At 32.1% G+C, this 109,064-nt stretch overlaps 14 protein-coding genes, 1 long non-coding RNA gene, 1 other non-coding gene and 1 pseudogene across 22 annotated transcripts; 4 read left to right on the top strand and 13 right to left on the bottom strand.

Moving 5' to 3' along the window:
• The first annotated feature begins 7,585 nt into the window (after nucleotides 1-7,585).
• LOC148192055 (uncharacterized) lies at nucleotides 7,586-9,283 on the top strand. Its single transcript, XM_088099904.1, has 4 exons — nucleotides 7,586-7,848; nucleotides 7,933-8,156; nucleotides 8,240-8,497; nucleotides 8,580-9,283. Exons 1-4 carry the CDS (start codon nucleotides 7,714-7,716, stop codon nucleotides 9,172-9,174), a joined length of 1,212 nt encoding a protein of 403 aa, XP_087956030.1. The 5' UTR covers nucleotides 7,586-7,713; the 3' UTR covers nucleotides 9,175-9,283.
• Nucleotides 9,284-12,052: 2,769 nt separating this feature from the next.
• Nucleotides 12,053-13,846, top strand: LOC148192054 (AAA-ATPase At3g50940-like). Its single transcript, XM_088100184.1, has 2 exons — nucleotides 12,053-13,203; nucleotides 13,316-13,846. The coding sequence occupies exons 1-2, from the start codon at nucleotides 12,175-12,177 to the stop codon at nucleotides 13,694-13,696; spliced, it is 1,410 nt and encodes a 469-aa protein (XP_087956310.1). The 5' UTR covers nucleotides 12,053-12,174; the 3' UTR covers nucleotides 13,697-13,846.
• A 904-nt stretch (nucleotides 13,847-14,750) lies between these two features.
• Nucleotides 14,751-18,950, bottom strand: LOC148192053 (AAA-ATPase At5g17760-like). Of its 2 annotated transcripts, none has more exons than XM_088101084.1 (2): nucleotides 17,839-18,950; nucleotides 14,751-15,755 (listed from the first exon to the last, which is right to left on the bottom strand). In XM_088101084.1, exons 1-2 carry the CDS (start codon nucleotides 18,826-18,828, stop codon nucleotides 15,216-15,218), a joined length of 1,530 nt encoding a protein of 509 aa, XP_087957210.1. In that variant the 5' UTR covers nucleotides 18,829-18,950; the 3' UTR covers nucleotides 14,751-15,215. The 2 variants fall into 2 exon arrangements, with proteins under 2 accessions (XP_087957210.1, XP_087957211.1); XM_088101085.1 differs by having other exon boundaries at nucleotides 14,751-15,725; nucleotides 17,839-18,949.
• Nucleotides 18,951-20,779: 1,829 nt separating this feature from the next.
• On the bottom strand, nucleotides 20,780-23,470 carry LOC148192052 (uncharacterized). Its single transcript, XR_015782611.1, has 3 exons — nucleotides 23,344-23,470; nucleotides 23,121-23,193; nucleotides 20,780-20,881 (listed from the first exon to the last, which is right to left on the bottom strand). It is a non-coding gene; the product is annotated as an uncharacterized LOC148192052 (long non-coding RNA).
• An 8,212-nt stretch (nucleotides 23,471-31,682) lies between these two features.
• Nucleotides 31,683-32,685, bottom strand: LOC124841050 (heavy metal-associated isoprenylated plant protein 43-like). The gene is made up of 2 exons (XM_047317219.2): nucleotides 32,403-32,685; nucleotides 31,683-32,283 (listed from the first exon to the last, which is right to left on the bottom strand). Exons 1-2 carry the CDS (start codon nucleotides 32,485-32,487, stop codon nucleotides 31,955-31,957), a joined length of 414 nt encoding a protein of 137 aa, XP_047173175.1. The 5' UTR covers nucleotides 32,488-32,685; the 3' UTR covers nucleotides 31,683-31,954.
• A 2,360-nt stretch (nucleotides 32,686-35,045) lies between these two features.
• LOC124833845 (S-adenosyl-methionine 4-1-methyl-2-pyrrolidinyl-3-oxobutanic acid methyltransferase-like) lies at nucleotides 35,046-38,355 on the bottom strand. Its single transcript, XM_088100781.1, has 4 exons — nucleotides 38,240-38,355; nucleotides 37,687-38,097; nucleotides 35,724-35,978; nucleotides 35,046-35,637 (listed from the first exon to the last, which is right to left on the bottom strand). The coding sequence occupies exons 1-4, from the start codon at nucleotides 38,312-38,314 to the stop codon at nucleotides 35,263-35,265; spliced, it is 1,116 nt and encodes a 371-aa protein (XP_087956907.1). The 5' UTR covers nucleotides 38,315-38,355; the 3' UTR covers nucleotides 35,046-35,262.
• Nucleotides 38,356-39,614: 1,259 nt separating this feature from the next.
• Nucleotides 39,615-39,935, bottom strand: LOC148192051 (guanylate kinase 2, chloroplastic/mitochondrial pseudogene; annotated as a pseudogene).
• Nucleotides 39,936-50,376: 10,441 nt separating this feature from the next.
• Nucleotides 50,377-51,437, bottom strand: LOC124833843 (uncharacterized). Its single transcript, XM_088099935.1, has one exon. It carries the CDS (start codon nucleotides 51,228-51,230, stop codon nucleotides 50,667-50,669), a length of 564 nt encoding a protein of 187 aa, XP_087956061.1. The 5' UTR covers nucleotides 51,231-51,437; the 3' UTR covers nucleotides 50,377-50,666.
• A 7,537-nt stretch (nucleotides 51,438-58,974) lies between these two features.
• Nucleotides 58,975-63,779, top strand: LOC148192050 (lipid phosphate phosphatase epsilon 2, chloroplastic-like). Its single transcript, XM_088100303.1, has 4 exons — nucleotides 58,975-59,463; nucleotides 61,487-61,709; nucleotides 62,288-62,361; nucleotides 63,426-63,779. The coding sequence occupies exons 1-4, from the start codon at nucleotides 59,125-59,127 to the stop codon at nucleotides 63,648-63,650; spliced, it is 861 nt and encodes a 286-aa protein (XP_087956429.1). The 5' UTR covers nucleotides 58,975-59,124; the 3' UTR covers nucleotides 63,651-63,779.
• LOC148192049 (mannan endo-1,4-beta-mannosidase 7-like) lies at nucleotides 63,426-66,512 on the bottom strand. Its single transcript, XM_088100302.1, has 5 exons — nucleotides 66,076-66,512; nucleotides 65,780-65,974; nucleotides 65,411-65,533; nucleotides 64,925-65,127; nucleotides 63,426-64,840 (listed from the first exon to the last, which is right to left on the bottom strand). The coding sequence occupies exons 1-5, from the start codon at nucleotides 66,394-66,396 to the stop codon at nucleotides 64,381-64,383; spliced, it is 1,302 nt and encodes a 433-aa protein (XP_087956428.1). The 5' UTR covers nucleotides 66,397-66,512; the 3' UTR covers nucleotides 63,426-64,380.
• A 3,164-nt stretch (nucleotides 66,513-69,676) lies between these two features.
• Nucleotides 69,677-73,302, bottom strand: LOC124833851 (uncharacterized). 4 transcript variants are annotated; one of them, XM_088100836.1, is made up of 5 exons: nucleotides 72,942-73,302; nucleotides 72,200-72,408; nucleotides 71,294-71,983; nucleotides 70,699-71,136; nucleotides 69,677-70,366 (listed from the first exon to the last, which is right to left on the bottom strand). In XM_088100836.1, exons 2-5 carry the CDS (start codon nucleotides 72,207-72,209, stop codon nucleotides 70,176-70,178), a joined length of 1,329 nt encoding a protein of 442 aa, XP_087956962.1. In that variant the 5' UTR covers nucleotides 72,210-72,408; nucleotides 72,942-73,302; the 3' UTR covers nucleotides 69,677-70,175. The 4 variants fall into 4 exon arrangements, with proteins under 4 accessions (XP_087956962.1, XP_087956963.1, XP_087956961.1 ...); XM_088100837.1 differs by having other exon boundaries at nucleotides 72,200-72,341; XM_088100835.1 differs by having other exon boundaries at nucleotides 72,200-73,302.
• Nucleotides 73,303-79,965: 6,663 nt separating this feature from the next.
• On the bottom strand, nucleotides 79,966-80,630 carry LOC124833850 (uncharacterized). The gene has a single exon (XM_047308411.2). The coding sequence runs from the start codon at nucleotides 80,478-80,480 to the stop codon at nucleotides 80,136-80,138; it is 345 nt and encodes a 114-aa protein (XP_047164367.1). The 5' UTR covers nucleotides 80,481-80,630; the 3' UTR covers nucleotides 79,966-80,135.
• A 2,565-nt stretch (nucleotides 80,631-83,195) lies between these two features.
• On the bottom strand, nucleotides 83,196-89,363 carry LOC124833849 (uncharacterized). The gene is made up of 8 exons (XM_088100805.1): nucleotides 88,869-89,363; nucleotides 84,952-88,270; nucleotides 84,806-84,878; nucleotides 84,609-84,703; nucleotides 84,463-84,528; nucleotides 84,293-84,382; nucleotides 83,864-84,040; nucleotides 83,196-83,469 (listed from the first exon to the last, which is right to left on the bottom strand). Exons 1-8 carry the CDS (start codon nucleotides 89,237-89,239, stop codon nucleotides 83,434-83,436), a joined length of 4,227 nt encoding a protein of 1,408 aa, XP_087956931.1. The 5' UTR covers nucleotides 89,240-89,363; the 3' UTR covers nucleotides 83,196-83,433.
• Nucleotides 89,364-92,033: 2,670 nt separating this feature from the next.
• TRNAE-UUC (transfer RNA glutamic acid (anticodon UUC)) lies at nucleotides 92,034-92,105 on the top strand. Its single transcript has one exon. It is a non-coding gene; the product is annotated as a tRNA-Glu (tRNA).
• A 502-nt stretch (nucleotides 92,106-92,607) lies between these two features.
• LOC124833847 (gamma carbonic anhydrase 1, mitochondrial-like) lies at nucleotides 92,608-96,187 on the bottom strand. Its single transcript, XM_088100997.1, has 6 exons — nucleotides 96,173-96,187; nucleotides 95,862-96,081; nucleotides 95,625-95,768; nucleotides 93,710-93,835; nucleotides 93,467-93,618; nucleotides 92,608-93,217 (listed from the first exon to the last, which is right to left on the bottom strand). The coding sequence occupies exons 2-6, from the start codon at nucleotides 95,974-95,976 to the stop codon at nucleotides 92,942-92,944; spliced, it is 813 nt and encodes a 270-aa protein (XP_087957123.1). The 5' UTR covers nucleotides 95,977-96,081; nucleotides 96,173-96,187; the 3' UTR covers nucleotides 92,608-92,941.
• A 3,367-nt stretch (nucleotides 96,188-99,554) lies between these two features.
• On the bottom strand, nucleotides 99,555-102,735 carry LOC124833852 (soluble inorganic pyrophosphatase 1-like). 3 transcript variants are annotated; one of them, XM_047308412.2, is made up of 9 exons: nucleotides 102,575-102,735; nucleotides 102,049-102,185; nucleotides 101,830-101,858; nucleotides 101,405-101,470; nucleotides 101,126-101,233; nucleotides 100,963-101,028; nucleotides 100,374-100,494; nucleotides 100,003-100,084; nucleotides 99,555-99,895 (listed from the first exon to the last, which is right to left on the bottom strand). In XM_047308412.2, the coding sequence occupies exons 2-9, from the start codon at nucleotides 102,173-102,175 to the stop codon at nucleotides 99,853-99,855; spliced, it is 642 nt and encodes a 213-aa protein (XP_047164368.1). In that variant the 5' UTR covers nucleotides 102,176-102,185; nucleotides 102,575-102,735; the 3' UTR covers nucleotides 99,555-99,852. The 3 variants fall into 3 exon arrangements, with proteins under 3 accessions (XP_047164368.1, XP_047164370.1, XP_087956789.1); XM_047308414.2 differs by lacking the exon at nucleotides 102,575-102,735 and adding an exon at nucleotides 102,444-102,574; XM_088100663.1 differs by lacking the exon at nucleotides 102,575-102,735 and adding an exon at nucleotides 102,280-102,423.
• Nucleotides 102,736-104,625: 1,890 nt separating this feature from the next.
• LOC124833842 (uncharacterized) lies at nucleotides 104,626-108,347 on the bottom strand. The gene is made up of 11 exons (XM_088100211.1): nucleotides 107,199-108,347; nucleotides 106,743-106,853; nucleotides 106,634-106,666; nucleotides 106,330-106,507; nucleotides 106,055-106,236; nucleotides 105,666-105,802; nucleotides 105,486-105,581; nucleotides 105,240-105,309; nucleotides 105,084-105,158; nucleotides 104,861-104,906; nucleotides 104,626-104,687 (listed from the first exon to the last, which is right to left on the bottom strand). The coding sequence occupies exons 1-11, from the start codon at nucleotides 108,345-108,347 to the stop codon at nucleotides 104,626-104,628; spliced, it is 2,139 nt and encodes a 712-aa protein (XP_087956337.1).
• Between the last annotated feature and the right edge of the window lie 717 nt (nucleotides 108,348-109,064).

The raw sequence follows: 109,064 nt of genomic DNA, 5'->3' as shown, positions 1-109,064 counted from the left end.
AAAATTTATACATTTATATCAAAAATTTAACATCCCAAAATATTTGTTGAAAATTTACCACTACCAATAAATATTTTATCAATAATAAAAATTCAAATTTATTAACAGATTTATTACTAAATAATATTTTCATTTTGTAATTAAAATTCACATTTTATTTTACTAACAATTTGTTTTTTTTTCTATAATTTAACAATTTCATGTAATGGTATTTAAAAAAAAAACTACAAATATTTTTTCTTTACATGTAAGATAGATAATAAAATTAGTAATCAAAATTCTTCTTAACGAGGCAAACATAGATAAACACTACCATATATATTGTTTTATGTAGTGTGGGTTTAGATGAATATTATTACATTAGTTGAAAATCAAGGTCAACCTCGACCAACCATAATATTGTTTTGTGTTGTGCGGATTTAAGGTAAATATTATTTCTTTATGGAATTAAGAGAAGTGAATAGATATAAATATAAATTGTGTATGAAATTCACTAAAGTAATATTTTTGTGAACTTTTTGCATTACTTTATGTAATCATTTTCGTATTATCTAACCACCAAAAAATATTTATTTTAATATTGTATACTCCACCTAATTAACGAAAATAAAATTAGATTAAATATTTTGAATATTTTTAAAACAAAATTATATTATTAAAAATTACATATATTTTGTTATTAAAAGAATTTAAAATATCTCTGTATATTTTTTCCATTTTACCATGCTATATTACTTTTGTAGATGTGTTAGTTATTTTAATCCGGATAAAATAATGAAAATATAAGATAAATAGAATTTTAAACATGAATATAATTAGAAAAGTCCAGATGTTATGATTCTAATCTGATCTTTGTAAAGACAAATTAAATAAATAATTTAATATTTAAGAGTGGAATATCACACTTTCGCTTTATTTAATAGTTATGTCATTATATTATTAATAAATAAACTTATATCTAATTGTAAAAAAAAAGTTAAATATGTATAATTTTAAAATTTATACGTTACAAAAAAAAACAAATTAAAAGTTTAGTAGTAAATTCGAAAAAAATTAAAGTTCATCAATAAAACTCATTAAAAATCCAATATTAAAATTTGAAAAAAAATTATTAATATAATATACCTATTAATCTAAATTATAAACCATGTATATTTATTACGTTATATTAGTAATTCCGTATATAATTGAAAAGTAAATGTGTAATTAATAATTTTTATATATAATTGAAAAGTAAATGTGTAATTTTTATTTTGGGTATAAGGTTGAATTTCTACTTAAAATAATTTTTTGGTCTTTATATTTCAATACTATCTTTTCCGTGTTAAGGTAATATATTTACCAATTCAATGAAAATACATACCTTGATGTTAAAACAATTCATGTTCAACTATTAAATAGTTAATGCTATAATAAAAGCACAATTAAATGGGTTAACAATCATACTTTTAGCATTTTTATAATTTTGTTTGTGAACTTTTTATTAACGTCAGTCTAATTACGACTAAATTTTTTTTAAACTTGATTATTAACTTGTTTATGCAAAATATATGTTTAGCTTATTTTAATTGTGATCGATTGATTTTTTTTTCTATGTTTGAACTGTCGGTTGCACTATTGCAGTTGGTTTCAAACAGTTAGTCGGTATATACAGTATAATTTTAAAATTTAGATTATTAAATTAGCAAAATTTAAAGTTTAACAATTGTTTCGGTTTGTGGGATCTTCCAAACTTTGTTCATCTAACTCCTTGTATAGGGCACCAATGTCCTTAACTCCGTTTAGATGCCAAAGTCAGTCAAGATGTGACAGTCAAGCAATAAATGTATATTAAATATAACCAACCTACCATCAAATTTGTATTTATAAATTTTGACACGAACTTCATATTAATGTCCGCATTTTCGTGCTTTAACTTAAGTTAATTATCTTCAATCTTAATTCTTGTTTAAGATTTATAGTTTGATAAGTGTGAAAAAAAGTTGTTTTTATACTTATAAATGAGTTCAATCTTGTAATTATTCATGTTGTTCCTCATTGAAAAGTTGTAATAGGTAGTAGATTGTTATGTAAAATATTGTACAGGAAATGGTGTATTATTTAGACTATGTCAGCCAATTTTCGCAAAGCAAAAGCCAAAATTCGCACTGCCAGAAGAAGGAAATTCGCATAGCGCACACCAGTACCTGTGCGCTGAGCGAATAACATCAGTTTAAGTGCAACAATTAAGAAAATTCGCATAGCGCACCAGTACATGTGCGTTGTATTAGAAAGTGGGTTTAAGCCTAACTCAACCCCACAAAACCGGCTTAAAACTCACTTTCTAATATGGTATCAGAGCCATGGTTAAAGCCTATCCTAGCGAGTTCTAAGTGGGCATTCTATTCTTCTATTCCACCCGCTATCGGGCCGTTATCGGACCACCCAATTTCTACTATCACGCACGAGATGTCTATACCTCGGCGTGAAGGGGGTGTGTTGGAAGTCCCACATCGACTAGAGATAAGGCCAAATTATAATATATAAGCGAGGTGCAAACCTCACCTTACAAGCCGGTTTTGTGGGGTTGAGTTAGGCTTAAAACCCACTTTCTAATATGGTATCAGAGCCATGGTTAGTGCCTATCCTAGCGAGTTCTAAGTGGGCATTCTATTCTTCTATTCCACCCGCAATCGGGCATTGACTAAGGGATTAGGACTAGTATGCCTTGATATGAATGTTTGAATGAAGTAATGAAATATTGAATAGAGTTTTATATTTTATATTCATATGATTCATGAAACTCAATTCCACAAGACCCTTGGGAGACGATACTTTTACTTATTCACTGTATTACTTGGAACAATTTGGTATACTTGCCAAAACAGTTCATATTACTCGATCAACCGGTTCGTTAGGTGCTCCTGATTGATAAGATCGTCCAATCTTGAATTGAAGAGAGAGTCATACAATACAACAATAATTCTTTACATAAGTATAAATATGTTTAATGGTAAATTAAACAAATAAGCTAAGATACTTTCAGTATTTATTTTCTCTCTTAAGTGAATGCACATAAACTTAGAGAGGTCTTAAATAGATTTTATATTTATTTTAATTTAAAACATTAGATTCAACATCTCGATCTCAACTTGTATGAAAATAACAAAATACAAGAAAAAGTAGAAGAGAGAGTTGAAAAAAAAAACATATGAGAGCGAAACACGTTTTACTATATATAGAAATATATATTAGACGAGACCCATCAATTTGGCTCCCTAACATGATTTGGTCTTGACTCACGTGGGTTAAGGCCAGAAAAACTCACAAGGCCGAAAAGCCTCTCATTAAAAAAAGCTCACAGGACCAAAATATGTACAAAGGTCTTGTGCGTTAGGGTCAACCCAAGAGGCTTTTTATAAAAAAAAAATGTTCATTTTAAATACAAGAAAAAATGTAACTAATCATAATTTATTACAAATGTAAGTGTTATAAATTTTTAAAATGATCAAATTAGATAGACCAAAATTATTGTCAAAAACATCTATACAAGTTTTCTAAAAATTAAAAAAAATATCAAAGAATTCTTAATTAAATTGACAGATCAAATTGATCAATTCTTAATATTGTAATTAGTTTCTTTAACTACACTTTTCATATGTGAAAAAATAAATAAAATACTGCAACTTGAATCTTAATGAACTAACTTATAAAATTACAAAAAATTAAGAAAGATAATTTAATTTATATATACCAATAAATAATAATATGATGTAATAAAATACTTACTTCTTTAGACGTCTTCTCATATAATACAAATATTTTTTGTATTGAAATCATGTAAATTATACTTTTGGTTTCTTGGTTAGTAGGTGGTTAATTTGTTCATATAGTTATAATTATTCTATGCGTCCAAAAAATAATTTCAGCCTTCATTCTTTTAATTATTTGACTTAGTCTACATATATTAAAAAATTGTTAAGGTAAGGTGATGATGCGAAAACAATATAAATATCTACGTGACATTAGTTTTTTTTTGTTTATTAAATGTAAATGAATTATTAATACTTTAAAAGTAAAATTATGAAGAAAAAAAAACATTATCTAACCTGAAGCAGTAAGCAAATTAAATTGACGCATAATTCAAATCTTCACAACTTCGTGATAGGTTAATAGTAAAATTAAAATTGTCCATTTTTTAAATATATAAACTAAAATGGAATTATTAAATTTATGGAAGACAAAATTATCCATTTTTAGAATATGCGAATAGAGAATTGAACGATTAAAACTATGGACTGCCAAAATTGTCTATTTTTCAAATATATCAAAATTATAATTAAACTATTAAATTTAAAAAAAAACGAACACTACCAAAAATATTAAATTATTTGAAAATTATATTTAAAAACATTCGTTACTTGTAAATTACTACTGGTGATATACATACATACATATATATACATACATATATATATATATATATATATATATATATATATATATATATATATAATTATATTATTACGATTAAACATATTTTTTAAATTAAAATTTTTAAAATGATTCATATTAACTATATTAAACGTTAAAATGAACATTTTTGTCTTTTAATATATTGATGGTATAATAGTGTAAACATTTAATCATACAAAAAAATAATTAATCACATCCTAACTTATAATCACCATTAATATATAATTCACGTATTAATTAATCATAAATTAATAAAAAGAAATAAATATCTACGTGGTCTAAATAATTTATATTTTTAAAAAAATAATTTAATGAGGTTAAATTCACCTTAATCCTAATTCTAATTCATTTGAGAGATGATTTTGAAGATTGAAACTTTTTTCGATCCTTCTTAAAGGATTTCTTAAAGTAAAATTTTTCAAGAATGGATTACAACTGATCCATGAACCATGAGTGAAGTTTAACCTTTAAAATAGAGTTTTTTCACAAATGAACTATCGCTTCAGGTTAGATAATGTTTTTTTTCTTCATAATTTTACTTTTAAAGTACTAATAATTCATTTACATTTAATAAACAAAAAAACTAATGTCACGTAGATATTTATATTGTTTTCGCATCATTATCTTACCTTAACAATTTTTTAATATATGTAGACTAAGTCAAATAATTGAAAGAATGAAGGCTGAAATTATTTTTTAGACGCATATAATAATTATAATTAGGTTTAATTGCTTCCTTTGTCCCCAGTTTGGTTGAATTGTGTCAAATTCATCCTCATTTTTAAAAAAGTTTCATTGTCGTCCTTACGTGGTGTAAAAGTGTCAATTGAATCCAAACATTGAAAAAATTTGTGTCAATTTAGTCATCTCCGTTAAATACACACTAACTCCGTTGAGTGTCTGATTATTTGGCAGTAGAGAAGTAAAACGTGGCAACTGAGTCACAGTAGTGGTAATGACGTGACAATGATATATTTGAGAACATGGAAATAGGTTATTGAATTGGGGAAATTAAAATCAGAATTCATTTAGGGTATTTGTATTTGTGAACGAAAAATAATTAGGGCATTTGAGATATTTGATATAGAGTGTTTCTGAGTTTTGAAAGCAGAACGCGTTTGGTGATTTGGAAGCGTTTGGTGATTTCGAAGTGCGAAGTGGGTTCCATTCGAAGGTCCATTGGAAGGTATGTCTACATTGCTTTCGTTGGGTTTATGGTTGCTTTGGTGTGTGTGTTTGCTTCGTGTGTGTGTTTGCTTTTGTTGTGGTCCCCCATAAACTATTATCTCTGTTTGTTGTTGTCCCCCATTATGGGTGTTGTGTGTGGTCCCCCATTGTAGGTTAAAGTCAATCTTTATGCTGTGTTTAGGGTTTAGTACAAATTTGTTTTAATTGTTTATGGTCTGTTTAAAGTGCTTTGTGGAAGTGTTGTACCCTGATGGGTTGACAGTCGTATCCTGATATGTAAATGTAGTGTTATTTTGGTCAATTAAATGTAGTGTTATTTGGGTAAAGTTAGACTGACATGATTTTTTATATTAGTGTAGGATGCCTAACTGTGATGTCGAAGTGGTCTTTCACCATGGGGGCAAATTTGTGAATGATGGGTCATTTAAATATGAGAATGGTCAAACATCTACTTTAAAAATTGACCCAGATAGATGGAGCTACTTTGAAATTATGTCCATTTTGAAGGAGATGGGCTATATTAATGTTAAAGAGTTGTGGTATTCAGTGGGTGGTGGTACTGTGTTAGAAGGAAGGTTAGAACTATTATCTGATGACAAGGGTGCATGTCATCTGGTCAACCTTGCCATTTTGAATGGTTAATCTCACCTGTATGTTGTACACATGGTGTCAGATCCTGAGTACGTTCATATGTTGGGGGAGGGTGACAGTGATAATCGTGTAGAGGTAGAGTGTGAGGAAGAGTGTGAGAAGGCTGTTTTGGGGGAGGGTGTACAGGCTGACAATGATAATTGTGTGGAGGCAGAGGCTGAGGGAGACACTGATGGGGCTGTTTTGGGGGAGGGTGTAGAGGCTGACAATGATAACATTGTGGAGGCAGAGGTTGTGGGAGAGGATGTTGGGGCTGGTTTGGGGGAGGGTGTAGAGGCTGTTAATGATAACTTTGTGGAGGCAGAGGCTGAGGGAGAGGATGTTGGGGCCGTTTTGGGGGAGGGTGTAGAGGCTGACAGTGATAACTTTGTGGATGCAGAGGCTGAGGGAGAGGATGTTGGGGCTGTTTTGGGGGAGGGTGTAGAGGCTGACAGTGATAATTTTGTGGAGGCAGAGGCTGAGAGAGAGGATGGGGGACATGATGACTACGATGTTAGAAGTTGGAATGGAGATGAAGAGGATGTGTTGAGTGAAGATGATTTCTGTAACCGTAGTGAGGAAGTTGAAGTGGGTGGACCAAGTGGGAAGTGTCCTCCATTACAGCATGTACATGACAGAGGTTTATCTGACAATTCTTGAGAATCTGAAAGTTTAGACAGCCTTGTATTAAGTGATTCATCAAATGATGATAGAGACCGTTATGGAAATTTTGGCATTTTTTCATTGCCCAAAAGTATGGAACACTATAACTGGGAAGTGGGGACATTCTTCAGTGAAAAAAAAGATTTCACAGAAGCAATAAGAAGCTACGGTGTAGAGAATGGTAGGAAATTGAAGGTTTTTAAAAATGATAAAAGAAGAGTTTCTGTTAAATGTTGTGGGGCAAAAGGGAAGTGCCCATGGTACGCATATTGTGCATATAAGGCTGCCCAAAATACATGGCAGTTAAGGAAGATTATAAACAAGCATACCTGCAGTAGAGAATTTAATATGCGTTTAGTGACATCAAAATGGTTAAGTGGGAGGTTAGAGAAGACCATAAAAGAAAATCCAAATATTAATTTGACTAACCTCCAAAACAAAGTTTGTAAGAAATGGAATATTAATGTGTCTCGGTCAACAACCTTTAGGGCAAAGAAAATGGCACACAAGAAAATTGAAGGTGATTTTGAAGAACAATATAAAAGGGTATATGACTATGCCAATGAGCTGCTTAGGTCAAATCCTGGATCAACTGTCAAAGTTAGTGTAGAACCTAATGAGGGGAACCGAGTATTCAAGAGACTTTATGTTTGTTTGAAGGCATGTAAGGTGAGTTTCATATCATGTAGGCCCATTGTAGGTTTGGATGGGTGTTTCTTGAAAGGGAAATATGGCGGTGAATTGTTAACAGCAGTTGGAAGAGATGGTAATGACCAAATGTTACCTTTGGCATATGCTGTTGTGGAGGTGGAGAATAAGGAAACCTGGACTTGGTTTTTGGAATTCTTGATTGATGATCTTGGTGGTGTTGAAAATTGTTCAACGTATACATTTATCTCAGATCAACAAAAAGTAAGTTATATTTCATTGTTTTTTATTATGAGACCTTAGTCTTCCATGTTCATGTTCAGTAAATTTACTTTTATCATTTGATAGGGACTTCTGCCAGCAATACAAGAACTTCTACCTCGTGTTGATCAAAGGTTTTGTGTCCGCCACATATATGCAAATTTTAGGAAAAAATATCCTGGAAAAAATCTGAAACGTCTATTATGGAAGGCAGCATCATCAACCCATCCTCAAGCATGGGAGGCAGTCATGAGAGAAATAAAAGATGTCAATGTAGAGGCCTTTAAGCACTTGATAGCTATTCCACCAAGGTATGTTTTCAAGAGTGTTAGCCATGTCAATTATTTAGAACTGTTTGGTTGTGTTATAAATGTGTGTGTTTTTCTTTATATAGATTTTGGTCAAGGTCAAGGTTTACACCTACAGCTGCTTGTGACACCCTAGTAAACAATATCTCTGAAGCTTTTAATAGTGTGATCTTGGATGCAAGGGCTAAGCCCATCATAACAATGATGGAAGACATTCGTATGTATCTAATGAAGAGATGGGCAAGAAATAGAGAGAAGATAAGGTCATATGAAGGTTCCTTTTGCCCCAAAATTTATAAACGATTTCAAAAGGAATTAAACAACACAAAATATTGGATACCTAGGTATGATTTCATAATATGAAGTTTTATTTGTTTTAATTTCTTTACTTTACTTACTCACTTGAATCCAAATTTCATTTTCCAGCTGGTCAGGATTGAAATTATTTGAAGTGAGACACACTTCCAACATTGGTGACAAGTTTGTTGTTGACATAGATAAAGTGGACTGTAGTTGCAGGAAATGGAGTATAACAGGAATCCCATGCTGTCATGCCCTCACTGCCATGACATTTTTAAACATCAATGGAGAAGACTACATCTCACATTGGTTTACAAAGTCAACCTATGAACAAACATACTTTCCAATGATATATCCAGTCCACGGTGCTCATATGTGGGAAATGACTTCAATGCCTGATGTGTTGCCTCCACCTAAGAGAATTTTGCCTGGTAGACCGAAAAAGAAAAGAAGATTAGAGCCTTGGGAGCTTAAGAAAGATGACACTCAACTAAGACAAGGTGGAACACGTAAGAGATGTGGCATATGTAGAGAGCTTGGACATAAAAGAAATAATTGTCCACAAGCTGCCCAAGCTGCTCCAAGAACTCCAAATGCAACTCAATCCAGTCAAATTACTCAATGCGAGGTTGAACAACCCCAACAAAGTCACCCATCAACAACAGCACCTCAGACAACTTCAACACCAGCTGACCCAACTGCCACAGCACCTTCAAACTGATTTAGAAAGTCATTAGCTATTATTAATATGTATTTTGGTACTTTGTTTCGGCTAGCACCTTTTTTTGGATACAAACTTCAATATGTATTGTGTGCTGATGTATTATTTGATGAAGCAAAGTATTGTGTGTTCAATGAATATGATGTCCAGTTTGAAGCACAGTTTCTGATGAATCTTATATTATTTATTAGTTATTTTCATTTCAAGATAAATGACAACTGCAATATTGTTTGTACTGCATCAAATTTGAATTCAGCTGCATGTCGGATCAAAACTTTCTGCATGTCGGATAAAAACTGGCAGATGAGTTAGTTTCTGTGCGACTTAGAAGGAAATTGGACGCTCGTCGCTCAGGACGCTCGTGGCCAGGACGCTAATCGCCCAACACGCTCGTCACATAGCAAGGGCACGCTTGGTTCATCGCAAGCGGACGCTCGTCGCTCCCTACACGCATAAGAGGACGCTCGTCCAGAGAATATGAAATGGACGCTCGTCAAGACGCTCATCCAGAGAACATCAAGTGGACGCTCGTCGCCCAGGACGCTCGTCGCCAGGACACTCGTCACATAGCAAGGGCACGCTTGGTTCATCGCAAGCGGACGCTCGTCGCTCCCTACACGCATAAGAGGACGCTCGTCCAGAGAATATGACATGGACGCTCGTCAAGAAGCTCATCCAGAGAACATCAAGTGGACGCTCGTCGCCCAGGACGCTCGTCGCCAGGACACTCGTCACATAGCTAGCGCACGCTCGTCGCCAGTATAGTTAAAGAAACTAATTACAATATTAAGAATTGATCAATTTCATGTGTCAATTCAATTAAGAATTCTTTGATCATTTTTTTTATTTTTAGAAAACTTGTATAGGTGTTTTTGACAATAATTTTGGTTTATCAAATGTAATTTGATTATTTAAAAAAATTATAACACTTAGATTTGCAATAAATTATGATTAATTACACTTTTTTTTATTTAAAATGAACATTTTTTTTAAAAGGCTCATGAGTTAATCTTAGCCCACAAGACTTTTGTAGATGTTTTATCCATGTAAACTTTTTATAAGAGACTTTTTGACTCTGAGTTTTTTCGGTTTCAACCCATGTAGATCAGGACCAAATCATGTTAGAAGACCAAATTGACGGGTCTATGTTTTTTCAAGAATGGTTAAAGCTTACCCATGAATTATGAGTCAAGTTGATATAATATGTTTTATATAATTAATTGAAATTTCTTTGCATTAATACCTTAAAAGGAAAATAACTTTTATTGTACTAATCTATTATTTAAATTGGAGTGCAACGCTAAAAATGTATGAGAAGAACCAACTACTTTTTATTAATTCATTTAAATAACATAATAGAAAAAAAGTATCAATACTTCTATACGTCGTTATTATTATTATTATTACTTAGATGATTTCGACCTAACAACTAAGAATATAATAAATTCAAACATCTATTTCTTCTCTTAAAATTAAAAAAGACAAATATACTTTTGGTAGCTATTGACATCATATAGTATATACTCTAAATCAATGGCCAGTATCACATTAGATAGCCACTGGACAAAATTTACTTTCGTACACAGTAGAAAGGAACTATCACAAATAGAAATGATTTTCATTGGAATTAACACATATATGTCGATGAATTGACTCTTTGTTACCTAACAAATACATATCCTTATATATTTTATTCACCAAAAAATTTATTAGTTTATTTACATAATAATAAATAATAATAATAATAATAATATTATTGTTATTATTATTATTTTATGTACATTCAAACTTCTAAAAGAAAACATGAGATATTACGATAGTCATATATATTTTTAACTTATTTCATATTTTTTTCTTCTCTTTTGTTCATTTTCATCGATCCCTCTTTTGAGCTATGTGTACTTTCTTTTTTCCACTCTCATTGCAATTGTTTTTAATGTGCTTTTGATTTTTATGGATTTTATTTTTAGTCAAGAAAGTTATCTATAAATGTGACATTGAGGTTTACTTTACATAAGGAAATTGAAATCATTTTCAAATTAATCAAAATTAAGATGATAAATTAATGATTTTTTATATGGTATATAATTTTGTTACTTTTAATCTAATCTAAGATTTAGATTTACACTTAAATTATTCTCAACAATTTTTATATTTAAATTTTTTTAGCATTTTTGAAAGGGATTTTAAATGTGTTTGTTGAAATTTTATATTAAATAAATTGATATGATTTAGATAGTAGAAATCTTATCATAATTATTTAAAATTTATTATTTGTTAAAATATATTATATTAATATCCATTGTCAGATCTTATGAAACCATCATTAATATTTAATTCGTAGTATGTTTAAGAAAATGTATTTTGATTCACGTTAATAAATAAGACGAATTAACACTATATAAATAACATGAATCTGCACTTTACAAACTATTCTTATAAAATGAAATAGGTATACTCTTTAAAAGTGGTTCAGATTCATTTTTATGATTGGTTTGGAAGGGAAAGTCTACTTTGCCTCAGGGACAACGTTCAAACAGGATGGAAAAAAAATGCTTATACCAAACAATAATGCTACATTAGTAGTCCACAGCGACGGCTAAGAATTAAAGTTTTGATCTTTTAAGTTGTTCCTTTGCCACATATCTTCCTAGAGCTGAATCATTACTTAACCTAGAAGTTTCTCAGGTAAATTTCTAAGAATATGCATCCGAAATGATTTCTGTATGGAAGCATCCTTTTACGTTTTGAGAAAACCAAAAAGTATCACTGTATAGTTCCAAAGATTCTTAAATTATATCTTATTATTTGATTAATACTATAATATTGTAATTTAATATTCCTAGTGATTCATGATTTAGACTTAGGTGGGGATATGTCTTGATGAGAAAGAAAAGGGTCTCAGTCTCATCCTTTATTATTTATACCTGGTTGTGGCACTCTTGGTGACTCTGTCTAGCTTTGAAATTGTAGCATAAACCACAACCCATTCATTTCACCATGAGACCTTCTGTGGGGAGTTTCTCTTCCTCCTTCACAAATGTTCGTTCTGCCTCCTCATGGTTCGAGTTGTATGCAGCTTTCTCCACATTCATCATGCTTCTAAGAAGCGCAATCAACGATCTCATACCCCAACAAGTTCGCTCTTTCGTACACTCCAAACTGAAAGCTTTCTTCTCAAACCGTCAAAAAAGCAACGTTGTCTCACTTCAGGTTACTGAACTTTGGGATGGCCACACCAACCAACTCTTCCAAGCCGTCCAAGAGTATCTCCCGGCTAGGATCACCCACTCTTACAAATCCCTCAAGGTTGGGAAAATTTCAAAGCACAAGAACATAGTAATGGCAGTGGATGGAAATCAGGACGTGGTGGATGAATTTGAAGGCATCAAGCTCAAATGGAAGCTGGTTGAACAAAACTCCCAAAAAGAATCTGATAATCGTGATCCTCTTCGTCCTCGCAAGTTACCTAGTTTCCAGAGGGAGTCCTTTACTCTAACCTTCGATGAGAAGCATAGAGATGTGGTCATGAACAAGTATCTCGAGCACGTTCTGAACGAATACCAGGAGATGCAAGCAAAGCAGAGAACCATCAAGATCCATTCCATTGGTGGTGGAAGATGTTGGCAGAAAAGCGACTTGACTCATCCGGCGTCGTTCCAGTCGCTTGCATTGGATCCAGAGCAAAAACAGGGAATCATTGATGATTTGGACCGGTTTTTGCGGAGGAAGGAGCTGTACAAGAAGGTGGGGAAGCCTTGGAAACGTGGCTACCTCTTGTATGGTCCCCCAGGAACAGGAAAATCTAGCCTTATTGCTGCCATGGCCGACCACTTGAAGTTTGATGTGTATGATCTGGAACTAACCTCTGTGTTTTCTAACTCAGACCTCATGCGGACCCTGAAGGAGACAGCTAACCGCTCCATCATCGTCATCGAAGACATTGACTGCAACAGAGAGGTGCATGTTCGACCAACACCAAAAGCCTTTTCAGATTCCGATTCAGACGATGACCACAAGCATGTCAATGTTCGTTTTCTAAATCAGCACCTTTCCCTTTTTATTTTCTACAAAATTTAAAAGTTTCTCCAACCTCTCTTTTTTTTGTTCAGAAAATAACTGACTAACTATCATTGCGTAGATTAAGACAAGCAGGTTTACTCTGTCGGGTCTGCTTAACTACATGGATGGGTTATGGTCGAGTGGAGGAGAGGAGCGGATTTTGATCTTTACCACCAACCACAGAGAAAGAATCGACCCTGCGTTGCTGCGCCCTGGTCGTATGGACATGCACATTCACTTGTCCTTCCTCGGAAGCAAGGCATTTCGAATTCTAGCTTCCAATTACTTAGGCGTTGAAGGAGATCATCCACTTTTTGAACAAATTGATGATCTGTTGGAGAAAATAGATGTCACCCCTGCAGTGGTAGCGGAGCAACTAATGAGACACGAGGATCCTGACGTTTGTTTGGAAGCACTTGTTCAATTTCTCAAACAAAAGACCAAGGAAGCCAAATTTTAGACTAGTCATGTTTTAGAGTCTTCTCAACTGTATCATCACTCGGATAAGATGCAGAACAAAAACCAGTATCTTTTTGTTCTGTAGTGTTTTAGATGGGTAATTGTGTGTCTAGAACAGTGGTAAAATTCAATGCCGAAAACGATTTCGAGATTCTAAATCTATGATAACTTTTAGACTTATGCATAAAGTACGACACTAGTTTTGCTGGGAAGTTTATATTTTACAAAGAGTTAAGAGAACATGCCGTAGAATCTTGGTTTGGTAGGTTCAAAACAAAATTATGAGCCAACAAGACTAATTAAAAATAGGGAATTATGATTATTCTCACACGCTGGGGTTACTCATACTCTACAATCGCGCTTTTACTACTTCTAATTTGCTTTACAACTTCCTTTAAAGTAAGATGTTTCGTTACATTGTGGTTCTTATGAGCCATGTTTAGACTGATATTTAATATGTTAATGGGGAATATGAGATGTAAAATATTGTTATTTGAAGACGTGTTTAGCACTTGGATATTTTGAATTGCTGTTTTGGTACCATGTTACTGGTTGAAGAAAGATCCAATAATAGTTGTCCCTAATTTTTTCTTATTTGGAGGTGATACCGAGTGACTGACTCTTGCAGATCATGATGTTTATTTAGGTATTACAAAAGGCAAAGTTTCTTGTTATCATTTTGTCTCCTTTCGTTTGTTTGTATATCGTGACTACTGCTTTTAAAGTATGTTCCGACGCTATATCAAAACCCTGTTTTTTCTTTTTAATGTATCAGTCTTAAACCTTTTCAAATTCTCTCGTTTCGCATAACCTGTCTTTCTGAAAGATCCATGACAAGGGAAAATCTGTAGCTGGAGGAGTGTGTCATCATCACGTGTCAACAGGTGTTTCGTCTTCAAGCCTGGTGTCGACCTCCATTTTCGTGAGATGGAGAATATGTGTGTCTTGGGATATAAAGAGGTCTTGTGGTGAAATCTGTTGTAAAACACACATGCTTGTTTTTTGTGTTATGGTGCGTAAGAAATAAGCATACATATTTATTTGTTAATGTGAAATCAACAAAACACCGTGCTCATCTTTAATTCATTTCATCAATTAATGATGGATACACATTACATGGACAGAAAAACAAAAGAACAAGTATATTACGGACTTCATTTTTATAACTTTTATTTTATATATTTATGTAATAAATACTTCGTAGGATGAATTAACAAGATATTACTCTCAAGAACCTATGTTGCTTGAATACAGTGGGCAGTGTCCGTTGTTTGGACAACTATACACAATTACATGTACGTACATATATTGTTCATTTACCGATACCAGCAATCACACAGTGCTACCCTTTCATTTCAACGAGAGTCTGAAGTTTTGGATAGAAAATGTAGCTAGCTAGCCTCTTAGCAACTGATTAAAAGTAAGAAAAGCCCGAAGCCTACATCAGCGATTTTAGTTTGCGGAGACAAGTAGTAGTAGCTGCAACAACCTTATTCGACCATATATCTTGGACCAGGAGACTAAAAACTACGCTCTCTTCTCATTCTCCTTGTCCTTCTTTGAGTCACACCAATGTTGCTCTTGCTAATGCCGACACCTGGTTTTTGCTTGCAACCAACCTTGCGCCTTTTGGAAGGTTGTGGTTTCTCAGGACCATAGTTCTCGCAAACATCACCCTCCATCTTCTTTCTCTTCAGTAGCTTCACGAATGCTTCAAGTGTGGCCTCCGCGTCCTCGTTCTTCATCAATTCCTCTGCCACTTGCGCTGGGGTTATCTGTATGTCCTCTATCAACCCCTCTATCTCTCCAAAGAGGGGATGTTCAGAGGGAGTTTCCAAGTAGTTTGAGGCCAAAAGCTTGAAGCCTTGGTAGGAGCAATAGGACATGTGAATGTGCATGTCCATTCTTCCGGGCCGCAACAGTGCTGGGTCTAGTCTCTCTTTGTGGTTGGTGGTGAATATGATTATTCTCTCGTCTCCACAACTGGACCATAGCCCATCAATGAAGTTTAGTAACCCCGACAAAGTCAACTGCATCCATCCATCAGATTCTCTGTCAGCCTATCATCAATTTGACTTTACAAACTTTAACAATCACAACAACAACATTGAACTTCATAAACGATAGTGTACGTGCACGTTCTTTTTTTACTGTCAGAAATTATCAGGTTAAGTGCATAACAATTTGAACTTGTAATCTAAACGCAAAATTCTATTTTATTTCAGTTGACCAACTCATTCAGATGATAGTAAAAAAAATTATAAGTTCAGATATGTTGACTGTCAAATCCATGAAAACAAAACTGTCTGAATAGTGGGAGAGTCAAAGAAAATGGAAAATGTTATTATTGTCACATAAAATACATATGATGTTAGATCATAGAAGTTATTTCAGTTATGTTCATTGTGAGTTAGTTATGTACACATGTTTCAGTTAGGGGATGTATCCGGGAAAGTATCCGTAAATAGGGATGCAGTAGCCTGTGAACTCATATACATGCTAAATAGAACAGAGAATTTTTCACCCTGTGTGTGGAGTGACAGGTAACGACAAAAATTAGCATATATAGCAAGCAAGCAGTGATATAATAATAAAATAGGACATATGTAGAAAAATTAGAATGTAAAAGAGGAGTTTGAAAAGTAGATGTGAGTAACATAATCTTGCTTTCATAGGTGGAAAGATGCTAAATTTACTTAAAAATTGGATAACATGTTGTAGAATAAAAAAGTAGCGCACGCGGCGGGTTAAAGAAAATTGAAGGCGACAGTAACAGTGTTGCTTTTTATACATGGATGGTTTTAATTGTGATGAAAATAAGCAATGTAAAATATTCCGTAACATGTCCTACCAAATTAACAGAGAATAAAATATGACAGCAACATGAGTCCATAATAGAAGCTTTACACGGAAGATCGTCTTGTGTGGCATCCACCATCCAATGACATTTAACAACGACATTCGAACCACAGGTACTTGTACTCTTTCTCTCGCTAATTGTCAAACACAAAACAACAAAAAAGAGGAAAAGAAAAATGAAATGGCCGAACGAATTGCGTGGATTGACAGTGAAATGCCCATTTTTGATCCTTTGGAATTGAAAGTGGCATTTGGACGATGTGGCAAATGCTTTGGATGGTTTTAATTTAACTTCTTCATTCACTGATAGTCTTTAAATTACCATCAACACCCAATTACTAAACTGCACGGTAGTCCCCACTAACCAATTCAGGGCGTGCTTTTATAAACGGCATGTTTCCACTAGCAAGAGAAATGATAGAAAAAGGTTTCCACTCCAATGAGAAAATGAGTCTAATAACACATGGTAAAGCAGTGAACCTGTCCTGTCAAATTCTATAACTCTATCTATTGTTGCATTCTACACACTTAGATCAGAACCCACGTGGTCGGCTTGCGTTTTGGAAAACAACCATTTTTGGCCAAGAATTCCCCTTTGGTGCTTTTGGTAAATGTAGCAAAAGGAACACAACGATTCGCATTTTCTTACGAGGTCGACCAGACTACTTCTCTCTTTATTCTTTTTAACTACAAATTTCACCTTTTTATTTATCTTTGTTTACTTGAATGTATTTGAAAATTGAAAAGAGTGATAGAGTAAATTTATTTTGTTGCTTATTTGAGTTAGAATAAATTTAAAAACAACTTTTATGAAAATTAATATAAAATTTGATTAATTTGCCATATTAAAAAAATATTTTTTCAAATTCAATTCATCTTCAAATTCACTCGAATAAAAAAAAATATTTTTAAATTCTCTAAAATCCACAATAAAGCTTCCTAAAAAATTTAAAAACAACAACTAATATGATATGATAAGTATTAGCCACTGTGACATGAATACTGGTTCAAGAAATCCATATTTTTTCTGTCTACAAACATCATAACTTTTTATTCCGTTAAAAATCACAATTAGCAGCATAATTTTTAAGACATTAATTATAGAAATCAACCGGTGGATGGCATTTTTAGATAAGTGCCTAAATTAATCTGTTTTAATTCATTGAATACAATGATGAGAAAATCCAAATGTATTAATTGCAGGATAAGAGAGAGGTGAAAGTAGAATGAATGAAAGGGAGGATATGATAATAGAGAGTAGAAAAGTAAGAAAGAAATACTAACCTGTACGTCAGTTTGTTTACGTCCATCTCCATGGCGGCGCTCTGGGAGATCCACACTGCAATCAATGTCTTCAATGACCAAGATGGACCTGTTAGCGGTGGCGAGAAGAAGCTTTCTGAGGTCGGAATCCCTTACAATGTTCCCGAGTTGGAGGTCAAAGATGTCAAATTTCAAGTAATTGGCCATGGCAGCGATCAAGCTGGATTTGCCAGTCCCAGGAGGGCCATAGAGCAAGTAGCCACGTTTCCATGCCCTCCCTACTCTCTTGTAAAACTCCCTCCTTTTGACGAACCTGTCCAAGTCCTCTATCACCGCATTCTTCAGGTCCGGCTCCATCGCCAGCGTCTCAAACGTGGAAGGATGCTCCAGGTTTATGGAGTCCCATTTGACCCCGCTGAAACAGTAGGAAGTGTTGAGCGTGTGCATCTTCAGCACGCGTTCCTCGTCTTTCATCTCCTTCGCCTTCTCCAGGATGAAGGGCAGATAGCAGTCCAGCACCATTTCCTTGTGTTTCTTCGGGAAGCTGAGCTCGAACGACCGCTTTTCGGATCTTACGGAGATGTTGCTGTTGGTGTGGTCGTTGGGGTTGTTCTTCTCGGACTCGGCACAGATGAATCTCCACTTGAAGAAGGCGCCGTTGAAGCAGTCCACCACCTTCTCACCCTTTTCTAAGCGAATGGTTAGTTTCTTCTCCTTGGGGCTCTTGCTGATCTTGAGCCTCTCGTTTTCGGGGCTGACGCGGGTGGAGAGGTAAGCCTCCGCGGCGTCGTAGACTTGGTTACGGGCTATGCCGGTGGACTCTTCGATGATGAGGGTGAGGGTAGGGGAGCGAGGCCTGATGAGGTAGCGGAAGGTGTTGAAAAGGTAGCCGCGGATTGGGTGGGGAATGAGCTCGTTGGCCATGGAACGCAGCAGCATGATAGAGGCTGTCATGGAGGCGTAGGCTGAGAAGATTGAGGAGGGAGAAGGCATGTCTCTTGGGGAAAACATGGTGGTATGCGGTGGCTATGGCTAATGCTATACAGAAACTAATCACACACTACTCAGAGTTGGTAGAGCAGAGAGAGAAGAGGGACATATATAGAGTATGTTGGGCTTAGAAATGTTATGTGTTTGGTGATCACAGCTATGGGTTTTGATTGGGAAGCAGAAGGTGCATGTATGTGTGGAAATCCTACTGTGCATGTCTTTTCCTTTCCTTTTTCTTTTTATTTTCATTTCAACAAATATCTGTGTGGTGTGTTTTTTCTCTCTCGTATAACGCTTATAGATGTATGTATGTGACTCACCCCGGCCTACACTTATCTCCTTTCATTAAGAAAAAAATTGAATAAAATTAACGAAAGTGAGACAAATCTCATTAATATATACTCTAAGACTCTAATATCATATCGTTTATAGAATGATATAACTCTAATATCATATCGTTTAAAGAATAATTATGATGTATTATTTTAAATAATAGAATAATATATATATATATATATATATATATATATATATATATATATAAATATCCTATAATTCTCTATTTATTAAAGGAATGACAATTGCATAAATGTGCACAAAATATAATAATGTCTAAATTATAGTCAATACAATATTGGATTACCTAATATTTACTAATAGAATATTTGATATATTTTAACATCCTCACCCAAGTTGGTGCATAGATATCACACATTCCCAACTTGAATATAGACTCATTAAACAAGTTTCTTGACGTTCCTTTGGTGAGAACATCAGCCAATTGTAATTATGATCTCGTGTCCTTAAAGAAAACTGTGAGCTGCAAAAGTAATAGTGTCAATCACACCAATAATCCTTAGTAACTCGTGCATGAAAATAGTAACATTGAGGAGGTGAATGAAGGAGAAAGTGAAAGAAGAGAAAAACGAACTGAGAGAAAAATAAGATTCAAAAAAGGATGAAAATGACCTAAAGTAGTAATGGTAGCTTAACAATCAATTAGCAAGAAAAATAAAAAAAATAATAAAAAAGAGGAAGAAAGAGACGAAATAATTTATTTTATCGTTTGATGTTATCTATAAATATTTACTTTAAGTACATTTCTTAACGAATTTTTTATGGTCAATACTTATAAGTAAATGTTTGCATTGATCGAGTTGATTGATAAATTTAATTCACCGATAAATTTATGTTTGTTGATCCAAGTGATTTATATCAAATGTGTGTTATCAATAGTAATTTTATGATTTTTAAAGTGATTGTTGAAATAATATTTTGTATAATTATATGTAATAAATTGTATATTTTTTATAATTTGAGTGTGTTTTAACGATGAAATAAAATTGTCAAGAAAGCAGGTCATGTACAACTCAATATTACTACTTTCATAATCAACGTTTTAGTTTGAATGATTTGACTAAAATTTCAGAACTTTAAATAACTAAATATCTTCATTTTAAAATAAAAAAGTTATAAATAAAATAATCAAAAGCATGTTGTAACTTTATCTTTCCTTATTTTATTATTTAGAATAGAATGAATCTTTCTCAAACACTATCTTCGTAACGCGACACTCTTGAAGTTTCTAACTATCAAACTAATTTTAAAAGCCTTGAAAATGATTTAATCGATATTTTTTTGACAGCAAACCCAACCTGAGAATATTTTTAGTAAATCTATCTGATTTCACAATCAACCTTAACCAGTCATAAACACTAGCTCGTCATTGATTTTGTCTAGCTATCTTCCAGTTCATATTTTCTTCCGGTTCTACAGTTGTAATGGAAATATTTCTTAAAATACAGAATTAAAATGAGAATTGTGACATCCCCAAAATATACGACATGTATATATAATAAAGACGTCATTCAGTTATAAGATTGGAAAGCAGTTAGAGACATAAGGCAGACTATATGAGTTACAGTCATCCAAAATAAAATCAGAGTTGGTCTCTTAAACACAGAGGACCACTGAAAATTTTCTCCAGAGTAGTTCTACAAATCAAAAGCCTAAGCATACTAAGCTGCAACATCACCGTCTTCCAGTGCTTGCTCCACACATACCTCTTCTTCATCTGCTCACATCCAATTGGATGATCATTGCAAAAGAAAACACATACAACATGCACAAACACAAGCAAGCAAGGGTGAGCTAGATATAAAAAAAAACATGTTATACAGATAGCACAGTTAATTCATGTTATCATACATAGATTCATATAAAAGAACAATTAAGCCATACTCATTAAACCATAGTTCACACACTCACACGACATGTAAAAGTTCATCAATCATGGTAAATTGGCATTACAAAACTTGTTACTTTATACCCCGACCTGTTACTTTATAGACCGACTCGTCCGGACTAGAATGATTACCGAGCTATGGCGGGTCATGCACTCGTTGTGGCTTTATGAAACTTGGGCACTACCGCCCTGGCACTACCGCCTTGTGAAACTTGGGCACTACCGCCCGGTGGAACTTTGGGCACTACCGCCCGGCCACAGTCACGAGGTTAATCCGTTATCACTCACCTTGGATCATATGGAAGCATCCAAGACTAGGACCTCCTGCTACTCCTCACCACATGTTCAATCCTCTCTACATGAGAAGAAAGACCATTGGAGTTTCAGGATGACCCCCAAAACTGAGCTACCATGTAATCATTCTATACAACCCCAAAACACCACCATGTATCCTCTCCTTGAGGATCATGGAATTACGTCCATCCATCATACTTTTCAGAAACCACATACTTTCACTTTTACATTGCTTACAAACATAGATATAATACTAATTATACTTCAAAAGACCACAAACAACTTAACAAGTCATAAAAAATCACACGAAACCATTCCCTGTACATTAATAGGCAATAACAGTCCAAGAAGAACCACTAAACAACACAGAACCCCTTAAACTCATACTTAGACAAAGAAAACAACTTTGAAACCATCACCAACAGTTCCGGAAAGGTCCAAAACCCCTAAAACGAACTAAAGAACATCCGAAACGGACATCCGGAACTCCCAAAACATCAAAAACACCGAAAACACTCAATCTGTCACACATAATTCGCACAGCGCACCCCCCTTGGTGCGCTGAGCGAATTTCCCTGACGGGAAAGTGTTTTTCAGCTAAAATTCGCATAGCGCACCACCCTTGATGCGCTGGGCGAATTTTCCTGACAAAGGGACATCTAAAATTCGCATAGCGCACCCTATTTCGCATGGCGAATTAATTCGCAGCATACATCACACCTCAAACCTCTCGCTATGCACCCCACTCGCTCTTCGAATTAAATGGGCAGTGATCCCAGACAACCACCAGTCGCATAGCGACAGGATTCATCATGGCGAGTCCATAAACAGTGAGCATCAACCTCTGATAATTCGCACAGCGCACCAACTCGCACAGCGAATTACCAAGACAGTGAGCACCCCTCTACAGGGTCTCGCTATGCGAGACAACTCGCATAGCGACACTGCATAATCTGCAGAACGTGAATTCTGCAGAATCACACACTCACACTAATCCTTACCACTTCCAGTTATTTCCCCAACTTCTAACCCTCCTAATTCTTGTATCACGCCTAATTAAACTTGTCTAGATGATTATAAACGTTCTTAGCATGATTCTAAAGTGATTACTACCAAGTTTTTCAACTTAAATTTCCAAGTTCATCAACCCAAGGACCCAATTTTGATTCTACCATTTTAAACACGACTAAGACAGGATTTCCACCTCAACCACATCTCCCTAACCCAATTGGTCATCGGAGAAGAATCAGATGTCTGAACGCATCAGTCTCACCTTCGACGCCAGCACATATGACTAGTCACAACTGACTGGACCAGGCCAGGGCTGCTCTATGATCAGGGATGTGCCAACTCAGGTTTTTAAGATTCTTCTATCCTACCAACACAGTGCTCTCAACCTGTCCCAATTTACCACTCTACACTATCTCAGTACTTCAATCACACTCCCAATCATAGTAACTAAAATTCCTACCTCAGTTTACTTAGTCCCTCCCAAAATGACCATCATAACAGTATTAACGCTCTCCATCATATTTAATCACTACCACATGGTTAACCCCAAATTCAGTCACAACCTCAATTCATGGTTCACACAACATTCACATACAAGGCAGTGTCATATAACATAATTTACAGTTTCACATAAGAACATGTCAGTACATATTATTCTACACATTCAATCTTAAAACTCAACTTTAACAGCACAACAGTTCAGATTTCAACACACATACACCTCATACAATAAAATCAGAAGAAAACATCTAGCTCCCCTTACCTCAGAGTCGAACTACCAAGCTCATAGGAACACTCCTTTACGGTGTTTCACCAAATGAGAACTCAACCAAACCCTACAAACCACCAAGGTGGTGACAGTAACAGCTCTTAGAGCTTGATTTAACAAACAAAAATTATAACAAAACCCCCTAGTAACATACAACCAGTAGCATTTCATGTTCTAGGTTTTAGAATGGAGACAGAGAAGGGAAAAGTTGACTCACCGGTCCAATCGAAAATGCGATCGGTTCAAAAGGAAGCCTTCGGTGAGATGAACGTCTGAGCACCCTCCAACTCAAGATTGAAAGGTTCAAAGAGCTGGAAATTTAGAGAGAAGGCAGAGAGAGTTTAGGGCATGAGAGTTTTAGAGAGAAGGAGAAATGAAGTTCAGGAGAAGAAAATGAGTTCTGAAGAGCCCCTCCTAAGGTCAAGTTGGCCTTAGTTTGATGGGCCTGGCTGCCCCACATAAGGCCCAAAGGCCCCTTTATAAATTTACAGGCCCTTACAAGAATCACAATATTAAATTGTTTTACTGGTAAAAGATCCGTAGTGTATATAGTTTTGTACTATATGTGTAGTATATAAAGTATAAATTCTATGATTATTGTGGATAACTAAAAAGTTTATACTTATATTAAAATCTCTTAACTGTTCTATCATATTATATATGTGATAACTCCTCTTCTATAATTCCTTGCTATATTTTTTTGGACGTTAAAAATAGATGGAAATGTTGCGTAATCAAAATTAGAAGAATTACCTTTTTGATTTCTCATATTTATAGAAATAGTTTTGCATAACTTCTCCTTTATTCGGTGAGATTGGAAATGGGTTGAAGATTAAGTTATTCGGCAATATCAAAATATCTTCTTTTGGAAAATTATAATTTGACAATTATTTAATGTGGAATTGACAACTATTTATAATAATATAACAATGATAACATTTGAATTAACAAATGATATTTTTATAAATAATTAAATAAGTAGTTGTATGTGTGATATGAATAGTGAGTATATCACTAGTGTATTTCGTTCCACGTTGTGAAGTCACGTGTTAAGCACGATATACTGATGATTTTATTCATTAGAACAATGTTTATGTAAAACGAAAGACAGACCCAATGGAAGAAAAGAAATCTAAATGAGGTGGAAAAGATTTCGGGAGGAACTATATTCGCACTTTGTCCTTTTTATAAGATTCATACAAAAATGTTAACCATAAATTGAAGTAAAAAAGCGGTCAATTTAAAGTATGTATAATGCAGACATACGTAGATTACTATAAAAAAGCTACTTACGTCAAAATGAGCGGTTGGATTAAATTAAAAAAAAAGTTTTGCAAAATGTGAGTTAAACAAAATTCAATCCACTTAATTTGTGGGTTAACAAAATTCAAATCAGATTGAATGTGAATTGGCTCGAGACCAATAATAATAATTTTTTATTTTTTATTATTTTTTACAAGTTTTTTATTATAATTAGTTATTATTTTTAATTATATAAATGAATATTTTTATATTTAAATACATAATATTGTTGAATAAATTTTTTAAAAGTTTAGAAGTTTAATTTTTTTTAAGTCATATAGGTTACTTTGATTTCAATTATCTTTATAGTATTGATAACTTTTTGGCAAGTATACCAAATCGTTCCAAGTAATATAGAGTAAGTTCAAAGTATCGTTCTCCCAAAGGACTTGTGCAACACATGACAATTCTTTCTTTTATAATTCAATTAGACATCAAAGTGTACAAAAAACACAGGAAACTCTTTTTGGTATTTTTATCAAACAGTTGGTGTGCAAAGAATTTATATTTAAAAGAAACTTCGTTGGAATTGGGTTTCATGAATCATATGATGATAAAACTCTGTACAATATATCATTATTTCATTCAAACATTCACATCAAGGCATACTAGTCCTAATCCCTTAGCAACTAGTTCTAAATTAATATATCAAAATGCTAATCCCTTAGTCAATTTAATATACAATTTGCATTAAGTCCGATGTTAAGAATGATCAAGTTATTGAGTCTATCCCTAGATCCCAAATCACTTAAGTGCTCTATCTACGTTCGTTCATGTTCAAAGTTACTTTCCAGTAATCAAAAACATTAAAAGAACGTTATATATTCATACAATGATAATAAATTCAAGAAAGAGCATATGAACAAACAACGATATATTGAGCAGGAAAATTACAGTGAGTTCATTACAGCCAATCCCAACGAAAGAGAAATCTAACTACTCCTAGTCATCTAAAACGTACACATTTGAAGCAATCCCTTGCAACAATGGTGTCTTGATGCCTTGAAGTAGTCTCCGGAAGTTCCTGAGATGTTTTCGTTTCTTTCTTCTGTCCGGAACTTCTATCCGAAGAGAGATGTTTCTGTCGCTCTGTCACGTCTTTTAAAGCCACTTAAATTCATTAATTCGCTCAGCGCACATGTACTGGTGCGCTATGCGAATTTTCTTAACTGCTGCACTTTAACTTATGTTATTCGCTTAGCGCACAGGTACTGGTGCGCTATGCGAATTTTCTTCTTTTGGCAGTGCGAATTTTGGCTTTCGCTTTGCGAAAATTGGCTGACAGAGTCTAAATAATACACCATTTCCTGTACAATATTTTACATAACAATCTACTACCTATTACAACTTTTCAATGAGTAACGACATGAATAATTACAAGATTGGGCTCATTTATAAGTATAAAAACAACTCTTTTTCACACTTATCAACTCCCCCAAACTTGAACTATTTCATGCCCTCATGAAATTACATAAGAAAATGAACATCACAACAGACATTTGACATTTTGATAAAATGGCTCTGCACATCAGAATAATCACATGAATTCCCAAAGATTTCAAACAAGTATGACATGGTGCATCACTCACAAAATCATTTGTGCATAGAATATGAACAACCAGATCAGCATTTATCATTACTCACACTCAAGTGTTTGTCCTCACATGACAGTAGAATTGACATAAAACTTCATCAGCTTTTGCATTTCATTTGATTCACACACTTTACACACTATTGGTTAAGTCCAAAGGTCTTTTCAGGTTAAGGCTTGGCTTGGCTAGAAAAAGAACCATGGTTTTTCTTGGATTCAAAGACACCTATAAGAAGAGAACAACTTCAATTCCCAATCCACTACTCAAATCCCAAAATATATCATTCATCACATACCAATTTCTTTCACGACTCAACCTTTTCTTTCATTTTGAGCTTTTTTTTTATCATATTTTTTTTATTGATCTTTTCTTCCCACAAACTTGAATTCAACCTTAACCTCTTTTAAAGCATAATACATGTTCTCTTCTAGGGTGTAAGGTAGGATATCATCTAATAGGCTCAAGGTGGAAGGAAAAAATTTTCAAGGCTCAAAAAGGTTCACAAATGTATCACAGTGTCTAAAGGTTGGCTATCTGGCCAAGTGGCTATATAATCAATAATAAATAGGGCCTTTTTCATCCTTAACCAAAACGTGTGTGTATACGTAGAATTAAAATCATGCAAAAACCAATTCCATATCTAGACAACTCAATATCTCTCAATCAATATATGCTCTCAACACTCACAGATCTGGTCATACATACTCACACACAAATAAAAATACATGAAGCACATTGCAACCACAGTCATATGTGTTATCATTTTCAAGAATCACATCGACTTAATCAAGACAATGCATAATCATTAAATCACAAAGTCACATGTCTTTACAACTAACACATAGTTCAAAACATATTACAAAACATAAATAACATAACTAAACATTGAAGATAACTCCATCTGCACCTGCACTTGCAAAAGTAACATAGAGAGAAGTGAAATAGAAAAATAAAATAAAAACACAAACAAAGAAATAAGGAAAAGAAGAAAAAAAAAATTACAGAACATGAGCACACCAACCAAACAACAATTCCAATATGCAAAATGATTGAAATGGATTTCCTAAATAACCTCACTCAGATCCCTCTTGTTGCAAGATCACTTAGTACTCCCCTTTCAGCTGTTGGAATCCCATCCCTAGGATCTTCCAACAACTAGAAACATCTGTAGGCAAACTGCATAAAGAAATTCAAACAAAAAGAGACATACAATTGGCAAAGAATTCCACTTTCCCTGTTTTCTGAAGTTAGAACACTCAGATCCCTCTTGTTGTGCCTACCTAAGTATGACAAACCCTCACCAATCCCTTGGTGTAAGAAGTCCATCAAACTTGCCTTAAGTTCCAAAACAGTGAATCCAAACACACAACCCCATCCCTGGTGATTTGCACATTTGGTTTGATTTAGTTAGTTCCGCTACTGAAATCTTATTCCTAAGAACTTTCAATAACAACATCAAGCTCTAAAGCGTACCCCGAGACAAGCATTAAGTTCAAACTAAATCAATGGAAAGTCTTAAAAAATTAAAGCCAACTGCATACACAACACAACAAAGTCTAAAAGAGTCATAAATGCCCAAATTGTCTTGTGTTGGAACACAAGTCCCCGGCAACGGCGCCAAAAACTTGATAACTTTTTGGCAAGTATACCAAATCGTTCCAAGTAATATAGAGTAAGTTCAAAGTATCGTTCTCCCAAAGGACTTGTGCAACACATGACAATTCTTTCTTTTATAATTCAATTAGACATCAAAGTGTACAAAAAACACAGGAAACTCTTTTTGGTATTTTTATCAAACAGTTGGTGTGCAAAGAATTTATATTTAAAAGAAACTTCGTTGGAATTGGGTTTCATGAATCATATGATGATAAAACTCTGTACAATATATCATTATTTCATTCAAACATTCACATCAAGGCATACTAGTCCTAATCCCTTAGCAACTAGTTCTAAATTAATATATCAAAATGCTAATCCCTTAGTCAATTTAATATACAATTTGCATTAAGTCCGATGTTAAGAATGATCAAGTTATTGAGTCTATCCCTAGATCCCAAATCACTTAAGTGCTCTATCTACGTTCGTTCATGTTCAAAGTTACTTTCCAGTAATCAAAAACATTAAAAGAACGTTATATATTCATACAATGATAATAAATTCAAGAAAGAGCATATGAACAAACAACGATATATTGAGCAGGAAAATTACAGTGAGTTCATTACAGCCAATCCCAACGAAAGAGAAATCTAACTACTCCTAGTCATCTAAAACGTACACATTTGAAGCAATCCCTTGCAACAATGGTGTCTTGATGCCTTGAAGTAGTCTCCGGAAGTTCCTGAGATGTTTTCGTTTCTTTCTTCTGTCCGGAACTTCTATCCGAAGAGAGATGTTTCTGTCGCTCTGTCACGTCTTTTAAAGCCACTTAAATTCATTAATTCGCTCAGCGCACATGTACTGGTGCGCTATGCGAATTTTCTTAACTGCTGCACTTTAACTTATGTTATTCGCTTAGCGCACAGGTACTGGTGCGCTATGCGAATTTTCTTCTTTTGGCAGTGCGAATTTTGGCTTTCGCTTTGCGAAAATTGGCTGACAGAGTCTAAATAATACACCATTTCCTGTACAATATTTTACATAACAATCTACTACCTATTACAACTTTTCAATGAGTAACGACATGAATAATTACAAGATTGGGCTCATTTATAAGTATAAAAACAACTCTTTTCACACTTATCAAGTATAATAATGTTTAGTGGAATAAGTCAATATTTTAATTTTTGTCCTAATCATGCTTATGTGGACAGATTCATGTTATCAAAGTGACTTCACCTGTAAAACACCTTCAAAGTAAGAAAAATTTAAAATCTATAAGAATAAATTAATAACTAGTTAGTATTCCCTAAAGAGTATGTATAGGATTAATGATATTAGTTATGATTGTTGTTAATATGTGAATATTCTTTTAGTATATGTATTTTGGACTATTTATAATATATGAGATTGACATCGTTTTTTATCCAAAACTTTAAGGCAATGAGTTAATGAATAAATCTTCAATCTTATATGGTATTTTACTTTCTCATTTTTACCTAATATGAAACTTAGACTCACTTAGATTCCAAATAATCTTTTCCTAAAGGATGAGTCCCTTTCACATTGGTATCTAAGCTTAACCTGACTCTGATACCACTTGTTGGCTCTATTAAGGAGGAGGTTTACTGGAGAGATACAAACACCAATGAAATCTGAGCCTAACTACATAAGAGATTGACATCACTCTTTACCCAAAACCTTAAGAAAATCGGTTAATGGATCTTTAATCTTATAGGGTACTCTACTTTCTCATATCTACCAATATAAGACTTAAACTTAAACTTGAATTTCCAAAATGATCTTTAGTATATTATTGGATCACTTTAAATGAATAATAATCACTTTCAACAATTTCGTATACAGATTTAGAACATCATCATGCAACTCTATAAAATCATTGAAAAAAAATCCTTCATTTGTGTGGATTAATCTTTGTCAAATAGATTTAACTCTTTATTATATTTAAATTATTAAATAACAATTAAAAAACTGTAGTCAAAATGATTATAGATGAATCTCTCTCAAATTTGTTACTAAACTCGGGAGCTTGATCGTGAACTAGTTATAATTATACAAAAGAGGCTAAATTTGACTTATTCTTGAATTATAAAAGAAAAAATAAAAAAAAAATCAAATAGTCAATCGGTCCTTAATGAATAAAAAAAACAGAGTAACTTTGAGTAAGAATGTCCGGAAAACATTCAAATGTATTCAATTGGTTAAATTTAAATTATTTCATTTGAATAAAAAGATTTAAATTTATTAAATTTTATTTTATTTATTTAGATAAAGTATTTTAATTATTATTCAAGGTAAAAAAATATTCAAGGAAAATAACTATTTAATAATTTAAAAATATTAATATCAATTTTTTTTATTGGTTAATGTTATATTTTGTCAAATAGACAATTTAATTGATGTTGATTGAAATTAATTAAAATCAACTATAATTATTTAAGTTATTTTTATCATATTGTTGACTTTCTTTACTTCCAGATTAAATGCTAGCTCAAAAAGTGAAGTCTAGATTAAATAATATGTTAGTTGATTTCTTTTAGTTAATATTAGAAAATAAAATATTAACAAAATTTTAATAAGTAATAATATTTGTAACAGACACTACACTTATAAGCTTAATAAGTTAAATCGAATAAAATAATATTTATAAACATTAAGAAAAAAAAAAGTTAAACTTAACCAAAATATAGTGGTCCCAATAATAATATTCAAACCAAAATTGAAAAAAAGAAGAGTAAATTACATAAGAATTTCAAAATTTTCTTTTTATGTGAAGTTTCAAATTATCTAATTTTAAATATTTTAATTGTTTTCATGGTTTTTTTTTAAAACGTTTTACTCAAACAACACAATTATCATAAACCAAAGTTTTCTTTATAAAAATAATTATCTTCTAAAAATTCTCCATCCAATGTAAAGATCTTGAATTGGTAGGTAAAGATTAGAGTGATTAAATTGAGTGATTTCTTGAAGAGAGAATTATCATGACACACAAGGTTAAAGGTAGTCTCAAAATTTCCAAGTGAAACCGCTATAGCACCCCTGCCAGAAAATTGCTTGTGATTGAAAAAAGAAGCAGCATAAGACTTTTATTACTCTCTCTTATCTACATTGCATCTAATATGGTTATGATGTAAATTGCAACCAAACCATAAATTGGAATGACATGATAAAAATCCGTCTCCACCAGAAAAAAACCGAACACACATAAAAACAAATCATCCTCTCATAACCACCACAGAAACTTTCTCTAGGTTGATATGCAATTTTTTTAATCATTTAATTTATATATAAAAAGAGTAGTATGAAAAATAGAGTATTTCCAATTTTATCTGATCTATAAGGAACCTAGTTTCATTTTAGTGTCGCATACTTTTTTGTTTTTTTTAAAATAGATTAAAAAAAAAGAAAATGAATTATTTAATTGTTTCTTATTCAAGGATCCGGATCAAAAACAACTAAGAGATTTTGTACTTTTTTTTTATTTTTTTGATAGAAGAAAAGAAATTTTGAAATGTAGAAACAAAATTTTTGCCTCTGTTTGAGCTTCCATATTTGACTCTACTTTTTCATGGTATTTAGATTCTTCGTCTAAATTTTTATATTTAGACTTAGTATCATTTTAAGCCATTCAACTTGAACATCAACGTTAATACGTGTACAATTTTGAATTACGTAGAAGAAAATTCTATAGAAAGAAAAGTTTCGACATAAATATATATTATATACTACATATTACAAAATTTATAAAAATTAAACTGATTCATTTTTAATTCATCCCATAATAAACCAATAATATAAAATGTTAATGTTATTGTAGAAAGTAAAAACCACTATTACGGTTCGTTCGTGTTAGACAAATTATTTTGTTTTGTATGTTTCATTTGACAAAAACAAGAAACTTAACAGCTAAACACGAAATAGATGATTTTATTCTCACATTCATATTAGATGTATTAAATGTAGGAAAATAATCTAATTGAGTTAATCAATTTTGCCACGTTCTAAAAATGAAAAATAAGAATCAAACTTAAAACTGTGTTCATGACTCTTGGAGATGATTCATCATTCTTTTTTCTTCAAAGTACACAGTTACTTTTTAATTGATACGAAAGAAATGACTTTAGAAATTTACGATGCAAAAGTACTTTCTTAACCACTAACAGATATTATTTCCAATCTGCCTGAAAACAATAATAACTTCTTCATACCAAACAAATTCTCCATTTTTTTTCCCACTGGTTGTGCCCTTCATATTTCTCTCTCCTTTGGTCTGAGTTTTGCTGAAAACTGCGCATTCTGCACTTGTGTTCGTGGTTACAATATAATGCAAGATGGATTGGGCTCCTCGTATCTGCTCATGTACACCACCACCGGTTGGTGTGGTGGGTAGTAATACGGCATCTGCGTGTAGGGCTCATTCGGTTTTTGCTCTTGTTTAACTGGGTCGGGCTTCTTCTTTTCTTCGGGCTTTTTCTCTTCAGGCTTTTTCTGGTCTTGTTTTGGAGGGGCCGGAGGAGGCCCAACACTCACAACTTCGGCATGCTTCCCAGCTTTCCTAATGCGAACTATTATGTCGTATGGGTCTGCATCCCCTGTCACGGTCAACGTACCCTTCCCTTCATCGGCTTCAATTTTATCCACCCCTAAAATTGAATCAAAAATTAAAATTCCAAAAGATAATAATTTTATTAAAACAGCGCATGAATTTTATTTTATCGAAGCTATGAAACAAAGATTAAGGAGTAGTGTTGGGGTTGGTTACCTTGAAGTGAAGAAACAGTCCTGAGGAGTTTCCTTTTGCATTTGGCGCAAGTGATATCAACCTTCAAGACCGTCTTCTTAACCATGGAGAAATAATCACTCACCTGCTTCTTTTGATCGCGCTTGTAAATAATGCTACCGGCTTTGCCAACTTAACAACAATGCTGGTGTTGGAATATTGAGAGATATATTATTTCAGGTGAACCAAACAAAAGAATGATGAAACTAACAGCTTTTTCTTGTATGGTTGTTTACCGTCCTTGGCTAAACTTGAAGAACATTGTCTTTTGTTCTGTTGGCGTGTGTGTAATTCTACCTGAGGTTTCTTTCTTTATGTTGATTTTGCCGTCTGTGATTTGTTACAACTTGCATTGTCCTTGTGAAGTGACATTGTTTGAAAGCGAAAGGGTTGGAATTGTGCATAGATATAATAGGAGTAGTCAAATAGAGAAAACGCCAATTCTCACATGATTAATTGGAATTCTACTTTTAATATGCTACCCTTTTTTTTTCAACTTAATTTGATGAAGTTCTCAACTGATTGGATAACTGAGCTTATTATTTGGTTTTATGTTGATATTTGGTGAACTGTAATACTTATTTGACACTGTCAACTTGGCCAATGCCAATGAACGGTTGAACCAAAGTCCTCTTTTTGTTCACAGTGTACTCATTATACACATCCTTTCATTTCTGTAAAATGGATATCTAATTATTGACCGTAATTAGTTAATAAATTAGCGACTTGATTTGTTTTTCTTAACGTATATGGTGTTAGGATAGTTGCAAAGCGAAATATTTACGTTCAACAAAAATTAAAAGGATGGACGAATTGGTTTCTTAATAAAAGTTTATGTTTTTTATTTTTTTTTCTTTTTTTAATATTAGAGTTATAATAAAAATAATTTCTTTTATAATATCATGATATAAATAAAGAAAATATTATAAAAGTTATTTTATATTCGTTCAAATCAAAAGATCATATTTCTAAAATTCTTAATAATTTAAAAGAGATTAACTAAATAATAAAATAAATTGAGATTACAAATAGGAGTAAAGAAAACACTATTCTTAAAATCACAAAAGATAAATACGTTTTTAAGTCACAGATAATTAAGACATCTCTCTTAAGTCACATAAGAGATATTTTTTTCTATGGGCTGTGGTCTTTTTGTAATTAGTTTCTTTCTAATTTTTTCTATGGGTTGCGGTCTATTTGTAGTTAGTTTCTTTCCAGACTGTTGTTTCCCGCACCTTATCGATTTTCTTTTTTCATTTCATTATAGTTTTCGAATTTATTTATTTTCGAAATAAGAGTGGGTGGGTTTTTTTCTAGATAAGTAGGTGAGTATGTTCCAAAAAAAATGCTTTCAGAATTGATTTAGAATGTTTCGGAAAATAAAATCCAGAATAATATAGTGCTGGAAAATTTGATGGGGTACAGTAAGAAATAACCTTCTTTCTACTCACTCTTAAGCGCACGTTATTGGCCCAAAAATAGTTTGAAGGTTCTATTTATTTGACCAACAAGCTCAATGAATAATGATTGCTACCAGTTTAAAAATTATGTATCAGTTAAAACTGTTATTCACTAATAATAAGGATGTATATGCTAATCACATTTTTATGAATCATTACTCAAAAAAAAATTAATGAAGGTAAATTATGGAACTTGTAATTTAATTGCATTCGAAATCATAAAATAATCTTTCTAGTGGAAGCACACTCACAAATAAAAACACAGTACAAGTATTATTACTTCACATGCAATTTTTCTAGTAAAAATTACAAACTTTCATATCATTTTTTATAACAAAAATTAAAAATCATCTTATACAATTTTTTTTAGCGAAAACTGGAGATGCAACTTTTTCTAGCAAAAATTACAAACCATCTTGTGCAAAACAATGAAAAAAATTGCAAACTCTTTGACACACAATACATAAACCTAAGAGACTTTTTAAGTTGTGATAATTTTTCTCAAATCAGGTATTCATTTTTGTACTAACTTTTTTCTAATCTCTTAATTGTATTATTTGATGTGGATTTTGGTGAACACTAACTAAAAGACTAATATACTTCCATCTCACGTACTTTAGAATGAACATTTAAAATCTTATAAATATAAGTTCAAATCACTCTTGTCTGTATGAACAAACTTATTGATGACAACAATCTTTTTTTGTCATCTGTTCTCATTGTCCTGCACATCAGACATGTTGTCGATAATTTTTACACTATTAACTCACTCATACTCAAGATAGAATTCATCACTAACGATCAAGTCACTCAATCACACATGTATCAACGAAGTTATTATAAAAGGAATCATGAAGACTCTTCAAAAATGTAACACACAAAGTTGATTTTGGTCAGCTTCACAAACTATCCTACTTCCTCCAATAATTAGAACCTAAATGAAATCACAATATAAAAAAATTAAAATTAAATAAAAGTACACAAAAAAAATTTAATGTTTCGACGCCTGTTTATATATACGAATACTTATTCCACATAAATTTTTTTAATAAAAACTGCAAACTTTCATAAACTTTTTTAACAAAAATTGTAAATATTATCATACAATTTTTCTAACAATAACTACAAAAATAATCTCGTACAATTTCTTTTACAAAAGCTGGACAGTTTAGAATTTAGTATAAAATTAACATGATGAAAAGTTGATTTTGCACAAATCCATTCATTTTCATGTAAAGAGAACTACTAGTTTATAGTACAGAAAGAAACCAGTGGCACAACACAATAAATATTACTAGTGAAATTAGACACACGGCGACCGCGATGGAGCAAGTTTTTTGGGGTTGGTTTTAATAAGAAACTATACAAATATACAAACAGCATCATGCCGATCTTGCTTTTCTGATCAAAGATATGGTGACATTAACAAAATGATTTTTCTCCTCAGACATTGTTTCAGTTAAGATTTGTTGATAGCGGTAAAAAACCTCTTCGACTATAGCTTCTCCAAAGTGACTTACGAGCAAAGGCTCTGCGACGGCCCTCATGCACTTTGCGACGTTGTATCCTCCATTTCTGAATGATTCAGACAAATTACCATATTCGGAATCATCGTAGGCATTCCAAGGTACTACAGATACTTCCATAGCAGTAATGCTGAACGAACCTTCCTTTTCAACCTCAAGTTCTACTTCAGTTGGAGAAGGTGTGTATTGAGGGATGTTGAAACCCTCCATTTGCTCCTCTTTTATGATTCCCTGTAGATTGAGATAGATTGTAAAAATTAAACTAAGATGATTATTAATGAATATTTAAGAAAAAAAAAGCATTATTTTATATGTACCTTGGAGACCATGTGATTAAGAGCCCTAGCCAAAAGCTCCCATATATAGCAACACTCTTTGCTAGAAGGGTCATGGCTTCTTCTTCCCAAAATTGTGAGAACCATACGACCCCCTTCCACCATTTCTTCCCCACGACATTTGAGAAACAACCACAGATCCTTCTGATACTGTTCGTAATAAGCCTTAAGGACGTTTGAGGGACTGGTGCTCGACATATAAATGTTGCCCTTATTGTTCTCTACACCTTCAGGAACCTAATTAATTAATCATCACCAAACAATCATTTATTCTCATCTTCGATTTCTAATCATTCTCTCACAAGATGGGGTGTTAATGAATATTATTAAATTTAATCTTCCAACAACTAAATATAGTACTACAACCCAAGAAAAAAAAGATAAAAATTTATAATGTTTACGACTGGTTATGTAGTTTAATTAAGACATTTTAAGGCTACGTGTGGCCTAAACCCCACTCATTTAAGGTTTCGAATAGATTTTAATTTATTTTTACGTAATTTTTTGTAACTTAAATTATCAAAACAACATGTAATGGTGAATGATATTATTTGCTGAAAAATATGTGTATATTATGTGTAATTTAAATTATTAAACAAAAAAATTATCGATGAAATATAGTGTTTTTTTATATTAAATATATGTGTATAATTTTGTTGAAAATATGTTCATAAATTTCTATAGTACAGTATATTTTTGTAACGCACTAGATAAATATTTATTTTTGTATAAATAGCATTCATAATAAATAAATATTTTGATATATTTAATTTAATTTTACTTTTTTTACCAAATAAATATTTAAAATAATAGATTATATTTTGACATTTTCTATGATTAATTTGAACTGTGATATAATTTTTTTAAATAGTAATACATTCTTGTAAAAAATATTGAAACAGATAACCGATAAAAAAATAAATATACAAATAAAGATAAACATAGTGTTGAAATTGTCAACCAAAAAAGTTAGACTAGTTATTATTAAATCAAATTAAATTTGAATTATGGTTGTCCCAAAATTTTTTATTTTTGTGTTCCTAATAAAAAGAAAAAAAAAATCATCTTGAAAGAACTTCAAATAACGTTTTAAATAGTGAAATGGAGAATTTAGATAAATATTTAAGAAAAAATTACAAAAAGAATATTAAGATATATTTATCAATTATGGAAAATATATTTCAGTATTTATAATGTAAAAGTTTGTGTTTAAGTGATACCATTAAAAAAAATATAAGAAAATTTGGTTTTTGCAATACACTTTTCTGTGTCGACTTCACAAAAACATAGTTATTGAGATTATTGAACTATGCAATCTATTCTTATACTTCTGATGAGATCAGATTAAGTTTAACACTACTCTTTTTGCAAGATGATAAACTGATTCATTAAACTATTTAATTAATTTTATTATTGAGTTTATGTGACCCGTGATTTTTTTAAAGTTTTTTTTATTTTCACTCGTTCTTTTAAAAGATATTATAATTTTATTTAAGAAATAGTCTGACACCAAATATGGCTATATGAAAATATATATATTGACTCATCAAGTCTTCAAAAAAATAAAAAAAAAAAAGAACTTCGGAGATTACTTCTTTATATATATATAATATTTTAAGGAATTTATTTTAGGTTTCCAATCAGTTTTTCACATGGCATATTATTATATTATTTATAGTATTTATCTAAATAATATTTTTTAATGTTTATAATTTGACATGTATGAAATAAAAAAAATTATTCAACAACTCAAAATAATAATATTTTAATTATATTTATTTTATTTTATATCTTAAAAAATATATTGTTATACTATTAAAAGTAGTGTTAAATGGGTGTATTAGGTATGAAAGTATTATTTTTCTATTTTTTTTTAACTTCTTAAATATATTTTCTTTATTCTAAATCGATTTTGAAAGCTGATATAATTTTATTATTGAAATACCTTGGATAGCCACATAAGGCTGTAGGAGGAATGGACAAAATGGAGAGTTTTGTTGGGAAAGATTCTGCCGTAAAAAGAGCCGGGAACCCCATTGAAAAAGCATGAACCCATCCCATGCTCATCTTCTATTTCATTCCTCAATCTCTCTTTGAAGCTCTCAAGGGACTTGAAAATGTTGTTGAAATCGTTCCCAGGGAGATCGTTCAGGTAGATCTGGTATTCAGGAGACTCATGCTTCAGTTCTCTACAAAGCTTCTCCACCACTTTTATGGCTTCAGACATCACAAGCAAAGTGTTCGGTCCAGAAGAACAACCCAAGTCCGCAATTGCTAAGCGTTTCGGCCGCATGCTGCGGTAGAGCCTGCTCATCGCTTCCTCTCTCAGAACTCTTGTCAAACAAATTGCCTTCTGCTGCACTCGTTATGAATTCATTCAGATCATGTAAGAATTTCTGATCTTTGCTAAGTTGTCTTGGTATATGTGAAATACAATCACCAATGCATCGGAGAAAAAAAAGAGATAGATTATTTTACTTGCTATTATAAGTTTATACCTGAACCAAGGAGTTGCTTGCGTAACTTGTTTCTCCGGTGCCTCCATTCATGTGCAGTACTTGTGTTACTTCCATTCTCCTTTCTCCTTTCTCCCTTTCACTCCTCTTCTGAGGTAGTTGATTTTTTCAGATATATATATATATATAGAAACACGGGTATTTGTAAGTTAATTTCATTTCTGAAAAAAATATATAATAATGCTCTCAGCATGGGTGAGCTCAGCGAGTGAATTTAATATTGAATGATAACATATGCAAATTAAAAAAAAAGGTAGATCAATATTTAATATACATAAAAGAATATTATAAATTATATGATGTGATAATATATATCTGTCGATAATTATATCATCGTTACATTACTTATGAATATATCCATAAATAAACGAATCAGTGTAATTCATAAATAATTTCGTCAAACAATCAAATTTATTGGCAGATTCTAAACCATCAATAATAATTAATAATCCGTTTGAAGTAAAAAAAACAAATAACTTGTGAATATGAAAGATCAGATATTAAAATAAAGGTTTAATATCTATTTTAGTCTCTCAATTTATTAGATGTGTTCAACTTGGTCCTTTTTTTCTCAAAATTTCATAAATGTCCCATGTTTTGTAAAAAATAGTTCAAGTTGATCTTTTCTGCTTACGGTGTTAAAAATACTAATGGCAGAGTTGTTCCCTTGGCCAAAACTGAATTACCTTTCTAGTTAGTCATTGTGTGGCAAGCTCAGCCAATGAGGGACTACCACGTGGCAGTCCTCTTCCCACTCAAAACTGGAAGCTCCATCACACTTCTCCTTCTTTTGCCATCACTGTAACTCTCATTACTATTAAACAATCATATTGAATATCGAACCATACTGTAAAATCAATTCATGATTTGTGGCTCATCGAAGGTACAAATCGAATTCCAGCAAAGAAGGCAATGAAATTTTGATGAGAAAAATTGTAGACAGTGAAGTTTTGCACTTGGGATTATACTGTATTATTATTCAGTTCTAAGCACAAATTGTATAATGGAATCGATGTTGACATGTTAATGGATCTTTTAGTTTAAGTCCAAACCAGTTTCTGAAAGAATGAGAAATTTAGGATTGAGGTTGTAGAAAGGGAAGAGTCGTTCCCTCAAAAACACCAATGACCAATCTTCCACAATGAACAATTTATGAAATCAATAAAAGAAAACGTTTCAGAGAGATTATTCCTAGTTCATTTACCCTCAGCCCTCAATCTAAGTGCGAAACCCTAGCTTTCTCGGTATAATAATAGACTTATCAACTTCACTGCATTCTCCAACTTCCCCTTTGCATTCACCACACCATAATCAAAATTCTTCAAAAGTTTCATCTCCTCTTTCACATGGCGGTGCCCTAAATATCGACCCTAAGAACCAGGGCGTACTGGAGAAACTCCTCCCGCTCCACCATCCCGAGAAACTCCTCTTTCAAGACGAAGAGGTAGTCCTTATCGTCGGCTTTGGTGGGGCGGCGAGGGCGCGATGCGACGGTGACGACCAAGTGGAGGCCGCGACAGGCCTCACGGAGGCGCGCGATAAGGGTGTCTTTGTCAACGCCACTAGAGCCGTTGATGGCGATGATGAGAGGGTTGGGGTTGGGAGAGAGAGGGTCGGAGCTGAAGGGGGAGCCTAGGGAAGCTTTCAAAGGGTGGAAGAGATCAGCGCGTTCGAGCATTTAGGATCGGCGTGCTCCACTCCACCGGCTTCTTTCCCGCCGTGATAACCCTGTCCTTCAGCCCTTCACTTATGGTAATCCACGTCATTAAGTTTTATTTTTATAATCGACACCTCAATTCATTTCAGAGTGTCACGTAATGATAAATTGGACAACTCATTCAATAGTTGCCAGGAGAGCAATTCTGCCGTTAGTTTTTAATGTCGTAGGCAAAAAGAATCAACTTAAACTATATTTTACAAAACATAGGACGATTATGAATTTTTGAGTAAAGAAAGACCAATTTGAATATATCTAATAAATAGAGGAATCAAAATAGATATTAAATCTAAAATAAATTAAGTTAAATATAGACCTACATAACTTGATAATATACTATGGTCAATGTAATTGTGAGGGTATTAATATAAATGCATGACAACAGGATGATTACCATTATCGTTACGCTGTATAAAAGAAAATAAAACATGATCATCAACTTGATCCAATTAATTAATTGAATGTGGGGGAAAAAAGGCAGAACTCAAATCAATGATTTATTTAACTTAAAAATAGGGAAAATTTTACAAATTAATAATTGGATAGACGGGAATTATAAAAGTAGATGCATGTGGGAACTAAAATATAATTGTTTTATTATTTACTGATTTTTTTTTTCGTAACTACTTACTTCCCTCCCTCCTTATGATTCGTAAGACTAGCGAGTCATTGTAGTTAACGGTTTGAATAGTGAGTGAATTTATGTTTCTGTATATGTTGATATTTATAAAACTTAATAATGCGTATTAGTAATAGTAAGTACATTTTTAGTGTTAGTTTTACTCACGCTTATTGGTTTTTAGGGAGTTTTCTCAATTGAACAGCTAAACCAAACAAGAAAAAAGTTTTTTTTTTTATTTTTTTGGGCTTAGGAGTTATTAGTTGGTGGACAATATGATGCACCGTTCTTTATAATAATTTTAGAGTAACAATAATTTCAAAAATAATTGAATCATTAAAGAAGTAGAAAATCCTATTTGTTTAATATATAAATTTATTTGCCACATTAATACGAGTAAATAATATAATGATACTAGGAAAATTAAATAAAATATTAACGTTTAATTTTTATTTAACTATTCAAATTTATTCTTTACCTGTCACAAAGTAAAATAAGTGAATTTTATTAATGATATTGATCCTTAATTTTATTTTATAAAAAACTTTAAAAACAATAGATCTTATTACAGAATTGAGAAAGTTATGACTACTTCCAACTCCATATAATCTTTGAGTATAAAGTCATTGAGACTTTTACAATAATCTAAATTATTTGAAGTTAATTGATGAAAATTATGCTAGCTAATAAGAAAGTAGATTTATTGACCAAAACACTTATTTAATATTGTTTGTGGTTTTGTCATTCTAATTCTCTTTTTTCTTTATATTCTTTAAAAAAGAATTATCTTTTTCTCTTCTTATAGTTCTTCTTATTGAACTAATCGAATAAAAAACTAAAGAGTTGTTTATATCTATAGATAATGGATCCATTACCACGAAAATAAGAGTAATATATTAATACAAATTTGTTTATAATATGTTAATATATTATATGTATATTCTTTTATTAAATTTAGAATACGTGAATATAACAACAAATACATAATGGATCAGTAAAAAAATAACTAATATACTTCATCATAATGTTATAAAAACATTTGTGTTTAAATACTTTTTTTCTTAAAAGTAAATATAAATGCATAATTTACGTCGTATACTAATGCTTGAACCTCTTTTTGGGATCGTATCCCACCGACTTGCAATCTAGAGTCCGAAATTCACTATCATGACTATAATGGCATTGCTTAATTTTGTATGAAGATCAACCAAATTTGTGTTCACATCAAAGACGCGTTTATAATATGGTCGCGATGACCATGCAGAATCCAAGGTTTTGACGTAATACAATGACGTTCTCTCTCTCTCTCTCCTCACATGAAAATGGCATAAAAAAAACTGAGTTTGTTTGAGGTTGAAGATTCATATCTGTTGTTTCTGTAGACCATGTGTTGTTCTTCGTTTTTAGTTTTTTAAAAGTGCATCACAGTCACCATAGTACAACTTGGGGTTTTATTTAAGTTTATTCATCATTTTGTTGTTCACACTTTCACAATCATTTTTCGTGTTGTCCCCGAATACTTTTGTTTTTATTTGATCGGTTAAGGTTGTGTAAACCATCACATCAATTCCCAAACCATTGAATAATAATACCTTCATAAAATCATAACTTAATCACATGATTTGATTAAAAAAATTTAATGCCGTGTTAGAAATAAAATAGATCGTATTTAATTAAACTAAACAAAAAAAAGTTATATAAAATAAGTTCATGCTAACTTTTACAATAAATAAAATAAATTTGAAATTACAAGAAGAAAATTATCATCAAATTATAAATATTTACATAATGTTTTTCATAAGACACAAAGTATCATCAATGACACTTTCTGACTGGAACCATTTTTTTTTTCTCATCTATACTATCACTATTAATTATGATTAACAAAAATGTTATACTCATAATTATTTTAAGTCAATGAGTAATTATTTACCAAAAATATATATCCAAAACTGAACAACATAAGTAAACTGATATTAAAGAAAAGAACACCAATTTTTTTAATTATGATGAAAAATAATTAGGCGAAACCAACAATCGAAATGATAAAGATAAAAACAATTTAAATAGACTTAAGATATGAGAGGAAAGAATGATTTCAAAACAAAATGTTTATCTTATATATATCAAGATCAAAGAATAATGTTTATGTTATATCATAGTATTTACACAACTTTAAATAATATATTATTCTTCCTCTTTTGACGTTATCAATAATGAGTGATAAAAATAGTTTGACAGCACTATTTGGTGATAGAGATTATGATAATCGAGATTGAGAGTTAGAATAGAAAATTGAGTTGAATTATTAAGGTAGGAAGCAATTGGACAAAAACACTCTTTGAAATTAGGAAACAAAAGGTAATATCACTTGTGAAAAAAAAGTAATTTACGTTATAGTGATTTAGTGTCTGACCATAAAATATCTCATAGAGAAAAATATATTGTGATATTTTTATAATTAAAAACAACTTTTTTTCATTGAACGTATAAGGTTCCATGCAATTTCCTCATATTTTCTGCATGTCTTGGGTAGTTTTTAGTTATTTAAAGTTTCAAAATTTTGAAAATTAAAATATGTCTTTAGTTTTTAATTTAATACGACTTATAGTTTTAGACATTATTTTTTATACTTTTTCATTTTAAAACAAATTAGTTTAATAAGAGTAATTGTAAAAGGTAATAAAAATGTTGCTGTTTTAATTAAAATTATATTCATATTTTTTTAAAATGAATGTTAAAAAGTAGAGCTAAAAATTATCCGAGTTACATTTTTATTGAACATGTTTTATTTTCAAAAGTTTAAGATAAAAAAAACTAGCTAGTTGCTGCTGTGGCAAACACCAATAGTTAGTATAATTTTTCGAAAATTTAACACTAGTGCAAAACTTGCATTTAAATGTATAAATATCCTATAATTTTAAGAAAAATGTAACTTTTAAAAATACAGTGGTATTTTTACAATTTCTGAAATAATATAGACTAGTCTATATATACTTTGATAATAAGATTTTAGACTATATAATTCCAATAAAGAATTGTATAAACTACTATTTTTTTTCATCCAATATGGTGAAGGGTTACATGAGTATTTATTTAGCTTACCAAACCTCTTCTTGTCTGTCTCTTCTCATTATTATTGCAGGGAATATTATAATCACGGTATATTCACACTAAAAATATTTTAAAAGTGCATTGCAAGAATCCTTTTGTACTATATTCACACTAAAAATATTATAATCACGGTACTATAAAAGTTGTAAAATATAAGTGTAGTGAAAAACTGATAAATAATTTGATATTAAAAATTTCAATTGTTTATTGTTCGCGAAATTCCCCTGTGACATAATTTTTATCATAATTACGATTTCCTTTTGTTCAAAAATCAGTACTAGTAAAAAAAAAAGTTTTTAACTCGCACCTTTCGTTTTTTTAAACCGAAACGTATCAAAACACGGTGACAATTTCGTAATTTTTGCGAAACTATATGTCTCGGTTCAATTGGAACCGATGCCTAAAGGGTATATTGTCTTGGTTCTCTGACCAACTGAGGCAAAAAACTCTGCTTTCCTCCTGTAAATTAGCTTTTTCACCTGCCAACTTTTTCAAAATAGGCTTACTGCCTTGGTTCTCTGACCAATCGAGGCAAAAAACTCTGCTTTCCTTCTGCAAATTAGCTTTTTTCCTGCCAATTTTTTCAAAATAGGCTTACTGCCTCGGTTCTGTGCAGAACCGAGGCAGTATGTCCTGCCAAAAGTTGACATCCTCTGGATCTGAATGTTTCAAATCAATTTTTTTAGCCTTTACTGCCTCGGTTCCATTTGAACCGATGTCATAAGACCTTTATGCCTTGGTTTAACCGTGAACCGATGCTTAAAGTTTTTTTTTTTGCCATTTATAATTTTTTTTTGAATTTTTTATGATAGGTTTAGGCATCAGTTGTTTTTAGAACCGAGGCAGTAGACTCTTATTACCTTGGTTATCTACTTAACCGAGGTAATAGCTTCTTCGATTTTTAAATTTCAGACCTTCATTCTCCCTTTTCATTCTCCCTTTTCATTCTCCCCTTTCATTCTCCCCTTCCACAACCTTCTCACCACCACAATCCTCAACTCCCACCAAACAAACTTAACCTCAGACTCACCATCCTCAACTCGCTCCGCCGCCGCTGCCTCCACCATCAGTCGTCATCGCTGCCTCCACCATCGGTCGTCGTCGTTGTCTCCACCATTGGTCGTCACTGTTGCCTCCATCGTTGGTCGTTGCCGCTGCCTCCACCATTGGTCGTCGCCACTGCCTCCACCACCGATCGTCGCCACTGTCTTTACTTCTCTCACGCGAACTACGTTGTTCGTTGTCGCCTTTGGTTGTACGTCGTCGGCATTGGTTGTTCGTCACCGTCTTCGGCCGTTCATCATCGCCTTCAGCCGTTTATTGTCGCCTTTGGCCCTTCGTTGCCGCCTTTGGCTGTTTCGCCGCCGCCTTCGTTGTCCCAAATAAAAAAGAAAAAGAAAATATTTTGAAAAGCAAAAGTCCTCATTTTCTGAAAAAAAATAAAATAAAAAAAAGGCATCTACCGCCTCGGTTCGAAACCAACCGAGACAAAAAAACTCACACATATTGCCTCGGTTCAGAACCGATGCAAAAATGTTACCCCTTTTTGCCTCGCCTGTATATACCTCGATTCAAGAACCGCGGTCATAAATCCAAAACAACCGAAGCAATAGCCCTTCGTTGCACTATCCTATAATTTTCATGTAATGACAGGAGTTTGATGTCTAAATAAGTAAAAATATAATAAAAATAAAATATGTAAATGAAAAAGTCATTATTCCAAAAGGAAAAATTGATTTCAATTTAAATTTTAAAATACCATAACATAATGAATATTAAAAACACGACAAAGGTTCAAAATATAATGAAAAATAAAGAATAGAAATTTTATTTATTATTAATTTTTTTATAAATTTAAGTATGATTTGAAATAAGAAAGTTAAGTGATATATAAAGAAAACAAAATCCAAAAACATTACATCTTAATATTTGAAGATAAAAATAAGATCAATTCTTTTATTAAAATAATTCATATATCGGAAGTGATAAATCTCCCAACTCTATTTTAGTAAATGAAAATTTCAACACTAATATTATAGTTGATAATTTGTCTTGTTTGACTACATAGACAAGTATGTTTTCGTATGGATATGTAACTAGGATCACTGTAGACAACTCATACTAAAATGTGATAATTCTCTTCCATCAATTTTAGTAAAAAAAGAAATATAAGATTTTATTTCAACTTTTTTTTTCCTTCATTTTCATTGCTGCTTAAGGTTGGTGTATTCTCATTCGTTTCTTTTTTAATTTTTCTTCATTATAGTATATTTGTAAATGTAGAAATAGGTTGGATATGTAATAAGATTTGTATATATAGACTGTTTTGAAGAAGAGAAAAGAGAGATATTAGAACTATGTGCTCTGTAAGTGGAAATCGATTTTAAAAACGCAAGAAGATATGAATCGGATGGCAAAAACTGATTCAGCTTTTATTGGACGTGGATATCTCATGTAGGCAAAAATCGGTTTTCAACGTACGATTCATGTTTTTCGAGTTTCGAAAACCGAATTCAATTATTGTTTTTTAATGATTTAATGTTATAAAAGTTTTCTGTTTATATTATATGCATTTTTAAATTTTCTTTCATTATAATTATTTTTATTGTTGATAAAATTTTATTATTTTGTACACATGTATTTATTTTAATTAATTAATTATTTATATTTTGATTAAGTTTTGTTGATTTAAATTATTTTATGTTTTTTTTTGTTTTATAGTTTTTTCATTTTTATTTTAATTAATTATTTATTTATATAAATATTTCAATTAATTGTATTTGTTTTGAATGAAATAATTTATTTTGTAAATATTTAATATATTTTTTAATTTTATAGAATTTATAGTTTTTTATTTGTAATAATATATTTAAATATGTTTCTAATTTGTTATATTAATGAATTTTATAGAATTTATAGTTTTTTAATTACTTATATTAACGAATTTTAAATAAATTTATATTTTTAATAAATTTAAAATATTCATACAAATTATGGTATAAAAATTATCTATTTAAACATTTATAAATAATATAATTAAACTTTGTAAATTAATCTAATAAAATTTTACATTCAAAATAAACAAACTTTTAAAATTTTAAATAATATAATTAAACATTTTAAAACAATCTAACAAATTTTAAAATTATCTGATTAAACATTTATAAATAATATAATTAAACACTTTAAGGTAATGTAGTGAACTTTTACATTATAAAATAATCTAATACAATTAAACATTAAAATAACATACTTTACAAAACAAGCATGGATTTGAAATTGCGAAAAATAAATTTTAAAAAACATGTTGTATGCCTAATGTTTGGAAATGTGAGAGGAAAAACATCGAATCTCGAAATATGATTTTCCTTGACATCCGATAAATGGAGAATTAGATTTCGAAACTTGATTTTTTTTTTTTTCATTTTCATATGCGAGATATACACATTTTCGTATCAATACACAATGAACTTAATAGTCTCATTAATTGTGAGAATATTTGTGAAATTTGGAGTGCAGGATAAAATTTTAAAGGTACAAGGTGAAACACCCTAAAAGGTAAGGAGTGTTTCATCCTACACCTCCAAGATCTCATCCTACACCTCCAAAAATTTCACTTTTAACCTTCTGATATTTCATTATTATCCTACACCTTTAATTTTATAAAAAAATCTATTTTTAATTTTAATAAAATTATTTTTGTTTTCTTCTTTTTCTTGTTAAAAAGACTCTATATCACTTAATAATAACTAAATTTAAAATTCAAATATTATTTAATATAATTTTATATTTTAATAATTATTAAAATATAATTTATGTTATAATAATAATTATATTAAAAATATAAAAATAAAAATAATAACAAAAAAGTAAATTACATTAAATAAAATATTTAATATATTTAAATATATTAAATTATATTAAAATATTAAATTAAATTAAATAATTATTAAAATTTAAATAATAAACAAAATTTTAAAACAGTTATTTAACAAATAACAAATAAAATTATATTAAATAAAATATTTAAATATACTAAATTATATTAAAATATTAAATTAAATTAAATAATTATTAAAATTTATATATAAAATAAAATTTTAAAAACTATTCTCGAATATGGATATCCGATTTATAACTTATCGGATATTTATATCCGATTAACAAAAGAATTTTGTTTTTTTAAAATTTTAATAATTATTAAATTTAATTTAATATTTTAATATAATTTAATATATTTAAATATATTAAATATGATTTTAAGTATTATTTTTATTTTTATTCTTATTTTAGTTATTATTTTTCAATTTTCTTAATAGAACTATTTTAAAAATATAAATTATATTTTATTAATTATTAAAATATAAAAATATAATGAGTAATATTATAATTTTTATTTAAGTTTAATATTTATTAAATTTTAAATAAAAAGCAAAGTATTAACATATTTTATAGATTTTAATATATAAATAAGCTTTTTAAAATTTTCATTTTTATTTAAAATTTAATAATTATTTAATTTAATTTAATATTTTATTATAATTTAATATATTTGAATATATTAAATCAAATTTATTTTTATTATTATTTATTATTATTATTATTTTATTTTTATGTTTTTAATATAACTATTATTATAATATAAATTATATTTTAATAATTATTAAAATAAAAAATTATTTTAAATAATATTTAAATTTTATAATAAATTAAATTAAATAATTATTAAGGTAGTCAAGATTGTTTTTAATAAAATAGAAAAGAAAATAAAAAAATATTTATAAAAGTTAAAAATAAAGTTTTGTAAAAGTTGGAGGTGGATGATGATGAGATGTCAGAAGGTTAAAAATGAAATTTTTGAAGGTGCAGGATGAGATCTTGAAGGTATAAAATGAAACACTCAAAGGTAAGAAAGAAAATGAATTTTAAGCTCAAACAAAAAATTGGGTCCAGCTACCGAATCACAGAGGATTAGCCTTAAAATCAGTATTTTTAAAATGATAACTTATTTGAGGCGCATATATGATTTTCTTATCGAAGAGAGGTAGAAAATTCGGAAATTATTGATTTTTAAAACAAGCATATTAGAGAAATACATATTATAAAATACATTTTTTAAAACGAGCATATGATTTGTATAATTAAGCATCAACTCACAATCAAAACTTGTTTTTATGTTGTGATATTGTTTACACCTCGTACTCCATAATAAATAGTTTTTTTTTTTCTTTTTTTTAAGTCGATTACACAAAATCCAAGTCTTTATTAGGTATACCGTAGAGAAAAGTGAGTTTTTATTGAGTAATATTACAAATGAGTTTTTATTTTATTTTTGAATGATTTTTGTTTCGGGCGTGGGATCAAGTAACTTCTAACTCATTCACAATTTTTTCTCTTAAGTCGTTTGGGTAGCAAAATCCTTATTTTGTCTTTGTCTGCTCCAATCATCCAGTGAGATACTTGTCAAAGGTTCTTCGATATTTAAGTCAGCAAATATTCTGAACCGTAGTCAGAGCAATAGTATTAAATGCACAGTAAATATAAACAACTACCTCTTACCTTTGATCTATATTTATAGTTTTTGAAATAGGAGAGATTAATGATACATTAATCTCGATTCGATCTCAATTCATTACTCTTAAACACCATTTACCTTAATCTAGAAAACTTATCTGTCGAGTAAGACCGTCCAATATCGCTAGAGCTGCTCTATCCTATCTGTCGAAGTTCAGGTAATATTCATCCGCTGTTTAGCTATTCCTTATCTATAGGGTCGTCTAACCTATGTGATACTCATTATCCTCCAGAGTCATTCCCTCCTACGTTACAATTTTAGCCATATTCAGTTTTCTAAAAGGATAATGATACTTTGACAACATTTTAACACTGTCTACGTGTCATTCTGTGATTGGTCCAAAATTATTCCACAATCAATAATAATAATCATAAACACCAATATAAACCAATCACAGAATGACACGTAAACAGTGTTAAAATGTTGTCAAAAAAATGTTGTCAAAAGTATCGTAATCCTTTCTAAAATAACTTGAGAAATGTATTTGAATGCAATATAATAAAATAATCATGTATACAAACGAAGACATTATTAAATAACAAGAGCAGCAGAAGATCTAACATTCCATTAACGTGTTTTTATTTCATGTGATGAAATTTAAAAAGAATCAATATTTTATTTCTCCTGATGCTAATATCATGTTATCCGAACTTATTTTTGTTTCTTGATTAGACCAAAAGAAGCACCATCCATCGATTTCATATTCGGAATATAATTTTATCTCTTAGTTGGTATTACCATGAATAATCAATTCCAGAAGCAATGAACTTTTCAGTTCTCTTTTGTTTGCAATACATAGTTAAGTGCAGAATAGGATCGTTATTGATTCCGATTCTTTCAAAATCCCTATTATGCTCATCTACCTGGATCTTCGAATATATTCTTCCTCGTTCCAATAGCATGTCATTGTAATTTCCCCATACTTCTCCTTTTAATTTCTCTTTGTAACTCAATTTTAAACAACTAAAAGCAATAATTAATATACACATTTTTCAAATGAAAGATCATCTCTTTTTAAGACGTTCCTCTAATATTTTATTCGATGGTATTATACATAAAAAGTTCATATCTCTGGCAAAACAAGAGTTTAATTATACGTACTATAAAACAATTCCCAGTCTATACGTGCTCTAGCACAATAAAACTGCAGAGCAAGTGCAAGACATCAATTTCTCCAACGGAAAAAGGCAAAAATTATAAGCAATCTTCTTGTTTAATTTATTTTTACATATAAGAAGCAATAGAGAGTGTGGAAGGGAAGAAAAGAAAGGAATTAATAGAGTGCATACTGCACTTGATTTCATTCGCTAGTTTAGCGATTGAGATTCTGATTTCAAAGACTAATTAATTCCCTGTTTGATTTTATGTTTATTATCATTGCTTGTTAATTACAAAGCGAAATGGCCAACGACTCTTCCCTCAGTAACCTCGTCTGCTTTGCAATAAACGCATCTATCGTGCGCCGGAACTCCTCGTTGCTCAGCTTATCCTGCGGATACGATTTTTCCCGCGCCTTCTCCGTCTCCGATCGCCGGACTTCTCGTCCCGCCGTCTTATTCCCATCCTCGCCCTTTCCCTCCGACAGGCTTTGGCAATAAACTTTTCTTCTATCAAGATGATCTGCTGCGGCGCCCGAATCGCTGTCCTTACACGTGTCACCGATCTGCCGGTGCTCTGCCTCTGCCACAACCGGCTCATCAGAATGGGATTGGGTGAATCGGCGGGACTGGGCGAGAAGAGCGGCGATGATGGCGTTGAAAACGGCGAAGACGAAGAGAGGACTGCGGAGATAGTCGGCGGAGAGCCGCAGAGCTAAAGGGAGACGCGCGAGGAACCACGTAAGGAAGAAGAGAGCGGCGCATAGTTCGAAAATGCGAAGTGTCTTGGTAATGCTGTTAACAATGCTGCGTTTCCCTACTTTCATGTTGCTCAACTCTATTGCATCCATGGCCTATAAAGAAAGAAAGAGAGAGAGAGCCTTTCTCTTTCCACGTCTTCGTGTTCTTATATACACAGATCGAACTCTGCCACCGCCATTTTTTCTTCAGTAACACTGTTTTGTAATTAAGAGGTTAATATCTTACACACGGTACATGCAACCCCTTAATTAATCACATTATATTTATATTTTAAACTAACACCATATCAAATCAAATATAAATCTCCATAAAGTAGCTTTGTGTGGATGAGGGAGAGTATGTGATGGATTTTACATTTAATTTGAGGTTTTATTCCATGGTATATGCATGGAATAAGTAACTTTTAACTGCCAAAAGACTCGTCTCAAGTTCATGTATCCTTTACTTATTCTGTTCAACAACAATCTCTCCAGATTCTTTATCCAAAAAATAAAGGAGGCGACTATAATCAACAAAATGCTATGTATTTATACTTCTTTTTTTATGTAACTTTTATATAGTTTATTTAGTTAACAGGGTAAAGAAAGAGAAAATTAACTTTACACAAGGCGCTTCAATGGTGATATGCAGGAGTTCCGCACAGATATAGAAAATGAAAGAGGAAAAATAAAATAGAATTCATTAGGGAAGAATTTCCTTTAAAAATTTATTTTTTATTTCTTAAGTTGAAAAGAGAAGTTGTTTATTTAAGGTAGGAAGTTAGTTGAAAGGAGCAGTCAAACATTGAGTCATTCTGAGCTTGCATGTAATATAAGAAAAGAATCAAAAACTGCTCCAAAACTCTCTGCGACTGGCGTACCAAAATTAAACTATCAGTCCTGCTGCTATCTACTCATCTGTATCTTTATTTTGCTCTTCTCAATTCAAGAAAGTGACTTATTTCTTGTATTTTAGGTTGCTTCTTGTTCTTGCACTTGTATATTTACTTTTCGATTTATAGTAGCCATATCTATTACTTGAGTTTATTCTTTACAAGCTCTTTATTTTTCAAAGTTGAGAAAAATTTAGTTGTCACTCTCATAATTCATTATATTACCACTGGCGTTTCCGTATTTGCATAATATGATGATATTCTCTTTCACTTTACTTTCCCTTTATTCTTTTCTATCCTAGTGTTATATTATTTGTCACGTATCTTTTCTAAACACAAATGAGTAAATATGTTTGTATATGTTTGTTCTAGACCCTTTGAATTATAACATTTATCTTATATTATATTTAATGTAATGTCACTTCAAGATTTCCTCTTCTTTATTTATAATGAAATTGTGTACTGAGTAAACTTTTCAACCAACATTTTGTTTTGTGTCCTGTGGTACATTGTGCAGTTGAGACTTTCGTGTGTGTGTGTGTGTGTCATATAAATTATTATACGATCCTTATATCAATTCTTAAAGAGGTAGGCACTGACAAAATGTATTACCAGCTTTATGTATAGGCAGCATAGCTCTTGAGAAGTAATACGTACGGAATGAGAAAGAGAGAAAACGAGTAGTTCAGTATATGAATAATTATGATTTAAGGCTCCTTCCTTTTGAGCTTGTGAATTATAATAAAAGGTTAGTTAAATATTTTTCTTTATAAATATTAATTTTATAACTTTTTAATTATTTATATTATTCTAACATTAAGAAGAAAAAAAATATATATATTGTTTCTACATAGCCGAATGGTCTATCTTAATTTTTTGGTCTTTTAAGTTGTACAAAGTACTTCTACCATTAAGTCAAGTTTTGTTTTAGTTAATAAACGTTGGTGTATTAGTTCATTATATTTTTAATGAGTTTTTACTTCTTTTTACAGGCCTAATCAATATCTAGTAACTTGATGAGTCTAGGGTTGATGATGTATTTAGGAAGTTACTTGATTCCATCTTAGACATTATATTAGCTTAATTGGGTGTGTTGCTTGAGCAATTGAATACCACAATTATTTCATAATGTAAATAATTAACGATTATGAGTTTGATATTAATTTTTTTTTCGGAGTTTAATCACATTCAAATTGTGATTTTTTATTTATTTATCATTATTGCACCCATACATTCAAAGTTGGAGTATAAGTGAAAGATATAATTATTGATCTAGTATTTTGATTCAACTATTATGTTACTATCATAGTAATGTCAAAAGTTGAATTCTAGCAGATTTTAAAGAAGAGATTATATTGTGAGTTGAAATGGTGAATATGATGGTTTGACCAAGGCTATATTAATTATTTTGATATATTTTAACAAAATTAAAATTTATTCTTTTTTCTAAAACTTTGATACAATTTAATTTTCAAATTTTAAAATGGATGGATATAATCATTTTGAACCATTGTCGGTAGCAGGACAACCGGTATCGTAGAGTCGCGCAGTGGAATAAAGTAAGCGGAAAGTTAAGATGGCCCGTTTTTTATAAAATTAGTTTTCTTAGAGAAAATTTATCGAACAATTGATGTGCGGAAAATGTAAAGAGTGTAGGGAGTAGAAAAATTCAACACAGAATTTTTATCCTGGTTCGAATCAAAAGATTCTACGACCAGTTGTTAATCACTATAAAAATTGATTAACGTTTTCACTAAAAATCAGTTTCACAGATTTACAATAGAGTGAATGAAACAGAAAGATAAAACCTTCCTTCGACGAACGAACCGGAAGGGTGCTTCCTTCGACCAACGAACCGGAAGCGATCAATCTACACTTTCCTTCGACCAACGAACCGGAACAGTGCAGAAACAGTCTTCCTTCGACCAACGAACTGGAAGAACAACAGCGTTGCCAACTCGAAGAGAACCGCTCCGACCTTTGACCCACAAAGCACGAGCTTCTCCTATTCACGAGACCAGAGGCAATGCAATGAACTAGCTTTTTGGAACTTCTTCATATCACATTGTATTCTCAAAAAGCTCAGAGTTAACCCTCTAAGGGTTTTACAAAAAGCTCAGAGTTTACAAACCACGGGTTCAACCCGGTGAGCCGGGTTCTAAGTGAACCAGGTTGAAAACTAGCCCGTATAAAAAAATTATATTTTTTTCAAACTAAACCCGGCTCCAACCAATGGTGAGCCGGGTTGACTCGCACCTTACAACCCATTTTGACAGCACTAATTAAAATGTGTCTAATGATACAAATTAAAAAAATAATTATTTATTTTTAAAATTTATTAATTTTAAAATAGTTTTTAGGAATGCTTATAATAGTTTAAATTGATTAAGAAAAAAGAAATTATATGGGAGATAATTATGTATATGACAGTATAAATTATTTGTATTAACCATATATATTATTTTTATATATTATTTTTTAAATAATATTATTTTAAGAAATAAAAGTAAAATATCTTTTTAAAAATTTAACTTTATAAAAAGCCAATCAAGTAATTAAAAATTAGAAAGAGATCAAATAAAAAATAAAAAATTAGTATAAAGAATAATTAATACTTTAATATAAGTTACTATTGAATAATATATTAAATGTCCAAATGATTATAATTATAAATGTATAAAATTAAGAATACACTAGTATAAAAACAGAGTATAACGTCACGCGTTCAACGTCCAACCACTAAATAACCAATGTTAAAAATGACCGGTGACATTTTTGTAAATAAATGCAATTATTAAACGTCGTTTAGAATTGTAATTCGACCTAAAAAGATATAAAACGCCGAATGCTCTAGTGTAAGGATCGAGAAATTCAGAGAAAGTGGAGAAGACATGTGTATGCATATGAGTGGACCGATCGGTTTTGACGATAGTATATAAATGAACTTTTCAAAATTTCGTGTCATTCTCTGCATGCACTTCTTCTCTCCAAACTTCTGAGTTTTCCTTTCTCCTTCTTCTCTCTAGAAATTCTCACTCTTTATTCATCTGATATCAATCAGGTCGTACCTGAACTTTCCTGGTGTCAAAAGCTTCCTTCTTCACTGATCAAAAGAAATCTTTGAATTGGTAAGTTCATCTTCCTCTCAGAAATTCTGGTTGCTGTCACATGCAAGCCAAGTCTCGAGTTGCATGTGTTCATCAACTTTCTTTTCTTGTTTCTGACTTCAATTTTGGTCCTATGTTTGGTCTTTTCTCACCAAATGGTGATCTATAGGTGTTCATAGAGTTTCTTTCAGTGCAAGCATCAAGTTGGGAAATTTGGGGTTGAGTTGTTCAGATTTTCTAAGGTAAGGGAAGCTAAATAATTTAACTTGTATGTTTATATGTTTGTAATGAATTGTATGATTGATTGAAATGCATGTTGAATTTATGTTTTCGATTGAATGTGTGAGGACTGAACTCTATGAACTGGACTTGGGGAGTATTATGCAGAAAAAGTGTTCGCCAGTGTCAAATTGAGGAAGTAAGAGGGTGAAAACGAGAGTTTGAGGTTGGGAGTGATTTTTGGCAGTGAGATGAGTTTGAACAAGTGCATTGTGACCTGTTAGAATCATTAAGTTGGCCAAAAATGTATAAAAGTGGTAAATTCTGGTGTTCTTCGTAATTTTGCAGAATTTTGCAGAATTATGCAGAACGCGGAGTGTGCACAGTTGGTCGTTCGGTCTTGGTCAAGCGCTCGGTATTATACTAGCATTTATGTTAGTGTTAACACTCGGTATTATACTAGCATTTATGTTAGTGTTAGCGCTCGGTATTATACTAGCATTTATGTTAGTGTTAGTGCTCGGTCTTATACTAGCATTTATGTTAGTGTTAGCGCTCGGTCTTATACTAACATTTATGTTAGTGTTAGCGCTCGGTCTTATACTAGCATTTATGTTAGTGTTAGCGCTCGGTCTTATACTAGCATTTATGTTAGTGTTAGCGCTCGGTCTTATACTAACATTTATGTTAGTGTTAGCGCTCGGTCTTATACTAGCATTTATGTTAGTGTTAGCGCTCGGTCTTATACTAGCATTTAGGCTAGTGTTAGCGCTCGATCTTATAATAGCATTCGGTTTAGTCTTGGTATTCAACCTAGTTTTAGTAATCAACTTTAATATAGTGTTAGGCTTTCCCTAGTAGTAAGCCTTCACCAGTGTTCGGTCAATTGTTAGGTCTTGTCTGTTATAGACCGTTCGGTTTTGTCCTAGGTGGTGAGAAACTATTTGGTCTCCAACATAGGGTTCTCGGTCTTATGACTGAGGATATGATTGTTGAATGAAATTATATGTTAAATGATGGGAATTATGTTTTTAAGTACTGTGGAAGAGAATTCCAAGGCGGAATGTCTCGTGAATGGATATTGAATGGTAAAGTATGAATGTGGATATCGTGCTAAGCTGGTGTTTATCCTGATATTCTGTGATTACTCATGCTCAAGTAGAGAGGAGTAACTCATGTGTGAGAATGACAGGAGGTCATTTAACCTCCAGGTATCGAGGTAATCTTCATTAGACTTACCTTGTGTGGTAGCTTGATGGGTGTCTTGCTGTTTCACCACCACAAGTGCAGAAACATCTGTAGCTACACATTCATACAATCCGGATGGTTAAGTTAGGTGTTCGGTCTATCCATGAATACAGTGTTCGGTCATAACTATTTGAGTGCTCAGTTTGTATATGCTTGCTTGTATTCAGTTTTAGTATGTAGTAGTGTTCGGTTCAACATTATTTGAGCTTGAGTAAACTGTATGTATGTGTATGCAATTAAATTACATTAGCTTACCCTTATTTCCTATTTTTGTCCATGTTCCTGTTCGGTCCTTCTCTTGCAATGATCACCTTTGGGTGTGCGTAGAGGTAGAGGAGTGCTCGGTGGAGCAAGCTTTGGAGGAAGAAGAAAGACCAGTCGTTTAGTAGTAATTTACTGTTTAATCTTGTTAATAGTGGTGTATAAACCGGTCGGTTAAGCACATAGTTTTGGAATAGTGTAGGACTTTTGTAAAGTTTTAAATTTTATGGTTATTTTGTAATAACTGTAAGGTTAACTTTATTTCCAGTAACTGTTTTACCATATTATTAAATGATGACACCTGTATATAGTTTTATGCTATATTTTTGGGATGTTACACCCAACGTTAGACGTTAAAAGGTTAGTGAATTCAATCACTTTATATTGGCGCGCGATACACTCTTCTCTTCTCAAACTTTTCTCAAATGAAGTTTGACGACCATCACATGTAATCTTTCTTTCATTTGATACAAATGCATGTTAATTAACTACTTTATGTATGATTTTCGTTTGTTTTGACCGATTATTTTCGTGCTCTTGTCCTTCATAGGCGCATTCTGCTTTCTCTGTCACTGGTGACGACACTTTATTTCGACGAACCTACCTTTTGAAGATTAGTTTTCATTTTCGTTTTGAAGAACTTATTTGTTGAACTTATTTGTTGTCTTTTTTGTTGAACTTGTTTGTTGTTGTTTGGTTGAACTTGTTTGTTGTTGGTTATTAGTTTTCATTTTCGTTTTGAAGAACTTATTTGTTGTCTTTTTTGTTGAACTTGTTTGTTGTTGTTTGGTTGAACTTGTTTGTTGTTGGTTATTGTTGTTTGTTGTTGACGATACACTACACGTTCATAGAATATCAAAAACTGAAATTTATTGTTTTTCTGCTTTTCAAGTCTCATAGAGTTATAAAAAAGGATCACAATTAATTAAAAAAACAAAAAAAAAATATTAACGTCGTATATTAACAAAATTCGACATTAAGTTAACATCGTATATTGACAAAATTCGACGTTAATTTAACGTCTCCTTAAATGACGTCGTTCACGAATTCATCGTTAAAAGCCCAAAATATTCGACGTTGTACGCGATTTTTGTACTAGTGATAAAAAATATAATATAGAATGAAGGATTTAATATTTTAAATATAAATTGTACTAGTGACAAAACATAGTTTATTTAAAATATTAACTCCTTCATTCTATATTATATTTTTTATTACTAGTATAAAAATCGCGTACAACATCGAATATTTTAGATTTTTAACGGCCAATTCGTGAACGACGTCATATCGTTAAATTAACGTCAAATTTTTTCAATATACCATCGAATTTTGTCAATATACAACGTTAATCAAATTTTTATTTGTTTTTTAATTAATTGTGATTCTCTTTTTACAACTCTATGAGACTTGAAGAGCAGAAAAACAATAAGTTTTTGGTATTTTATAAAGCAAGAACTATGAACGTGTAGTGTATCATCAACAACAAACAACAATAACCAGCAACAAAAAGATCAACCAAATAACAATAAATAAGTTCAACAAAAAAACAATAAACAAATTCATACAAAGATATACCTATACAATTTTTATTTGGGTTAAATATGTTTTTAGTCCCTAAACTATTGGTCGTTTCTGGTTTTCGTCCCTCTTTCAAAGTAAGGTACAATTTGGTTTTCGAAACAAATGAGGATTAAAACCAAAATTCCGAGGACTAAAACGATTTGAAAGAGGAACGAAAACCCGAAACGGCCAATAGTTTAGAGACTAAAAACATATTTAACCCTTTTTATTTTTATTTTACTCTTTATAATATAACTATTACCTGATTTGGAAACATATAATTGTTAATTATGTTTTAAAAATAATAAATATTATATATAAAACTGTCACATAATTTATTTATTTATTTAATATTTATAATTTTTATCACTAATATTAAGTTATTTTTTATTATATTTATTACTTTCTATTATATATTAAATTAATCAATTTATCTGAATATAAGTATTCAAAAAAATATAATTTTAATAAATTTTATTTTGAATATATATGATTATAAATAGGAAAGTGACAACTATTTTGGTTTTATTTAAGAAAATAAGTCGTCTCCTATGTTTTGGAATTGTGGACAGAGAATGAACTGGTTTGTTGGACTTTCCGTGGAGCGTCTTCCTTCATAGATAATAAATAAATACCACAGAGAAAGACTAGCTCTTGTGATGTTGGACTGTAGCCCCATCTTCTCCCATAAACTAGAGAGGATCTTTTTCCTCTCACATGGCGGCGGCTTCTTCAATTTGCCAAGCTCCCTTCACTCTTTTTCAGGGGTCAAATTGTCTTAAACGAAGAAATTTGAAAAACACTTCACTTCCTCGTTGTTTTTCTCCTTCAAGATCCTTACTTTGTAGTGGATTTCTTTCAAGGAGACCTCTTTTGAGGAGGAACTCGTTCTGGGTATCGAAAACTATGGATGAATCCGTGAGAACTTCTGCTTTCAGAGACGGAGAAGGGGATGAAAACATCCAAGTGTTTGAACAGGAAGCTTTCATCGATGGACCATCCCCGTTTCAGTCAAAGTTTTTGTCGCATGAGGTGGAATACAAGCTCAATAAACTGGTTCGTAATCCTCCCTTCACGTTTTTCAATAATGTTTGGCCACTAAAGTTCTGAATATTCACTCTTATGATTCCCACCCCAAGTGGAGGGAATGTTTACTCCTTTAAAGGAAATTTTCTATATATTTTCTTAAATGTATTAGGTTTCTTTTGACATGGTTTCTGAAATGCACGGTATTTGTAATAAGGAATGAATGTTAGCAGAACTGGAGTGTGGTTCCAAGAGAAAAAAGATACATTTGGTTGTTACATTGAAATATTTTATTTTTCTTTTTTCACACGACTGTATAATCTGTATCATGTTATTGAAGGTGAAAAAAGAATCGAAATCCATGTTATAAAAAATTTTGTTTGCTACTATTAGGTTCATATGAATATGCTATCCAATCTCGGAAACATATCATACCACCTCTTTTTACAACCCAAGGTTTTCGAATCCAGAAATTTCAATTGGAGAAAATGCTATCTGAGAACAATTAGTCAATCATGGTTTGAGAATTCTTGTTGATAGAATGCAAAGGAAAAGTTTTCATTGTGCTATTAAAGGGCGCGTTTAAAATAGTTTCTATGCTGCGATTCCAGAGGGCTATTCCTGCAGGCTCAGCGTGTCTATGCTATAACTACAGAAAGTTGAGTTTGGCCTCTGGATATGGAGAAATCCGTGAGTTCTCGTTGTCTTTGGCCCCCTTGGCCACGTCTTCAATTTCATTAAGTCAGTTCGGTAGCTGGGTCCAATACACTTGTGATGTGTAAACAATGACACTTCTGTACCACAGGCAGTAGCTAGGTGTGGATAAGTACGCATAGAATAGATTTGGTTAAGTGTGTTTGCCAGCATGCTGAAGTGAAACCAAAATATCATGATCAATAAATAAATAATGCAGAAGCTACTCAGTCTACTCTTAGTTATATGAGAAGGAAATAACAAATTGAATTGAGTTTTTCAGTAGTTCATTTTAGCTTATGGATGAAACTCATTTTATTTTATCTTGTAATTTTCTTATATGAAGAAGCTTATCTAAGTAGGATCAACTTGTTAAATATTCCCTAAATAAAGAAAGTGCTGATGGATTACTTTTGGGAAACACATCCTTAATACACGCTCTGTATTAGTTTCTACTGAAGTAGATTTGTTTTTACTTATCTTTTTTGCTATGTGGCTTGAATAAAAAATGGATGTAAGGGGGGAACAAGAAACAAGAAAGAATGCCAAAAGCTCAGAATCTAAGCATACCCAGCTTTAAGAGCATATCCTTCATAGTCATGGCTTATTGTTCAATTAATAGAACAGCTAATGTGAGGAAGCAGAAATAGTGGTACTTTAACAATGTTGTATTTTTCCAGAGGCCAGTAAAACTTTGATATGATTTAGGCATCAATTGTTATGCGTTCAAACACTTCGAAATGTGGGATTTAGACATCCCATTATACCCAAGTTCCTCTCACATTACCACTATGTGCATTCCCTTAACAAATAGCCTCTGTTAAGGCTTTCATGCAGCAACTGCACATCCATAAATGGAGCAAAATATCCTCTAGTCACTGACTTCATGTTATATTCCTGGTATTGAGAACATGTCCAGCCAAGTTGCCTGCAACCTATTAGTGTAACTGATATATTTGAATTATTCACTGATTCTCCCACAGTGTTCTTAGTTTTCTATATATGTTCTTCAGACAATGGGCGGGGTCTTATAAGACCTCGTTTTCCTTCTCACCGCAATTTTGGAACTCCTAATCACCATATTTGGCTATGGGGTTTTTGTCTCTATGATCAGTTCTTGTCTTAAGTGATATAGTTTAAAGTTATGTGTACAAATAAATTCTTTCAGTAGGATTTCATATAGTAAACCCTTTTAGTCGTACAAAACTAAGTTTAATATGGTTGGCTTGTTTTTATTGAAATTTAAATTTCAATAATCTGTTTGAATTCCCATCTTAAGGCTTGGTCATTGTAAAATTATGTCCACATTAATGTTTAACTATATTTTTATATGCTAATGCATTTAGTGCTGATATTACAGAGCAAGTGGATAGTAACTGCCCTCTTTGGTGGTTTCATTCTTTGGAGGCATGATGCAGAAGCCTTATGGTTTACCTCAGGGTCAATTTTGAATGCATTGCTTTCTGTTTTGCTCAAACGTATACTGAATCAGGAACGACCTTCAACCCTGAAATCTGACCCGGGAATGCCATCTTCACATGCACAATCCATATTCTTTGCTGTCTTCTTTGTTATTTTGTCAGGTAATATCTCGTAACAGTTCTTTGTTCAGAAAAAAATAATTTGCCAAGAGAGGTGGTTTACAAATCTTAACTTTGTGATAAATAATCTGATCCTTTCATAAATATTTTTATATATTCTTTCTGGTAGGTAGCAATATAAAGCGATTGCACATTCCATTTTTTAGTATAGGTTCCCTTTTCTGGAAGCTCAAAAGGTTATTGTGATAAAAAATTTGGTGGTTAAAGGAGCTAATCTATAGTTTTCGCGCTTGTAAATTTTATTTAAGTGTATCTCTGCCTTTTATCTTCAGTATTCTATGTTGTTAACATGGGAAGTGTCTGGTTTTCTGTTTTACAATTACCTCATGAAATGAAGAACTCCATTATTTTAGTTTCCTTTTCAGTGATGACAATACAAATTTCCATGGCAGTCATGTGAAAGACTCAAATACAAGCCAAAAAAATCTTTAATTAGAATTGTTTTGTCTGTTACGGCAAGGAAGTGCCGATGTTTTTAGATTTCTTTGTTTTTCTTAAAGACGTATAGAATTATATGGTTTCACTATGAACATTTGCTTGTTTCTCTTATTATATTGCAGGCGTAGAATGGCTTGGGCTAAATGTATTTACCATTGCCATGAGTGGATTGGTCCTGACATTTGGTTCTTTCTTTGTAAGTGTATAATATTTCCATTTAATCCGTTAGTTTGTTGCCTCGTATTTTATTCCTTGTGCTTTTGGTACCTTAAAATTCTGCTATTCCATATTATACATTTAAAATGGTTATCTCAATTACCATATCTACATTACCTCTTCATTAGGTCCATGAGCATCACTACAATAAAATCCCTAAATAATGACTAATTTTAGTGGCAGAATATAATTAGTCACTATAGTGACCAATTTAGATATCAATCTATAAACTAAAAATTGGTAACTAAAATAGTTTATAAATTGGTCTCCGTGAATTGGTCACTAACATTAATTACCAAGGTTTTGGCTATCAAAAGAATTGGTTTCTAAATTAGTTTATAATAGAGGCCAATCTAGAGACCAATTCCTTTGGTGCTAAAACTTTGGTAACTTATGTTAGTGACCAACTTAGAGAGACCAATTCACTATAGTGACCAAGAGACCAATTTATAAACTATTTTAATTATCAATAATTTTTAGTTTATAAATTGATATCTAAATTGGTCATTATAGTGACTAATTATTTTTTGTCATTAAAATTGGTCATTATTTAGAAATTTTATTGTAGTGATTATTACGAAGTATGGTATACTTTTCTAGGCTAGAACATTGTAACCTGGTTTGTACCATTCAATTTCACAATTTATTTGATGTTTATTGTTTTCAAAGTGATGTGTAAATTGTATTTGATGTAAATATAACCATACAAAATGAAGTTAGCAACTTTGAAGAATCTCTATTCCTTAAGAAAATAACAAAACTACTAAGACGAGTTTTCTATGAATTTTTTATCTCGCACAATGCTCTCTAAGAATTAAATCCTCTTGTTTTCATTTATATGCTTGTATTGTTAATATGAATATCAACATTTTGTCACACACTGTACATTACCCTAGCTTAGTGAAATCACAAAGGAATTGATAAGAAGTATTCTTTTTATGGTATAGTTGAAAGTTCCATTGCTCTAGCGTACTGAATCAGATTACATATAATTTCTGAATTTGATCATAGTATGAGTTGCTTATGCTTGTTCAATGTTTCCAGTCGTACCTGAGGGTGTCGCAACAGCTTCATACAGTGAACCAAGTGGTTGTTGGAGCTGTAATTGGGTCCATTTTCTCTATTTTATGGTACTGGCTGTGGAACGGTTTTATACTGGATGTTTTTGTGTCTTCTCTATGGGTTAGAATCGTTGTTGTTTTGGGGTCTGTGGGACTCTGCATAGGTTTTGTTTTATTTACTATTCGTTATTGGCTTCAAGATGACTAGAAGAACTTCAAGACGTGTAAAACATTTCAATGCGTTTTAATGTGTTAATGACACATTTCATTTTCTTTCTTTCAAGATTAAGGTTTTATGTTATGTTGCCTGGTTATGAAATGAAACATTTTGCGCCAATACTTTCTTGTAGTGATGCCTGGTTTTCTATCTCTTGCTTTCTTAGTTAGCTCTGTTGCTTTTCCTCGAAGCTTCTGGTTGGGCTTCAGCCCTATAATTTGTTAAGAAAATGAGAGCTCGAGAAAGACACCATCCATGGACTAAAGTATCAATTTTCTTGAGTTACTTTAGTATTATTTAAATAAATTTCATTTAAATCAAATACACAAGAAAAAAAATATTAAACATAAAATATGTCAAAGTAAACATAACTTGCATTTATAATATGCTTTTAATTCAAACTTTAGGTTATAATGACATGAATGGCATTCTTTTGGTCTCGTTTCAAAGTTAAAAGTAAAGTGAGGTTGGCAACCAAGAAGTAGACACCATGGAAGAATTCACGAGCTGCTTGTGCTGTGTATTGGAGTGAAGGTTAAACAAAGAAGGCACACGTGTAACCAGTGGCTATAACGATTCATCTAGAAGATATTCTGATGGGCCATCCTCCATGGCCGTGTATTGGTGAGAAACCCGTGTAACACAAAGGAACAAACTTGAACTGTGTGTAATAGGCTAGTAGTAAGTAGTAAGTAGTAAGTAGTAAGGTAGTAATTCCGTTTCAGTTGCCGACGTGGCTGCCTCCGTTTCCACCTCCAGAGCCAGAAAACCCTTTGCTGGATCTTCCCCTTCGCCATCGCCGCATGTTCGCAACCCTCGCGAAGATCTTCCGAATCAGATAGAGCTTCCGAGACTGGCGCGCAATGAGATCGGCCGTAGAGGAACTCTGGCCAAGCATGATCCCATACCCGTCTTGGAAAGATTCCATTCCCCCGGTCAGAAGCTGCCAGAACAACGCTCCCCCTGCTGCTCCTCCTCTCTTAGCCGAAGCGTATACTTTGTAATACACTGCATTGAACACTTCATCCCTCTCGTACGCCTCGTACCCGGAACCCCTAAACGATTTCCCAAACTCCGCTACCAGAATCGGTTTCCTTATAGCGTATTGCGCGTCCATGAAGTGAGCACTGAGCCAGTTGTTCAAGAACGAAAGCTGATACTGCACGTTGGAGCTCGATACCCTGTTTATGTTGCAATCAAATAAAAAATATGATTTTGATAATGTTATTAACTGAACTTTCTAGTTAGTTACTAACTAAACTAACCACTGGTCGGGGTAACAGTGGACCGTTGCAAAATCAATGGCTGGGATTCGGTTATTTGCAATGAAATCTGTGCCTATGTTGAAACCAGGATTCAATCTTTTTCTCTGTGGTGTTGATTGACCGTAAAACCCTTCTAGTCCTGCCTCCAATAAGTGATTTCTGTCTATCGATTTCACAAACCAAGCCATTTCCGTGATCCACGCCTATAATCAAACAAAAAAGTGTCGAGTTAACGAGTCAACTCATGATTGAGAATGAAACCAGGACCGTGATTGGCGTCTTTAATACACAAGACACCACTTTAGGTTAATTTGTCCTAATCACATCATCCTTCAAATTTTCATTCCCTTTTTTTTAATAAAGTACTATATTTTAGTGCTAGATTTAGTTTAAAAATGGAGCACTGATATCTTTGAGGGGGAAAGAGCTAGAAGGTAAAAAAGAAAAAAGAAAAGGGTGGAATGGAAGGGGAATAAAATATTTGACCTGAATAGTCCTTCCTGAAGGATCCGATGTACACCTGGGTTCATTCATAAGCTCCCACGCCATGATTGTTGGGTCATCTTTGTAATGGATTCCAGTAAATCTGTTGTATCTGTTAAGAACAGTCTGTGGAAGATAAACAAAATTCAGAGCTTGAAATTATGTTTCCCAATAACACTTTTACCTCAGAGGTATGAGCAGAATAAATGCCAAAGTGATTATTATAATGAGATTATTTTAGTTTATATTAGATGGTAACGGTGGAAGGAACACAGATTAGAAGAGAGAGAAAAAGTATGAGGACTTGTCTGGTTAAAGGATATTCAAGGTTTTAATCTGCAGATACCAAGCAAGACGAGAAATTGTACTAACCCTGACATGGTTCATGTAGTAACCCTTAACAACAGGGCTCCTGAAGAAATCATCATCTGAAGTGAGATACTGTCCGTGACTTCTAGCCCAGTTCACATACTGCTTCTTGCCTCCGAAGTTTTCATAGTTGTTCACCAAGCTCAGTATCAGCTTAATTCTGTACTTTCTGGCCTCAGATATAACGAAATCCAACCCCTTCATACCAGCAAACAGAGAGAAATTGAAACTAAAAGTATAACCACAACAAGAAATGACATGTTAAAAGGCAAAAAATGTGACAAGTCTTGGTCTCTTACCGTGAACATTTGCTCATTATAGAAGCCAGGGGAATATTGTAGAGGTCTATAACCACCGTCACTGAAGGCCCAAGTTCTAGCAACAGTAAGGCCGTGACTTGCTGCTTCTCGGAAGGCATTTGAAACCTTGAACCTCTGAGATGGGTCAGAAGCTGTGTACATTAACCAGTAGGCGTTGAAGCCATTTGCATAGTAAGGGTATCCATTCAGCATGAAGTGGATGCCTCTGGTTCTGACGAAACCATCCCTTGCTTCCACGGTGGCCAGAATGGCCAAAAGAAACACAAAGGCAAAATGCTTCATCTCTTTGTTCAGTCTCATGTATGGGTTCTCTTCTTGTTTATATGCTTGGTAGTAGTATAGAGATAAGGGAAAAAGCAAAAGTACGGTTCTTCGGCAGTTGCTAAGAATCTGAAAAGTGAAAACCGAGTTTGTCTTCTTAGATTACAAATTCAGTTTTGTTCAGAAGAAAAAACAAGAAAAATGCAATTATAATACATTATGTAATTTTTAAAACATAATTACTAGAATAATGTGATTTTAGCTGGGATATTTAAATAATCCGTATCCTAGATTGTTTTATTGCAGGTTAGGGTAAGGTTAATTAAATGTTCATTTAATAGATTCTCATTAAACGAAAATATATTTGTAGGTTTGAATGTGGATGCTATTAAATAAAACTTTAAAAAAGAAACCAATTTTGAAAATTAAAAAATAAAAGTTTCGTAAAAGCGGGGACATAGAAGTCCACAAAGGATTCTTATATAACTACCGACACCGGATTGGTATAATGTGAAAATCTGGCAACCCAACCACTGTACTTTTTAACGAGGCATTATGAAAGAGAACAGTGTTACCAACTTTTGCAATGGAAAATGACAAAACAATAAAGGGGAGGAACGATTTCACTTAAAACCCAGCAATGATATTTTCGTCAATTTTATTTAGTTGTTATCCAGTAAATAAAAAATAATTTATTCGATATGTTTTTTATGGATATGAAATTAGAGAAAAATATTTCTTTCGAATTGAACTATTTTTTTGTTTGAGTATGAGAATTATGTATAACCATATCATCTTCAATGGAGTGGAGGCAGTGTAATTAAAACAGAAGATTATGCGACTAACTGGTTGAGCTGCACCGACAGTAACCCTTCGTGTTGAACACATGCATAACAATGGTGCATTAGATGCCACAGTCACTGAAAAAAATGGTAACCTACTACAATTTTCACTGCATAACAATGAGAAATAAGAAGAACGAGTTAATTGACCATAATAACATCATTCGAGTGACTTAAAATCGAAACCTAAGATAACACTGAAATTGGACCCATGGTTGCAGCATCTTCTGTTATAGTAGCGTGAGTTTGATGGGTCCACCACTACTGTAATGATGCCATGTCTTCTTCTGTCCCGCCCCAACCATGGCAATAGACATAACCCAGTCGGTAGAAGTTCTTAATAATATCTAACATTCAGTTCCTCAACTAACTACATTTGTGTCTGGGGTTTGCTTTTAATAATAGAATAAAGAAACATATGTAAATAAACAAAACATACTAAACTGTTTTATAATATTTTTATATCTAATTAAACCTTTTTGTTGTTTAAATTTGTGGTATCCTGTGTGTTGGGACTGAAACTTCATTCTTAATTGATATGAAAATTTAATTGAAAAATGGAATATTAGATCTTAATTAAAAAAATTTGAATTTATTATCAACTTAGAACTTAATTATTTTTTTAATTTTTTGAGTAGAAACAAAAAATGAAAACAATACAATGTAAAAAATAGCATTACTCAATTTAGTATTAATTAAAAATAAAACAAAAAAATTTACTAAAAACTTAACTAAAAATATTTAAATTTATAATTCCTTAAAAGTTTAATTTGTACTTAATTATTGAAATATGTTTGTGTATGATATAATGTCTGATTTGATCGGTAAGCTAGGTAATAAGTCAGCACCAACAACAAACATGATATATTAACCGAATGATATATATTTATAGTTGTTCAGTATATTTCTTAAGTTAATAATTTAGCAGACGAAATGAACTGTAAGTGTTGGGTTATAATTGGGCCACCGCAAACATTAGTGTATTAGACCAACATCAATTTAAAACTCACAAAATATATGTATTATTGGACCAACATCAATTTAAGGTTCACCAAATACCTATAAATATAAGGGTAAACTATATAGAGGTAAAATTAGCTTAATTAAGTTTTGATACTTACTTGTTAATTAACTTCATTGAGTAAAATTTGACTTGAAAGTTGAAGTGTCTTTAGTAGATACCCACTCTCGGTTTGAACTTGAAGAAGTTGGAGCAAGTAATTCGAAAAAAAAGAAAATGTGATAACATAAAGGTGTGTTTCTCGGTCCTACTCATTTATATACAGAAATAATTTGTGTGAAGAGTTTGTTTAGAAAGATAAACTAAGAAGTTTTGTTACCAATAATATACAATTTACTTGTATATAAAACTATAATATCACATAATATAAAATATTAATATTTAATGTTTATAGGTTTTTTTTCTTATCGCTCAACTTATGTTTACTCAACTTTATTTTTTTACTTAATAAAACTTTCAAGTCATACTTCTTAATAATAATAACAATAATATATAACTAGAAGAAAATATATAATAAAAAAAGTATTAAAAGGGTATGTAGGTTTGTGATGAATAGGATGGGAAAAGAAGAGGAGTTTGGTGGGGATAAGTTGAGGCGTGGCGTGGGTCTGAATGCGTGAGAAAGAAAAGAGTGTTTTGTTTATGAAAGATATCTCCACGATTGGCGCAATAAATGAGCAAATCTAACACCTTACCACATCATCTCATGCTCGTGCATTTGTCTCGCTTTCCATTTCTCCCATTAGATTTTCACACGCACGTCACTTCACCGTACACTTGTCATACACTGCTGCAACTGGTTTTCGTTCGGGTTTAATGTTTCTTCAAACTGACAACACATTCAAATTTACAATTGTGATTTATAAAATTACAGAGGAAGATAGGCTGAAATTTCTAGAAGAGTTTCATTCACAAGATAAATTTTTGAATGGAGAGAATCCTTTCATCAAACTTATACCAAAGAAAGAATCCAAAGGGTTTAGCTTAGGGGATATAAACTTATCTCATTAGTACAATGCATGTATAAAGTGGTTGCAAAAGTTATAGCCAATAGGCTGAAGCATGTCTTACATGAAGTTATCAATTAGTGACATATAGTGCATTCTTGTGAGAAAGCACTTTATTAAAGAATGCTCTTATAACTAACGAGGTGATAGATGTAAGTTTGGTGGTATAAGTATGGAGGTGAGACCAGTGGATAGGTATGTAGATGTGCTGAAGTGTAAAATTCTTCAAGTATCTTTCATTTAATTAGGAATACTGATTGGGGCAAACCTAAAAGAATCTACCTAAAATGTGGTCAAGTAAAAGTATTGTAAAAGAAAAGTTCTTTATGAAAGCTTAATAATTTAAGTTTTGCTTTGAACCCTATCCTTATAGGGTTACCTTACCATTCATTAGGTAAAATAAGAGAAGATTTGTTGCTCAGATGGCTACGTTGGTTTAGTTGTCAAGAACATGGGAAAATTTAACAACATTTATTTTTTTAATAACAATAGCATATACAGTAGAAAAATTCTCCTCTGTCAGTCCAAATACTAGAGATCTCTACATCAGAACCTTTTTTATTAGGAACAACAGTGATTTATTGCAAAGCAAATACGTAGAGTAGGATTATTGCTATTAACAGTCATTTATCTGAATCGATAAGGGAATGCATCTGTGAGCTATGTCAACCTGTAGTGTCAACGAATTACCAAAATTTGTATTTTACTACCACAAACCAACATAGACAAGCTCAAATTCTACAAGGACATTCTTCACTGCTGGACCAGAGAATTATCATAACAGCATTGTGCCGGATGGATCACAAGGTTAAAGGTGGTCTCAAAATTTCCAAGTGAAACCGCTAACCTCACTGCCAGAAAATTGCTACTGATAACAAAAGAAGCTGAACATGTAATGGCATGTAAGACTTTTATTACTCTCCCTACCTACCATAATTCAACATTGCATTATGTTGTAAATTGCTTGACTGCATCATCATATTCAGGAGTCAGATCACGTTCAGTAGAGGATGATCCTATATCCATAGGGAGATAAGACCATGCTAATGCAGCCGTACTAAGAACAATCACAGTTGTGATGGAACCCCAAATCCATCTCTGCCTCTTGTTTCTTCTTTGTCTCTCACGCCGTGTCATCTCTAGATAAAACAGCCAAAAACTCTAATGAGATTAACAAATTAATCAAGATAAAAGAAACAAAATCATAAATTGGAGTGACCTGATAAAACCCATCTCACAAACTTGAACAGACATAAAAACAACCAGTCCACCATATCCCTAAAACACATAATTGTACCAATCTAATATAGATAAATTAAATACACAGCATAATGATAATTGTGCAATGAAGAAAAATAAATTAACAAATAAAAACACTAACACAATGGAGATAGTTAAATGAAGAATAAAGAATAATCGATATGTTTCCTTAATCAACACAATTATGGACTAATTTAATGACGAATCTCACCTACTACTTCCTGGTTCCTCTGAGACATCTCCCTATTCATGGTCTCATAACAATGGAGACGTTCCATAAGTCGAGCAATATCAAAGTTCTTTGCCTCTAGTTGAGCTTCCATCTCTGCCTCTACCTCTGCCCTGGCAATTCCTTTTCCAATGGTATTTGATATAATTCTAGCAATATAAACTTGTTGACATAGATCTTCCACCCCATCAGAAATTAGCTGCTCATCCTTCGCAACAGAAGTAAGCTCTGCAGGCAATATAATCCCTGCTTGATATAATCCTTGCCTGATACTTTCCCATTGGCTTCTCATGGTATTTAGAGATTCTTCTGCTTTCTTCCGCTTTTCAATCTCTATCAACATACTTAATCTCATTTCACGTAATTCAACTTCAATATCAACATCGTGTATAGAATTTTGACTCATGGTGGAAGAAAATTCTACAGAGAAAAGTGTCAAGTAAGTTAATAGACACATAAATATATCTTGCACACTACATATGACTATAGAATAATATTTTTCCTCTCCTGATTAGTAAATGAATCCACCCTAAGATTGTTAAAAGAAATAACTAGCAGTAAATCTAACCCAATTTACCTTCCCATGCATCATAATACTCCCCAATAGGACTGCTAAATTTCATAGAAAGGTCTGTTGCATTTTCTTCCCCATCTGTGTTGCTTGCAAAACTCATTGAATCTGATGGATCAAAAAAGTCTTCAACCTCTCTAGCTCTGTCCAAATTCAATGTCAGTGACTTGTCCTTGAGTAAATAATCGGTTAAGATACTACTTTCAGTTTCTCTGGTACAATTTGCAGGGTCACCACCATTGCTGCTATCCAGTTTGCCGTCATAGACACCATTCACCATATCCTCTTTAACAAGTTCAGTGTTTGTAAAAGTAACATGGAGGTCACCAGCTGAACTTGCAAAAACACCATCAAAGTTCTTGTCATTAACATTTTCATCATTATGAATATCCACATCAGAATCAGAGGAACTCTTGATGAGAAGACTTGGGCCACGACGTTTGTGGTTGATGATGTATGGTGAAGGAGGGAACGAGGAAGGAGTTTCCGGAAGGGGTGTCACCTCAGGAGTGGAATAAAGCGTAGGCTTCAATGGAGGACGAAGAGCCTTACTTTTATTGGCAAGTGCTTTAGTACTCCTCTCGAGCTTCTGTGAGTTCGGAATAGGAATGAAAGTTCGAGTAGATTTATCAACCGGATTTGAATCTCCCGGCTCTATCAACCTATCCAGTGCTATGGCAGTAAAACTTGACATTGCTGTACAATCCACAAAGCCATAAATTAACTTGGCACAACTATATAGTCTTTAATCTTTGACAAATTATTTGCAGTCGAAAGCAAAAAGCATACAAAATTTTTCTAAAAAAGCTTAGAAAAGAAAAAGAGATTAGAATTTCGTTTAAAAGGTAGGAGAGAGGCAAATCAAAGCGAATCTCACTGGATCGTGGCAGGTCAGTCTGCCACTTACAATACCTTGTTGCATATTTAAGTCGTCCGCTTGCTTGATGGGAATTGCGCTTATGCTTATGCTTATTCACCTTACAAAATTGATGGGAATTGCGCTTATGCTTATTCACCTTACAAGGTTCACCAACGCTCTGGGGCAAAACCCCTACTGGTAGGCAAACAAACTCAATAAAGTTTCACACCCAAACACAGATTTTAGCAATCTTTCCACAGCCCTAATGCAATAATTCAAGGACACAATTTCATTGTATGATTGAAGCTAAACACAACTAACAAAATTGAATTTTGATTTGTTCTTCTTGAGTCAAGGACCCAATAAGAGAAGCAAGGGAAGGATCATCCTTTCTCCCCCAATCCAAACCACACAAGTTGATAAATAGCATTAAAGCGGGTCAAAAATTCAAAACACATCTTTTTTTTTCAAATAATCTAATTTAATTTTTTTCATAAGCAGCAAAAATACAATATTATTGTCTTAAATAATAACAAAATTTCATGCGTTATTTCCTCCTCCCCTTGACATACAAAAAAACAAAACATATAACAGAAATGATATTTACATATTATTTTCTCCAGAAAACTCCGGAAACAACAATAAAACAGAAACCGCGTAGAGAGAAACCCAAACGAAATAACCGGAAACCTAAACTGGTCTCAGAAACACAATACAATGCAAACAACCATTCCAAAGTGAAGAAAACTTCAACAGAGAAAAAAAGTGCTAGGACCCGTGAGAAAGAGAAAATACCTAGAATAGGGAAAAAGTGAAAATGAAGGAGAAAGTTGAGCGAGAAAGAGAGTGAACAGTGTAACAGAGGAAGAAGCGGGAAGCATCAAATTTTGCAAACGTTTCTTAGTGTTATCGGTGGCGACTGTTGATTTGTTGTGTTGTTTCTGGCACGCCAGCGTGCTTCTTGCAATATATATATGTATATATTTAACACCCGACCAACCTAACCTATCTTCCAAGAAATCAAATCGTTATGTTTTGTGTCTGTTTTTCCTTCTATTTTATTGGTAAATCTGTTTTTGAGCAACCTTTGTATGACCAGTTTTAAAAATAGAATCTTGGAGAGAAAGATAAAGTTATGACCGTCTCATGAGTTTAATTCTAGTTTTTTCCTACTTTATCTGTATTCTTCGTACTTTTATAATCTTTTTTTCTTTTTGGGTTCCTTCATCTGTGGACCCTCATTGGCCCAGCCCATTAAATTTCATGGGATCAGAATAAAAGTTTCAACCAAACACTACTTTCAAAATTTGAAAATTTTGAACGTGACATACGTTCTTAGATATTTTTTTCAGCTTCAAGATTTGAAAATTTTGAACGTGACATACGTTCTTAGATATTTTTTTCAGCTTCAAGATTTGAAAATTTTTAAAATGAAACCTTACTTTTATTTTGAGTTTTTAAATTCAGTTTTATTTTTTTTAAATTGTTACAAATTAAAAAACGATTCTTACGTTTCACTTCAGCTTCTCAAATATAAATTATAAATAAAAAATAATTTATTCATTATGCTAAAAAATAATAAACATAAACATTTTAAATTTTGGTATAAATTAGACAGTAAAAAGATATAATCATAATAAACACACGTGACATGAATAATTTTTACGATAAGAATTAGCTATCATGTTAATATTTCAAAAAGGTATATTTAGTTTCTATTAAACAAAAATAACATATACTTAAAAAAATAGCAAAATATTGAAAAATATCATACATAATTTTCTTAATCACGTAAAAAATACAAGTGCGTTTAAAAATAACATAATAGCTCAATGGTGTATAAATATATAATGTTAAATTAAGCATTAGTTTTATAAATTATTTTTCTGAATATTAATGTTATAATACATGTGTTTGGAAATAAATTATTACAATTTTTCATATAGATTATAGTTATTTTTAAATAAATTTTTATTAAGTATTACTATAAATTTTGAAGTTATGATTATGTCTTAATATACATCAATCATATCAACTACAGTTATTTATACTAATATTAATCTTATCATATGGTTGATTTAATTTTTTTTGTTTATTTTTTTTATTGATGTCAACTTAATTTAATTTTCTAGTAGATATTAACAAATAGTACTAATTGTTAATATTAGTTGAAAGTGTTCTTAATTAATATTAGAAAAACCATCTAAACAAATCACTTATCTGAAAATAGCATTAATATCAATGATAAAAATGATTATAACATATATCATGATAATCAATCGAAAAAATGTAACTCTTAGTAAAATAACCTATTGACAAAGAATATGACTAATATTAAATGTCAAATGACAATTGTTACCATTAGTGTAAAATGAAGATATTATATTGGTTGCTGAAGAAATTATGTGATAATTTATGGTGAAAATTTTGTAAATATAAAAATCATATTACATTGTTAGTTTAACCAACGTAATATTTTCTGTAAAAATAAAAATAAAAAATTATATTAATATATTACTTTTGAATAGAGAAATATTATATTACATTGGTTGTTGAATAGAATCAACATTGTTTTGGTATTAGCCCATTAATAACTTAAAATTTGATTCAATTACTTATTAGTCTATTAACGTATTACTCTTAAGGGTGTTGTTCCCTACACCACCACTCCTTGCTCCCAGCACCTCTCCGTTCCTGATTTTTCCTTCAGTAAAATTTTATTTTTAGGGTTAATATTTATTACCTTCTACCCACTCCAACAATAACCCATTTCTGGTCCCCGGATGAATGCATCCGGCGCGACAATATCAAAAGTTATTCTTCGCAGACAAGCTCTTCTTCCTTTCTTTAACGTTTACTTCTTTCTCTCTTTCATTATTTTACCGTGTGTGTTGTGAGAGTCTGGCGGACTTTCATTTGGTGGTGTGAGAATCCAGCGTTGCGAGAGTTCGGTGTTGGTGGTGGTCGTGCTTGAAGGTGAAGGTGCAGTGTTCCTCCCCTCCCAGGTGCGTAATAAACCCTAAAACAAACATTTTAACCTTAAACGAATGTGAGCATCCGTCAACGGATGTCAACATCCGTTGAAGGTAAAATGGATGTCGACATCCGTTTTGACCTTCGCGGCGGGCGACTGAAAAACAACAGCAACACATGTTAAAACCAAATAGATTTACAGATTTAAACTAATCTAGGATGGAGATGAAAAACCAGATCCCGCTTGATCTACGTCATCTGCACCAGGAATTAACACCAACAATGAAAGGAAACAAACAGAAAAGGGAAGAGAAGGTTGAAAGAAAAAGAAATAAAAGGAAGAAGAAAAGCTTAAACGGAAATGACAAGTGAAGAGAGAATCCGTGAAAGATGTGGTGGTGGGGTGCAGCCGCGAGAGTGAAGAAGAAGTGAGTGGTAAAATTAGGGTTTTGAAATATGTTAAAAAATCCCAAAAGGTAAAAGTAAAAAAGTTAAAATAGAAGGGTAGTTTTGGAAATAAAATAAATTGGGAAGGTGGAGGAAGTAAGGAGTGGTGGTGGAGGGAGCAACACCCTACTCTTAAAATAAGTCACGCAATCGCTAGCCCAACTGCAGCCCAATCCTACTAACCGATCGGTCAACTCTCTTAACCGCTTAGTCTGGATATCATACTATACAAACATAGTAATGATTCTTTGACACACTTTAATTTTTTACATTCATTTAACACTATCTTTTTTATTTTGTATTCTCTCATTTCTTAAAAAAATACAAAAGTTTCCGTTATGATCATTTTATCTTTATATTATATGTATGTAAAAGTAATCTATTCGAGTTCTCTTCCCTTTTCGTGTTTTTCATTCTTCTTTGCAAATGTTTCCCATCTCGCTTTTTCCATCATTTTCCCACATAGCACCTCCACTCACTGCTTGTACACATGCATATGTCTCCTTGCACTGCCACCACGACTGCCTTCACACAGCGTCTCCACAAGAACCCGCCCTGGGTTGAGCGCCTCCACACCTTGATTTTGGTCCAACACTACCTTCGCGCTGCTTCTTCGGTCTAGCCCTTCTTTCGCTCCATATTTTTGGTCCAGGCCAACGTCTGTCTTATTTCTGGTCCAAACCCTCCTTATCGCATGTGTTTTTCTTGGTATTCTTTTCATGGCCGTTTTGATCTTCTTCCTTAACCTACAAAATTTTCCCTCACTTTTTCGTGCCCTGACCATTTTCTCTAGGATTTTCCCGCACTTTCCCTACCGCGATTCCTCTATACAGAGCTTTCCAAGAATGGCCAAAGTACAAGAAGATTGTGAAACTTCTCATCTAATATCAGGGTAATTGAATAGTTTTTTAAACATAAATGTAGCTATGCTATGTTATGTATGATGTTAATGTGTTTTCTTCATATTAGTAGCCTCTCAAATAATAATTTGTTGATTAAATTTACTGTTGAATGTTGAAACTTTTAGTATTAATATTAATAAGTTATAGGAGTTTGAAATCTTTTTCATCTTAAGTAAAATAGGAGATAAGTAACTTTAATTTTGAGAAATAATAAAGTGAATTATGCGATGAGGAAGTTTTTGAGTAAAACAAATTTCTTGCAAGATTCTTTGTACACTTTTTCTACTTTAAGGAAGGAATAGTCAATATTATGAACCATAAATTACAACAAAACCTTTTTGAGTAAAGTTAATGCAGATAGCATTTTTTAACATATATGGTTCTGACACTGTAGGTTACAGAAACTTATGCTCACATTCTAAAAGTTATTGCACCTCAATATACTAATCTCCACATTCGCCATTAAAAATCCTTACGAACGAACAACATTAGTTCTTGAACATGTTAATAAGATAGGTTCTAATGTACTAGAATGCTTTTGATTGATAATTGAATATTGTAAAAAGTGAAAAAAAAATCACATACATCGATTTTGAATTATAACTTATGCAATAGCTTTTTTTTTACTTTATAAATATTTGTCTAGTAATTGATGTTAAATTATATGATGTTACATAAACATAAATTATAAAATATTCGTAAGGTGTAATACATCACCTGAAAAAAAAAAATCAAAAACAGTAAATTCTAACTCATTGGCTCATCTAATATTGTATTTAAGGTGAAGATAAAACAACAGAAAATAATGATACCGATAATGTATATGAAAAAAATCATAACATCGGAGAAGAATCATTATTATAAAAGCAAAAGAAAAAAGCTTATATGATGCGTCACTCATAAATAGTATACATATATTTGACTCAATTGGCATACATTCCCCACTTTAAATGAGAAGAATTATTCTTCAACAATTCGATGTGTAAACAATATAAAATCGTTGAAAAAAAAAATTCCTTCATTTATGTGGATTAATCTTTGTCAAATACATTTAGCTCTTTGTTATCGATCCTATTTAAATTATTAAATGGCAATTAAAAAACAGTTTTTATATTATCATTCAATTCATATAACAGGACGTTATTTCAATATTTTTTTTATTTCCTTTTTCTTGTGAGGACTAACTCAATTTGAAAAAAAGTCAAAATGATGAATCTCTGTCAAATTTGTTACCAAACACGAGGGGTTGATTATGAACTAGTTATAATTATACAAAGGAGGCTAAATTTTACGTATTCCTGAGTTATGAAAGAACAAATAAAAAAAATCAAATAGTCATCGGTTCTTAATTAATAATAATAAAAAAAAAACAGAGTACCTTTGGATAAGAATGTCCGGAAAACATTCAAATGTATTCAATTGATTAAATTTTAAATGATCTCATTTGAGAAAAGATTTAAATTTATTAAATTTTACTTTTTTTTATTTAGATAAAATATTTTAATTATCATTCAAGATAAAAAAAAATTTATTCAAACAGAAAATAACTATTACTAATTTAAAAATATTAATATCATTTTTTTAATATTGGTTAATGTTATATTTTGTCAAAATAGACAATTTTTATTGATGTTGTTTGAAATTAATTAAAATCAACTACAATATTAATTTAAGTTATTTTTATCATATTGATGACTGAAGAGTTTTTTTCTTTCTTTCTTTCTTTCTTTTACTTTCAGATTAATGTTGACTCAAAAAGTGAAGTCGAGATTAAAATAATATGTTAGTTGATTTTTTTTTTGTTAATAATAGAAAAAATATTAACAAAATTTTAGTAAGTAAAGTATTGATGTCGATCGCGATGATAGAAAAACAGACACTTATCGACTATTAATAAAAAAAATCTTTTCAATATTGGTTGAATTTTTTTGGACTAATATTAAATAAATAATAATAATAATTTGCAACAACAAAATGACCTTAATAAGTTAAATCGAATAAAATAACTCTTATGAACATTAAGAGAAAAAAATATTTAAACTTAAGCAAATTATAGTGATCCCAATAATAATATTCAAACCAAAATTGAAAATAAAATAAAAGTAAATTACATAAGAATTCCAAAATTTTCTTTTCATTTGAAGTTTGAAATGATCTAATTTTAAATAATTTAATTGTTTTCATGGGTTTTTCTTTTTAAAAAAAATGTTTTACTCAAACAACACAATTATCATAAACCAAAGTTTTCTTTATAAAAATAATTATCTTCTAAAAATTCCCCATCCAATGTAAATAATCATGAACATGTGAGTTATTGGTAGGTAAAGATTAGAGTGATTAAATTAAGTGATTTCTTTTTGTTTTCGCTTAACTAATTTAATTAAGGTTAACTTTATATTATTTTGTTTATTTTATAACTAAACTCATCCTTCTTTTTTGGGTGTACTTGGGTTACCGGTAAATAAAATAAAAACACAATTTACCAATAATATAATCTAAAATAAATTATTTAATATTATACTTTTGGTGAAATAACGATACTTATGTAATAAAGCATACAATACCTAAAATATATAATACCTTTATAACAAATTTGCCAGACAATTAATATGTTTATTTTGTGTTCATTAAATAGTTAGGTTAGGTTCAACAAGTTATTAAACTCGGTTATTTAATTAAATTATAAATTATTATGCTTGACCAATACCCACGGACTGAACTTAATTCACCAAAATGTAGTGGAATTAAATGGATTTCAAAATGTGACGTGACTTGTTACATCCTAAAAGTAACAATGGTGGAGAGATACTGCTAATTGTGGTGAGATGACCATCATACACATAGCAACAGTGAAAAAGTCATTACATATAAAATTCAATAATATGTAAAAAAATCAAATCTATGAATTCTTTTTCCTAGTTTTGAAACCCCCTTTTCAAAAATCTGTTTCCTGGTTCATTCTCCAAGCATAACACACCGAGTTAAAGTATTTAAACTGTTGTTGTCCATGATATAGAGTATGAGAATACATGCAATTGCGTAAAACGTTGGAGGATATATACATTTGCTTTTCATTCGAGTTGAGTGCATGAGAAAATCAATTTTTTGACAAGTTAATATTAAATCATTCATATACGTTAATTTATTATTATTATACCACACAAATGCATGAAAAAAAAGCATAAAATTTATGATGAAATCAACGTTCAAAATAAACTTGATAATTAAGGGTCAAATAGCCTTTTTCTCACTTGATAACGTCATGAGGGCGGTCAGGGATTGCGGCTCACTGCATGCATAATTCATCAGGTTTTTGTTTTTGTTGCATATAGTCACCATTTTCTAGTATTCATATTCTTACATGATTTTTCTGCATAAATTTGTAAACCCTTTTAATCTATACACAAACCATCTCTTATAAACATTCATAAAAGATGACATCATGGGAAGAAGAACGATGTTGTATGTGCAGTGTGTTTTTATCTGGCCTCCGACAATTCAACTTGTAATGATAAAGCATAAATATTAATGTCATCAACTTCAGCAAGAAACAATAGAAAGTTTCATGAACATCTTATGATGATTTGACACGAGAATCAAACGTTAATTATTCTTTGAAGAAATATAGCACTAACTTACACTTGAGTCTGAAACCTGAGATGAGTAATCATTTGTAATAGATGACAGGTTTATTGGAATTGGTATCCCACATGCCTCCTTCCTTCACATACTCAAGATACCTAGCAAATTCAGGCCTAGCTGTTGTCGTCTTCTTCCGCCGAAAATCAAAGAGGCTGAGAAGTGGGTGAATCTTCTTCTCCTTAGGTTTACTACTTCCCTTTCTCGTGGGGTTTCTCTGCAGATTCATCTCACCAAAGGTTGAAGCCATAGCTCGAGAAGGCAAACTTGTGCTCCTCTTAAAATCCTCATTTGAAGTTCCACTGCCACCATGTTCTTTATCTAATTTCTCATACCTAGAAGGGCTTTTCCGAGTGCTTGTGGATCTAAACATGTTGGACTGTGTTGAGTGAGAAAGAATGGTTGAGTTTTAGACGATGAAAGGAAAACGATTGGTGAGAGATAAATATTGTAGGATGATACAGGACATATTTTATATATTAGGTTTGGTTCGATTTTTCTACGTCTGTGCTCTTTGGTGTTATCCTTGGTGTTTTGTTTTCAATGTTTTGTATACAAAACATGAGGAGTGACTAAATTTTGGCTGACTTTGGTGCCGTCCCAACAAAACTCCATCCACAATTAATTGAAAGTCAAAAAATATAAATTGAGAATATGACATTTTAGTTTTTCTTGGCATACCAAGCTTTGTTTCCTCAGTCAAAGTGCCATTAATTGATGTCTCCATTAAATATTTATTACTTGCACATGAAAACATTGACACATTCAAATGAATTGGTGGGAAAACTTGACAAGATGGCGTGGCTGAGAAAGTTGATGTGAGAAACGAAACCATAGTTAGAAAAACGGTTTCATAAAACACACTAATACCATTTATTTTATCCTCTATGCTAAAAAAAAGACAAATACATAGTTAGAAAAACAGTTTCATAACACGTTATGTTATTATATTATTATATAAAAAATAATATTGTTATAATTATAATAATAACACAAGTTAATGTAATAACAAGGGAGAGAAGATATCGAAGTCAATTTATAACAATTGTGTTTTTCATAATCTGCTCCACTTCTTTTTTGTCAATTTCTCTGTACTTTTGTTTGACCCCTATAATCAGTATACTTTATTTTTACTCACTTTCTTTTAGTTCCTTCCTTTTTTTTTTTCCAATTTCTAACCTATCAAACAAAGTGTTAAAATTTAACCATCGATGCCTGTATAATCTATGATGTTATTTTGGGACAATTTCTATTTAGCACTTTTAATAAAATAAATGCTCATGATGGAGACATCGTTGTGTAAGTTCTAAATAAAATTCGAATCAATCTGAGATGCCTACCAATATTCTTGACTGCAATTTAAAGTTCTTTTGTTATACATTAACGACTTGGTTGAGTGAAGCTTTGAAAACCTACCCACACACGCAAGAAATGCACATGCACAGTTCGTTGAAAAAATTACTGATGGATAATTTTATTATGTTGCTTGTTATTATTGTTTTCACCACTTGATATTATAGAAGGATTGAATTTACATTTTTAATTAAGTTTAATATAGCTCAAATACACTCCTAAAAACTACCTAAATTAATAAAAAGGAAGAAAAATATAGGAAAGTGGCATTTTAAAAATTGAACTTGATATTAATTGTTTAATAAACTGTAGTGGTAATATTCCCAGTAGTTAAGTATACCGTCTAATTAGTTTTTCATTGTTATATAATTGAGTATGACAAAAATTAAGTCTTTTATATATCAATAATGTATATCAATAATGTGTACATTATTGATTATATTTTTTTAAAAAGTAACACTAATTGAATTTATAATATATAAAAATCCTTATTTTTTGGTTGAGACTTGACTATAAGCTGTTCTGAATTTGAGAAGTAGCCCAAAGAAACAAACCACTATGACAGAGTCTGCCAATACTTTCCAGTGGCCTGTTGATAAGCAATTGTACCATGAAATACAACCCAAACAGTGTTGCAACAATTGTCATTGTTTTCGTGATGCTTTTCAGTCCAACCTTCTAATGTATGACATTTAGCCGTGTCAAGTTTCAAAGTTTTATATCTAAGGTAAACTCAAATTCAGTTCTAACAAGAGCCAAAAGTTATTGTAAAAAAATCGCCTTTAGTCCCTTTTCACTGGCCAATGACAATATTACTTTTGTTAAAATAAAATAATAATATCTTGCTAATTATATACTGGGATGAAGACTAAAACACAATGACTGTTCAGAATTACTAAAATGTCTATGAAATTATAATGATCATAGAAATAACAAAAATATTTGTATACGGACAGATAAAATTTATAGCATACTTACGTATATTTATTATTTGCAGATAATAGATGATAGTGAATAATAAATATTTTAATACTAATTTATAAATAAATTGACTGTAATAAACTTTCAAGTATTTATTATCTATAAAAAATGAAAATGAAAATTTAATTTATTAAATTTAATTTAATTTAAATTTAAATTAATTTATATTTTATTAAATTTAATTTAATTAAAATTAAATTTATATTTATATTTACTTTATATTATATTATATTTTATAATATTTTTTTATTATTTTATTTTAAAAATTTATAAAATATTTTATTTTAAATATCTGTAAATATTCATTGATATATTCGTAAGTATATTTTAAATTAATATCTGATGATAATAAATGGATAACAAATGAATTTTTTGTTGTTGCAAATAATATGATAGATAATAGAATGACACTACTTCTGCCTAACATGTCATCCCTAGTTGTTCTAATCCCGACAATCCCTCTCCAAAATTAAAGTCTGAATTTAGCGCCACCTTGGACACATTCTCCCTCTTTTAAGCAGTTCGATAGTTGCGTCCATGCCTATGGAACTAACTAACAAAACTTAATGTGACTGAAATTTTTAACAAATACGAATGTTAATACATGATAATAAGATGTGCAATATGAACAATAGCTAATCTTGCACCACTAAACTAGGGTAAGTAGGCAATCTTGTTAAATATGGCTTCGATAACATCCAACGAATTTTGTCCACTTTCTTTCTTGGTACCTTTTTTTCTTAAAGATTATTAATAAGTGATAATAACAAATATTTTGCTCATACAAATTGCCAATTTAGCTTCTACAGCTTCATAATTTATGTATCTATTTACTCTTGATGAGACTATTACAACAGAACATATACTTTGACAAAATAATTATAAAAGTTTTTGGAAGCTGGGACTGCGTGCCTTCCGGCAAAGGTGAGGCTTCTATACACAATTGCAAGAGAAAGGGAGAGAGAAAAACCAGACCTGGGCCGCCAGGCATGTTACCGCTCCTCTGAGTTGAATTTGTTCCAAGCTTCCTGAAGTAGATGAAGTATAATAATTAGTGAAGTGTATGAAGCTTAACCGAACTACAAAGCTTTGTCATTAAATAACTAGAGATGAAGCATAAAAAGCAATAAACTTAAACTGCCAGGTGAACTCATCAAATAATGTGATAAATGAATATTATAAGTGAAATCAAGTTCATTTCATTTTTGGCCTACTCATGATTTTGTTTTGCTTAATCCTACTAATGCTTTTGTTGTACAGTGTAAAGTGTTCATTCTAAATAGTTTACCTTCCACAGTATCCACTTAGTGAACCAGGAACATTTTTCCTACTCCTTATCCATACCAGGTACAGGACATTTTTTTGCAACAAAAAAATGAATAAAACTAACAAAGTCAAAGATAGCTTGTATGCATTACACACCTTCAAAAGATCAAAAACTTTTTCACATATGTATTTGTGTTGAATACTAGCCCCACGTTGCTGTAATTTGTCAGGATGAACACACAGGGTGGCCTTCCTGTAAGCTTTCTTCACAGCAGCAGAAGTAATGACCTCCGTCAATGGGATTGATTGCCACCCAGAATCAGGCCCAAGGATCTGACAAGTAAAAAAAGTTAAAAATGGAACCAATTTTAGATTATTATGGATGGTTGCTCATCGCAACTCAAAAGGTTACAAATTGCAGAAGTTTTAAACATCTTGATCAAGCATCCCAATAGATACATATCTCATTATGAGACACGTCACCTCGACCTAAACATGACAGACTATACTTTGTTTATTTGTGCGAAATTGGGAGTAGGAGGTTATAGAAGCAGCATAAACCTAGTTCAGAATATGTGCACCTACATATTGCAATGTAGAAAGTAAGGCACGCAAGTTTCCTTCTTTTCCACCTGACCACCTCCTTACTTCAGCATCCAGAGTCTCTGATAGTCTCTGCAAACAGCAGCAGACTTGAGTAACCAATGAGCCACATAAACAACAATTTATACAAAGAGAAAAATTATATGGATCACATTTCTCTCAGCTTGCTCCTTCTGAGCTAGAAGGTCACGCATATTCTTTTCTGCCAAAGCTTTTGCCTGAAATTTGCAGAAAATTCATCATTATGTCATTGTGTATGTGCATTTATATTTGATCATCAAAAGATTGAAGATCTTACTGCACGCTCAGCTGTTCGGCGATGCCTCTCCAGTCTAGCTCTACATCTCTGAGCTGATTCACCTTCTCTTTCTGATCTCTCAGAAAAAGAGGCAGCTTTAAAGAAATTGAAATATTTAGCCAAGATTAATTAGCAGGATATGGTAAAATATTAAACGAGACTACATACTAAAGCATTGCAGGAACAATTTTACATACCACCATAAAGAGAATATGGATGTCTGGAAACCGTTGAGGGGCTAGAGTTCTGAAACTGTGGATCCAGCATATCCTATTATTTAATTCATTAGAAATATGATGGACAATGCACAATTTATCAACAATAGATTTAAACAGATACTTACTGAGGATGAAGAGTCCTGTCTTCCACAAAAATTGTCAGATACAGATCTCTCTAACGGTTCTCTGGACTCAAACGCAGTCCTTTCATTCTTTAACTTCTCCAGGGCCCGGTCTTGAGCCTCTGCAGTTGCTCTTTCTACAGCAGCACGTTCTGCTTTCAATCTTGCCTCTGTAGTTTCTTTATCAATGTGTGACTTGTCCCTGGCCTCAGCACATGCCTTCTCAAGTCTTTCCCTGGCCTCTGCCAGAGCTTTGTACCGTGCTTCCATAGTTGCTCTTTCAAATGCAGCCCTTTCTTCCCTTTCACAAGCTTCAGCGTATGCCCTATCCCGAGTCTCAAAAGTTGCTCTATCAACAGCCATTCTATCTTTTTCCCTTTCCCTTTCCCTCTCGGCCTCCAGCACTGCTTTCTCAACTTCTTTTTCTCGCTCTTTTTCTCTATCCACCTCCTCTTCCATCTTTCTAAGACGATCATTTTCCGACTCATTTTCTCTTTTCATCCTTTCAGTATCTTTAATTATTGCAGATTTTTCATTAATACTCTTAGTTTTGCTTTCTGTGGATTGACCAATATGAAACAACTGGGCAGTTTTCTGAGCATTTACAGTCTCCTGAACAACAGGTTCAGCGGTTTCTGTGCTCCTTCTGCAATCAACCTTTGTCACTGTGTCTTCCTCCTTTTCTGACTGGGTTTTTGAATGCTCTGCATCTCCTGCAGTCATTTGTTCGGGTGCACTGAACTTTACATCATCCAGTTGATTTTCCATCCCTACCCCTTTCAATTGCTTTTCTCCAACTTTGCATTCAGTTCTCATCTTTCCAATATTTCGGTCAGCAGCAGATTCTTTGAATACCTTCAGTTTCCTAATAAATTCTTCATGCATGGAGGCTGATTGAGTAGCTAGATCTTCGTCACTCTCTATTTCCCATGTCTCATCAGTTGCTTTAGCATTCTTCGTGTTTCCCCCGTCTTTCCTTTCCTTGTCATCCAAAGCCTTGTTCAGTCCCTTACATTTTTCCATTCCACCATCTTTGTCCATATTCTCAGATTGCTCCAGGTGTCTATTCTCATTTGATACAGCTACACTCCCTTCCATGGCAAATGTTTGGCTTGATGTGCTCTCGGTGACTTTTTTCTTTTGATCCTCACTCAGCATCCTATTAATCTGTTCTTGCACTGGAGTTTGATTCATAACTTTCTGAATCCCTTCCCCGTCCCCTGATTCTGAAAGTCTATTTCCTTCTCTATGCCCATCATAAAAATCTTCAAATTCCTTTGTACTTTGATCTTTTTCATATGCCTTATTTTCCCTCTGCTTAGAAGCCTCTTTCAGCCTTATCTCCTTTACTTCCAGTTCAATGTCTTCCTTAAGCCACTTTCCATTCTCATCCCACCTGAAGGCAGGTATTACGCCTCCATCACTTTCTTCATTTTCAAAAGAACTTTTGAAGCTTTTCTCAATTTCTACTCTTTCGTGAGCTTCTTTCAGTCCCTTATTCATCTGAATCCGTTTACCTAGTTTCGATCTCATTTCTTTTTCACTTTTGCATGTTTCCTCAGTGTGATCAGATTCAAAAACCACATTTGATCTTTCAACAATATTTTCCAGATTCCCAGAACCTTTCAGTTTTTCCTCCTGGTCAGTTTGTCCTATAGCAAAAGCTTCACTTTGTGTTTTTTTATTTTCCTCCATTTTCTCAGAGTGCTTGCGCCTATTCATGTTCTGTTGTTGCTTTTCAACATCCCTTAGTTTCTTCTGATTTTCCCTGAGTCCCGTGGCCTGCTGAATGTCATTTGCTATTTGTCTATCCACTTCTATGAGTTCATGGATTTCTGCTTGTTTATGCTCTCCGTGTCCCATCTCACACATGTCTTCCATGATTGCGGATTGGTCAGCTTCAATTACTTTCTTTTCACTTTTTCCATGCTGGTGGGCTATTTTTATACTCTTCTCATTTTCTTCCTCCTCAAATACTTTGGGCATTTTTTCCCTCTTCATGTGCTCTCTTTGCCTCCGTTTCAAATTAGATCCTTCAGGATTCATAATGTTTTCATCATGTTCACGAGCCTCTTTTGTTGTTTTATATTTTTTCTCGTACTCCTCCACCTGATAATTTCCTTCCGTTGCTTTTACTTGTTTACACTTTTCTAGCACATTAGATGTCTCTCTTTCCTTCTGACCATGCTTTTGAGCTCCAGTACCTTGCATCAAATTCTTACTCTGCTTTGCAGTTTGAGTTACCATTCTAGATTCTTCCATTCCCGCCAATTCAAAAAATTCATATTCATCTTTCCATGTTCCAACTTCTGTGCTTCCATCGGATTCTATAGATGATCGGGATTCCATTTTGTTCTTTTCCTCAAAAATGTTTACCGCTCTTTTCCCTTCTAAATTGTCTATAGCTTCTGGGGAAGCTTTCTTAAATTCCTGCCTGTCATCTGTGACAGATAATTTTGCATTTGAATGTCTCCAGTCATAACTTCCCAGCGCTGTCTCATCATTCAAGCTATTTAATCCAGTGATATCCTTACAAATCTTTGCTTCATTAACTTTTACATCATAACCTGATTTTAAATAGGTTTCACAATCCCATTTCTTTCTCCCTTTTAATTCTTTGGTACTCTTAAGTTTTGCTTCTGCTCTAAGCATTGCTTCATTCATAGCATCAGCAGAAGCTGTAGCAGACGAATTCATATGATCCTCCGCATCAAAGAAAGGTGGTGAAACAGCACCAGGTGTCTCTTCTGAAGCAACCAGTCTGCTGTTTGAATGAAGTCCACACATGTCCTTCATTGCATCAAGTACAGGAGGTGGACGAGATGGAGGAGGCACTTGAGAAGGGATACTTCTGAGGTTGATGTCAGACACACTTACGAACATCTCACCAGAATGAGAATCCTTTTCGCTTCCTCCATTTTGAAGATTTAGATCACTGTCAAAAGTCTGTTCCCCAGAGGTAAAATTGCGTAGTTTTGACATGGTTGTTGCCCTTGGGTGGTCTCCCTTCACTTTCTCGGCACTAAATTCCATATCAAGATCAAGATCAATATCATCAGCAACTTGACCGGAGGAATCGGTTCGATGCAATTCTGTAGTTTCATCGTATACTTGTCCGAAACCAGGAACAGCATGCAGCTGACTCGACTGATTTTTCCCCTTTGACATATGTTCATTGCTTGTACCATTGACCTTATTATGATACAGAATGTTCGATCCCACATTACCATCAACAGAGTGGAAAATATTTCCATTCCAAAAGCTTTGATTAATTGCAGATTGATCTAACTCTTCAGAAAATGAATCAGTTTCTGCAGGACTCCTGTAAATGATGAAAGTTCATGATTACATTGCAGAACTATTTGCATTGAATACAGTCTAAGCAACATTTGAATTTGTTGACGTAAACTGAAACCAATAATCTGTGTGTATGTACTTAGCGCAATTAAGCAAATTTAACAACATGCACAAAAATACTTTAAAGCATAAGACCTGGAATTACAGATATCAAGAGTCCACGATTCCATATATCATAATAAACTACAACTAGTTCACCACTTGAACTGTTAATCTCCAACACACTAATCCTGTTTCACTGGAAAAACAAAAGTGACTAAAGATCAAAGTCCTCAAGAGCAAAAGCGACCCCCAATTTCATCACAGAAGAACTAATTTTCCAAGCACACAATTCATTAAATTAAATCACAAGAACGCCCCACCCCTAACCAAATGCGACGATTTCCCTCCATCAAAGTCATTAAATCACTCTAAAAGAGCCAAACATAAAAACGAGCAAGAAACTCAGTTGCCAATCCTCTAAACTACTCCTCGCATAAAAGAAAACAGAACCCGCGAAGGGATCGCGAACTAAAAAAACGAAGTAAGGTAGTTAGCTAGGAGAGTAGCAGCATTGGCATTACCAGGCTTCTTCAGAGGAGGCAGCGTTGAGAGCAGTGTGGCGGTGAAATAAGTTGTCGGACAGAAGCTCAAAATCCAACGCACCGAAAACTTCGGTGTAGTTGAAAGAGTGGCTTCGGGGATCGAAGAAGGCATCGGCGTCGTGGACGGCGGGAAGATCGAGCAATGGAATGGAGGAAGCGCGTGCGGTGTGGAAGCTTCCGAAAATCTCACGGTAGTCTTCGAAACGAGGGGAGAGGGTTGAAACGCCGAACTTGGGAGGACCACCGTAAACGTCGTCGTATAGAGTCTTACTGGAGGAGAAGGTCCCATTGCTGTTGATCTTGTTAGAGAGCGTGACGCCAGCTTTGTTCGGTTGCCGAGAATGCGCCATTGGTTTTCTTCTTCTCTACGGTCACTCCTGCTTCTCTGAGTGGAGTGAAGTGTAGCGTGGTGTGCAGAAACTGTCAGGGAACGACCAAAAGAGAGTGAAAATTCCAAGGTGTAAAACATAAAGATGAAGCGTGAAATGACGATAACGGTCTTAAAACAGTGGACATTTCTTTGAATATTTAATGAACAAAACATAAGTTTTCTTTGTTAATATTCACCTTATGGTTTCATTTATTGTTTTTATACTTTTAATTTGTTACCATGTTCTAAAAGGTGAAAATGAAAATGATGAATTTAATGTGGAAAATGTGGGTTGAAATATGGGAAAATCTATGTTTACTACAAATGAAATGAAGCGAGATCCATGCCGATTTATTTATGTTAAAAACAAGCAGACAAAAACAAAGGTGATGCATTCCGGTACTGTCCTATGTTGTATAATTGGAGTTAGATTTGTTTGTTTGGACTTTGTACGTTGTGGGGTAAATGTCTCAATCAACTTTTTATTCTTCTTTCCTCGATTATAATCCACCAACTTTATGCTTATTTTAGACCGTTGATAAATTAATTAAATTTTGTAAAATTAATTATGTATACAAGGCGCCTCGTTCCTAATTTTTATTTGAGTGTTTGGATAATATATATTAAAAGGTGATTTTAAAAGATAACTATACTGTTTGAATAGTTTGAATTAAAATTGATGTTGAACGGTAATCATGGAAACAAACAGAGCCTTGTAGAAGATGCAATGGAATTAAAAATAAAGGTGCAATGGAATGGGACCTTGTGTTGGCCACTTCATTTTTACTATTAAGTCACATTGTTGGATATATTCACCTTTCCAAACTAAAAATAAAAAGTAAACGTTCTGTTTATTGCCCTCTTTTAATATCTATTTATTGTTTATTATAATATAAAAAATATTAAAAAACTTATTTTCTTATTGAGATTTATTTTGTTAACAAGAATCTCAATTATTAGTCTTTTTTATTATCACATGTCAATAAAGAGCTCATTTATTTACGTTTTTACTCATGATTTATATTTAAAGTATTAATTTATTTTTTCTATTTATTATAATATAAGGAAAAAAGTATTAAAGAAGTTACTTTTGTACTTATGTTTATTTGTCAATAACTATGTTAGTTTTTTAATTATTTGATATTTTTCATTTTTTGTCACATGTTTTTAGAGAAGTAAGTTATATTTTTATCCATGATTTGTATTTAAAATATTTTTTATAATTACTTCATCATTTATATAATTTATAATTATTTCATTATTTAATATATTTTATTTTTATTTCATAAAATAATATTATATAAATAAATTATTATTATTTCTATACTACTCTTCTTTTTATGATATTTCATTACTTAGTCATTTGATAAAATAAAATTTTAAAAACATGTTTTAATTTCATTTTATGAAATACTATTATTTAAAAAATAATAATAGTTTTATCATAAAAAAATCATCAATAATAAAACATATTCATGTTAAATTATAATATAAATATTTTTATAATGAGTATTTAATTTAAATTAATATTATCTAATGAAAATTGTATTTAATAATTTATTTCAAAGTTTTAAAATATATATCTATTATAATTACTGTTAAAATTGATTAAAATTTGTGAGTCAACTTGACCGTTTGAACTAGATTAAATTAAAAAAAATTATAAAGACCAAAAATACATTTGATCTAATAAAAATTTGAGTTATTCTATCTAAATTCAATTCGTGATAAGTCGAGTTGGCTTATCAACTCAAATATAAAAGAAATCACCTTATCTTAAAAAAAATCACCTCACTCTTAACTTAATAATCCAATTAAAAATACAAGCAATTTTTGAAAAAATGAGAGAAAAATCCAAATTTAAGATTATTTAAATTTTATTTAGTTTATAACTTAATATGAAAAGAATAACGTTATATTTATTTAAAAGTTTTAACTAAGTTAACATTGTAAGCTAAAATTTGATGATTAAAATATTAACTTAAAAATAAAAATTCATTAAAAGATAGTCAATTGAGTTGGGTTATAAGATTAATCATCTCCAACATTGGTAAATATTTAAGGTACATCATGTTACAAAGAATGAGTTAAAAATAACATTTTAATCGGAAAAAATATATTTCATGACAAATGACCAATTCAAATAGTGCATATTTAATTTTCCCTAAGTTTATTGTGTGATAAATATACTTTACTCTGTTGCGATATAATATTTTATTCAAGATATTGGCATGTGATTTCTGATTAGAACATATGCTAATTCATAAAAAAATTTATTTGTCTCAATAAAATTGTTTTGTATGAAAACATACATAGCCAATAAAATATAATCTATACTTATATATAACAAAAGTACACCTCTTTAATGTTTTATTTTGTTTTTTTAATTTTACCCTTTTAATTATTATTTTTAAAATTTAAATAAACATGCGTATACAGACATTATGCGACAATCGTATGTGTGTTTTTGACTAATTTTTTATAATTAATTTAAATTTTTAAGAAAACTAAAAAATTTGAAATAGAATACACAGTAAATATTTTATTTTATAATAAAAATATTATAATTTTATTTAGTTAAACTAACGAAAAAGACATAGTTATACTTTGACTTTCCGTGGAATCTTTTCTATGTCTAATAATTAGAATTATACTGAGGTTATTTTGAGTAATATTGTGCCATTTATTAATTAAATATTATCAAGACTCTTTCAGAGCATTGAAGCGAGAAATAAGTGTAGAGTTTAGTTTTACTGCAAATACTATCAAATAATTCCGTTGTCGTCCAGCGGTTAGGATATCTGGCTTTCACCCAGGAGACCCGGGTTCGATTCCCGGCAACGGAAATTTGTCTTTTTTGTTTAAAACTTCTAGTTGCATGGGTGAATTTATGTCACTACAAATTAAAAACACTTGTGCAGCTTCTCTAAATGGTGTATTTTATCTTTTAATTTTAAGACAACTTTAACACAATAAATTTTAAAAAATTTATTATATAAATTTGTATTATGGTTATAAAAATAAAAAAAATCTTATATAATTACAAATATTTATATTACATATATTATTAAAAGAATTTTATTTGTCATATCTTCATGTAATTTATTTAAAAAATTGTAATTGTCTTTAAATAAATATTAATTAAAGTTTTTTATTAATAATGATGATTAGAAAGAAAATGAAATATCTTAAAAAATTATATCAATTTTCGCTTTATAAAATTAAAATAAATTAAATTCATTTTTATATTAGATATCAGTATGTTTAAATTATTATATTTGATTTTATAAATAATTTAAATACATAAATAATTTATAATGAAATGCATAATGCATAATGCATGGCATGGACAGAAAAAAAAATATAATAATCCATAAAAGTACTGGTTCATCCAACATATCTGAACTGATATCTTTATTTTAAAGTACATTCCCAACTACAGTGCAGGAAGCTGCACGTGTCCATTGATGACTGTAACTATTACCAAACTGTTGAATTGCGATCATTATCCAGAAACAAAAAGTAAGGCTTCTTATTAAACACAGAGATGAATAAAGTCACGTGCAGCATGTGTTGACATTTGATATAACAGCAAAAGCTCTCCAAACTTATAGGAAACGAAAGCAGCCAGCCATTCTCCGGAAAATCGAACATAAAAGATACTAGAAAAAAAAGAAAGAAATTAAGCCTTGGGAGCTTTGTCTAGCAAAACTTTATCCTGAAGGTTAAGCTCAGCGGGTGTTTCTTGACCACCACCGAGTATTGAATCATATTCCTCACCACGAGGAGCAAATTTCTTGCTAAGAACTTTTACAAATTCTGTCTCCTCAAGTTCTTTTGCATTTTCAGCAGCATGAGCTTGAGCCAAATTGGAATAATTTAAGGCAGACTGTGAGAAGAAGGTCATTTCATCTTCTGTGAGCTTCCTCAGGAACTTTGCTGGATTACCTCCCCAAACCTGCAATTAAAAGCAGTCTTTCAGTTTAAAGATACAAGGACAATCTCATGCCTTATGTACATTAGATGAAGAAGACCTTTTGAACCATCCATTTAAATTTAGGTCTGAGTGGTTAGAAAACTTCCATTGATAACTCCAAGAAATCATAACACGTGTAACTTCATTTAATTTAAATATTCAAAAGACAGAGAGAGCAGAACAAATCACATTCCCATTCTCTCCAAAGGAAAACAGAAGGTTCATACAAACCTCTCCATAAGGGATCCTCGTATTCTGCCTAACAAGGGCTCCAGCAGCAACCATGGCATGTTTCTCAACATACACACCATCAAGCAAGGTTGCACCCATGCCAATAAATGCCTCATCCTCAACAGTACATCCTTGTAACACAGCACTATGACCTAAAATCACAGGGTCAAAACCTTATACAGAGTTCACACTAAAACAATGCTTAAGTCATTCACAAAATAATAATTCATCACATTCACTCACCTACAGTAACATTATCTCCAATGATTGTTGGTAAGACTTTTCCAGTTAAATTAGACTTGGCAACATGAACAAGAGAATTGTCTTGTATATTAGTTCCAGATCCAATAACTACGCCGTTAACATCACCTTCACACAAAGCATAATGTTCAGTCAGAGGTATAAAATAGCGAGAGAAGCATAAATATAGGAATGAGGAAACTGGGAAACATCAGAACTCAACTCCCGGATATATAGTATGCAATATGCCTGTAAATGATTATGAGTACATGCATATAACATAGCAAACGCAGAGGTACAACAGGTGCCTTTCACAGTCCATTGGAATGTGAGTTGAAGCAATGAAAAGTGAATGAGGAAACAAACGTCTGGTCCACACTATCTTACTCAGAAAGCAAAAAGAAATGCATAGTAACTTAATGCGTGATTGGATATGTTTTTGATAATTAATTTTTAATCAACGTGATTTATTAAAGTAATTCTGAGTAAATGTGAGAGTAATGTGATTTTTGGCTTAGATTAAAGATATTGGAAAATTGGTTTAGATACAAAATACAGCTGGGAAAATTGCAATAAAAATTGATTTCAGACAAGTAATCGCCCAAAATAGGTTTTAAGGTGCATACACATACACACTACTATGTAGGCGTCTTTAGTATTGCAATTTGTTAATTTGAAATGATATGCATAAGATGAGGTCTTAGAAAATGAATTAATATAACAGTAGCATATAAAGCAACAAACAAAAAGATACAAATAAGAGAAGTAATTCATAATGCAACACAAGTTTGACCTACAGCAAATGTGACAACATTGACAGGAAACGGAACTATGTAAAGTGATCTTCCACTATTTTTTTCTGTTATAATGTCAGTATTAAAAATATTGATATAAGAAAAAATATTTAATTGAAAACGCCTACGGTTCAAGTTCAGCCATTTTAGCCATTTTTGGGTGTGAGCTGCACGTGTCTCATTTGTCACTTCAAATTTATCATTATTATCTTTGTCCTGTAGTATGGCATTGTGGAACTTAAAGGACGTCACGTAACCTTTCTGGTCTTCAGGTTATTGTAAACTATAAAATGAATGTTGAAGCCAAGGATTTGGAACCACAAGCTTGAAAGGTATACACGGGACAGACATGATGACTCACATTAGTGTTGATGAAAAAGCTATTGCTAATGAAATCAATTAGACTGGAGTCTAAAACTTGAATTGGAATCATGTTTACCAAACAAACGTGGATCCAAGCATACCCTTGGCAAGAAATGAATTTGAAATTCCGTGAATGAAGGTGAGTGTTCGGATATAATAGAGGTACACTTACACATTTTGGTCCAGCTTGAATAAATTTCTCAATTGGTGCTTATAGAAAAAGAAAAAGAAGAAAAAAAATGAAAGAAGCCTATCCATAAGCTAAAACTAACTTTTACATAAACTAATTTATTAATATCACTCAAATTAGCTTTTCCAAAACCTTATTTTAACTTGTGCAGGAGCTGATTTTTAACTTACGAGAGAAGTCTATGACATTTATTGTTTCTTCTAAGAACAGAAAAGTCTATTTTGAAGGAAAAGTTCACTTCACTTGCAAAAGTTTTCCGTTAAGCAAGAAAATTACTAATTTCTCACCAGCCACACTTCTTCCTAACACATGCATTTCAGACAAATACAAATACTGATAGTGTGCCCGTGAGGCCGAGTCTCTGAACATTACGATTCCAGCAATTGAAGGAGAACCCAAAATCACTTAAAACGGTTTGCCATTCTTGTAGTTGTATTGTATCAAACAAGTGTAAAATAGACATTCATTTGTAAACCTATACGTTCCCAGGAAGGCTAATCTCAGACGAAGTAAACAAACCCTAATCACTGAAAATAAAATTTGGAAACAGCGTGATGGTGGTAGGGTTTACCTCTGAGAACACATCCATACCAAATGGAGGAAGCTGGGCCAACGTGAATATCGCCGAGGAGGGAGGCACTGGGGGCCACAAACGCATCCTTGTGAACGGAGGGACATTTGTCGAAGAGATTCATCAGAGGTCGATGCCTAGAGACTGTAAATTTGAAATCGAGATAAGAAGCATTGAAGATTGAAATGAAACCCAGATTAAATGGAAATGAAAATGAAAAGTTGAAGGAAATCATACGCTGTTCTTGGAAGAGGTAGTTGCCTTGGAGGCGAGAGCCAAGACGATCGATGGCTTGGCCGGTCTCTCGGATCCAAAATCCGACGGCGTAGAAAGCTCTGCCTAAGGTTCCCATTCTGCTATTACTAGTGGTTCGGGTACTGCCGCTTCACTTCTGCTCCGATCTTCTCTTCTCTCTCTCTCTCTCCTTCTCTTCTCTCTTCACTCACACCTCTAATTTCTGGAAAACATTTTCACTATTTACATCAATTTTGTACAGACCAAAAAAATAAATTAAAAGCCACTTCCATAGATTTAGAAATTTCATTTACCTTTTCAACAACAAAAAAAAGAGAAATTCACCTTCTTACAACCTGCTCCCTTTGTTTGAAATTAATACTGAAGGGTTGTGATTTAAGAAAATGTAAATAAAGGCTACTTACTCCCTTTTTATTAAAAAAAAATAATCTCTAGTTTGGGATGTGTTGAAAGTAGTCATATCTTTATTTGAATATTATTGTCTCTTATTTTATAAAAATGGTTCAAATTGATCTTTTTGACTTATGGGACGTTAAAAGTATAATGGTGTAATGTCCACTTTATTTAGTCATAAATAACCTATCTAGTCTAGTTATATGGTAACTAATCAAATTGATGTGGCAATTGAATATCATTTTCTGAATCCAAACACACTGTTCTTCTTGAAAGATTCTATTTGAATGTCTCTTGTCTTTAACGAGTCTTATCAACCAAACCAAAAGACTATGACTCTTGATAATCTCCAACTTGGAGCCACAACATAGTGTTTCTCCTCCCTTTTTTTCTGACTTAAGAGTGTTTCGCAACAAGAAGATTTCAGATTGTAGTGTTTTGGAGTTTCCTTTTCTTATGTTTGAGATCTTGCAAATTTTAGAGATTTCATATTAGGGTTTTGAATCAAGGTTGATTTTTATGTTATTGGGTTTTTTCTTTGTTTGCGAATTGAGTTTCTTTTCTTGGGTTGATTTCGCGTTTTAGGTTTTGGTGTTCATTATCTTACAATTTGGGATTTCTCTTTACCTTGCTCCCTGTTTTCAATTGCTTTGTGATTTCAGTGTTTAATGTGTTGGGTGGTGGTGGAATGGTAACTCCCCTTTGTTTTTTGTATTTTTTATGCGTGAATGGACAGAGGAGAAAGGGAAAGAGATTGGAGATTTTGGATTATGACCGTGTGAGTTTTGAGAGTGTTATTGTGTATGCGTTAAACTTGAAAAATGATGGTGGTAGAATGGTATGTTGATTGTGGGTTCAAGATGAAGAAAGGGGTAATGGGTTGTTGTTTTTCCATTTGTACAGGTGAGATGTGATAATATTTGTGTTAAAAGAATGAAGGTTTATGGTGATGACGAAGATGAAGAAAAGGTAGATGATAGACATGGTGAAGGAAAAGAAAACTTCTTCAATTTTTATTTTTACTTTTATTACAAAACATGGACACGTCATTCACTTCTGACCAGATGGACAATTACGCCCTTAGATTTTTAATGTTGTAAAGAGAAAAAATCAACTTAGACCGATTTTACAAAATATGAGACAATAATAAAATAAGGTATTAAAAAAATATACATGCATTATTACGGAGTAGCTTTAGGAAGTGAGATAAAATATGAAAAAAATTATAAATTCATTTTTTAATTTTAAAAATTAACGTGAAATATTTCACGTTTTTACACTAAAGATATATTTTACCTATAAAGTTGAAACGAGTTCTATTTTTTGGTAATGTATATTAAAAATTATTTATCTTTCCATAACATTAGATTTTGAAGTCGTGTTTGGATATTCATTTGTAATTTTTTAAGCAGAAAATTCAGGTTTCCAAACGTAACATGTAGAAAGAAGAGAAGGAGTGGATTGTTGTCCTATTAATCTCAGACTAAGTTCTACGCATACACTTAATCAGTCTTATACACATTTTAGAGGGAAAAAATTATTTCCTAAACAGTGAGCACTACTACTTTTTTTTTTCTTGAATCATAGAAAAATGGATTCTTAAGTTAATATTAACTAACACTACTAATTTTTTTCTTGAATCGTATAACCTATTTCACAACTTACATAAACTATAATGTATACAGATCTATTTAACAAATAGTTCTGTTAAACAAAATAATTATACTTAACATTAACATGAACTTTTAAATATGCTTCTTCTCTCTTTGAATGAAACTTAGGGAACTGGGTCCTATTTGAAATTTGAAACTTCATAAAACAATTGTTATAAGACCATGTTAAAATAAATAAAAAACAACTCTATAAGAAGTTGTAAAATATTTAAATGTTAAAATTTAGTAAATGATTTTGTGATTGAGTTAACTTAATTAAGTTTTAATTTATTTCTAAATTTGAGTTTTTTTAATGATTTAATTAAGGTTTAAATATTTCATAAATTTAAGTATTTTTATTGATTTAATTAAGTTTTAAACTCTCATAAACTTATATATTATCAAATACAATTTTTATAATTTTCAATGAGCTTGTGTCGTTTAGTTTTTTTTCCTTGATTCAATTAAATGATTGTTATTTTGTCTCGTATGTTTTTTTTTAAATGTTAAAATTTTTTATTTTTCTAGTTAATATAAAATAATATAAAAAATATTTTTTGTTTTATATTATTACAAAATTATTTTATATTAACTACAAAACTCACATTTCTTGACACAAGAAAAAAAAACGAGATGACAAATAAGATAATAATCATGTTTCTTCTCATTTAACAAAAGAAATAAGTTGTGGAGTCTCAATTAAAAAATATAAATATTTTGAGTATTCAATAGACAAAAACAATTTAATAGAAAGTAAATTGAAAATATCTAGATTTATCACTAACTCAGCTTACTTAAACTTAATTAAGCCAATTTTAATCAATTCTCTATCATTTTGTTTTGTTTACTAAGTATCAAAATTTATATATTTTTCATATGAGGATTTGTCATTTAATTTTTCATTAACTACGAGATGTAGTGTTATCTTGTCCTATCATTTTATTTATGTAGAAAAATGTTGGTCAACATAATTATAAGTAATGACATGAAACTCGTCAATAAATATGATGATTTCGTTACATAACATACTTATAATAAAAACAATAAAAATCACTCATTATTTTACATTATCTACAATATCATTATCTACATATCTTCATATTTTTTTAACATATGAATATAAGAAATTAGATGAAAAAACAACATAATAATATCTACTCAATTAAAAAATATAAAATTTAAGTATCTTATAAATTAAAAAAAATCTAATAAGCCCTCAATTAAAAATCTTCAAATTTAATATATTTAAAAAATCAGCAAAAATACCTTTGAGTGTAAAAAAATTGGAATCTAAGAAAATCTCATTTGGATAGAGTAATGGATTCTTAAAATTAATTGTGGTAAAACTAATTTGGTAAAAAGTAGGCGTTTCTTTTTAACTTGCCCATCATGAAAATGCTGATTGTAAAATGAATTTCTTCAAAGTTTCAAAAGCATACGCATTTTTACACGCCAGAATATACTATTTTCAGATAATTTTTTTTTTGAAAATTAACTTTCTCAAAATCTAATCCAAGAGGTTAATTTAAAGACACTATGCGTGTTTGTGGAGACCCGCATACAACGCAAGCCATATTTTTCTGTCAAATTTAAAGAGAAAACGAAGAAACCATTATTTGTAGCATCCATAGAAAAAAGAAAAATCAAACATGCACTAAAATTAGGAAGTTGCTTAGCCGAAAACTCATCTGGGTTGATTGACAGATAGGCTTTCAGGAATAGGGGCTTCAATATTTGAATCAAGTTCATTATTTGGTGGCACTATAAACGCATCTCAAAGCAGGAGAACTAGACACTGTTGTGTCTAGAGCCGAGCAGCACAAGTGCCATAACACTATGGAACGGAAATCACAATGTTTATGAAGTTGTATTCAAATTTGACACAATTGATTAGAGGTCACTGAAATTGGGTGGAGTTTCTAAAGAAGTTAGTGCCTCAAGCTTTCAACTATATAAGCTGCATACAAGTCCCTGCAAAAGGAAACACCCATTTTAAAAAATAGAATTAAGCATTCAAGATTAGTGTCAGATATCCCAAATAGATTCAAAATTTGAGTCCAGCAAGGAAAGTATCTCACATGGAGTATTTGATGGCATCAACGGCAGCTTCAGATGGTAGAAAGTCCTCAACGTCAACCTTTTTGTTTTCATTTTTCTTGTCTAGTGTGATAAGTTAAGGATACTCGCAGAAAACTAGGGGATGTGGCATCGTTAGAAGAAAATCACTTAACAGTTATCCAAAAACCTATGGAAGATTTAGTGTGTTTAGTTATAATCCATTAGACACTCCTTGCAAGAGTGACAAGATAGAAAATCTGCAAGTAACAAGTTTTTATATTAGCTTAATCTTCTTTAGGCTCTATTATAAGAGAAAAACTAATTGTCAATAACCACGTATTGAGATGCATGTGGTTACGGGTTTAATGTACAAGTGCAAATAACAGGATACACTCCTCAAAGAATCTTCTGATTTCAGCTAATCGATGTGGAGGAAGCTCCTTGATGTCCGTGTAATGACGGAACTCAGGGTCATCAGCACAAACTGCTATGATCTTGTCATCCCTCTCACCCTGCAGTAGAAATAATAATGACACCAAATTTCTCCAATGTTCTACTAATTGGTGACAAAACTATTCAAATTGTGTGATGTCCAGAGGCAAGAAAATTATAAAGTAAACAAAAATTGCAGTTCTCTACACTCTCGTTGACATTAATTTAACAATGTTCCTTGCAACCTACAATTTTATTTCGTTGCTCCCAAGGAACGAACCTCCTTCTCAATCTGACACTCCCAGCTCAAAATGGACTACGGATCGAAAGGTTAACGGTAACAAATTTCACCTGTCACACCAACTACGTGGTTTTGTTTATCATTTCAATAGACTTTGATGTTCAACACACTAGTACTTGCAGGGAAGCAAATAATTAACAATATAGCATTTTTTTTCCCAGAATAGACCCTCTCACCCTCACTTCTATTTTATTGTCCAATGCAAATCTTAGTGAAAAACAGAAAGCAAGGACGAGACAACTTTTACCTGGTCAATCATGGGCATTAGTCCTATAGCGCGAGCACGAAGGAAGGTACCAGGAAGCACGGGCTCCTTCTCAGAACAAAAGTCCAAATTTTAATACAGTTGATATTTTGGCCAGAAACGGACATTCTGCTAAGTATCAGGAACAAATAAAATTGAAGCATACCTGCATCAGAACCAGCACGTCCATGGGATCACTGTCTTCACAAATGGTTCTTGGGATAAAACCATAGTTGTGCGGGTAGACAACAGATGAGTAAAGAACTCGATCAACCTAATTTGTTCAGCTCTTTCGTTAGTGTATTATTTATGCTTCAGTACAGACAGGCAACAATGATAGATGATAATGCTACCCCATTAGAAGAAAGTCTTTCATCTTTTTCAAACACATCAAAGCATATGGAATGGAAGAAGGGGAATGAAAGTAAGAAAATCGAAACCACACCTTTATAAGTCCACTTTTCTTGTCCAACTCATACTTGACCTTACTGCCTTTGCCAATTTCAACCACCTGCCATGGAAATTGATTTATTTCTCTAAGAAAAACCGTTGGGAAACAAGAGTTCAATGAAACAATCTATGCAGGAAAAATGTAAGATTCTAAGTTCCAATCTGTTGTTGAGATCGCCTTATTTAATCACAGCCTCATCTCAAGTATAAAAGGAGGGTTTCGTTATCATCGTATCCTTGTTAAAGCTAAAGCACTTTTTTTCTAGCTGCATTCAACAAATCTGTAATATTTGAATGATTGCCAGAAAGAAATTAATACAAGCCCCGAAACTCAGATGAACACGATGTTGCGAGATGCGTCCTGAAAAGGATTATTTTTTTCTAAGATTTGCGAAAAGTTACAAAACAGTAACAGCTTACACAGTTGAAAACAGACGGAGCTCCTGGCCCTGCATGCAGAAAAACAAGTTTCAGTCCAAATAGTTTTTTTTTTTGAAGAGGAACTCTTGAATCACAATAATTTGCTCTTTAACTAGGAGAAAACAAATACAACAGATTTCTTTTTTTCCAAAAAAAAAAAAACAAAATTCATTATAATTAAAAGCGACCCCCCAAAAAATCGTACAAAAGTTGGTGTACCAATCTCTAAGTCGTGCCAGGGGTGAGCAGCAACAGTTCTCCGTGACAGAGAAGAAAGTATTCTTTCATTAAGCTTTGGGTGAGGTAAATCCGAATTCCATGCACTTGAATCTTCATGGTGAGCCATATCGACTTAACTACATCATCATCAAACCCATCACACACACAGGCACAAAGAAGACACTATCAGTCCGAATCATTTCAATCAAAACAACAATCAGAAGAATCCACCTCATTTCTTAACCAGATTGATTCCAAAAGACCTAGGAATCTGTGTGTACGAGGTATATAGTCATGAAAAACCGATTCAATAGACGTAGCTAACTAACAGAGCATCAGGTTAAAATAGACCCCGGGACCTCAAAAAATAGCATTATTTGAAAAATGGTGATTACTTTTTTTCAGGTCTACATATGTTGCATTAGATCATGAAGCAAAAGCAGGAGCATAACAAAAAAGGAAGGCGAAACAAAGCATAAGGAGCGAATCATAAAAAGGAAAGAAGAGAAATTGCAGCAGAGTGAACCTTTTGCCTTATTGGGGTCCAAAGGGTTAAGGAACTTGTGAGACAGACAGAGATAGAGACAGATATAGAGAGAGACTGGGAGGAGGTGGGTGAAGGTACGAAACAAGCAAAGAATATAACAGGTGATGTATGTATCTATCAGACGGTTCAGCAGCCAATCGTGGAGTGAATCTGTGTCGTAGGATTAAAGTGCGCTTTCATCAGACGGCTACGGATTATAACAGAATATTTCGATTTCAGACATCGTCATAACATGGTCTTGTCTGTGCTCACTGCTGGCTGCTGCAAAACTATCATAAGGATCTTTTTCCTTTCCTCTGTGCTGCCTGCTCAAAAAAATACTTTTAAATCAAATTATTGACAATTAAGTCACGCGTGTAAATATATTATAAGTCATTTAATTTATAAATTAATTAAATACAATTTTCAGTTTATCAAACTAAAAATTTAAATCAGACGAAAAGGTTAAGAAGTGATCAAATATAAATTCAGGCAATAGTGATATAAAGATTCATTGAAAAATGCAAACAGTGATCTAAAAATACGTGTACGAGAGTCAGCAAAACCTCCCTCTACCAAATTAAAGAAAACGCGTATGTTGTCTACCCATACCCAGTTATAGACTAAATCTAATCTGTTTATTTTTTTAACCTATACAAAGCAATTCAATCTTATTTTAAATACTGTTTTGTTACGTATAATCATGTACATATTTTTTTTCTTGCAAACAATTTGACTGACAATCATAAATATATTTATTTTCAGTAATAATAATAATATATTTATTAAGTATAAAACTGATTTTAGTACGAAGTTATTACTATAAAATCATAACTTTAAAAGTGTAATTAAATCATGAGTTACCATTTGTAAAAAATATTAGTTAATCCATTAATATTTTTCAAACTTATAAATATTTTATGTCTTTTAACTAAAAGGCATTTGTAACTTTTAATTTGACTATTTAAATTGAGAAAGGAATCTTGATATTCGTCTAAGAAGTAGAATACAGGTAATTCAATTCAATTCAATTGTGACAAGTTCCAAAAAAAGTAGCCACATTGAGATGCTTTAATGAAAGAACAAGTCTAACAAATATGCATTAGGATTATATTGCCAAACCTTCAATTATAGTGTTTCACAATGTGAGTGCTATTATGAGGTATGCTAAAACTTTTTAGCTGAAGTTTAATTGTTAGTTTTTTATGATAATTTTTATTAGAAAATCCTACACAAATGTTCGAGGGCGAATTAACAAAGTTAACATATTATGAAAACTATAATAAAATTTTTTAATACTTCCATATTAATTTTCAAATTATATACAAAATTAACATTACAGTTTATCCGGTATATATAGTTAATTTTGACTGTTTCAAATTTCAAAATAACATACTCAGGTTAATTATCTTATTTCAAATGTTTTTCATTTTATAATTAGAATTTTATTATTATTTTATTTTTAAATGACATCTCAAGAGAAAAAAATGTATTTGAATTATTTTTAATGTTAAATGATGTAAAACTATATAATATATTGAAATACAAATTGTTAAATTTGGTAGAGTAATAAGTTAATTTAGGAAAAAATAAATATAACATTCTCCAACTTTAATAACTATTAATCCGGTCCTAATAACTGTAATTGAGTTATTTTTATTGGTGTGTAATTAAATTAAGGTAGAAGTATCTTATAATAATTAAGAAGAGATTATGAAATATTGTGTGCATGCATTTTACTGATGAGTTTTATTCAAACATCTTACCAACAGAAGTAGCTGATGGATTAAAGTTATGTATATTACTCTGCATAAAGTGGTACACTTTTGCTAAAAATGTTGACAATTAGTTCCACATTTCTGAATATAAGAGAAGAAACAGACTCTTATTTAAGTAATTTCCTTTCTGATCTCTACTAAAATATTTTTCTTTTGACAGGGTTCAAAAGGAATCACGTTCTTCAACTAAGACGTTATCAGTGCTGTTCGTATGATATTGACATTCTTAATTTTCTGAGTGAGAATTCATCCTGTAATGACATCCAAGTTAACCTACACATATTGCCGATTGCCAGAGTTTTTTCTGTAGGTGCTCATGAACTTGGCCACAAATTCTGCAGAGAAGAGCAAATTAGTAAACAATATTATACCCAGAACAGCAAGTCTCAGCAGGTCATTCAGTTGTATGAATCATTGTATTACATATGCAATACAATGATAATGTTACTTTTGCAAGGCAATCTATAGAGTTAGCTTAAATGCAATTAGAAGGGTGATTTTGCCTTACCTTCTAACTTTAGTAAAGCTGTTATTCCTGGTGGGAGTCTTCTGTCCTGTTCATTATAGACTTTGGTTACTAATTTCCCAAAAAAACAAACATGAAAGGATGACAGAGATTGTCTAGAATTAAATTGAAAAGGGTAAGTAGCACAGAGGTATGTTAAAAATGTGTCAATTCTGTTTTACAATTTACTATCACCTTCAGATAAACTATGGAAGGAGAAACTCACATAATAGGCATGCCAGTAGTATAGCTCCCTCTTTAAGCTGGCATCAATTCTTTTTAAGAGATGTTCTACGAGTTTCTGCATGTTTGAACAGAATGTACTTTATGCACTACTATTTTGATGAGTTGAATAAATTATTTATGGACTCTTATTGGTTACCAGGAGAATCAATTTCGGCTGGACAAAATCCAAGAGAAGCATTTGAAATTTCCCTCGAACTGAGAGTAACCTGATAAAACCATAACAAAATATACATTAAAAACTTAAACCATAATCAGATTGACAATTTCAAGCTGTTACTTAGAATAGAAGTAAAACATGTGAGTCTTATTCCGAACCCGGATAATAAGAAGCTATTAGCTTCTGATTCTGTATTTTAGAACATAAGATAGAGAAATTTCTTGCCGTGAATATGATGGATCAGCTAGGATCTCTGTGGCAACTTCTATTACGATCTCCTCCCATACAACTGAAATTGGTTGTTCTTCTGAAAATGGATAGCTGTCCATCATAGTACCCTATTTAGTCTATGGAGACAATTTTCTAGGAATGTTAAAGTAAATGTTTCCAGCCGGAAGCTCTTACTTGTGTGCTTTGCATGCTTCCAGAGCCATGATTGCTTTTCTGAGGTTCTGCTTAGATTTTGTAGCAATCTTCGCAGCAAAGTTCATGGACAGATCAAATTTCTCATTCTTTGCTATCTGCATAAGAACCTCAACAACCTGTATAGTTGAAGGTTCATGAGTGTTAATTAGTTATGCTTTTGTTGACATTAAGTTAGTTCCCTCTCAGAAGTTATACGATCATTAATATTAATAGAAGGAAAGTTTGATCTTTTCCAAAATTTGAATTGAGACAACAAAATAAATGATCTAGGAAATAAGTACACATAGAAGTGAAAACAAAAAAGAAACTATGATTTGATATGTTGTAGATCGATGTTAACTTTTACATATTTCAAAATTTATTCTTACTTCGTGAGTTTGAGGAGCATCAACTTGTACCGTTTTGAACCGATTTTTCACAGCATCAATGATGTCTGCATCATCTTCACAGCAGAGTACTAATTTGCATATATCAGAATAGCGGTCTACTATCCATTTGATAATGTGCTGAATGTTATCTACAGCTTTGTGGACATCATAAAGAACTATTACTGAAATTCAGAGAAACCAGCCACATTAACTAGACTCACATAAAGGGTAAATCTGTTTAGGAAGCTAGATAAACAAGTAATTAAGCTACTAACCTTTAAAATCTGACTTCAAATTAATATTGCTTACTTCAGGGGCAATAGCATATATATTGCTTATTTCTTTGATTAGTCCCATTAAAGCATATTTAGCATTTGGTTCTGAATTTACATCTAGCTCCATGTGATGAGGACTGGATGTTATGGGTACAGAGACTTTCTTAAGCCTTTGGTCCTGTCAATTTGGTGAAAATGCTGTGACTTAAGGGATAGGAGATGCTACTTTTTGATATAATACTCATGAACGGTTTTTTTGTTTTCACATATCAAAAGCTAAGTTAGGAAAGCGAGAAATCTCTACCTGAATAGGGAAGTGTCTTAAATCATGAGACAGCTGCAAAAAGGGTCTAATAAAGTCAGGTTAGAAACACAAAACACGTCTGAAAGGAAAATTATGGGAAGAAACATACATTATAACATGCATCACCATATATTTCTCTAAGAAGAGCCATTGCTAGCTCTCTTTTCCCGGAACCAGAGGGTCCTTTGAGCAAAATATGAGGGCAAGAGCCATGAGACACCTGAAAAGTAAGATAGCTTGAATCATAGTTATAAAATTTACAAGTTCAGTATAAGAAGAGGACTAAACTATGCAATTCTTCAGGTGTTTTTGTTATTATTCTTCAATCAGAACTAAAATTTCACACCAATAAAGTAATATGCGTATTGAAAATCTGTACTGCAATTCTAATTGAAGAACATCAACAGAAAAAAAAAACACTTTTTTAATTCTATGTCTAAGCTTTGTTCACATGGAAACTGAGATGTTTTGACTAGACATAAGAAGTTGAGTACATTAGAAAATTTGAGGCACTAAAACAATTAAGGACAGAGTGAAAGGCATATGAGAACATATGGAAACATACCAATTCCTTCAGAAGTTGAGCTTCTTGTCTGTTGCAAATGAAGCCATTAAGTGAAGCAGGTTGGTGCTTATCTGCCAAGAATTGTGGGAGGCTTTCCACTACCACTGCTCTCTCAATGTAAGAAGATTCGTCAATGGGTCGACGTTCAGGAGATTTTGTAGTGGTTCTACAGTTACCTGTTCTCATGCAAGCAAACCATGTATCTTTCTGGTTCTTTTTTCTGTTAGCTGTGAATTTCCTCATGCTTGCGGTCGTCTTTCCACTACCCTCGCTTGTTACACTACTTGTCTTACCAGTGACACTTCCCTTTCTACTCGTGGCAGCAGAACTCAAACCCGTGGTTGATTGAGACAAAATATTCATATTCATGTTAAGATCACCGTTATTTCCTTTGCTTTCAGATGGTGTTCTCGCGGAGTTCACCGTTGGCATTGGACTGAAATACTCACTCTGTTGGATGCGTTTCGGCAACGAAGAATTCCTCCCTTCAAAGGCATTGCATTCACGAGAAAAGAAAAGGTCACCGGGTTGAATGGAATCAGTGCTTTCAAGCACTGATGAATAATCACTTCTGGGATCATTAGATAGCTTCACCTGGGCTATCATTTCGTTGATTTTTCCAACCGAAGGCGCTTTGAAAGGAGAAGCTTCTCTTTGCTTTAGAACAGTGTCATTGATTATCCCTCCATGGTTGCTCTCTTGAATCCTCAACCTGGGAGCAGTCACTGATCTCTTGTAGTGTGGCTTCTCAGTTCTTTGCTCCCTGAAAGGGGACAAAGTTCTTCCAAGGTCAGGTCTCGGCAAGGGACTGATATTTCTTCGTGTATCCAAACCTGTTACGGGCGATGATGAAGCAGCAACATCTTCTGCTACGTGGAGCTTATAGGGTGATTTGCTATTGTGTCTTCTACGTGGAGCTGAAGTTGTTGAAGCTGATGAGATTTCATGTTCAACCCTGGAAGGGTGCCTCCTGTGTGGTGCCATGGGGCTCTTGTTCCGTTGTAGAATGAAGTTTCTTCTTTCTCGTTCGTGGCGTGGAATCTCTTGCCACTCGGTCTCAGTGTCCGATGGCTCATAGCCACTACGTCCCTTCTTAGTTGAGTTTGGAGTCTGAGGAAATCGGTTATAATAAGGCGGTGACTGAGCCATACGTGAAGAATGTTTTTTACCCGACCTTGATTGCGCTCAAACAACAACTTATGAAACTGGTGTTGTAGTTCTCTTAGAAACTGAAAGATTGGAGTGGAATCTCGTAAGAAGTAATGATATAGTGACAGATAAAAAGACGAGTTTGATACTTTTGAGACAATGCTACAAAAGGGTATCTTCCAACGCAAGGAAAAAGAAGAAGAATAGGGAATAGAAGCACGATGGTTTCGAAATGAGACGCATTGGTGACGATAATGACAACATGCTTGTACGTGGGTAGATGAAAAAAATGTGTCGTTTAGGCCATCGACGTTCATAGGATGTTGTCGTTTTGTCGTCTGGCTTTGGGATGTTACGCATTACATTTTACATAGGAATTTGGAGCATCTTGTGAGGTGCCAGCATTTGGTGACGACATTACCCAATTTTACTTGGTTATCAACGTTGTTCTACCCTGGTCAAGATGAACTTAGTTAAATTCACCGATCTTTATATCAAGTTAATTATGCTTTTATTTAACTTGATTAATTTGTTTATATATTAACTGTTCTCACAAAAGTTCTCGGGACTGGAGGGATCTTTGAGAGCTTTACGTCTCCACATTGCTTGTTCGATTCACTTAGTTCCGAACAAGAAATTAAGTGCTGTTCTTCAACTTTCATTAATGCGGAAGCACATTATATTTATACTATTTTTTTAATGGATTTTCTCATACAT

The sequence above is a fragment of the Vigna umbellata genome, chromosome 10 (genome assembly GCF_029865625.1).
Source record: "Vigna umbellata cultivar VRB3 chromosome 10, Vumbellata_1.0, whole genome shotgun sequence".
Lineage (NCBI taxonomy): Eukaryota > Viridiplantae > Streptophyta > Magnoliopsida > Fabales > Fabaceae > Vigna > Vigna umbellata.
This window is presented reverse-complemented; position numbering and strand designations above follow the sequence as displayed.

Bases quoted from the DNA above. Each gene is read 5' to 3' on its own strand.
- LOC148192055 (XM_088099904.1), top strand. From the start codon at position 7,714: ATGTTACCTTTGGCATATGCTGTTGTGGAGGTGGAGAATAAGGAAACC. The intron at 7,849-7,932 runs GTAAGTTATATT...ATCATTTGATAG, and splicing joins TTATCTCAGATCAACAAAAA to GGACTTCTGCCAGCAATACA. The intron at 8,498-8,579 runs GTATGATTTCAT...TTCATTTTCCAG, and splicing joins ACAAAATATTGGATACCTAG to CTGGTCAGGATTGAAATTAT.
- LOC148192054 (XM_088100184.1), top strand. From the start codon at position 12,175: ATGAGACCTTCTGTGGGGAGTTTCTCTTCCTCCTTCACAAATGTTCGT. The intron at 13,204-13,315 runs GTTCGTTTTCTA...ATCATTGCGTAG, and splicing joins ATGACCACAAGCATGTCAAT to ATTAAGACAAGCAGGTTTAC.
- LOC148192053 (XM_088101084.1), bottom strand. From the start codon at position 18,828: ATGTTTTCCCCAAGAGACATGCCTTCTCCCTCCTCAATCTTCTCAGCC. The intron at 15,756-17,838 runs GTTAGTATTTCT...AATTGATGATAG, and splicing joins GTAAACAAACTGACGTACAG to GCTGACAGAGAATCTGATGG.
- LOC124841050 (XM_047317219.2), bottom strand. From the start codon at position 32,487: ATGGTTAAGAAGACGGTCTTGAAGGTTGATATCACTTGCGCCAAATGC. The intron at 32,284-32,402 runs GTAACCAACCCC...ATTCAATTTTAG, and splicing joins GACTGTTTCTTCACTTCAAG to GGGTGGATAAAATTGAAGCC.
- LOC124833845 (XM_088100781.1), bottom strand. From the start codon at position 38,314: ATGGAAGTAACACAAGTACTGCACATGAATGGAGGCACCGGAGAAACA. The intron at 38,098-38,239 runs GTATAAACTTAT...TAACGAGTGCAG, and splicing joins CAAGCAACTCCTTGGTTCAG to CAGAAGGCAATTTGTTTGAC. The intron at 35,638-35,723 runs GTACATATAAAA...CTCAATCTACAG, and splicing joins TTAATCACATGGTCTCCAAG to GGAATCATAAAAGAGGAGCA.
- LOC124833843 (XM_088099935.1), bottom strand. From the start codon at position 51,230: ATGGATGCAATAGAGTTGAGCAACATGAAAGTAGGGAAACGCAGCATT.
- LOC148192050 (XM_088100303.1), top strand. From the start codon at position 59,125: ATGGCGGCGGCTTCTTCAATTTGCCAAGCTCCCTTCACTCTTTTTCAG. The intron at 59,464-61,486 runs GTTCGTAATCCT...CTGATATTACAG, and splicing joins AATACAAGCTCAATAAACTG to AGCAAGTGGATAGTAACTGC. The intron at 61,710-62,287 runs GTAATATCTCGT...ATTATATTGCAG, and splicing joins CTTCTTTGTTATTTTGTCAG to GCGTAGAATGGCTTGGGCTA.
- LOC148192049 (XM_088100302.1), bottom strand. From the start codon at position 66,396: ATGAGACTGAACAAAGAGATGAAGCATTTTGCCTTTGTGTTTCTTTTG. The intron at 65,534-65,779 runs GTTAGTACAATT...TATCTTCCACAG, and splicing joins ACTACATGAACCATGTCAGG to ACTGTTCTTAACAGATACAA. The intron at 65,128-65,410 runs GTCAAATATTTT...GTTTGATTATAG, and splicing joins CTTCAGGAAGGACTATTCAG to GCGTGGATCACGGAAATGGC.
- LOC124833851 (XM_088100835.1), bottom strand. The intron at 71,137-71,293 runs GTAAATTGGGTT...TTTTCTCTGTAG, and splicing joins GTATTATGATGCATGGGAAG to AATTTTCTTCCACCATGAGT. The intron at 70,367-70,698 runs GTGAGATTCGTC...TGTTTTATCTAG, and splicing joins GAGGAACCAGGAAGTAGTAG to AGATGACACGGCGTGAGAGA.
- LOC124833850 (XM_047308411.2), bottom strand. From the start codon at position 80,480: ATGTTTAGATCCACAAGCACTCGGAAAAGCCCTTCTAGGTATGAGAAA.
- LOC124833849 (XM_088100805.1), bottom strand. From the start codon at position 89,239: ATGGCGCATTCTCGGCAACCGAACAAAGCTGGCGTCACGCTCTCTAAC. The intron at 88,271-88,868 runs GTAATGCCAATG...CATCATTTACAG, and splicing joins GCCTCCTCTGAAGAAGCCTG to GAGTCCTGCAGAAACTGATT. The intron at 84,879-84,951 runs GTAAGTATCTGT...ATTAAATAATAG, and splicing joins GACAGGACTCTTCATCCTCA to GATATGCTGGATCCACAGTT.
- LOC124833847 (XM_088100997.1), bottom strand. From the start codon at position 95,976: ATGGGAACCTTAGGCAGAGCTTTCTACGCCGTCGGATTTTGGATCCGA. The intron at 95,769-95,861 runs GTATGATTTCCT...TCAAATTTACAG, and splicing joins CTACCTCTTCCAAGAACAGC to TCTCTAGGCATCGACCTCTG. The intron at 93,836-95,624 runs GTAAACCCTACC...CTTTGTGTGAAG, and splicing joins GTATGGATGTGTTCTCAGAG to GTGATGTTAACGGCGTAGTT.
- LOC124833852 (XM_047308412.2), bottom strand. From the start codon at position 102,175: ATGGCTCACCATGAAGATTCAAGTGCATGGAATTCGGATTTACCTCAC. The intron at 101,471-101,829 runs GTAAGCTGTTAC...TTTCCATGGCAG, and splicing joins CTCCGTCTGTTTTCAACTGT to GTGGTTGAAATTGGCAAAGG. The intron at 101,029-101,125 runs GTATGCTTCAAT...TGTTCTGAGAAG, and splicing joins ACGTGCTGGTTCTGATGCAG to GAGCCCGTGCTTCCTGGTAC.
- LOC124833842 (XM_088100211.1), bottom strand. From the start codon at position 108,347: ATGGCTCAGTCACCGCCTTATTATAACCGATTTCCTCAGACTCCAAAC. The intron at 106,854-107,198 runs GTATGTTTCCAT...CTTACTTTTCAG, and splicing joins CTCAACTTCTGAAGGAATTG to GTGTCTCATGGCTCTTGCCC. The intron at 105,310-105,485 runs GCAAGAAATTTC...TGGTTTTATCAG, and splicing joins GCTGATCCATCATATTCACG to GTTACTCTCAGTTCGAGGGA.